Genomic DNA, 144,179 nt, shown 5'->3' with positions numbered 1-144,179 from the left:
GTTGTAAATGGCTATTGTAGCTGGAAACGGCTGATTGTTAATGGAATACAGTGGGGAAAAAAGGTATTTAGTCAGCCACCAATTGTTCTCCCACTTAAAAAGATGAGAGAGGCCTGTAATTTTCATCATAGGTACACATCAACTATGACAGACAAAATGAGGAAAAAAAATCCAGAAAATCACATTGTAGCATTTTTTATGAATTTATTTGCAAATTATGGTGGAAAATAAGTATTTGGTCAATAACAAAAGTTTCTCAATACTTTGTTATATACCCTTTGTTGGCAATGACACAGGTCAAACGTTTTCTGTAAGTCTTCACAAGGTTTTCACGCACTGTTGCTGGTATTTTGGCCCATTCCTCCATGCAGATCTCCTCTAGAGCAGTGATGTTTTGGGGCTGTCGCTGGGCAACACGGACTTTCAACTCCCTCCAAAGATTTTCTATGGGGTTGAGATCTGGAGACTGGCTAGGCCACTCCAGGACCTTGAAATGCTTCTTACGAAGCCACTCCTTCGTTGCCCGGGCGGTGTGTTTGGGATCATTGTCATGCTGAAAGACCCAGCCACGTTTCATCTTCAATGCCCTTGCTGATGGAAGGAGGTTTTCACTCAAAATCTCACGATACATGGCCCCATTCATTCTTTCCTTTACACGGATCAGTCGTCCTGGTCCCTTTGCAGAAAAACAGCCCCAAAGCATGATGTTTCCACCCCCATGCTTCACAGTAGGTATGGTGTTCTTTGGATGCAACTCAGCATTCTTTGTCCTCCAAACACGACGAGTTGAGTTTTTACCAAAAAGTTATATTTTGTTTTCTTCTGACCATATGACATTCTCCCAATCCTCTTCTGGATCATCCAAATGCACTCTAGCAAACTTCAGACGGGCCTGGACATGTACTGGCTTAAGCAGGGGGACACGTCTGGCTTTGGATTTGAGTCCCTGGCGGCGTAGTGTGTTACTGATGGTAGGCTTTGTTAGTTTGGTCCCAGCTCTCTGCAGGTCATTCACTAGGTCCCCCCGTGTGGTTCTGGGATTTTTGCTCACCGTTCTTGTGATCATTTTGACCCCACGGGGTGAGATCTTGCGTGGAGCCCCAGATCGAGGGAGATTATCAGTGGTCTTGTATGTCTTCCATTTCCTAATAATTGCTCCCACAGTTGATTTCTTCAAACCAAGCTGCTTACCTATTGCAGATTCAGTCTTCCCAGCCTGGTGCAGGTCTACAATTTTGTTTCTGGTGTCCTTTGACAGCTCTTTGGTCTTGGCCATAGTGGAGTTTGGAGTGTGACTGTTTGAGGTTGTGGACAGGTGTCTTTTATACTGACAACAAGTTCAAACAGGTGCCATTAATACAGGTAACGAGTGGAGGACAGAGGAGCCTCTTAAAGAAGAAGTTACAGGTCTGTGAGAGCCAGAAATCTTGCTTGTTTGTAGGTGACCAAATACTTATTTTCCACCATAATTTGCAAATAAATTCATTAAAAATCCTACAATGTGATTTTCTGGAAAGATTTTTCTCAATTTGTCTGTCATAGTTGACGTGTACCTATGATGAAAATTACAGGCCTCTCTCATCTTTTTAAGTGGGAGAACTTGCACAATTGGTGGCTGACTAAATACTTTCCCCCCCCACTGTATCTACATAGGCATACAGAGGCCCATTATCAGCAACCATCAGTCCTGTGTTCCAATGGCACGTTGTGTTTGCTAATCCAAGTTTATCATTTTAAAAGGCTAATTGATCATTAGAAAACCCTTTTGCAATTATGTTAGCACAGCTGAAAACTGTTGTGCTGATTAAAGAAGCAATAAAACTGGCCTTCTTGAGACTAGTTGAGTATTTGGAGCATCAGCAATTGTGGATTCAATTACAGGCTCAAAATGGCCAGAAACAAATAACTTTCTTCTGAAACTCGTCAGTCTATTCTTGTTCTGAGAAATGATGGCTATTCCATGTGAGAAATCGCCAAGAAACTGAAGATCTCGTGCAACGCTGTGTACTACTCCCTTCACAGAACAGCGCAAACTGGCTCTAACCAGAATAGAAAGAGGAGTGGGAGGCCCAGGTGCACAACTAAGCAAGAGGACAAATACATTAGGGTGTCTAGTTTGAGAAACAGGCGCCTCACAGGTCATCAACTGGTAGCTTCATTAAATAGTACCCGCAAAACACCAGTGTCAACGTCAACAGTGAAGAGGCGACTCCGGGATGCTGACCTTCTAGGCAGAGTTACAAAGAAAAAGCCAAATCTCAGACTGGCCAATAAAAAGAAAAGATTAAATGGGCAGTCTGAGATGTAGCTTTTTCTTTGCAACTCAAGTCATTGTATTTAAGTTGAAGTTTTACCCTAATTTCAATGTTTGCAACGCTGGTTGAAATCAAATGAAAACAGTACTGGTTGATGACTTTTTGCAAATCCAAATGTGTTTCAAACGTAGATTCAACGTCACAATACGTTGACAAATTACATTGAAACAACGTTGTTCCAACCAGTTTGTGCCCAGTGGGAAGGGTGTATACTATAATTATAAGGGTGGCAGGTAGCCTAGCGGTTAAAGGAAAATTCCACCCCCAAATTTTTGTTTTATATTTGTTTCATTAGTCCATTGTTGGCATAGTCCCAAAATGATTTGCTTATCATCAATCAAATCTTCAAGATATTTCACTTCCAAAATACAGAAATCATCCCTGTATGATGCAATTAGAATCATATGATGCTAAACTCTGCATCATATGATTAAAAACAACATCTAGCTCCAGTCCAGGGCCTGGTTTCCTGATAGCGATGGAACTTAGGCTTACGAGTGTTTTAACGATGCATCTTTCCTACAACGGCCGAAGGTGTAACATAAGTTTCCCAAAACACCACGCAGAGAAAATTAACAGTGCGTTGTTGGAGCATGTGTCGATACTGATAGGATTGAGAGAAAAAAAAGGGATCACTGCTCTCAGATCAGCTTTCTCCATTCAAATCTTTCCTTAACATTAGATGTATTTCACAATCCTGACGACGGATCTGCTCCTAAAGAGATATTGCCACCTACGGCTGAAAATACTGAGGTGGCTTATTCTAAAGCTTACCCAATAAAAATGCACTAAATCACCGATTTATTGTGCACATGTTTGGCTAGACATCATTCAATATATTGAGACAAATTAGACAGTAGCCTACAAGTAGCAAAACAGAACTCAATTGATTGAAGATTAATGTATTTCAATATGATTGAAATAGGCCTATAGCCTACTGTTGTCAAGGGGTGCTGAAGGTGGGTGTGGTGCATGAATCAAGCGCAGGACGCAGAAGCTCAGTCCAAAATACTTTAGTGCAATATTCACGTAGAAAATAAGCCCGAAGGCGAAATAACGGCGCACACAGGCGTCAAACAAACGGCGCACTAACATGTGCGAAAAACCTCTCCAAAACACTGGAGGGAAGTACATAGCTCCAACACAAAACAGAAGAGCAATCACACACAAAGACAAACACACACAACGAGAACTAAATAGGACACTAACGAGGACTAACAAGACACAGGTGTACAACATCAAGACAAAACCAAACGAACATGAAACATAGATCGGTGGCAGCTAGTACTCCGGGGACGACGACCGCCGAAGCCTGCCCGAACCAGGAGGAGGAGCAGCCTCGGCCGAAACCGTGACAACCTCGGGGACGACCAGGAGGACGCGGAGCAGGGCGCGCGGGATGGTCCCGGTGGAACTCCGACAGGAGAGATGGGTCTAGGATGTCCCTCCGCGGCACCCAGCACCGCTCCTCCGGGCCGTACCCCTCCCACTCCACGAGATACGGGGGCCCCCCATCCGGCGTCTTGAGTCCAAGATGGACCGAACGGTGTACGCCGGAGCCCCCTCGATGTCCAGTGGGGGCGGAGGAGTCTCCCTATCTCATTGTCCTGGAGTGGACCAGCTACCACCGGCCTGAGAAGAGACACATGGAACGAGGGGTTAATATTCTTATACTCAACAGGTAGATGTAACCTATAACACACCTCGTTCAATCTTCTCAGGACTTTAAAGGGCCCCACAAACCGCCGACCCAGCTTCTGGCAGGGCAGGCGGAGGGGTAGGTTTCTGGTAGAGAGCCAGACTCGATCTCCGGGTGCGTACACCGGCCCCTCATTGCGGTGGAGATCGGCGCTCGCCTTGTGACGAAGGACGGCCCGCTGCAGGTGGACGTGGACAGCGTTCCACGTCTCTTCCGAGCGCCTCATCCAATCATCCACCGCAGGGGCCTCGATCTGGCTCTGCTGCCAAGGTGCCAGAACCGGCTGGTAACCTAACACACATTGGAAGGGGGTTAGGTTGGTAGAGGAGTGGCGGAGAGAGTTCTGGGCCATCTCGGCCCAGGGAATGTACCGTGCTCACTCCTCCGGCCGGCCCTGGCAATACGACCTCAGAAACCTACCCACATCCTGGTTGACACGTTCTACCTGCCCGTTACTCTCCGGGTGGTACCCTGAGGTAAGGCTAACCGAGACCCCCAAACGCTCCATGAACGCTCTCCAAACACGGGAGGTAAACTGGGGGCCTCGATCAGACACTATATCCTCGGGTACCCCGTAATGACGGAAGACGTGGGTAAATAGGGCCTCAGCGGTCTGTAGGGCAGTAGGAAGACCCGACATAGGGAGAAGACGACAGGCCTTAGAGAACCGGTCCACAACGACCAGGATGGTGGTATTCCCCTGAGAGAGGGGAAGGTCTGTCACAAAATCCACCGAGAGGTGGGACCATGGTCGTTGTGGAACGGGCAGGGGTTGTAACTTACCCCTGGGCAGATGTCGGGGCGCCTTACACTGGGCGCACACCGAGCAGGAGGAGACATAAACCCTCACATCCCTAGCCAAAGTGGGCCACCAGTATTTAGTGCTAAGGCAATGCACTGTCCGGCCAATACCCGGATGTCCAGAGGAGGGTGACGTGTGAGCCCAGTAAATGAGTCGATCCCGAATCTCGAGCGGAACGTACCTCCGACCCTCAGGACACTGTGGAGGGCTGGGGTCGACGCACCGCTCGCTCGATTTCGGCATCGACCTCCCACACCACCGGTGCCACAAGGCAAGACTCCGGTAGTATGGGAGTAGGCTCAACGGACCTCTCCTCCGTGTCATACCGCCGGGACAGCGCATCTGCCTTACCATTCTGGGACCCAGGGATGTACGTGATTTTAAATACGAACCTGGTGAGAAACATACTCCATCGAGCCTGGCGAGGGTTCAGTCTCCTCGCTGCCCGGATGTACTCCAGGTTCCGATGGTCAGTCAAAATGAGGAAAGGGTATTGAGCCCCCTCAAGCCAATGCCTCCACACCTTAAGGGCTTGAACTACAGCTAACAGTTCCCTGTCCCCAACGTAATAGTTACGCTCCGCCGGGCTGAGCTTTTTTGAGTAAAAAGCACAGGGGCGGAGTTTAGGTGGCGTGCCGGACCGTTGAGAGAGAACGGCCCCTATACCAGCCTCAGACACGTCTACCTCAACCTGAAAGGGTAATGCGGGATCCGGATGCGCCAGCACCGGAGCCAACGTAAACAGGTCCTTCAGTCTCCTAAAGGCCCTGTCCGCATCAGCTGAATGGACGTGATGGGAGCTGCCACCTGTCCAAAACCCCGGATAAACCTCCGGTAGTAATTCGCAAAGCCCAAGAACTGCTGCACCTCTTTTACAGTGGTTGGAGTTTGCCAATTACGCACAGCGGACACACGATCCACCTCCATTGTCACCCCTGACGCGGACCACCGATAACCCAAAAAGGAGACCGACTCCTGGAAAAACAGACATTTCTCTGCCTTGACATATAGGTCGTGCTCCAACAGCCTCCTCAATACACGACGCACCAGGGTTATATGCTCGGCTCGGGTAGACGAGTAGACCATAATGTCATCAATGTACACGACCACCCCTTGTCCCTGCATATCCCGGAAAATGTCATCTACGAAGGATTGGAAGACTGATGGAGCATTCATCAACCCATATGGCATGACGAGATATTCGAAATGACCTGACGTGGTACTAAACGCTGTCTTCCATTCGTCGCCCTCCCTAATGCGCACCAAGTTATACGCGCTCCTGAGATCCAATTTTGTGAAAAACCGCGCTCCATGCAATGACTCTGTCATGGTCGCAATCAGAGGGGAGTGGATAACTGTATTTCACAGTAATCTGATTGAGACCACGGTAATCAATGCACGGGCGCAACCCTCCATCTTTCTTCTTCACAAAAAAGAAACTCGAGGAGGCGGGAGAAGTGGAGGGCCGAATGTATCCCTGTCTCAAAGATTTGGCTATGTAAGTCTCCATAGCTTTTCTCTCCTCTTGAGACAAAGGATACACGTGGCTCCGTGGGAGCGCTGCTCCTGCCTGGAGATCAATCGCACAATCCCCCTGTCTATGAGGAGGCAACTGCGTCGCCCTAGTTTTACTAAACACGAGAGCTAAATCCCCATATTCAGGCGGAATGTGCAGTGCGGGCACTTGGTTTGGACTTTCCACTGAAGTCGCCCCCACGGAAACACCCAGACATCGCCCCTCGCACTGAGCAGACCACCCATCGAGAGCCCTCTGTTGCCACAAAATAGCAGGGTTATGGGTGCTTAACCAGGGAATTCCCAGCACCACTGGGTACGCAGGAGAGTCGATCAGATACAGCTGTATAGTCTCTTCATGACCCCCCTGCGCACACATCCTAAGTGGTGCTGTGATCTCCCTAATCAACCCGACCCCAACGGGCGGCTATCCAAGGCATGAACGGGAAAAGGTTTGTCAACAGGTAGGAGAGGGATCCCTAAATCTAAACAAAACTTCCGATCAACAAAATTCCCAGCTGCGCCTGAATCTACTAGCGCCTTATGCTGGGAATGAGGTGCAACCTGTGGAAAACACACAGGTATACAAAAGTGCGCAACAGAAAGCTCTGGGTAAGTGGGACGTCTACTCACCTGGGAGGCCCCCCCAGTGCGTGGCCTGTTGTCTTCTCCCCCGGAGAACCCTCCCCAGCACCTGGCCGCAGTGTGCCCTCCACGACCGCACTTGGTGCAGGAGACAGGCCCCCTCGGGCTCCTCCTCCTCCTTTCTCTAGCGCCGGCACCCCCGAGCTCCATAGGGCTCGGCTCGGAGGTGCCGGAGGGCGGAATGGACGGACCCCCCTCGGGACGTCCACGGGTGGCCAGCAGGGTGTCCAGACGGATGGACATATCGACCAACTGGTCGAAGGTGAGATGGGTATCCCTGCAGGCCAACTCACGTTGAACGTCCTCCCGTAGGCTACATCGAAAATGGTCGATGAGGGCCCGTTCATTCCACCCTGCGTCCGCCGCTAGAGTCCGGAACTCTAGAGCAAACGCCTGTGCGCTCCTCCTCCCCTGTCTCAGGTGGACTAGACGCTCCCCCGCTCGGCGTAGGCGTAGGAGATGGTGTTGGCGTCCATCTTCCTCCACTCGGCGTTAGCCCACTCCAACGCCTTGCCCGTGAGACAGGAGATGAGGGCGGAAACGCTCTCGTGTCCCGAGGGCACCGGGTGTACAGTGGCCAGGTAGAGCTCCACCTGCAGGAGGAACCCCTGACACCCGGCAGCTGTTCCGTCATACGCCCTCGGGAGCGAGAGCCGAATCCCTCTGGGTTCCGGACCTGGGACTGGTGGACCGGCCGATGGGGTTGGCAGGGTAGGTGGAGGTGTGGGTACCCCGCTGGCCTCCCATTGGTGCAGGGTGTTGATGACGTCCTGTAGAACGGTCCCCAGTTGTCGTATCTGGTCATCTTGGCCGCGAACATGCTCCTCGAGCGACTCAGGCGTAACTGCAGATCCTGCTGATTCCATTTTGGTGTGTGATTCTGTCAAGGGGTGCTGAAGGTGGGTGTGGTGCATGAATCAAGCGCAGGACGCAGAAGCTCAGTCCAAAAGACTTTAGTGCAATATTCACGTGAAAATAAGCACAATAAGCCCGAAGGCAAAATAACGGCGCACACAGGCGTCAAACAAACGGGCGCACTAACATGTGCGAAAAACCTCTCCAAAACACTGGAGGGAAGTACGTAGCTCCAACACAAAACAGAAGAGCAATCACACACAAAGACAAACACACACAACGAGAACTAAATAGGACACTAACGAGGACTAACAAGACACAGGTGTACAACATCAAGACAAAACCAAACGAACATGAAACATAGATCGGTGGCAGCTAGTACTCCGGGGACGACGACCGCCGAAGCCTGCCCGAACCAGGAGGAGGAGCAGCCTCGGCCGAAACCGTGACAACTGTTTATGTTTTAACACAGTCATCTCGGTTTTCATTTAAAGCATATTTTTATATGTCACTTGTTTGTATCATTTGTAGTCAACTTTATTCTGAAGTTATCGGTGGTCACATAGAATCACATGATTTATCCATCTCTATGTTTAGCGGAGATCTTCTGTGTATAAAGTGACGCAGGAGGTTAAAAAGCATCCAACGATGCACTTAGCTGTTCTACGAGTGGTCTGAGGCAGCGTTAGACTACGAGCGTTTTCAAGTGCAACGAAAATAACGCTGGTTTTGGGAAACAGCTCGGAGATTTAACGATGCTCCTACGAAGGTTCTAACGATTAACTTAGCCTTAAGATGCTTTTGCGAAACCGGGACCAGGTTTCCATGTGAGGTACAGATGTAGGATCTTCATTTGAGCCAGTTTGCAACAGCGGGAAAATAATCCTGCAGCAACAGGAAAGTGAATTATTATGTGGATTATAATTTATGGAAATGTTTGAAGGGTATGATAGATTTGTCTGAAATTTCAAAGTGGAAATTACAAACTTCAGAAGCCTTTTTAAACCTCAAATACACTACATTTTAAATTCCCTGCAAAGTTATCTTGCAACAGGGTGATCAAATTAAGATCCTACATCTTTACTGCTGTAACACACAGTTCATAATAAGATTTTCAATGCTTCTCCACTGCTACCTATCCAGTCAGCCATGGCCTTGGGGACATGCAATTAAAAGGAGATCATCACATATATGAGAATGTAAATGATCTTGTCTACAAGGCATTTAAACTGTGTGCTCTATTGAAAATATTATTGATTGGTGAATTATTTAAATGCAGTCCTGATGGGGACTCTTTTTTACCACAGTAACACACAGACCCAATGAATTCATTAAAAACACTGGCAGACCGGGCTGGCTGGAGCATAGCATAGCGTATATCAATGTGAATGCTTTATTAGCCCCTGTCTGCATGTCAACTGAAGTGCCCGACCACCTTGTTCACAGAGAAAACTGAGCAATTCAACAAATCAAAGAGCAGCGAACAGAATAACCCATGTGGTCCAACTCACTCCGCAGGTCTGGAAATCAATATTCATCCACACACAGACCTGCTGCAAAGAGTCCTTAACTAATCAGGGAGTACAATTCACTGAGAAGAAACATGTTGGAGGCTAATTTACATGAAATAAGCGGCAGTGATTTCTATTTCACTAGTGGTATGTAGTCTTAACACTGCTCGAGATGAACGAGGAATGGAGGGATGGAGGGATGGAGTTCTAGTTTGCTCTTCTTTATCCACATTTTGTTAGGTTACAGCGTTATTCTAAAATGGATTCACTTGTTTTTCCTACACACAATACCCCATAATGACAAAGCAAAAACAGGTTTTTATAAATGTTTGCTAATTTATAAAAATTAAATATCATATTTACATAAGTATTCAGACCCTTTACTCAGTACTTTGTTGAAGCACTGTTTTGCAGCGATTACAGCCTTGAGTCTTCTTGGATATGACGCTACAAGCTTGGCACCTGTATTTCTCCCATTCTTCTCTGCAGATCCTCTCAAGCTCTGTCAGGTTGGATGGGGAGCATTGCTGCACAGCTATTTTCAGGTCTCTCTAGAGACGTTTGATCGGGTTCAAGTCCGGGCTCTGGCTGGGCCACTCAAGGACATTCAGAGACTTGTCCCGAAGCCACTCCTGTGTTGTCTTGGCTGTGTGCTTAGGTTCATTGTCCAGTTGGAAGGTGAACCTTCGCCCAGTCTGAGGTCCTGAGCGCTCTGGAGCAGGTTTTCATCAAGGATCTCTCTGTACTTTGCTCCGTTCATCTTTCCCTCGATCCTGACTAGTCTCCCAGTCCTTGCTGCTGAAAAACATCCCCACAGCATGATGCTGCCACCACCATGCTTCACCATAGGGATGGTGACAGGTTTCCTCCAGACGTGACGCTTGGCATTCAGGCCAAAGAGTTCAAACTTGGTTTCATCAGACCAGAGAATCTTGTTTCTCATGGTCTGAGAGTCTTTAGGTGCCTTTTGGAAAACTCTAAGCGGGCTGTCATGTGCCTTTTACTGAGGAGTGGCCTCCGTCTGGTCACTCTACCATAAAGGCCTGATTGGTGGAGTGCTGCAGAGATGGTTGTCCTTCTGGAAGGTTCTCCCATCTCCACAGAGGAACTCTAGAGCTCTGTCAGAGTGACCATCGGGTTCTTGGTCACCTCCCTGACCAAGACCCTTCTCCCCCGATTGCTCAATTTAGCTGGTTGGCCAGCTCTAGGAAGAGTCTTGGTGGTTCCAAACTTCTTCCATTTAAGGATGATGGAGGCCACTGTGTTCTTGGGGACCTTCAATGCTGCTGAAATGTTTTGGTACCCTTCCCCAGATCTGTGCCTCGACACAATCCTGTCTCGGAGCTCTACGGACAATTCCTTCGACCTCATGGCTTGGTTTTTGCTCTGACATGCACTGTCAACTGTGGGACCTTATATAGACAGGTTTGTGCCTTTCCAAATCATGTCCAATCAATTGAATTTACCACAGGTGGACTCCAATGAAGTTGTAGAAACATCTCAAGGATGATCAATGGAAACAGGATGCACCTGACCTCAATTTCGAGTCTCATAGCAAAGGGTATAAATACTTATGTAAATAAAGTATTACTGTTTTTTTTTTTTTTTTTATACATTTGGCAAAAAAATCTAAAAACCTGTTTTCGCATTGCCATTATGGGGTATTGTGTGTAGATTGATGAGGATTTTTTTTGTTGTTGTCCATTTTAGAATAAGGCTGTAACGTAACAAATTGTGGAAAAGGTCAAGGGGTCTGAATACTTTCCGAAGGCACTGTATGTGATGAGTCAAAAAAGTTAGTGCAAAAAGGGTCAATGCAGACCGGGTAGCTGTTTGGGTAACTATTTAGCAGTCTTATGGCTTGGGGGTAGAAGCTGTTCAGGTTCCTGTTGGTTCCAGACTTGGTTCTTCAGTACCGCAAGAAGGCTTCAGCCTCACATAATGTCCTGGATTAGAGCTATGATTGGGTTAGCTAGTCAGGCAAGCTAAGTCAACTTGGAAGAGGTAAATAGACAGTGCCAAGTACTTATGTCAAATAAAAGCTTCACTTTCATTGAACTACAGGTAGCCTAGTTTAACAACTGACTTTGGTCAGTTTGTAGCCACTAGAGATTCACCCTTTTATTTCATATTGTATATATGTATGTGCAGTAGTAGGCTAGGACACAGGAGGAGAAAACCATGCCTTGAAAGAGCCCGCCTCTGTTGTTAAATCTCAAATGTCAGCCTGGCTCGTTTTTCAGACTATCAGGGTCACAGAGGCTATTCAGGTGGAGGGGGGAAATCTTTAAGTTTGTCATGTCTTTTCAGTTTTCATCATCCTATTATCTCCCAGGGTCAAAGGTGAGCTCCTCCTGATAGGTGCAGGAAGATTCCGTATGACAGGGGCAGTAATGACACGCGGGCTAAAGGCAACCCTGCACGCAGCAGGGAAGATGAAATTGCCAGAACAATTAACTTTTAATATCAACAATATGCCAAAAGCAAAACTAGTGGCACGGCTAGGCTATATCCTCTCTCCCTCTCTCTCTCTGTCTCGCACACAAGCACGCATGCACACACGGGCACGCACACACACACACGCTTATAATGTTTACATAGTGTTTAATGTTTGCATACTGTTTTACCCACTTCATCTGTACAGTGAGGGAAAAAAGTATTTGATCCCCTGCTGATTTTGTACGTTTGCCCACTGATAAAGATATGATCAGTCTATCATTTTAATGGTAGGTTTATTTGAACAGTGAGAGACAGAATAACAACAAAAAAATCCAGAAAAACGCATGTCAAAAATGTTATAAATTGATTTGCATTTTAATGAGGGAAATAAGTATTTGACCCCTCTGCAAAACATGACTTAATACTTGGTGGCAAAACACTTGTTGGCATTCACAGACGTCAGACGTTTCTTGTAGTTGGCCACCAGGTTTGCACACATCTCAGGAGGCACTTTGTCCCACTCCTCTTTGCAGATCTTCTCCAAGTCATTAAGGTTTCGAGGCTAACGTTTGGCAACTCGAACCTTCAGCTCCCTCCACAGATTTTCTATGGGATTAAGGTCTGGAGACTGGCTAGGCCACTCCAGGACCTTAATGTTCTTCTTCTTGAGCCACTCCTTTGTTGCCTTGGCTGTGTGTTTTGGGTCATTGTCATGCTGGAATACCTACCCACGACCCATTTTCAATGCCCTGGATGAGGGAAGGAGGTTCTCACCCAAGATTTGACGGTACATGGCCCCGTCCATCCTCCCTTTGATGCGGTGAAGTTGTCCTGTCCCCTTAGCAGAAAAACACCCCCAAAGCATAATGTTTCCATCTCCATGTTTGACGGTGGGGATGGTGTTCTTGGGGCCTCCTCCTCCAAACACGGCGAGTTGAGTTGATGCCAAAGAGCTCGATTTTGGTCTCATCTGACCACAACACTTTCACCCAGTTCTCCTCTGAATCATTCAGATGTTCATTGGCAAACTTCAGACGGGCCTGTATATGTGCTTTCTTGAGCAGGGGGACCTTGCGGGCACTGCAGGATTTCAGTCCTTCACGGCGTAGTGTGTTACCAATTGTTTTCTTGGTGACTATGGTCCCAGCTGCCTTGAGATCATTGACAAGATCCTCCCATGTAGTTCTGGGCTGATTCTTCACCGTTCTCATGATCATTGCAACTCCACGAGGTGAGTACTTGCATGGAGCCCCAGGCCAAGGGAGATTGACAGTTCTTTTGTGTTTCTTCCATTTGCGAATAATCGCACCAACTGTTGTCACCTCACCAAGCTGCTTGGCGATGGTCTTGTAGCCCATTCCAGCCTTGTGTAGGTCTACAATTGTCACGCCCTGGCTCTGGGGACTTTTATATGTTGAGCCAGGGTGTTAGTTTCTATGTGTTAGTTTCTGGGTGTTAGGTTCTATGTTTCGTTTTCTATGTTCTTGTTCTAGTTTATGTGTTTCTATGTTGGCCGGGGTGGTTCCCAATTAGAGACAGCTGTGGCTCGTTATCTCTGATTGGGAACCATACTTAGGCAGCCTGTTGTGCACTTGTCTTTTGTGGGATCTTGTTCCGGAGAGGTTTGTGTTTGTTAACCTTAGGACTTCACGTATCGTTTTGTTGTTTTGTTATGGTTATGAAAAGTACTCATTAAAAGATGTACGCATATCACGCTGCGCCTTGGTCCGTTGCTTACGACGATCGTGACAGAAGATCCCACCAAAACAGGACCAAGCAGCGTTTCCAGGAGCAAACGCCGGAGGTAACATTGGTAGATGTCCTCCTCGGTTGGGGAGGATAACGGAGGAGGAGGCCGTCCGTTACCGGAGGGCGATGAAGGGGGAGACCCAGGCAGGAGAGGAGAAGCGGCGCCAACCGGGCCGTCGTCGGACAGGCGAGAGGCAACCCCAATACATTTTTTTGGGGGGGCACACGGCATGGACGACGGGGCTGCTGGAGGCAGCTACAGGGCGAGATTGTGGACTAGGAGAGAAGGCCACCAGGTTATGGGGGCCATTGGTCATTAGAGGGAAGGAGAGTGTAGAGGCACGGCGAGAGGTACTGGGGTGTGTTACCAGTCCGGTCCGGCCCGTTCCTGATCCCCGCACAAGGCCAGTGGTGTGTGTTCCCAGTACGGTCCGGCCTGTTCCTGCTCCCCGCACCAAGCCAGTGGTGCGCGTCGCCAGCCCGGTCCGGCCTGTTCCTGCTCCCCGCACCAAGCCAGAGGTGCGCGTCGCCAGCCCGGTCCGGCCTCTTCCTGCTCCCCGCACCAAGCCAGTGGTGCGCGTCGCCAGCCCGGTCCGGCCTGTTCCTGCTCCCCGCACCAAACCAGTGGTGCGCGTCATCAGCCCGGTCCGGCCCGTTCCTGCTCCCAGCACCAAGCCAGTGGTGCGCGTCGCCAGCCCGGTCTGGCCCGTTCCTGCTCCCCGCACCAAGCCAGTGGTGCGCGTCGTCAGCCCGGTCCGGCCCGTTCCTGCTCCCCGCACCAAGCCTGTGGTGCGCGTCGTCAGTCTGGCACAGCCCGTGCCTGTTTCACCGGTGCCTGGTCAGCTGCTCCACACCGGAGCCTAAGCAATCCGCTCCACTGATGTCCAGTCCAGCTCCAGCCAGCGGGACCAGACCAGACCAGGGGCGCTACGGGGGGTTAGTTAGAGGGTGGTGGTCACGCCCAGAGCCGGATCCGCCTCCGAGGCGGAATGCCCACCCGGCCCCTCCCCTGTTGGGTTTAGTTGGCGCGGTCGCAGTCCGCGCCTTTGGGGGGGGGTACTGTCACGCCCTGGCTCTGGGGACTTTTATATGTTGAGCCAGGGTGTTAGTTTCTATGTGTTAGTTTCTGGGTGTTAGGTTCTATGTTTCGTTTTCTATGTTCTTGTTCTAGTTTATGTGTTTCTATGTTGGCCGGGGTGGTTCCCAATTAGAGACAGCTGTGGCTCGTTGTCTCTGATTGGGAACCATACTTAGGCAGCCTGTTGTGCACTTGTCTTTTGTGGGATCTTGTTCCGGAGAGGTTTGTGTTTGTTAACCTTAGGACTTCACGTATCGTTTTGTTGTTTTGTTATGGTTATGAAAAGTACTCATTAAAAGATGTACGCATATCACGCTGCGCATTGGTCCGTTGCTTACGACGATCGTGACAACAATCTTGTCCCTGACATCCTTGGAGAGCTCTTTGGTCTTGGCCATGGTGGAGAGTTTGGAATCTGATTGATTGCTTCTGTGGACAGGTGTCTTTTATACAGGTAACAAGCTGAGATTAGGAGCACTCCCTTTAAGAATGTGCTCCTAATCTCAGCTCGTTACCTGTATAAAATACACCTGGGAGCCAGAAATCTTTCTGATTAAGAGGGGGTCAAATACTTATTTCCCTCATTAAAATGCAAATCAATTTATAAGATTTTTGACATGTGTTTTCTGGATTATTTTGTTGTTATTCTGTCTCTCACTGTTCAAATAAACCTACCATTAAAATTATAGACTGATCATTTCTTTGTCAGTGGGCAAACGTACAAAATCAGCAGGGGATCAAATACTTTTTTCCCTTACTGTATATACTGTATTTTAGTCAAGGCTCATCCTATATAACTACTGTTGTACACACCTTTTCTATTCATACTGTATAATGTCCATACTGTCTATACACACCATCATATATTCTGGACTCTGACATTGCTCGTTCTGATATTTCTTAATTCCTTTATTTTATTTTTTGGGATTTGTGTGTATTGTTAGGTATTACTGCACTGTTGGAGCTAGAAACATGAGCATTTCGCTGCACCTGCGATAACATCTGAAAAAATTTGTATACGACCAATAAAATTTGATTTTATTTAGTTTGTTTTACTATCCTTGTGGGGACCAAATAATTGATTCCCATTCAGAATCCTATTTTCCCTAAACCCTAATCTAACCCTGAACCTAACGCTTACCTTAACCCTAAAACTAAATTTAACCCTAACCCTAATTGTAACCCTAACCCTAATTTGAACCCTAACCCGTAAAAAAGCCTTTTTCCTTGTGGGCACTGGCAAAATGTCCCCACTTCCGAATGTTCCTTGTTTTACTATCCTTGTGAGAACTTCTGGTCTACACAAGGATAGTAAACCAAACCACACACATCTCTCTTGAAGGAGTCAAGCCAGTTCCATATAATAGTATTTTATGGCACTCACATCCTTGGTGCACAGTGTCATTGTATAGCCGAGCCATCTGTTCATCACAACCCAATCCATTCTGTATGGAAGAGACTCAATTGAGATGGAGCACAAGGCCAGTCAGGCCATTAAAAGCCATTATGTTCACTCTTGTGAACTGTTGTGTTGACTGCCACACAAACAGGAGGGATGTAGCCTTTGAGAGAAGTCATGTTGTGGCCGCGGCAAAATAAAGTTGCAGTACTCAGGTCTGTCCAGTTTGCAGGACACTGTCATAATGCTTTGCAATGATGAGCAGATTCTCCTTCATACATTTATTCAGTATCTCCCAAGTGTGTGTGTGTGTGGGGGGGGTAGTGTTTATGCAACTTTCCACTGCTTCAGAATGATTTGAGCGCCTACCACAATCCTGGGACACAAGATCCCGGATGAGCCCCCATTTTGTTACGTTCCCCAATAAGAAACCAAAAATCATAGCTCAAAAGAAAACAGGAACAAATGAGCCACGGACAACTTAAAGGAAACAGGTGGGGTTTTAAAATGGGTTCTGAAAGGCATCCGTGGGGGGTGTCTACTGACTGGGTGCTGGGGTCTTAACACCCACCATGGACGCCCACTAGAGTTGCCTGTTATCAGACAAATTAAAAGAAAATAAAACCCCACCAACTTAGGTTAGGGAGTAAAAACAAACGTGGAGCAAACTAAACAGGGGAGACCCAAGAGAAAAGGCTTTGTATTCACCAACTTAAAGCGGGAGAGCTAAACAGTGGTCTAGCTCTTCCAACATCTCTCATTCCAACAGGATTGTGTCGAGGCACAGATCTGGGGAAGGGTACCAAAAAATGTCTGCAGCATTGAAGGTCCACAAGAACGCAGTGGCCTCCATCATTCTTAAATGGAATAAGTTTGGAACCACCAAGACTCTTCCTAAAGCTGGCCGCCCAGCCAAACTGAGCAATCGGGGGAGAAGAGCCTTGGTCAGGGAGGTGGGAATGGGAGAAACTTCCAGAAGGACAACCATCTCTGCAGCACTCCACCAATCAGGCCTTTATGGTAGCCAGACAGAAGCCACTCTTCAGTAAAAGGCTGAGAGAAATTGATGATAAAAATATTTTGGGGGCTGTTTTGTTAGACTTCAGTGCAGCTTTTGACATTATCGATCATAGTCTGTTGCTGGCTAAAATTATGTGTTATGGCTTTATACCCCCTGCTATATTGTGGATAAAGAGTTACCTGTCTAACAGAACACAGATGGTGTTCTTTAATGGAAGCCTCTCCAACAAAATCCAGGTTGAATCAGGAATTCTCCAGGGCAGCTGTCTAGGCCCCTTTACTGTTTTCAATCTTTACTAACGACATGCCACTGGCTTTGAGTAAAGCCAGTGTGTCTATGTATGCGGATTACTTAACACTATACACGTCAGCTACCATAGCAACTGAAATGACAGCAACACTTAACAAAGAGCTGCAGTTAGTTTCAGAATGGGTGGGAAGGAATAAGTTAGTCCTAAATATTTCGAAAACTAAAAGCATTGTATTTGGGACAAATAATTTACTAAACCCTAAACATCAACTAAATCTTGTAATGAATAATGTGGAAATTGAGCAAGTAGAGGAGACTAAATTGCTTGGAGTAACCCTGGATTGTAAACTGTCATGGTCAAAACATATTGATACAACAGTAGCTAGGATGGGGTGAAGTCTGTCCATAATAAAGCACTGCTCTGCATTCTTAACAGCACTATCAACAAGGCAGGTCCTACAGGCCCTAGTTTTGTCGTACCTGGACGTGTGGTCAGGTGCCACAAAGAGGGACTTAGGAAAATTGCAATTGGCTCAGAACAGGGCAGCACGGCTGGCCCTTGGATGTACACAGAGAGCTAACATTAATAATGTGCATGTCAATCTCTCCTGGCTCAAAGTGGAGGAGAGATTTACTTTATCTGTGAGAGGTATTGACATGTTGAATGAACCAAGGTGTCTGTTTGAACTACTGGCACACATGCAAACCCCTAAAGAAATGCCACCAGAGGTCTCTTCACAGTCCCCAAGTCAAGAACAGACTATGGGAGGCGCACAGTACTACATAGAGCCATGACTACATGGAACTCTATTCCACATCAAGTAACCCATGCCAGCAGTAAAATTAGATTTAAAAAACTGATAAAAATACACCTAATCGAACAGCGGGGACTGTGAAGCAACACAAACATAGACACATGCATACAAACACACGATAACATACATACTATACACACATGTACACATGGATTTTGTGTTATAGATACAGTGGCATGCGAAAGTATTCACCCGCCTTGGCATTTTTCCTATTTTGTTTCCTTACAACCTGGAATTTAAATTGATTTTTTTTAGGTTTGTATCATTTGATTTACACAACATGCCTACCACTTTGAAGATGCTAAATATTTTTTTTTGTGAAACAAACAAGAAATAAGACAAAAAAACTGAGAACTTGAGCGTGCATAACTATTCACCCCCCTCCCCCCCCCAAAGTCAATACTTTGTAGAGCCACCTTTTGCAGCAATTACAGCTGCAAGTCACTTGGGGTATGTCTCTATAAGCTTGGCACATCTAGCCACTGGGATTTTTGCCCATTCTTCAAGGCAAAACTGCTCCAGCTCCTTCAAGTTGGATGGGTTCCGCTGGGGTACAGCAATCTTTAAGTCATACCCCAGATTCTCAATTGGATTGAGGTCTGGGCTTTGAATAGGCCATTCCAAGATATTTAAATGTTTCCCCTTAAACCACTCAAGTGTTGCTTTAGCAGTATGCTTAGGGTCATTGTCTTGCTGGAAGGTGAACCTCCGTCCCAGTCTCAAATCTCTGGAAGACTGAAACAGGTTTCCCTCAAGAATTTCCCTGTATTTAGCACCATCCATCATTCCTTGAATTCCAGTCCCTGCCGATGAAAAACATCCCCACAGCATGATGCTGCCACCACCATGCTTCACTGTGGGGATGGTGATCTCAGGGTTATGAGAGGTGTTGGGTTTGTGCCAGACATAGCGTTTTCCTTGATGGCCAAAAAGCTCAATTTTAGTCTCATCTGACCAGAGTACCTTCTTCCATATGTTTGGCGAGTCTCCCACATGGCTTTTGGCGAACACCAAACATGTTTAATTATTTATTTCTTTAAGCATTGGATTTTTTCTGGCAGCTCTGTGGAGTGTACGGCTTAAAGTGGTCCTATGGACAGATACTCCAATCTCCGCTGTGGAGCTTTGCAGCTCCTTCAGGGTTATCTTTAGTCTCTTTGTTGCCTCTCTGAATAATGCCCTCCTTGCCTGGTCCGTGAGTTTTGGTGGGCGGCCCTCTCTTGGCAGGTTTGTTGTGGTGCCATATTCTTTCCATTTTTCAATAATGGATTAAATGGAGCTCCGTGGGATGTTCAAAGTTTCTGATATTTTTTTATAACCCAACCCTTATCTGTACTTCTCCACAACTTTGTCCCTGACCTGTTTGGAGAGCTCTTTGGTCTTCATGGTGCCGCTTGATTGGTGCTGCCCCTTGCTTAGTGGTGTTGCAGACTCTGGGGCCTTTCAGAACAGGTGTATATATACTGAGGTCATGTAACAGATCATGTGACACTTAGATTGCACACAGGTGGACTTTATTTAACTAATTATGTGACTTCTGAAGGTAATTGGTTGCACCATATCTTATTTAGGGGCTTTAAAGCAAATGGGGTGAATACATATGCATGCACCACTTTTACGTTATTTATTTTTCATTTTACTTCACTAATTTGGACTATTTTGTGTATGTCCATTACATGAAATCCAAATAAAAATCCATTTAAATTACAGGATGTAATGCAACAAAATAGGAAAAACGCCAAGGGGATGAATACTTTTGCAAGGCACTGTATGTAGTAGTAGAGTAGAGGCCTGAGGGCACACACTTAATATAGTTCTGAAATCTGTTATGAAGGTATTGTAATGTTTTTAAAATGTATAACTGCCTTAATTTTGCTGGACCCCAGGAAGAGTTGCTGCTGCCTTGGCAGGGGGATCCATAATAAATACAAATACAAATACATGACCGCCCGCTTGGAATTTGCCAAAAGGCACCTAAAGGACTCTCTGTCACGACTTCCGCCGAGGCTGCCTCCCCTCCTTGTTCGGGCAGGTTTCGGCGTTCGGCGTCACCGGCTTACTAGCTACTGCCGATCCATTTATCATCACTCCATTTATCTTGTCTTCAATCACACACACCTGGTCCTTATTCCCTGATTAGTCATGGTATAAGTGTTCCCTCTGCTTCCTTGTCTGTGTGGGTGATTGTTTGTTTGTGGAGGTTAGTGAAGCTCGGTGGAGCTCGTGTATTTTGTATCGACGGGAGTATTTTTCCCGTGTGACTTGTATTTTCCAGTGCACCTGTTTTGTGCCCTGGAGTGTGTTTGACGCATTTCTGCGTAAACCTGTATTTTGCGGATTAAAGCCTGTATTCTGTGATTTACCCTCCTGCGCCTGACTCCTTCATCACCACCTCATCACAGATTCACCCACCCGCTATGGAGTCAGCGGGAGAGACGCACATGCCTGGAGTCGTGAAACGGGTCCAGGAGCATTCAACTATGCTAGACAGCTTGGGTGAAGCGATGGGTCGGGTTCTTCAGGTCGTACAACGCCTGGAGAGGAGAGAGCCCGATCCGTCAAGACCAGCTGGTCAACCGGATTCCGCCACCTACACCCCAGCACCCGGAGGAATCCAGATATCCCGACCAGGGGAGTTCGACGGGACAGCGGCGCTGTGCCAAGGATTCCTTCTCCAACTGGAGCTCTACTTCTCCAGCATCTGACCGGTTCCATCGGAGCGGGAGAAGGTGTCCGCCCTTGTCTCCTGCCTCTCGGGGAAAGCCCTGGAGTGGGCCAACGCGGTGTGGAACGAAGGAGGAGCCACGTTGGAGAACTACGGGGAGTTCGCACGCCTTTTCCGGGCGGTCTTCGATCACCCGCCCGAGGGTCGAGAGGCGGGTGAGCGGCTGGTCCACCTGAGGCAGGGGACGAGGACTGCGCAGGACTTCGCATTGGAGTTTCGGACGCTGGCAGCGGGGTCCGGGTGGAACGAGCGGGCCCTGATCGACCATTTCCGGTGCCATCTGCGGGAGGACGTCCGACTGGAGCTAGCCTGCCGAGACTCCATGTTGTCCTTCAACAAACTGGTGGACATGGCCATTCGTTTGGACAACCTGCTGGCAGCCAGAGGACGTCCTGGTAGGGGTCTGTCCGTTTCCAGCCCGGACGACTCGGATCCCGAGCCAATGGAGCTGGGGTGGAGCCGCCGGCCGAGAGAGCGGAGGAGGACAGCAACAGTGCCACTCTGGTGGCATGAAGGGACAATACACCACACGTCGTAGTCAACGTTATTTTGGGCTGGGAGGCGGCAGGCAGGGCACTCTCGCATCACCCCAGGTATCGAACACCCACACTCGTTCAGAGCCCTCTGCTGTGCACTGTAAAATACACATCTCCTTTCCTGAGCACATGGTAGTTCCCCAGTGTAAGGCGCTAGTCGATTCTGGCGCAGCTGGGAACTTTATGGACAGGGCATTTGAACACCGTATAGGCATTCCATTGATTCCCCTATCCATTCCACGCCCCATCAGAGCACTTGATAGTCGACCATTAGGGTCCGGGTTGGTTAAAGAAGTTACTGCACCAGTCACCATGATTACCCAGGAGACTCATTGTGAGCAGGTTTCTTTTTCCATTATTGAGTCTCCTGCTTTCCCTGTGGTATTAGGTATCCCTTGGCTAGCACTCCACAACCCCACCTTCTCATGGCCGCAGAGGGTTCTCACGGGGTGGTCACAAGAGTGTCAGGGTAGGTGTCTAGGTGTTTCCGTTGGTGCAACCACGGTGGAAAGTCCAGACAGTACCTCCACCGTGCGCATTCCCCCTGAATACCTTGATCTTGCGCAAGCATTCTCTAAAACGCAGGCGACTAAATTACCACCTCATCGGGTCGGGGATTGCGCGATAAACCTCCGGGTAGACGCTGTACCTCCCAGGAGTCATATATACCCCCTGTCATAGGCTGAAATGGTGGCTATGGAAACATATGTCACTGAGTCCCTGCGCCAGGGGTATATACGTCCCTCCACTTCACCCGACTCCTCGAGTTTCTTCTTTGTGAAGAAGGACGGAGGTCTGCGCCCGTGCATTGATTATCGACCACTGAACAGGGAGATTTAGTTATCCTCTCCCCCTCATTCCTTCAGTGATTGAATTAATGCATGGTGCACGCTTCTTCACCAAATTAGATCTCAGGAGTGCGTACAACCTGGTGCGTATCCGAGAGGGAGATGAGTGGAAGACAGCATTCAGCTCAACCACGGGGCATTATGAATACCTGGTGATGCCCTATGGTTTGATGAATGCTCCCTCAGTTTTCCAGTCCTTTGTGAACGAGGTGTTTCGGGACATGCTTGGTCATGGTGTAGTGGTCTACATCGATGACATCCTGGTGTATTCCGCTACGCGCGCCGAGCATGTGTCCCTGGTTCGCAAGGTGCTGGCCCGACTGTTGGAAATTACCTTTATGCTAAGGCAGAGAAGTGTATGTTTTTCCAGCAGTCCGTCTCCTTCCTTAGATACCGCATTTCCACCTCAGGTGTGTAGATGGAGGGAGATCGCATTTCAGCAGTGTGCGTAATTGGCCGACTCCAACCACGGTAAAGGAGGTGCAGCGCTTCCTTGGCTTTGCCAACTGCTATCGGAGGTTTATCCGGGGCTTTGGCAAGGTTGCAGCTCCCATTACCTCCCTGTTGAAGGGTGGGCCGTCCCGGCTCCGCTGGTCTGCTGAGGCTAACCTGGCCTTCAGCAAACTGCGGGGTCTGTTCACCTTAGCCCCCGTACTGGCCCACTCCGATTCATCACTACCGTTCGTAGTTGAGGTGGATGCGTCCGAGGTTGGGATAGGAGATGTCCTGTCTCAACGCTTGGGTACGCCACCCAAGCTCTGCCCCTGTGCGTTCTTCTCGAAGAAGCTCAGCCCGGCGGAGCAGAACTACGGCGTTGGTGATCGGGAGCTGTTGGCTGTTGTCTGAGCCTTGATAGTGTGGAGGCATTGGCTCGAGGGGGCAAAACACCCTTTCCTCGTCTGGACGGACCACCGTAACCTGGAGTACCTCCGGGCAGCGAGGAGGCTGAATCCTCGCCAGGCCAGGTGGGCCCTATTCTTCACCTGGTTTGATTTCACTCTATCATACATCCCGGGTATGAAGAACGTGAAGGCAGATGCGCTGTCCCGGCTGTATGACACAGAGGAGACAACACTCCCATTCTGCCGGCCTCCTGCATTGTGGCGCCGGTAGTATGGGCGATGGACGCGGATATAGAGCAGGCATTATGCACGGATCCCTCTCCACCTCAGTGTCCAGATGGGCTACAGTACGTGCCTGCTCTTATCCGTGATTGTCTGATCTACTGGGCACACACGTCACCCTCCTCTGGTCACCCAGGTATCGGCCGTACAGTGCGCTGCCTGACCGGAAAATACTGGTGGCCTACCATGGCTAAGGACGTGAGGGTGTATGTCTCCTGCTCAGTGTGCGCCCAGAATAAGGCACCTAGGCACCTCCCAGCTGGTAAGTTACAACCTTTACCCGTTCCACAACGACCATGGTCTCACCTAAGTGTTGATTTTCTAACCGATCTTCCCCTCTCCCAAGGTAACACCACCATCCTGGTCGTTGTGGACTGCTTTTCTAAAGCCTGCCGCCTCCTTCCTCTGCCCGGTCTCCCCATGGCTCTGCAAACTGCGGAGGCCCTGTTTACACACGTCTTCCGGCACTACGGGGTACCCGAGGATATAGTGTCTGACCAAGGTCCCCAGTTCACATCCAAGGTCTGGAAGGCGTTCATGGAACGTCTGGGGGTCTCGGTCAGCCTGGCAGGTGGAACGGGTAAATCAGGACGTGGGTAGGTTCCTGGGGGGGGAGTGGTCGGTGTTCTTGCCATGGGCAGAATATGCCCAGAACTCTCTCCGCCACTCCTCCACTAACCTAATGCCTTTCCAGTGTATTCTAGGTTACCAACCGGTTCTGGCACCGTGGCACCAGAGCCAGACCGAGGCTCCTGTGGTGGATGACTGGTTTCGGCGCGCAGCGGAGACGTGGGATGCTGCCCACGTTCACCTCCAACGCGCCGTGTTGTGTCAGAAGGCCAACGCTGACCGCCACCGAAATGAGGCCCCCGTCTTTGTACCGGGGGATCGGGTCTGGCTCTCGACCCGGAATCTGCCCCTCCGCCTGCCCTGCCGGAAGCTGAGCCCGCGGTTTGTGGGGCCGTTCAAAGTCCAGAGGAGAGTCAACGAGGTCACTTATAGGTTATTACTCCCCCCGATTACCGTATTAACCCCTTGTTTCATGTGTCTCTCCTCAGGCCGGTGGTAGCTGGTCCACTCCAGGAGGCTAAGGTGCAGGAAGTCCCTCCACCTCCTCTGGACATCGAGGGGGCCCCGGTGTACTCTGTCCGTTCCATCCTGGATTCGAGGCGTCGGGTGGGGGGCCTTCAGTACCTCGTGGAGTGGGAGGGGTACGGTCCGGAGGAACGGTGCTGGGTCCCGGTGAGGGATATCCTCGATCCCTCCATCCGGCTCGCCCTGCTCCGCGTCCTCCTGGCTGTCCGTGAGGCCAGGGTCGGCGCGCAGCTGGAGCCGCGCGTCAAGGGGGGGGGTACTGTCACGACTTCCGCCGAGGCTGCCTCCCCTCCTTGTTCGGGCAGGTTTCGGCGTTCGGCGTCACCAGCTTACTAGATACTGCCGATCCATTTATCATCACTCCATTTATCTTGTCTTCAATCACACACACCTGGTCCTTATTCCCTCATTAGTCATGGTATAAGTGTTCCCTCTGCTTCCTTGTCTGTGTGGGTGATTGTTTGTTTGTGAAGCTTAGTTAGTGGAGGTTAGTGAAGCTCGGTGGAGCTCGTGTATTGTGTATCGACGGGAGTATTTTTCCCGTGTGACTTGTATTTTCCAGTGCGCCTGTTTTGTGCCCTGGAGTGTGTTTGACGCATTTCTGCGTAAACCTGTATTTTGCGGATTAAAGCCTGTTATTCTGTGATTTACCCTCCTGCGCCTGACTCCTTCATCACCCCCTCATCACACTCTCAGACCATGAAAAACAAGATTCTCTGGTCTGATGAAACCAAGATTGAACTCTTTGGCCTGAATGCCATGCGTCACGTCTGGAAGAAACCTTGCACCAACCCTACGGTTGTCACGCCCTGACTCAGGGGACTCTTATATGTTGAGTCATGGTGTGTATATTCCTTGTTGTGCTTTTTCTATGTGTGGGATCTAGTATGTATAGTTCTATGTTGGCCGGTGTGGTTCCCAATCAGAGGCAGCTGTCGCTCGTTGTCTCTGATTGGGGACTATACTTAGGCAGCCTATTGGCACTGTCTAGTTGTGGGATCTTGTTCCGGTTAAGGTTTGTTGTATCTACCTTGGACTTGAAACCTTGCACGTTTCGTTTGTTGTTTTGTCGTTGTGTTGATAAGTTAATAAACATGTACGCATATCACGCTGCGCCTTGGTCTGACCCGTCCTTCAACGAACGTGACTGAAGATCCCACCAAACAAGGACCAAGCAGCGTGCCGAGAAGGAGCAAACGCCTGGGACTCAACAGGAGGTAACATTAGTAGATGTCCTCCTCGGTTGGGGGAGAATTACAGAGGAGGAGGCTGTCCTTTATCGGAAGGCGATGAAGGAGGAAGCCCGGGTAGGAGAGGAGAAACGGCACCAACAGTGCCGACAACGGAGACCCGAGAGGCAACCCCAAGAAAATTTAGGGGGGGGGGGGAGGGGGCACACGGTGTGGACGACGAGGCAGCAGGAGGCCGTGAAAAGGCGGATCTGCAGGTTAGGAGGCCACCATGTTACGGGGGCTGTTGGCTCAGAGGGAGCAGGAGTTATTCGGAGGGAGGCGCTACAGGAGGCTAAAAGGGAGAAGGAAAAAGTAGAGGCACGACGAGAGGAGCTGGTTAGGCAGCAGAAGGAGCGGGGGTTAATAAAGGAACCCAGTCCTGCTCCTCGCACCAAGCAAGTGGTGCGTGTCGCCAGTCCGGTCCGGCCCATTCCTGCTCCCCGCACCAAGCCAGTGGTGTGCGTCGCCAGTCCGGCCCGGCCTGTTCCTGCTCCTCGCTCCAAGCCAGTGGTGCGCGTCGCCAGTCCGGCCCGGCCTGTTCCTGCTCCTCGCACCAAGCCAGTGGTGCGCGTCGCCAGTCCGGCACGGCCTGTTCCTGCTCCTCGCACCAAGCCAGTGGTGCGCGTCGCCAGCCCGGCCCGGCCTGTTCCTGCTCCTCGCACCAAGCCTGTGGTGCGCGTCGCCAGTCCGGCCCGGCCTGTTCCTGCTCCTCGCACCAAGCCTGTGGTGCGCGTCGCCAGTCCGCCCCGGCCTGCTCCTGTTCCTCGCACCAAGCCTGTGGTGCGCGTCGCCAGTCCGGCCTGTTCCTGCTCCTCGCACCAAGCCAGTGGTGCGCGTCGCCAGTCCGGCCCGGCCTGTTCCTGCTCCTCGCACCAAGCCAGTGGTGCGCGTCGCCAGTCTGGCCTGGCCTGTTCCTGCTCCTCGCACCAAGCTAGTGATGCGCGTCGCCAGTCCGGCCCGGCCTGTTCCTGCTCCTCGCACCAAGCTAGTGGTGCGTATGTCCAGTCCGGCACGGCCCGTGCCCGTTCCACCGGTGCCTGGTCCGGTACCGGTCAGCGGCTCCACTCCGGAGCCAGAGTAGTCCGCTCCACCGGGGTCCAGTCCAGCTCCGGCCAGTGGTTCCACTCCGGAGCCAGAGCAGTCCGCTCCACCGGTGCCTGATCCAGCTCCGGTCAACTGCTCCACTCCGGAGCCAGAGCAGTCCGCTCCACCGGTGCCTGATCCAGCTCCGGTCAGCTGCGCCACTTCGGAGCCAGAGCAGTCCGCTCCACCGGAGTCAAGTCCAGCCCCGGTCAGCGGCTCCAGTCCAGACCATGACGTCAGCCCCTCTCCAGGTTCGGGGTCTCCCACACCAGGGTCCAGACAGGGCCTGGCATATCGTGGGAGGAAGGAGAGGGGAAGCAGCGCGCCGAGGTCCAGACCAGACCAGGGGCGCAACAGGGAGGCGGAGAGTGAGATGTCGTCACGCCCCGAGCCGGATCCGCCTCCGAGGCGGAATGCCCACCCGGCCCCTACCCTGTTATGTTTATGTTGTGCGGTCGGAGTCCGCACCTCTGGGGGGTACTGTCACGTCCTGACTCAGGGGACTCTTAAATGTTGAGTCAGGGTGTGTATATTCCTTGTTGTGCTTTTTCTATGTGTGGGATCTAGTATGTATAGTTCTATGTTGGCCGGTGTGGTTCCCAATCAGAGGCAGCTGTCGCTCGTTGTCTCTGATTGGGGACTATACTTAGGCAGCCTATTGGCACTGTCTAGTTGTGGGATCTTGTTCCGGTTAAGGTTTGTTGTATCTACCTTGGACTTCACGTTTCATTTGTTGTTTTGTCGTTGTGTTGATAAGTTAATAAACATGTACACATATCACGCTGCGCCTTGGTCTGACCCGTCCTTCAACGAACGTGACAACGGTGAAGCATGGTGGTGGCAGCATCATGCTGGGACTGGGAAACTACTCGGGATCGAGGGAAAGATGAACGGAGCAAAGTACAGATGAAAACCTGCTCCAGAGCGCTCAGGACCTCAGACTGGGGCGAAGGTTCACCTTCCAACAGGACAACGACCCTAACCACACAGCCAAGACAACGCAGGAGTGGCTTCGGGACAAGTCTCTGAGTGGCCCAGCCAGAGCCCGGACTTGAACCTGATCGAACATCTCTGGAGAGACCTGAAAATAGCTGTGCAGTGACGCTCCCCATACAAGCTGACAGAGCTTGAGAGGATATGCAGAGAAGAATGTGAGAAACTCCCCAAATACAGGTGTGCCAAGCTTGTAGCGTCATACCTAAGAAGACTCTAGGCTGTAATCGCTGCCAAAGGTGCTTCAACAAAGTACTGAGTAAAGGGTCTGAATACTTATGTAAATGTGATATTTCAGTTTTTTATTTGTAATACATTTGCAAACATTTCTAAAAACCAGTTTTTGCTTTGTCATTATGGTGTATTGTGTGTAGATTGATGAGGGGGAAAAAACGATATAATCGATTTTAGAATAAGGCTGTAACGTAACAAAATGTGGAAAAAGTCAAGGGGTCCGAATACTTTCGAATGCACTGTAAATAGAACCGAAACTGAAAACCAAAACCTTTTAACAGTGTGTCAGTGTTCATATGTGTGTGGGTTCATATGTAGCTCAGCTGGTAGAGCACGGCGCTTGGAACGCCAAGGTAGTGGGTTCGATCCCCGGGACCACCCATACACAAAAATAAAATGTATGCACGCATGACTGTAAGTCGCTTTGGATAAAAGCGTCTGCTAAATGGCATATTATATTATATTATATTATATATATGTATGTGCACTCGTGTGATAATAGTCAGGCCATGAAATAGAAGGATGTATTGTAAAAGGAAATAGTAAAATGGTAGTGGGAAAGATGGGTTAGTCTGTGGACATCTGAGGGTTTGAATTAAGATTGGAGTGATTGGCCGATACAGTCCAGTGCGATTAGAAAATAAACGTTATATATATATGAACAGCACTGTGTATGGCGCCTTCTCCTACCACTGAGGAGGCAGTGGGCTCCTTAGAAGTCTAAATGCCCAGGCTAGACACTGGAGCCAGGTGCTAGGGCACTAGAGACAGGAGCTAGAGCACTGGATCTAGGGCACTAGAGACTGGAGCTAGGGCACTAGAGACAGGAGTTAGGGCACTGGAGCTAGGGCACTAGAGGCTGGAGCTAGGGCACTAGAGACAGGAGTTAGGGCACTGGAGCTAGGGCACTAGAGGCTGGAGCTAGAGACAGGAGCTAGGGCACTAGAGAATGGAGCTAGAGACAGGAGCTAGAGCACGAGCTAGGGCACTAGAGACTGGAGCTATGGCACTAGAGACTGGAGCTAGGGCACTAGAGACTGGAGTTAGGGCACTGGAGCTAGGGCACTAGAGGCTGGAGCTAGGGCACTAGAGACTGGATCTAGGGCACTAGAGATTGGAGCTAGAGACAGGAGCTAGAGCACGAGCTAGGGCACTAGAGACTGGAGCTATGGCACTAGAGACTGGAGCTAGGGCACTAGAGACTGGAGTTAGGGCACTGGAGCTAGGGCACTAGAGGCTGGAGCTAGGGCACTAGAGACTGGATCTAGGGCACTAGAGACTGGAGCTAGGGCACTAGAGACTGGAGCTAGGGCACTAGAGACAGGAGCTGTCTCCCAAATAGCACCCTATGTAGTACACTACTTTTGACGAGGGCCCATAGGGAATAAGGTGCCATTTGGGACACATTTAGGAGGCAAGGAGCAGCAGCCAGCAGGCAGGTGGGGGCCACAGGCTGAGTGCTATTCAGCCTGGCAAAAACCTGGCTCCCCAAAGCCTGCTTTCACAAACGGCCTATGTGTGCTTTCAGAAATAGCTTATAATACTTTGCGTCGGAAATTGAAAAAGTGCTGTAATCCCCTACTACACCCCTTTCTGGCACTGTGTTGGGCACACACACACACACACACGCACACACACGCACAGAGAAGAAAAGGGAAAGGACTATGCTATGGAGTAATCCACATCCCCCAAATACACACATGCTATACACTGTACACACATCTGAAAATGGAAGTGTGTAAACGGTCAGGAGATCCTTGTGCGAGATGACCTGCTAGTTAGGAGCAGGGAGATGGAAATCATCCCCCATCCCCTGATCAGTCTGTTTGGCAGGCTTATAATAAGAGGAGTGAATTCCAAACCATCCCTGGTTCCTTGTTCATCTGATTCTCTCCCGGCCCTGAGCCAGCGCCAGCCCCAATTTCAGCCTCAGACTCCCTGTCTGTCCCAAATGGCACACTATTCCCTCTATAGTGCACTATGAGCCCTGGTCATAAGTAGTGCACTATATAGGGAATAGGGAGCCATTTGAGACGCATCCCCAGACTGCACAGTGCATGGAACACTAATCTGTGTGGAAGGAGGTGTTTAGTCCAGTCACCCTCAGAGACCACAGAGTCCATCGGCACAGGACGGACCAGATATCACTTAGCCCCACCTGTCATATCAAACACTGACTAATGGCGTTGGTTAGGGATTCAAACAGCACAACTCAGTCTCCAGACAGACCACTACACTGAATGGAACTAGAGAGCATTTTATTCACTCTAATGGTGGAAAGCTGTGTTGTTGTGCACTCTAAAAAAAAATCCTGTTATTTTTACAGTAACTTACTGGCAGCCAGTTACCTGTAATTACAAAAAAAACTAAAAAGACAATAGAGTATGGTACTGTAAATTTTGTCCTTTTTTTTTTACAGTAACTTACAGGTAACTGGCTGCAAGTAAGTTACCATAAAAACAACAGGATTTTTTTTTTTTTACAATGTGGCCAATTTCCCTGGTCAGGTTGGGGTTGTTCTAATGGTATGATGGTAGGATGTTTGTAGGATTCGCTAAGTCTGGGGTGATTCAAGTTTAGCCAGAGACTGCATGGTCCACACACAGGTGTTACAATATGGTATATTCAAGGAGTGCTTCAAGGTATGGAAAAATTATATTCTACTAAAGATATGACACATTTCTCTAAAGTGATTTACCGTACAAATGTTATAAAATGCATGAATTGATTCCAGCTGTGCTGACAACATATTCATTTTCTCCCCCACCTCAGTTTCAAAATGTATGCAAATAGCTGCATTGCATAGGAAATGTATATGGTAAATGATATTCACATGAATATTCAGATACATCCCATGTTTTCTATTGTCTGTTTGCATTATACAGTATCTAGAGAGATCCCCAGTTTCTCACACACACACACACACACACACACACACACACGTCACACTGCAGTATGTCAGAGTGAGACTTGCAATTTAGGCTTGCAATTTCAACTCAAGGGTTTTCCTGTAATTTGGGGTCAGAATGGATTCAATCCTATTCCCCATTGACAAAAAAATAAGAATAGGAGAGTGCCTTTTCGCCATGCACAGTATATGTTGTGAAATTGGTTGTTTTACTGAGCTGGGATAGTAGTGGTTTTATTTACATGTAAATGTTTCGTTGCATCGTTGGTGGTATCACTGTTTGCTTTTCTGTACGACATGATTTGCTGTGGTAGAGTACTGCCTATTGTGTTGTGACAATCATTCCATGTCATGTTCAGCTACGTGCGTCATGCTGTGGAACATTGCTCTGAAGAATTTTGTTATGATCAGGCACTTGTTGTGTGTGGTTGTAAAGGGAAGCGGTGGGAAGTGGGAAAGGAAGTGGTGTTGTGTTGTGGGTTTGTCCTCTCCATGGCCCCAGTACCTCTGCCTCCCCTCCCATCTATGATTGAGCTAGCGTAGTGCCCCCAGCACCACCTCCAGCCTTTCCCTGGTCAGGCCCACTGCGTGGGGGGCTAGGCTGTATAATCACCAGGCTCTGGTGGGTGGAGAGGAGAGCGGTACGTAGAGCTCTTTGTGTGAGCAGAGCGACCTCTCAGAGTTACAGCCCAGCCGGGCCCAGTCTCTGATTACTGCCTAAGGAGAGGGGGGAGCGGTCGGGCACACACACTGACACACACATGCACGCATACAGAGAAACGAACGCACCTACACACACACACTGACACACACACAGTTACACACTCAGAGAAATATACACTCACAGGCGAACACACACACCAAACACACACACACACACACAGCCCATAGGGGAACATATTGCTCTGCCCACTCTCTGTTTCTCTGTGTTTTATCTGTGCATCAGAAGTGGTCAGCTTGAGGGAAACTGTAAAACATTTAGGCTAGGTCTACAGACGTAGAGATAGTGTGTATTGCATGTAAGGAATCTGTTTGCTTATCTCTACAAAATGGTAATGCAGCCACAACATACAGCAATGTTCCATTCATCCAGTATATGAGTGGTATGGTTGCAAAATGTCTGTAACTTTCCCAAAATGCCCAGGTTTTCTAGAAATCCTGGTTGGAATATTCCCGGTATTTCGGTAATCTGGAATCATCCAACCAGGATTTCTAGAAAACTTGGGCATTTTGGGAAAGTTACCAGATTTTTGCAACCCTATAAGAGTGTAAAGAATTACTCTGTTTTTTTTAACATCCCATCCTCAAGGTCTACATGTAGTGAAGTTGAGCCGTGGGAGAAGAGAAAGGTTTCAGTTTGATGGTGTATGTGCCAGGGCAGGGTCAGAATGCAAACCCTGGGAAAGATATACCTTGTTTTAATTTTAGGTTTTGACCTAGAGCTCAACAAAAGCATTGCAGGACAAGAATCAAAATGTCAACAGGCTAGGGTAGCCTCCAGATATTCACCTCTTATGCTGCATATCAACAACTTTCAACCATACTTCCAAGAAAAATCTAAACTAGACTTTTCATCTCCACATTTAAATGAGACCTCTGTAACAAGAGAGACAAACAGAGAAGGGAACTGTAGATAGAGACAGAGAAGTGAACTGTAGACAGAGAGACAGAGAAGTGAACTGTAGACGGAGAGACAGACAGAGAACTGAACTGTAGACATAGAGACAGAGAAGTGAACTGTAGACGGAGAGACAGACAGAGAACTGAACTTTAGACAGAGAGACAGAGAAGTGAGGTGCACGGGTGTGACTGCTGCAAACAGAAGCCTGTGGGGTGGAGGGGGGAGGCAAAGTTGCTGATGAGGAGATGTGTTGTTCGTTCTGGAATTAAAGATGTGCTATTCAGAATAAGCTTGTAAGCTCGATAATGTAAGGGCCAGGAAATAAAATAGTTATCCTAGTCGCTGGTGGTAATAGGAGCTATAGGACCAGCTCACAACCTGCTGGCTGATTTAATCAGACTGTGTAGTGTTATTCCTGAGACACTACCGTCTCTCTCTCTCTCTTTAGCTCTCTCTCTCCAGCTCTCTCTCACTTTCTTCAGCTCTCTCTCTCTCTTTCTCTCCCTCTGTCTCTCTCTCTCTTCAGTTGTCTCTCTTTCTCTCTTCAGCTCTCTCTCTCTACCTCACTTTTTTCATCTCTCTCTCTATCTCTCCCTCTGTCTCTCACTCTCCCTCACTTTCTTCAGCTCTCTCTCTATCTCTCCCTGTCTCTCTATCTCTCCCTGTCTCTCTATCTCTCCCTGTCTCTCTCTCTCTCTCTTCAGCTCTCTCTCTCTCCCTCACTTTCTTCAGCTGTCTCTCTATCTCTTTCTCTCCCTCTGTCTCTCTTTCTCTATCTCTTTCTCTCCCTCTGTCTCTCTCTCTCTTCAGCTCTCTCTCTCGCTCTTTCTTTCTCTTCCTCTCTTTCCTTAAATCTCACTCTCTGGTGCTTTGTTCTGCAAGCTGCAGGCACGATCGACAATAAACCACACCACTCAGTGTGGGGGAAGGTGGAAAGGAGCGTGCACTTTTTTGGGGAGGAGGGTGGATATTGGAGAAAGAGGGTGGATTTATTAAGCTTAGACTGCAATTCAAAGTATGCCAGAAACAAGTAATGAATCTCAAACAAGAAATAAATAACTTGTGTATTTGAGGGCGAAGGACGAAATAAGATGGGTGGGAAGTGGGAAGTGAGAGAGCAGGGTGGGGTGAAGGCAAGCTTTTTACCCGACGTTGTAATAATTCTTCAGAGTGTTTGTTTATTTTGAAGGAATTTTATTTTGATCTCTATTGTGATGTAAATTCACACATGACGGCCCCTGCTGGGGACTTACAGGGCCAGGGCGAGTTATAGAAATGTGTAGATGTGTGTGTGTGTGTGTGTGTGTGTGAGTGTGTGGTTGGGCTTTTACAACAGAATACAGCAGCCATATTATGTGAAAGCTAAAAGGCTACAGTCTGGCAGTAAGGGAGAAGGGAGATAGTCAAATGAAGCTGGGCTTAATTGGATAGTCATTGATTGTTTCAAGAGCCGCTGTCCGGTTGCTGATGCATGATGGGTAAGGGCGCTGACCCCCCAGACACAGGCCATCTATCAGAGGTAATGAACGCAGGGTGTGTGTGTGTGTCCGTCAGAGGTAATGAACGCAGGTTGCTGGGGCCACATCACAGAATCCCTGTCTGTGTGAAAGCAGCTCTATTGAGTGACCAGACCAGACCAAACTAGACCATGCACGTGGCACCATTATGCCTTTTTGATGGCCATTACCACATCTGTTTGGTATTCAAAGCACATGCATGCAGGCAGCAGATTGTTCATGCCTTAAGGTGCTAGCTATGTATGCTGCCATTTTTTTTTTTACTTCTCAAAGAGATTCTAGAAGAAGAAGAAGTGGAAGAAAACCAGTGACAATCCCCCCCCCGCAAGTTTAAAACAGCATCAGAGCAGACCTAGTATTCGTGCCTTGGCTCGTGTGGTGGAAACAGTTGGAGACATCCGAGGGAGTCTTGTGTATTCTAATGAATAGGAAACAGAATGGCCTGTATTTATTCACCTCTCACTATCCCTTCACTAGATTCCAATGCCTTGCACATCTCTCTGTGTGTGCATCTATGCAGCAGACCCCTGCAGCAAACTGCTGAGATGAATAAACAGCCTTCCAAATGGTGCCGTCTAGAAAGACAAACAGAACAGACAGACAGAGATATAGACAGGGGTACTAAGGGCTTCCCTATGCCCAGTCCTAGTGCATGCTACCTGGGTAAAACTTTCCAGGAGGAGGGGATGGTCCCCTGGGAGTCAGTCGGTGGGGTTAGCTGGAGGCTGTTGGTTTATGAACGCAGATCTCTGCCCCCAGGGCAGCTGAGTTGGTGTGGGCAGAGCTGGGCATTCAGCGCAGCGCATCATGCATGGCACAGAGCCAGAGAAGTGGAGAACCAGGGGGCATTAGCCAAGCGAGCCAGCAAGGGGTGGAATGAAAAAGGAGATAAAGGTAGAAATGAGATCGACAAACCGAGAGAGAGGGGAAGGGAGAGCGAGAGGGGAAAGGAAGAGAGAGAGAGAGAGAGAGAGAGAGAGAGAGAGAGAGAGAGAGAGAGAGAGAGAGAGAGAGAGAGAGGAAGGGAGAGAGAGAGAGAGGGAGGGAGAGAGAGAGGGGGAAGGGAGAGAGAGAGAGGGGGAAGGGAGAGAGAGAGTGGAGAAGGGAGAGAGAGAGGAGAGGGGAGAGAGAGAGAGAGAGGGGGGAGAGAAAGAGAGAGGGAGAGAGAGAAAGAGAGAGAGAGAGAGAGAGAGAGAGAGAGAGAGAGAGAGAGGGGGAGATTGTGGAAGAGAGAGAGAGAGGAAGGGAGAGCGAGAGAGGTAAAGGGAGAGAGAGAGAGAGAGGGAGAGAGAGAGAGAGGAAGGGAGAGCGAGAGAGATTAATGCTAAGATCGTCAATGTCTGGATGTGAAAGCAATTAGACAGCAGGCTTTTGTTCATTTAGAGGAGAGAGAATTGATCTGATCCTCTATCTAAAACCACAAGAACTTACAACATGCCACAACACACACAAATGATTAACTGTAAGGCAATACTGCTTCAATCACTTGTGTTGCATTGTGTTTGAAATGTGCTATACAAATAAAATGCATGATTATACTATTAATGCTTCTCTTATATACCTGTATATGACCGAATTGAGTTGTGGTCTGCCACATGTGCTCAATGAATACAGTTTATTCATATATTATATTATTAAACATAAAGAAACCATGTTCACATTTCACAAAATAGCCCTGTTTCCATTATGTATGATATTTGAAGAGCATAAACTGTAATGATAGACAGCCAACTAATACTATGAAAGTATTTTTCTGAGTCGCACAGCAAGCACTTTGCATTGATGCTGGAATAGAATGCACTGGTGGCTCTGCCTCTTTCTCTCGCACGTGCGCGCACGCACGCACACACACACACACACATACGCAGACACACACACCGTAAAATATGTAAACACGTGTGCAGGCGCATGCACACACGCACACACACACCCCCCCTACTCACTTGTGTTATTTAAAGAAGTCCAATTAAGCGTAATTCTGAACATAATCAGTCTTTCATTAACTTGCATTTATATCTAAAATAAGTGTAGATCAGTTATGATGAGGCCCTCCCACGTGTTGCACCAACCGTGTTGCACCAACCGTGTTGCACCAACCGTGAAGGAAGGGCTATTTTCTTCTTCTCTCACAGTGCAACACCACCATCTGCTGTACTCACATGTCATCATGTAACACAGACGTCTATTGCCTGTCTCTAATTGGGGCTCTCAAAGCTGTATAGAAGCTTATCATATAGGTGTAATATACTGGTATATCATAACGTATCCAGAAAGCCATTCCATTGCTAAGATAAATATACATATTGTAGTGAGCATAGTCTACAGATTTCTGCATTCTCTAACATGCTCGTGCATGGTAAAAATGAGGTGTGTCAATACCATGAATATCTCTACTGTCTCTGTTTTTCAACTAATATTTTATGTGAATATAAAAGCGATTAATCAAAAATGAATTACAGAAAAAACTTGCTGATGGCTTCATTGAAATGAGGATTGCATATTTATAGATGGACAACAATAGGAGGGAAGCGGTCGCCTGGCAGAGCTCAGAAGAAGAACAGAAACATCAGAGGACTCTCTCTGAGCTTCCTGTTGACCTCATATGCGTCCCAAATGGCTCCCGATTTCCTTTATAGTGCACTACTTTTGACCAGAGCCCTTAAAGGCAGTGCACTATAAAGGGGAATAGGGTGCCATTTGGGATGTAACCCTCGTGTCCACTGACTTTGACTGACCTTGGATGCATTTTAAAATGCTGATGTATTCTGAAGCATCACTCACATCACAAAGACATCAGTCATGTATAGGAAGTTATGTTGTTTTAAAATTCCATTTGACTCATAATACTAGCTATCCTCCATTCAACTTAATGCGTTGGAGTTTCATGACAAAGTGGTCAGGTCTCATTGACCCAACCTCCGAATACAAAATGAACTATCATGTATACCGTAATTTACATAGACTGTCATACTGGTCGCCCCTATTCTGATTGGCTTCAATTTGGCTACATGGCTTTTCCTTAATGACCAACACATTCCCAACATCAGAGTGTCTTAGCGAAAGCTTTCAGCCCACCCTGTGTTAATTGCGATGCCATACTTATTTGTCACGTAGAAAGCAGCTAGTGTAGTGTAATTACGGGAGGCCTGTGTACCTCTGATACATTATTCCTGAGTGCGTGTCACAGCATGCTAATGAGCTAATGTATTCTTGCTGTTATTGCAATTAGGAGCCCATGCTCAGTAATGGAGGATGGAGGGCTAGTATCAGGGCTAGGGCTGCATCCCAAATGGCACCCCATTCCCTATATAGTGCACTACTTTTGACTGGAGCCCTCTGGTTAGTAGTAGTGCACTATAAAGGGAATAGGGTGCCATGTTGGACGCAGCCAAAGACAAGCAGGTGCCTCTGATTCTGTGGGTCACAGTAAAGAGAGGCTCGTTACAGACATAAAGGGATTATGAGATCTGCAGGGTTAAGTGTTACATTTTCTAAGGGAAGACTGTAGTGACTTCATCTTGTAAATCAAACAATAATTTAAACACTTAGGCCTTTACAACTTAACGCCTTACAATACGGCATACAATAATATTAATATGACAAAATATTAACGTTTTGCTCAGAAATGAAAAATAATAATACAATATCCAGATGTGCATAGCTTTGTGCTCTACATGCAGTGGTGTTGCATGTGGCCTATCATAGTAATGCCCTGTTTTTATCCCAATTCCCCCAAAATTACATTTTAATGAATTCTACAATGAATAACCAACCAAGAAATTATTTTTCAATATCCTCTAATCATATTCAGCCATCCCACTATATTAGAAGATGTAATAGGAGAACGTGCAAAGAACGAAGCATAAATTGATGCTGGATTTCATTAACAGTTAATATTTTCAACAAAAAGGTGTAGGATGCGTTTTTCAATCTAGAATAGTCCCTCAAGTATCCGTCTCATTTATTAACATATTTCGCAAAAAAACGTTCCATTTTCCTCAGATATAAAAACAATTAGAAGGCCACATATCTTGTCTTTCTCTGATTCTTATGGTTGTTTTTAATGTATAACAGATCAACTGTTTCTATAGCGGTTCTGATATGGCTCTAAAGGGGCATTACACCTACACAGTTAGAGGAACAGAACAAATGTAATGTCATCCCTGATGACGTGTTAGTACAAATGACAACAACAATGTTCACTCACTTCTATAGCTGGGGCACCTCCTAACCATGGGTTGTGTCCCAAATAGCACCCTATTCCCTATATAGTGCTCTACTTTTGACCAGAGCCCTATGGGTCCTGGTCAAAATTAGTGCACTAAATAGGAAATAGGGTGCCATTTGGGATGCATGCATGATGTCCTTCACATCACCCTTACAGGTCAAGCCCCCAGCCATGCAGGCTCTGAGTCTGGCTGATTGGCTGATCTGATGACTTCAGGCTTTCTGTTCTCTTTATGTCCATATTCATACGTAATGATGCTCCCCTAAAACTATAATCAATCCCTAAGTCATAGACCCACGTTCCATAGGACGATGTTCAAGATGTTCTCTTGTTAGAGAATTTCTTATGCAATGGAAAAGGAATTAGTGGCAGTGTTTTGATTTGATATCTAGATGTGCCACAGTGTAGTTTACACCCTACTGTTACACAGAATCTCCCCGTGTTGCCATACCGCAGGGTGTCCATTTATCTACCTCATAATTGCCATCATTTAAACAACACACACAGAACCTGTGAGAATCATGCAGAGAGCTGGTTATGTGCTTTGATCCTCCTGTGATTCTATGTTAAACTTGGTACCAACTTTCTCACAGCAGGGGCCACAGTGAGAGAAAAGCAACACAGAGAGACAGAGAGAGACACAGCGAGAGATAGAGGAAGAGACAAGGAGACACAAATACAGATCAGATATAAAGGAGACGAGGGAGTGAGAGGTTTATACAGAGGCTACGAGAAAGAGAATGTACAAAACACCTATCTGGCTCGAAGGACCGTAAATAGAAGAGCACCACCTAGTGGGTGGAATCTTCTTTATGGTCTTTCCAGACGGATAAGGTTTTTGTACAAAGACAAGGGACAGACAGATAGATAGAGAGCCAGAGACACAGGAAGACAGACAAGGAGACAACCAGTAGTGAGTGTCCTTATATCATCCAGAGACAGAGTCAGTCTGTTAGTCTTCCTTTTTCCTTCTCCTCTCTGAGGGTGATATATTCAAAAGGGAGTCAGGTCAGATTAAGTATAGATTTTGTAAGTCGTAAGGGGCTGGACTGTGCTATTGATCCAATTTAGGGGCAGAGAAATGGGGTGATCATTGTACAAGTAATTATTTGCACAAACTTCTATCCCCCCTTTGCCCATCTGTCTCCTGTTTCCATCAGATCTCATTAAAAAACAATGGTTGAGCCCAGCCCATCTCTGTGTTTGCCAGTTGACTACACCATAAAAGTCAGTCTCATTGCTCCCTGTTGTGCGATAAGCTGAGTGCACAAATTGGAAACCGGACTGATTACGTCTCAATAGAGGCATGAAACCCTGACACTCATTTCACATTCACTCTCCCAATCTCCCTCTCAACCTAAAAACAACTTGTCTCTCTTCACACACAAAATGTCTGTCTTCAGTGTCTCCTTTCCTCCATCTCAGTTGTATTCCCTGTCTTTATGTCCCTCATGTGAAGTAAAAAAACATGACAGAATGAGTAGCGAGAGAGGTAGAGAAAGAAAGAAAGAGTGTGTGAAAGAGGAGATGGACAGAGACAGAGCGAAAGTAAGAGAGAGAGTTAGTGTCACAATAAGGACTAATTGAACTGGACAATGCCAGAGGTTGAAAGCTCACAGACTTCCCCTCTAAACACAGCCTTTGAAACTGAGTATTAGGTCAAAGCAAAAATGCTTAAGTATTTAAATGCCTTCAGGCGGTTTTAGAGAATGCATAAATTAAACAAGGTAGGGGAATTCAGGGTCTTTGTAGCTGGGTGTTAACATATTGCAGATCACCTTTATGAAAAACTAGAGATATGACTACCAATATCGCAACTGGGACAGACACTAGTGAACATGTTACTGACCCTGTCTACATCACAGAACATCAGGCCTCCTACAGAGTGGACAACAGAGGGAGTTACCCAAACGGCACCCTATTCCCTGTGTAGTGCACTGCTTTTGACAAGGGCCCATGGGGAATAGGGTGCCATTTAGGACGAAGCAGGATACATTTTAGAAATTTAGCAGACGCTCTTATCCAGAGCGACTTACAGTTAGTGAGTGTATACATCTTTTTTTTTCTTCCGATTATTATTATTTCTTTTTTCATACTGGCCCCCGTGGGAATCGAACCCACAACCCTGGCATTGCACGCGCCATGCTCTACCAACTGAGCTACACAGGATAACCACTACTATGCTGTTTCACAGCACCTTTGCGCTACACAGATTGGATGGGGTCCTAAGCATTGAACTCCATGACAGCTATATGCTCCTCAATCAATTCATTTGGCATTCTTAACATGTAAGTATACATTCACAATTCTGGAAAGAGTACTACGTTTTGCTGCCTCAGTAAAGGCATGAATTCTAGCCTACAACACCAACTATTTTTCACCGGCAAAAGTTGTTTTATTTTGTTAGTTAACAGGAGGGGAAATAGCTGACCAAATTTCACTGTAATTTGCAGTGAGTTCCATGCAGAGAATTCCTTGGAGATTAGGCCTCCCACTGTGCATAGCTTTATCCTCATAAGTGCTTTGTTGAAGCTAATGTACGCAGTGTGCTACGATTATCAGCCAACATCATGTTCCTCATTTAGCATTCATGGTGCTTTTGGACAAGGTATGATCGCAATCCATTCTTTGGTTTTATTTCCCTGGTACCGTTTCCAAATGCTAACATTTTAGCATTTGTGCCACAAATCCCATTCAAGTTATGGTACCAATAGTAGCATTTTTTCACGCATCATATCCAAATCATCCGGAAGTATCTACAATTGATTGTGAAGCTCAACAAAGTCACTTATAACTGATTTGAACATGATAAAAAATGCTAATATCTGTACCATGACATTAATGGGATTTGTGCCACAAATGCAAAAACGCATGGATTGCTGTCATACCTTGTCCATAGACTGCTTTCAGGGTAAGGAAACCAATTTGTCATTTTGTCATTTGGTTGAACTAGTTATGAAACACAATGTACATACATTTCCATCAATGTTACAGGATGGGATCAATACCACTGTAAGACATTAGTAAGCAGTTCAAAACTGTTTTTAACATGGACCCCTTTATATTTCTCCTCTACCTATTGCCCACTCGCTATCATGCTCATACATAGACCCACACCAGAACAACATGATCAGCAGACACAAATAATGATATAGTAGCAACATGTGGACAAAGATGCATTATCATGTAGCGCACGCACACAAACCCACCAGAACAAGCATTCTTTGCTATGTAAATACAGACTGGAGGGACCAGATAGGATGAAAAAAAGTCCTCCGTTTACTAAAATGCCACGGGCTGTTTGTACGTCTGTCTGCTACATACAGCAGGAATTATCTGGTGCCCTGCCAAGCAGCAGCCCTGGTGGAAATGTTAGGAAATCATGCACATTCCATTTTGCAGATGCACTCGTGGTGGAGCATTTAGGGTCCACATGCTGTGGTGGGATTCTGGTGTGTGTGATGGGTGGAGGGAGGGAAAGGGCAGGTCATTCCAGAGCATTGGGATTCAAGCAGTAGAACATCCCTGACAATTGTTAAGGCCAGGTCCCAGTAGGTAACACACACAGTGAAATGTTCTCTCTCTCTTTCTCTCTGGCTGACATGTGAAACACAGCAAACAGACAATAAACAAAAACACACCCCGTCTTTATCAGGTAGAGTAGTTGAAAACAAAGCAGAAAGCTCAGGAGTATAGAGCTAACCAGGGTGTGATCTTAGATCCCTTTCCCACACCCACTCAGCACCAGCACTGTTACTCCTTCTCTTTATCCATCTCGCCTTCTCTTCATCTGTCCATCTCTATTCACCCCTCTTCAAAGGCAAGGGAAAAATTCTCTGCTGAACAGACACAATACTGTATCAGGATATGAATCTATCTTCAGACTGTGGAGTGGTTGGTTCTCTTTACAGGTTCCCATTTACTCTCCTTTCCATAAGGTTTAGGCCTACAAGTTTTGAATGTGAAGAAAAAGGTTTCAGGTGAGATTACTGAATTAATGTAGCTTTCCTTTTTAAAAACATGTGCCTTTCTTTCATGTTCATCACACTGTGACCCGCACTTAAATTCACCGACCTATGGGCTGGCTCGCAATGAGCCCTGGCATGCAATGTGAGTACTCGAGCAACAGGGGTGATATGGAAGGATAAATATCCTGGAGATATTGCGCCATCTGCTGTTCATTTAGCCCAACTACACTTTTATCCCTAAACCAGAAGATGGTGCTGAAAATCCAATGCATCTGACACAAGATAAAGAGACCAAATGATTTCAGAGCCAACAGTACCACGTTTAATGGTAGTTTGGATAATCAGGAATAAAATCGTTTTAGAAAACAAGCAGCAATACACACAGAAATTAACCTCACAGACAATAAATAAAATCAATCAGCATAGCTTCCCACAGTAGCTGACTGGGAAATACGACATGGCTCTCTAACTAGTCAGAACAGAAAGAAAACTAGCTACAATTCTGAATAGAACTATGTGTAACTGTGCAATGCAAAACCAGGAAGGGTAGTTTAAGACAAAAGCTAAATGAGTACATTCAAAGGTTTGACAACAGAATAGAGTCTAAAAGCATATTTTAAAAAGACTTGGCTGACTACGGTTTTACTTTCACTATAATAGACAGCAAGAGACAAACGCAACTGAATAGTATGAGTTTTGACAGCATGATCCAAATAAAACAGGCCACTATGTAGCAAAGCTCGACAGTATATTAAGTCCAGACAGATGCACTGAGTGGTCTTGTCATCTTGTTTTTTTTATAAATACTCAACGGAAGTGTTACGATCTTTACCACCAAAACGAACAGGGCATATTGTCTAAAATAAAAAGGCTGTAAGAAGGGGGGGGGGGAAATCCCACAGTTAGCACCTCAAACACATCAAACAGTGAAATCAAATGTGAAATCAATATGATTATGATGATGGAAAATCTGGTATATTACAGTCATGTGTTGACGCATTTACTGCAGACAGTTTTGAATGGGTCTTCTTGGTTGATGTCGTTTTTATAACATCTCAGTATCGAAATGAAGAATGGAAAACCTTGTTTTACAATGTTTTGCTTGTTTGCTGCTTACGAGGTCCAGCGCCACCAAGCCACCTTCATCCTGTCCCAGACTGCATCTATAGAGTCAAAAGCTGGGCGGACATCCAGGATGGAGAATTCATAGGTGTCCTTGTTGATCTCTCCGTCGTAGTAGTCGATCACGTAGCGGACTTCCTTCCCACAGCGGTCCACGATCCAGTCATGACGGTCAAATGGCAATTCATATCTGTAGACAGATTGGAAAAAATTTACTTCATACATTATACTGTGAAATGAACTGTGTAAGCATATCAAGGCACCTCCACCTTCAAAGCACACAAACATTTTAAAGTAGAAAACTCTCACCCCATCCAGTGACGCATTCGAGCCCTTGGGGAGAACTCCTTAGCTTTGCCACCAAACCGTTTCAGGGACGGACCGCATGGACATTCCCTAACAAGTAACATGTCAGTGGGGAACAAGTGGATTTTTTTACAACAAAGTAAAAGAGGTGCTAGATCTGGGGGTCAGGTGGGTTATTGATATGTCAGTCTGGAAGTCTTCTAAAAGGATGTAATACATGATTAGCTTAAGTATTATTAACTATGACTAACTATGAATAACTAAATCCATGATTAACTAAACTACTTGATATACTGGCTCTGAAACCATTTTGTCTCTTTTTCTACTCACCCGGCATGGAGGGCCTCCCACTTAAGAATCTCCTGCCATGCTTGCTCGTTGTTGGTGTTGTGGATCTTGATGATGTTGGACATGTCCTGCTGACCCAGTTCATCTTCCTTCCAGCGCCACCTGGTGGTGAAGAGGTAAACATGGCTGGTGAGAAATATAACCTTTCTGCTGTTTTAATGCTGCAATATGTAATGTTTTGGGTGACCAACCAAATTCACATAGAAATGTGAGTTATAGATCTGTCATTCTCATTGAAAGCAAGTCTAAGAAGCGGTATATCTGTTCGATGTGCGCTATTTCTATGTTTCCCGTACTCAGGTTTAGTTTTTGTGTCTTTTACTTTCTGTTTTGTACACCAGCTTCAAAAAGCCAAAAATACAATAATTTTGGTTATGGAAAATATATTTCACAGCAGTTTAGATGGTACAATGATTCTCTACACCATACTTGCTTGTTTTGTCACAAACTGAAATGATGCGAACTATTAGAATTTTAGCAACCAGGAAATGAAATGGTGCGATTTCTGCATAGTGCATCTTTTAGGACAGTAGTGATTAACCAAAATGTCGGTTATTTTTCGGTTTTTAAACTCATTCGTTTTTTTCCCTGTGAGCTCAATGCGCACATCACAGTTTCTCTAGAGATAAATCAGATCCAGCCTGAACTGTGCGGTGTAGTAGGGAGTTGTAGTTTCCAACAGGCCAATATTCTACATAGTTTAGTGAATAAAACGTGGCAATTAACTACAATGACCATAATCCATTGCGCATCTACTTGTCTGGTCTGTGTTTCTTTTACACCTGCTATGGAAGAGAGAAGAATGCGCAATCGTGAGGTGATATAGAGAGCAGCTGTTGCTTCGCAAGGTATCTCTACCTGAAAATACATAATCTAAGTGATTGATAGTTGGTATTCAGCAGTCATAAAAGTATGCCTTATTTACTTTGAAGAACTACAAACGTGTTTTTGTCACAGCATAGGCAGCAGCTCTATAGAGATATGATGAGTTGGATTAAATGACAGACATCAAATGGAATATACACAACAACTGAAATATTTATTAAAGTAAAGTAATATGAATAAATGATGGTTAATAAGTTATAAATAATAATGGGCTACCATCATGGGTCTTTTATTATTTGTTTTATTCTGTGTTGTTACAGCATTCAACCCACATAATGCATAGTGCATTTAATATTACAAAATAATAATCGAAACCGAAATCTGTGATGATATTTTTTTATAATGGAACCGAAACAACTTTAAAAAGCACTAACCGCTCAGCACTAAAGGACAGTGCTGTACAGCGTCGCCTCCTGCTTCTGGAAAGCAGTGTTTTGTATAACAAGTATTTGCATGTCTACTAAATAAAACTAAATAAAAAGTCTGACACCAAAACACTTCACAATTACAATTTGTGTTCGCAGATAGTCAAGACACAGCACTTCGATAGCCAAGGGTATATTTTACAGCTTACTATTCCACCATTTTCAGGAAACAAGATCTGTTCAATTGTATCCTTTGTAAAACTACATTATTGTAGCAAAAGTTAGGGTATCCTTACCCCTTCCTGAGCATGGCGTTCCAGAACATCTGCTCCGAGGGATAGACCCAGTTCTTGCCTGTTCCGGCCCGGGGGATCTTAGACTCCTCTCTGTTCACTGGCAGAGGGAAGGGCTGGTCTGGGGCAGGGAGCTGGTTGGGTGGAGGCATCTGGACAGAACAGGATGACAATAACGTTAGCCAACATGTTTAACCTTTGTCTCTTTATCAACTTAGTGACTTTCCCCACATCAAGCCTTTCCCTTCAATACTCTTGTTGATCACCTACCAACCAAGCAAATCAGCTGAAATCATGGTGAGGGAAAACCATAATCATATGATCTACAGCAGCCATACTCAACAGGAATACTGCCCCAGAACGGGGTGACCGTGGGTCCAGACCAAAAAATGTAATTCAACTCAGTTGAGCTTTCAACTTAGTGCTGTTGAGAGTTGTAATAGTAGCATGCATAAGGTGCAATTTCTAAATTTGGTAGTGAATGGCAGTTTTCCTCTTAGAGAGCTACACTTCAAAAGTATGTGGACACCCCTTCAAATTAGTGGATTCGGCTATTTCAGCCACATCCGTTGCTGACAGGTGTACAAAATCGCACACACAGTCATGCAATCTCTATAGACAAACATTGGCAGTAGAATGGCCCATACTGAAGAGCTCAGAGATTTCAACGTGGCACAATCATAGGATGGCACCTTTCCAACAAGTCAGTTCGTCAAATTTCTGCCCTGATAGAGCTGCCCCGGTCAACTGTAAGTGATGTTATTGTGAAGTGGAAATGTCTAGGAACAACAACAGCTCAGCAGCGAAGTGGTAGGCCACACAAGCTCACAGAACGGGACCGCCAAGTGCTGAAGCACGTAGCGCCAACAAGAGGGGTGTAGCATTTTGAACCATTTGGGGTTATGAGGTGGGGGTTTGTTACTACTCCGATAAATGACTATATCCATCCGGACCTTTGCCACCTTGGAAATTTGCCTGACCGTACATTCTGAAATAGAAGTTGAGTACCCCTGCTCTACAGTTCCACAGGTAGCAGCAGTGAACAGTTAACAGGGATTTGCATGCTAAATCATCATACTGACCATGTTAGCGGGGTCAATGTCAGTCTGGCCCTGTCCAGCTGCTGCTGCCTTCATAGGACACTCCACAAACTCATATGCCCGGTCCTGGTGCACTGGCCCTGCTGCAGCAGCAAGCTTCTCTTCTGTAGGGGCAGCAGCAGTGGCCTGGTGCATGGGGCACTCTGATGGAGGGGCAACTGCTGAGGGCATTGATGGCAAAACCAAAGTTAGAACACAGATCCAGGGAATAGGGACAGGAGTTTTTCCTAGTCAAGTAGGTCACAAGGTCGGGAATAACGCCTTCCCCAAAGAGAAAAGCTCCACACGATAGATAGAGGATGTATCGTCCTCAGAGAGGGAAATTGTTAGCACAACCTGTCAGACACAAGAAAGATTTACATTTATATTTACATCATTTAGCAGACTCTCTTATCCAGAGCGACTTACACATCTATGACATAAGAATAGACTAAATGGCATAACCAAGCCACTGACAGAGAGAACAAAGGATGAAGCTACGATGGACTGAAGATGTTAGCGATCATTATTAGTCTGTGATTGTACAATAATCATCACGATCAACCACTACATTATTTCCAACATGGTTTTCTTTCATCCGGTAGATCTCTTGGAAATGCATCGATCTCTCTCTCCCAATCTCTAAGGCAAATGCTGTTGGATGTTACAGATAAAGGCCTGTAGAACAAAGTCTCTTAAATCAGTTCTGAGAAGGTGTTTAGAATAGAACTCTGATCAACCACCACATCAATCACTACACAGAATACAAATTGTACACTATATACTTTGAGCACCTTTATCTCTTGAAGGTTTTGGCATTCAGGTCCAAAAAGTAACCTCTGGGCACTTCTACAATGGACAAATATATATGGAAGTTTTCGTTCAAATCAAGAGGTGCTGTCAAAATGTGTTTGAATTCAAATTGATTAACCTTACTAACAATAGTACAAATAGTAAGCAAAGTTCATGAAAAACTCAATAAAAAACTATATAGACCGGCGAGCTATTGGTCCTGGTGATGAAGCAGAGATGGAGCCTACCTTTGACTGGTTCCTGTGCCTGGTGCATAGGACAGCCCTGTGGTGGGGCCACGCCAACACCAAACGCAGGAGGGGGTGAGGCCATCATAGCTTCGGCCTTCACTGTGGGTGGAGCAGGACTGGACATAGTGGCACCCATCCTGACTGACCTGTCCTTCTCCAGAAAGATTGGCTAGTCTAGAGCTAGAGGACAGAAGTGGTCAGATGTTAGCTAGCTGAATCAGTCTAGTCAGCCAAAATACAGCTTAACTTCTTGATAGTACAGTAACGTTAGTTTACTAGCAGCTCTTGTTATGTCTCATAAATGCCAGCTAGTCTGGACAAAGGCTCTAACTACGCCAGAAAAGGCAGTTATGTCGCTAAATAGAAAAAACAGAACTTGTTACAAAATAAATTGTGTAACTCAGCCACATAACAAGCTAGCATTAGCTGCTATCTAGCAATATTTCAATGATGTGTTTAGAAACAGAGATGTACTGAAAACAAAGCGTATCACACCATCGGATGTTTCCTCACTGTATATTTTTACCAATCTGATCAACATAAAGCATCATAAGAACAATTTTCAACATCAAATCACCTACCTTGGTCCTTGAAATCGCTGGCGCTGTATCCCCAATGTCAACGTGCGGACACGTTTCCCACAATGCAATGCGTTTGGCACGTTGGTTGTTCAAGAGGTTGCTGTGCAGTTGCAAAACAGTAGTCCTACCAAAGATGGTATAGTATGTGGTCCCGTCCTACTGTAAATTATAATTAAAGACTAAGGAGGTGTGGTATATGGCCAATATACCACGGCTAAGGGCTATTCTTATGCACAATGCAACGCGGAATGCCTGGATACAGCCCTTAGCAGTGGTATATTGGCCATATAGCATACACCGCCAAGGTGCCTTATTGTTATTATAAACTGGTTACCAACATAATAAGAACAGTAAACATGTAATTTTGCTCATACCCTGTGGTATTGACTGATATACCACTAATTTCAGCCAATCAGCATCCGGTACCCAAACTACCTGGTTTGTAATAAAATCAATAATTCTCTTTCGTGTTTGTAACGGGTAGCCAAATGACCTATGGGAACTCCTTTCCCCTTCACATTATGTGATTGAGTTGCTTAATATCCAAGATGTTTACAGTCACGGCACACCCTTACTGTACCCACGTGACCTGTCACTATAAAAGGTGTGTGGCGTGACATACTGTTTTTTCTTCACTCTCATATTTATGTGTTTTACATTACGAGATTGCTATTAATCCCCTTCGGATTGCTTTCTTACGGAATTGCGCTTCTTCAACGACACGAGGAGGTGCCGTGAGTAGTTGGTTTTTATCGAATCTACTCCCCCTCTCTGTCGTTATTGTGCCGGCCCATACTAGCTAACTTTTATTGCTTTTTGTCAGGCATTTAGACTGCTTCCGAGTGGCGCAGCGGTCTAAGGCACTGCATCTCAGTGCTTGAGGCGTCACTACAGACCCCATGGTTCGATTCCAAGCTGTCTCACAACCGGACATGATTGGGAGTCCCATAGGGCAGTGCACAATTGGCCCAGCGTCGTCTGGGTTTGGCCGGTGTAGGCCGTCATTGTAAATAAGAATTTGTTCTTAACTGACTTGCCTAGTTAAATAAAGGTAAAAATAAAAATGTCCATCCTTGTGCGTTAGCTAGCTAGTTAGCTTCGGGTCTATCCCGTTTCCACAGAAGTTAGCTACTAGCTAGCTAAGTTCGCTAGCCTAGCTAGTTAGCTTGTTGGCGCATGTTGACCTGTGGTGTCATGCCAGTCTCCGCTTGACTGCCACACCAGCCTGTTGATCCAGCATTATCGCTCCCTCGCTTGGAGTTTTGCTGTGATCACAGAGCTCAGGGGTGCTGTAGGCTACCGGCAGTGGAGGCTGCTGAGGGGAGGATGGCTCATAATAATGGCTGGAACGGAGCACATGGAATGGGATCAAACACGTAGAAACCATGTGTTTGATGTATTTGATACCATTCCACAGATTCCGCTCCAGCCATTACCACGAGCCCATTATCCCCCAATGAAGGTACCACCAACCTCCTGTGGCTACTGGTCCTCACTTGACCGAGTCCACCAAAACTGAGACTGACAGTCCACGCTTGACTGTGCCAGTCAGATAGCTTCATTTAGGTGGGAGTTTCGAGCCCGGACCTTGATACATATTTAGGAGGGAGTCTCAACCTCAAAGCACGACGGGTCGGAGCCAACGGTAAGTATAACTTTCTCTTGAAGCATCTGAAACCTTTACCGAGGCAATCAAAGCATACACGAGACACACCGAAACAAACAAGCTATTTTTTGTTACCTTTTTCTTGGAGCACACTTCTCATATGTGAAAATCCGTTCTTCGCACACTGATTCAGTGCTGTACACAGGATGACGTTCCACCCATGTCAACAGTGTGAAAAACAACTCCCTGCCTTAGATGAGCACACACGTTGCATTCTTTGCTTGGGTGCTGAACATGCTCAAGCGGCTGCACAGGGTAGCATCGTTTGCACTCACTGTCAGAAATTCTAACCAAGAGCACTGAAATCTCGACTTGCGCGCTTTGTGGGCGAAGTCTCCAGATTCTCATCAGATGAGTCTCCTACACAGATCAATGATTATTCGAAAACGTTCCAGGTCTAATGACAGGTCTCACTCCCCTTGTGATCCACTGCTCAATAAACGCCATCGCTCATCCTCGCCTGGGCACAAATCTCAACGCACTGAGATTAAGTCACTGGACAGTCATATGGCAACCATTGAGTCTGCCCTCGAGCACATCCTGGCCAGGCTTCCCCCGCCGGTACTAAACCCAACCCTACCTCTGAACGGAGTGTGGTTGTTGAATCTTATGACACAGACTATGAGCACTCTGATGATGATGCTATGTACCACAGCTCTAGCATCATCCAGTCTCAGCCTACCGGCCTGGCAGTGATGGTCAACCAGAAAATATCCTTGTCTGAGATCTTTGAGAGGGCAAGCACGAACCTCATTGTGGGACATGCACCTACTGCCATGGTGTCCACATCCTCTTTGATTAATTAAGTTCTTCAAAGACTAACATCCATCCTGTTGTTCAAAGACTTTGTGCGTGAGCTCCAACGCACTTGCCAAATGACAGAACCCCTGCCATGCCAAGCATATGCACTCGCTTCAGTTCATGGTGCAGATGAGAATGGTTTTGGCCATTTCCCCTGGAATGGACAAATCATTTGCTTCGCTTGTTCTGAACACTTCTCTCTGTCACAGTTCAGATCAAGAGCTGCCTAACAAACGATGCAGGGCATCTGATCGCTTCCTACGCATGACACATGACAGCACTGCTTCAGCTGCTAGGCTTAGCAATTCAGCAACGATACTGGCCTTCCATCAGAAGGAGCTTCAGGAACGCCTCTCCGCAAACTATGATGCTGAGACCTGAAAGAACTGTCTACAGTTACAGACCTGCTCATCCAGTGCCTTCAGGGCAATGCTCAGATGATTGGGAAATATTTGGCAACACTGTGTGGTGCACGGCACCACCTATGGTTAGAGCAGTCCAAGCTCCCTGACAAAGAGAAGTTTCCAGTCCTAGGTGTACTCATATCATCTGGCCAGACATTTGGCCCAGCAGCAGCCCACCTCCTCCAAGTGTCTAAGGAGGACAGATGGAGATTCAGTGCCTCATTCCAAAGCCTAGAATGCATCAGCCAGCAAACCATTACTCCCATCCCAGTGCCCCAACTGGGATACCAAGAAACCAGGCTGAGAATCACACTGCACCTGCTCAGGAGTGGAGGAACAGACACTCTCAGCCCTACCGAAGAGGTGGAGCGCAGCATCGCATAAGAGGCAGAGATGCATCATATGCAGACCGCATCCCCTCTGCACCACAGCACACAGAGCCTTGGTTCTGATGGGACCGACTCTCTAGCGCAACACAGTTTCCTCGAGCACCACCTTTCCAGCTGGAAAAGGTCAATGGCCAACAAATGGGTGTTACGCACTCTAACACTACTTACTTCAATTTTATCAGCGACCCCCATGCTTCAGGGGTGTCTTGAAAACAACAGCTCGCAACCCTGCTCAAAGCAAACACTCTGCTCAGAAATATCCTTGCTCCTGGAAAAGCATGCAATCGATGAGGTAGAACCAGCACAACAAAACTGCGGGTTCTACTCAATCTATTTTCTGGTGCCAAAAAAGGGCGGAGGCCTCCGCCTGATCCTGGACCTAAGGTGTCTGAATCGTCATCTTTCAGCACTTCCCTTTAAAATGCTGACAATCAAAACCATCCTTCAGTCAGTACAACCAGGTGATTGGCCTTCGAAAAATGTGTTTTTCAGTTTCGTTTTCTACCCTTCGGCCTTTCGCTCGCCCCTCGCACTTTCACAAAATGCATAAGCACAGTGCCAGCCCCCCTTCTCCAAGCAGGAGTCAGGCTCCTGAACTACTTAGAAGATTGGCTAATATGTGCAGGGTCACAAAGCAAAGCTTTGGCACACACATCCATGGTCTCACATCACCTCTACGAGTTGGGACTAACAATGAATTTGGAAAAGAGTTCTAAGCCAACCCTGTCTGTTTTGCCCCATAGTTGCGCACGTCGGTTTTGTTGCTAAACAACCAACCCGTCTTAATGTAATCTGGATAGGATTCCAATGTTTATTATGGAAACAGTACCATAGCAGACATGTAGGTGTCAGTATAACCCTATAGTTTTCCACAGAGCAATAGCAAAAATGGTTTAGGATGAAGATAATCCCCAATCACGCTTGTATGCGATGTCATGGCGACATTGGCTAGCTAAACTCATGCACAGAAACACGTAATCGGGTCTAAAGGTCTCGCGCTGAACTGCGCATGTGCATGCAGTCAAATCAAAGGCACATATAAAGTTGTTTTTGACTAAAATGAAAATGTGTAAGTGTCACTTTCACAAAGTTAGAGTAATAACATGTTCAGCTACTTAAGACATTGGCTCGAATCTAGGTTGTGCCTTTAGACTTAGAGAAAATTAACAACTAAGGATGAATTTTACACTTCTCTCATCGACTTCTAACCCCAAACCTGGTCTGGTCTGCCGAGTCTGCTTTGCAAGCATTCCTGGAAATCATGGGATGTTGGGCCTCTGGGTTTAGAAACGCTTTGGCAATAGCCTTGTATGTTCATTTGTAATATTTGATGTCCCAAATCCCCTTCATAAAGTAGAACACACAAACAGACAGTAAGCAAACGATTTAATTCTGAATATTTATTGACAATTAAAATGCTGCATATTGCTTTACTCAGGCAAATGGCATCAGGTGTGTAAAATTAAGACCAACAAGTGTGAATTCAATTTAAAAACTGCTCATGTTCTGGCCAATGTGTAAACTTTCCCTTTCCACAAACAGGTCAGGGGTGCTGCTGAATGTTTTTTAGTATATCTTTCTCTTTGGGTGAACATTGGACCCTATATATCCTCATTACATTTGGACATTTTTAATAAAAACCTAAAAATCATGAAAAGGAACACATATCGTCACAGAAGTACTGTAAAAGATCAACAACAAAAGTAAACAATGGCCATCACCCAAACATTTATAGGATTCAGCGCTCAGTTCACTGTATCATCTCTGTAGGCTGTATATCCCCCCTCTTTCATTCACTAAACACTTGCAGAATGAGAGAACTAGTATTTTGAAAGCCGGACTAATATTTTGAAAGCCTATCTTGTACAATCACCAGTGGTGTGTACTTTCTATTGGTTAAAATGAAATGCAAGACGTAAGGTATTCATGTTTATTTGCACTGCCCATATTGCAACTGTGCTGATTATTATCAAGTATAATTTTCCTAATTGGATATTTCTGTGCTGGGTGTTAGCCACAGTTTTTTCACATGTTCACAATCATCATCGCTGGATAAAATAATGAACAACAAGTACAGAAGAATACTAATGAGGTTAGACATCATGTACATATCAAGGATAAAAAAGAAACAAAATACAGCTTGCAATAAAATTGCTATTTGTTTACAGTGATCTCCATGCAATATCACATGCAGTTATACAGGGTGTGTGAAGAGACCATACTGCCACAACCATAGACTGACTGTATGGCCACAACACACACAGTACTGAGGGCTGATGTTGTCATTATGACTATGTACCACAAATCTACCATAGCTTCATTTCCATAATCCTTCCCTTCGTAACCATATTTCCACCCATCCTTTCAGATCAGTGAACATCGAGGAGAGTTGATAAGGAGAGGAGAGTATAATAGAACACTGTCAGGGTTTGTACAGTTTAGTTCAACGGAAATGTATAGAGCTTCAATTAATACTGCTCTATACTGGCACACGTTTCACGGAGAAATGTGAAATAGTTTATTACTCTACATTCATTGCCATAATCCACTCCACACACACTTGTATAGAATTGTGCTATCCTTTTCAGAATGAACATGACATGTTAAAATTATATTGAGGCGGGCTTATAGTCCCCTGTAGCTCAGTTGGTAGAGCATGGCGCTTGCAACGCCAGGGTTGTGGGTTCGTTTCCCACGGGGTTGCCAGTATGAAAATGTATGCACTCACTAACTGTAAGTCGCTCTGGATAAGAGCGTCTGCTAAATGACTAAAATGTAAAAATGTAAACGCTTATGAAAACAAACAAAGTACTGTAGAAAGAACACATTTTGAACATTCCATGGGAAACGCCGTAACAAACAATCACTGTGCAATTAAAATCTGATTTTTAAAAGGCAACCATCACAAAAGAAGACTGGAGAACATGACAATGCCAAATATGATGACTTGAGTTCCCTATTTTGTTTCACAGACCATTAAAAAAATGCTTTTTTGTGTCCACCATCAAAATTCAAAGTACACATTTTATTCCAACGTTTTTGAAAAGTTAGCTTTTCATTTGGGATGAGGACAATGCTAGTAGTTCCTTATCCTCACAAACATTTGTCATATCTACTTTGTGTTAAATTGTCATTCAGTCAGTAAAATACTAATGTAGTATGACACACCCTCTTTTCCAAAGACTGGACACGTAAATCGTGTGTGTGTGTGTGTGTGTGTGTGTGTGTGTGCGTGTGCACTCTAGACTTAACCGCTCAGTGAGAAAGCCGGCATATATAACATTCATTATAAATGCATGTCACTGTATTGTGAAAGCTTTTCCTCATACATTTGCATAATGAATACCTCTAATATGCCATAAAACTCATTAAATAATATATGTAGGTACAAACATTGACGTGCTGCTTCAGTACATAACTGGTAGAAAATAAATTACATTTGATACAGTTCAGAAGAAGTTCCTTACCCCAAGATCCTAGAACAAGGTGGGTGTTAATAGCCATTGATCTAGCTCAGAAGGGACATACTCATCCAATAACATTGTCTCAATGCCCCCTCATCCAAACATGGAGGAAACTCTAGTTTCATATTGATCTGATTCCCAGTACTTAAAGTTAATTGCAGCATGCCCCAGTTGACTGTACATGTATGTTGATAGACAGTATGTGTGTAAAGTAGAAAGAGAAAAACAACTTGTAACCATACATGTTCTGAGATTATGGCATTTAAACTCTCAAATTATTGAAATGTTGGAGGACAAAAAGCTCACATTTATTATATCTGAGCAAATAAAATCTGAGAAGAATGTCATAATCCAGCTAATACCTCTCACGATGCATTTCCCTATCGCTTCAACTAACACATTCTCAAAGTTCTCTTTCAACATCCTCTTTCACAGGCAAGCAGCGCGACATCTCATATGGCAATACCAGCAAAGTGCACCGACCACCGTCCCGTTTTTGATTAAAACAAATTATCAACATAAATATTTAAACTCAAAATCCACCAAAATCTGTAACCCGGCTGGGCAAATGAAATGCATGAATCGATTCCTTACCTCTTTAACTTTCCCTTTTTCACATGGCGTGAGAGGCCTTACTCCATTTGAACCAGGGTTGTATCTGTCTTCTTCAGCATTGGCTCAGTTTCAGAGTGACTCCTTGAAAGTCAATGAGATTGATTCCTTTCAGCTCAGCTCTTGGCTCTAGGTTTAATTGCACTAGATGTCCATCCAGTTTTCTGACAGACACTCTGTTTGGGTTTAAAGGGGAAGATGCTACACCCTGCCCTCCCTCAGCAGACAGACAGCAGCATGGGCTTTTTAATGACACAGACCATTACTGAAATATTTCCTGCATTGGTTCCTCTGTGTTCAAAATGTAAATATTCAACATCTGTGATTCAGGCAACCAGAATATACAGTACCAGTCACAAGTTTGGACACACATACTCATTCAAGGGTTTTTCTTTATTTTTACTATTTTCTACATTGTAGAATATTAGTGAAGACATCAAAACTATTCAATAACACATATGGAATCATGTAGTAACCAAAACCGTGTTAAACAAATCAAAATATACCTCTGTAGCTCAGCTGGTAGAGCATGGTGCTTGTAACGCCAAGGTAGTGGGTTCGATCCCCGGGACCACCCGTATACAAAAACATTTTTATACACGCATGACTGTAAGTCGCTTTGGATAAAAGCGTCTGCTAAATGGCATATTATTGAAATATATTTTATATTTGAGATTATTCAAAGTAGCCACCCTTTGCCTTGATGACAGCTTTGCACACTCTTGGCATTCTCTCAACCAGCTTCACCAGGAATGCTTTTCCAACAGTCTTGAAGGAGTTCCCACATATGCTGAGCACTTGTTGGCTGCTTTTCCTTCACTCTGCGGTCCAACTCATCCCAAACCATCTCAATTGGGTTGATGTCAGGTGATTGTGGAGGCCAGGTCATCTGATGCAGCACTCCATCACTCTCCTTCTTGGTCAAATAGCCCTTACACAGCCTGGAGGTGTGTTGGGTCATTGCCCTGTTGAAAAACAAATGAAAGTCCCACTAAGCGCAAACCAGATGGGATGACGTAGCACTGCAGAATGCTGTGGTAGCCATGCTGGTTAAGTGTGCCTTGAATTCTAAATAAATCACTGACAGTGTCACCAGCAAAGCACCCCCACAACTCCTCCTCCATGCTTCATGGTGGGAACCACACATGCGGAGATCATCCGTTCACCTACTCTGCGTCTCACAAAGACATGGCGGTTGGAATAAAAAATCTCATATTTGGACTCATCAGACCAAAGGACAAATTTCCACTGGTCTAATGTCCATTGCTCGTGTTTCTTGGCCCAAGCAAGTCTCTTCTTTTTATTGGTGTACTTTAGTAGTGGTTTCTTTGCAGCAATTCGACCATGAAGGCCTGATTCACGCAGTCTCCTCTGAAGAGTTGATGTTGAGATGTGTCTGTTACTTGAACTCTGTGAAGCATTTATTTGGGCTGTAATCTGAGGTGCAGTTAACTCTAATGAACTTATCCTCTGCAGCAGAGGTAACTCTGGGTCTTCCTTTCCTGTGGTGGTCCTCATGAGAGCCAGTTTCATCATAGTGCTTGATGGTTTTTGCAACTGCACTTGAAGAAACTTTCAAAGTTCTTGACATTTTCCAGATTGACTGACCTTCATGTCTTAAAGTAATGATGGACTGTCATTTCTCTTTGCTTATTTGAGCTGTTCTTGCCCTAATATGGACTTGGTCTTTTACCAAATAGGGCTATCTTCTGTATAACTTTTAACAAGGCACACCTGTTAATTGAAATGCATTCCAGGTGACTACCTCATGAAGCTGGTTGAGAGAATGCCAAGAGTGTGCAAAGCTGTCATAAAGGCAAAGGGTGGCTACTTTGAAGAATCTCAAATATAAAATATATTTTGATTTAATTGTTAACACTTTTTTGGTTACTACATGATTCCATATGTGTTATTTCATAGTTTTGATGTCTTCACTATTATTCTACAATGTAGAAAATAGTAAAAATAAAGAAAAACCCTGGAATGAGTAGGTGTGTCCAAACTTTTGACTGGTACTGTATATATATAAAAAAGCTAAATGAAAGGGAGGTGCTTCAAGTTGTTTTGGGGAGCACATAAGCATTCACACATTGAGTCTATGGTCTGGAACAAGCAGTAAACGTTTGACTTGGTGAAGCGTTTGGGAAAGACGGACGTCATCCCAGACATGCTATTTTGTGATAAAATGCAACAGAAAAATTATTTGCCATGCACAGAAAGTATTGCTAAGAGGCAGTTATACCCATCAATGCCCAAGTTATTGTCCCTTTGGCCACATCAATGTCCTGCGTCCACTACCATAAAGTTCAGTCAGTGCAAGACTTGGCTTTTTGTGTGAGTTAGTTTACACTGAAACAGTAGTCCCAGTCAGGTAACGTTACTAATCCAAATTGTGCACTAACAGGGACAGTGGTTCAATGGGCTCCCCCTACCCATAACATCAACCATCCTCTTGTTTTTTAGTCAGTCTTTCCATTCTCCTGTGTCCCCACTTTGTGTCGTCGGGCAGAGCGCATGACCTTGTAGCAGCCGCGGGCGATCTTGTGCATCCACATGACGTTCATGACATCCAGACAGATGCTGGAGATGATCCAGGCAGCGCGGCCTCCCGGTGGGACGCGGTAGAAGGCGTCGGTGTCATACACGGACCACATGCGGCTGTAGTAGAGGGGCATGACGGCAATGCGAACCAGGAAGAAGACCACAGCCATGGCCATCCCGTTAGCAATGTTGGGCCTGGAGGACTTGGGGTAACCTAACACTTCAAAGAACCAGCTGGAAGAAAGACAGTCAGTGATGTAAAGGAGGAGAAAAACTGAAGTTAACACAACTCTGGGCCTAACGGGATTCAAACAAGATAAAAGGGTAATCTCTCACACGTGGACATAAAAAAAAAAACATCCAGTAAAATCAATATATGAAAGAACTGTCCAGTGTTTCCAGATTTGTATGAAATATAACCTATAATGAATTACAATATGAGTGAAATAGTTTTACTTCCAAAAATGTTTAAGTATGTTAAAAAGCAGCTTTTCTGTGTTGGAATGGTGTGGGCGTACACCAACAACAGAATGTTGTGGGCGTATACCGGTCATTAAAAATATTAACGTGAGACGACCGCTGATTGGCCAGCTCATCCTAATCAGGAGGATGACATCATCCTCTATGAGGAAAAAGCAAGCATTTTTAAACAGTCTGTTTGAGATACAAGTTAGAGGTGGGGTTTTTGAAGGTTTTTTTTCTCCATTTTATGCTTTGGTCACATACGAGTATAGGATGAGTCAACAACATTATTTGGTTATGAGTTAACAGAATATTAACTTTTAAAAGTTTAACTGGACAGTTACTTTAAACAAATTAATAGGGTTTATTTTTTCAGCAGCTGCTTTGCAGGGCTTCTGAGCTAATTGGTTATGAGTGTCACTGTCCTGTCTAAGCTCAGGCCTTAGTGTGGGTGGTACCTACCACAGACATATTCAATGGGTTTATATACATCTTCTACCTACCGCTGGTTCACACACGGCGTGGAGAACTCTGCAAGCAGACGGAAGTTAGCAAAATAAGGCAACATTCCTTGTCCCTGGAAGAACATGGTAAAAAGAAGAGAATGGAGAGAAACAATGAAACAGGAAAGAAAGGGACTCAAAATGCTTTCATTTGAGCAAACATCACATCAGTATAGTCAAAGTGAGGCCTTCACACCGTTTGTGTACAGAAAGATATGAATCAATCATCATTAACAAAAGAACACAAGTGGTGTGGGGGGGGGACAAGTTAAGATCTCACTTTTACCATACTGAACTTTTCAGTGCATAAATGTCAATTTCATCACTCGATATTAAGATACAAGACAAATGGTTTTTCCAACACCAATAACGGCAGGAAAAAGTACTCTCAGACTATATATTATATACTGCATGTAAGGGTTATAATTCCGCTACTGATCTCTTGGTGAAGAGACTTTTTGATATATCACACGTCATCGTGCTGAACCAAAGCTGAGATTAAGGAGACATTTTGAAAGGGTTCGGATCTAAAATTAAATCATTTAAATCACTTTCTGATTATAGGTCTGCTCTGTGGCTATTTTTCAGATCAAACAGTAAAGTCTCATCCCTCAGGAGACTCAGCTAACGTCTTAAGGCTTTTTAAGGGTCCACATTTAGTCTGTGTTCTTATTTCATCTTCAGTAGACCCCTATATACTGAGTGCTCATTCATATCATTGAGGGTATATTTACGATGACAGCAATGAGGCTCCAGGACTAAAAGAACACATGAAGTTAGTGACTCAGTAAAAAAGGGTGTTAGTGAAACAGCTAAATTACAATCCCTTCACACACACACAACATGAATAGGTTAACAGCATTTCTAACAGCATTGTGTTAAGTAAAGCTCAACATAGTGTGCACATACAGCCAGGGTTTGACATGTAGACATTCAGCTACTAGCCAAATGAGCAATGATTAGCCATGCATATAAGAGCGATGCTTATAATCACAAGCTGTTATAGGAAGGTATCGACCCTATATTGTCACCCTCGGACATGAGGGCTGGTATCATCTCGCTCTCTGCCGGGTGGTATACAAATCAGCTCATAAAACAAGTCTAATTTCCATATCCTATTTGTACTTCAGGCTTAACACAGGGCAAGATTATCCAAATAGCACACACCAAAAAGGGGAAACTTACCTTGTAAGACTGAAACAAAAGTTCATACGTGGCATATACTTACTCTCAAGATATGGTCATACAGGACAAAAGGTATCCGGTTCACGTTATACCAGAGAGGATATGAACTTTCCCAGCATCTCCATGCTAGTACCTCTAGGTACTGGTAAATCTATACTGATACTGGACAGATGGGTCATATCTGCTCAGTGTAGCGCAATAGCAATAACAGCAGACAAGACAGGAAGGATTCAGTCTAGAGGAGTCAGGCCTGGTCTTAAGCTTTTACATTTTACACAACCTAATTTGAATTGGGTAGTTTCTGCATTAATGTTTTGCTGGTAATTGTGGGACTATATTATTTTAAGAAACCGTATTAGCAAAGGATAGAGACAGACAATAGAGAAAGTTAGAGGTTGCAAAATTGTAGCTGTCCCATTATGGCGTATGTGAGAGAATATGGGCAGCGACATTGAGGCCATCTCCATTTTGAAGTAGTCCATTTTCCTCTTCAACTATGTCTATGAGTTGGTAAATAAATGGAAAGGGTGCATACTGCCACCTGGAGTGTGTTGTTTGAACAGGTATAAAGCCCAGGTTGGCGATTTACTGCCACCTGCAGTTACAGAATGTTTGCTCATGAGTATAATTCATTGGCTGATCCCCTAACCCATAGGAAGTCCCACCCAGTTGACTACTTAAAAATGTTGAAAGTCCTCAATGGCGCTGCCCATGCTTAAACAGGCTTTTGGGCACTAGAGTCCTCTTATCTATCTCTATGAGACAGACAAATTAGAGAAAAAGGTGCAACTATAGTTAGAAGCAAAAAATGAAGCAACAGCATTGATAGTTTAACATGCATTTTAGAAATCAAACAGTAATAAAACATTAGCCTATTAATTAGTTTGCTTGTTCTGGGTATAGCCTTATTGTTTTTACAATGATCTAATATGCCATAATAACAACATAACAACAAAATCTACATAAAACAGCTGGTTCAATTAATAATAGTCACTGAATTAACAACATACTGACATAACAGCTTTGATACAAAGCCACACAAAAAAAGTAAGTAAATCAATTAGTAAGTTATAAAGGGCTTTTTTGTTGAACAGATTGTAGCAAATGCGTACAATATGTCCCGAAGTTAGTTGGTTTATGTATTTTGCTAAGTAATATCAAGCATGACTGTACTAAGCAGTCATGAGTGTCCAGTGACAGTATGGCTTACACCCGTATTGCCTTTCACATTTTCTCTTAAATGTACACAGAAATGCATTGTACCACAGAGTAGTTTTGCAAGGCATACACTGTACATTATTGTCCTTCAAGTTGGATATGAATACAATTAGCATACAATGCTAAGGGATAAACTCAGCTAAGCTTATTGTAGAAAGATTTAAGGTTATGGATTGGTTTGAACCAAGGACTTATCTTTGTCACTCTTAAAAACAGAGACTCTTGAGGCTTGAAGTTAAGTAGGCAAGTCCTCACAGAGCTAAAGCATTAAAGTGAGGACACATTCATAGACCAGACACATTTAAGCATCATTCATCATTCAGTGTTATTATTATCATCAACATTTCAGTTACTCTCAAGGGCCCTCTGCCATGACAGTCTAGGGAGACGCAGCTTTGGAAATAGTGGGGCAGAGGAGGAGAGTTTGAGAGAAAGGAGGCAGAACTCAGCTCTGGCACAAAACAGTAAGAGGCAGTAAGTAATACGTTGTTTTGGCATGCACATACAGTACTGTTGGAGACCCCTCCACCAACACTGAGAAAGACCGGACGAATGGAGGCATGCACAGCTTAGCTCAGTACAGCTCAGTCCAGCTCCATACAAGACTGAGGGGTCAGTGAAATAAAAGCAGGACTTAAGGGCAAGGTGAGGAGGGAGGGAGGGGAAGGGAAGGAGGGCGTCGGCCATTACCACCATTAAGCATTCCATGCAAAAAATACCAACATTGTTATGAGCTACAGAACCTGGTGATCTGGATGGCTACAGACCAAGGGTGAACAGCAGTGTCCTGGATGACTGGGCTTACAACCTGTTTCACCATTATAACCAATTTGTCAGTCGCTCTGGCTAAGAGCGTCTGCTAAATGACGTTAATGTGCCCTTGAGCAAGGCACTTAACCCTAATTGCTCCTGTAAGTCGCTCTGGATAAGAGCGTCTGCTAAATGACTAAAATGTAAATGTAAATGTAACCAGGTCCATTGTCACTGTCCAGACAAACAAGCATGTTCCTTGACTAGACAGTGCCGATTAAGCATGGTAATACCCGAAAATCAACAAACCTATCAGTCATTCTTTCAATCCAAACTATCCCTAATGATCATCCTAACCAAAAAGTATGCATACTTCTTGTATCATAACCGCAACCCTTTTCACACAGTCAATCACAATCCCTAACATGAGACAAAACGTTACCAATGAAAGCAATTCCCAATAACTTCCAGAACATAGGCTATCTAATTTCACGAGAACATAAGAGTCCTGCTCCTGGGTGAATGATACAAAATCATACTATCAAGCCAACAGTATGGCCCTATACTATTCTAATGATTCCCAGACACATATTTTCAACTGCTGAGGATTAGCTAATGAGATGCATTAGAAGAACGTGAAAATGGTGCCAGCAGGCTAGCGTTCTCACTAGCAGAGTCCTAGCAGAGCTAATAGGAACAGAACTGTTAACATGTTAGCACTCTCCTCACACCCAATCTCCCAGCCCTGTCATCACCATCACCCAGCATGACATGGCACAGCTGTTCACCTTTAGTTGTCTCTTTCCCATCTTGCCTGCATGTTCTGCTATTGGACAATAAGGAACTCACCAGTACATAGTAGTAAGCATACAGCGCTGCTAGGTGGTGCACTACAAAAAACTTGTCGCCTATCGCCTTCCAATAGTAAAATATTAGCAGCAGATCTGGCAAACAGACGAAAAGAACAACACAGGAGTAAACAGAACATATTACAGCAGCTGAACAAAAGTGGTTATAAATGCAACGCAACAACAACAAAATACATTGTCTGGTAATGTCCAATGTTGCCGAAGTGTGGCTAGGGATGGCCAAGATGTCCGGTAGGGAACGAGGACCTTTACAAGTGTGTATGCGACTAAAGTGTCTGTTCTCACCAGATATGAGGTAGCCTGTTGTCACGCCAACATTTATCTTCACAAGTGTGGGATCTCCCCTGTTGGCAGGAAAAGACAGGAAAATACACAGATGAGTAACTTTCAACACATTACAACATACAGTAATAGTTTGTACACAACACAGTGGTCCCATCATGCCCTACAACAAAGCGACAGAGTCCTCACCAGACGGGGTCTTCATTGATGGCGTCATCAAAGAGCAGGATGTAGAGGCAGAAGAGTCCCACCACCAGGGCATGAAGCGTGGACACCGTCCTAAAAAACAACACACACATATACACACACCCCTTGTCAAATCTGTGATAAAACACTTTAATAACTGATGCAGATTAAGCGTTCCTGTGCACAGCGCAGGGTGAATTAATTGATTGGTTGCACGGCCACCGGCAGACAGATTCAGCCCAATTAGAACAGGAGATTAAACACTGTTCAGGGGTCACTCAGACAGGCAGGCCATCAGGCAGTCAGACAGGCAAGCGGGCAGTCAGACAGGCAGAAAGCCAGTCACTCAGACAAGCAGGTAGACAGGTTGTCAAGTAAATCAGGCGCTCAGGCAGATATTCAGTCAGGCTGTATCTACTGGAAGCCATCTCTGCGCTCCTCCTGTAACTACCCACGTCAACATCTCCCTGCCAGTCTGCCAGAGCAAGACCAGACCACTACAGAACCTTCCCAGACAGGGTCATCTGAGGGTAATCTGTAATCTTCAAGACAGCTGTGGCTTTGCAGTATACAGTACACTCTGCTATGGACAGACAAGTCAATAGTCTATAGATAATAAATGGGCGGTTGTAATAACTGAGAATGTGTGGGGTGATCATGACACCAAAAGGATTTTATATCATAATTGTACATGGTACACAGTGTACCATATGGTGTGATAAGAGTGTATTTAAGTCAGATATTTTGATTAGTGCATCTGGTGAGATAAGGAGCCACATTAAGTCATGAACTGTGTAAAACAACTGGATGACTTGAGGAGTTGACAAATTAACAACTTTATTTTATTATTTAACCTTTATTTAACTAGGCAAGTCAGTTAAGAACAAATTCTTATTTACAATGATGGCCTACCCCGGCCAAACCCGGACCATGCTGGGCCAATTGTCCGCCACCCTTCGGGACTCCCAATCACGGCCGGATTGTGATACAGCCTGGAATCGAACCAGGGTCTGTAGTGACGCCTCTAGCGCGGAGATGGAGTGTCTTAGACCGCTCGCTGCGCCACTCGGGAGCCCCTTAGCAGACATTTACGGTAAATATTCTGACCCACAATTTCGTGGATACGTTTGAAAACATTAACCAAGTGTGAACCTGCCCATTATGGAAATATGGAAGATGCCTCTATTCTACATCCACTAAAATGTAACTACTAATGTACTGAAACATGAAGCATATTATCAGTGTGTGTTGCAGCCAGTAGCCAGTGTTCTATACCTTGAGTTCCACTCCACCTTCTGCTTGTCTGCGAGGCGTAGGAAGCCAGGGCTGACGCGGGTGGAGACCCAGGGACTGACCCGGTGGAAGAGCCACTGGAAGGAGAGGAAACTGGTGACTGAGATGACCAGGATCAGCTGGTTGAACAGGTCCATGGCCGCCTAAGCCCACTGGAGAGAGGGAGGGAGTGGGAGGAGAGAGAGAGAGAGTGAGAGGTGAACCGTCAGTTGGATAGATTCAACAAAACACATTTAGGTTGCATTGAGACAACATATAGGCAAAAAAAGAACTACTGTGGATACAACTAGGTAGACAGGCAGTATACTAGGTTTGAGGTTACAGGCAGTAAGGAACACAAACATTTTTGGGCCAACCTCAAGCTTATCACTTATATACCCAAATCAACCCTGATCTTCACTCACCTACTATTTATCCTAGAATAGTTATTTTCTACAGCCTGTGTTTATCCATTTGAATTGCACCAGACATTTCCCTTCTTGCAAATCCATGGCATGACTGTGGTATGACTGTCTCAGTGTGATGGGGGTGAATGTGTGTTAGTCAGTGAAAACTCAAGCAAGTCAGTCAATGTTTAACAGAACCCAACTTTGGCTTGGCTGAACTAAGGGACTGGAGAAGCTGGGTGCTTTAGGCTAATGAACCAACTTACTGGTCCAAAGAGACATATTGACACCAACAGAGGAAGTGCTGTGGAGAATATACGGTTTGTGGCTATCCTGACATACTTTATGGCCAGGGACAGGGTACAGGCAAAGCATAAACTAAATACTTCACCTAGAATGTCACCCAGGCATTGCGCCAGAGTCACTGTAGTAGATCAATATGGGTAGTAAATATGGACTGACAGTAGGGTATAGCACAGAGTAGGTTAAATATTAAAAGTGAAGGCATGTATACACTGAGTATACCAAACATTTACATTTTAGTCATTTAGCAGACGCTCTTATCCAGAGCGACTTACAGTTAGTGAATACATATTTTTTTATACTGGCCCCCCGTGGGAATCAAACCCACAACCCTGGTGTTGCAAACGCCATGCTCTATCAACTGAGCTACATTCCCTCCCCTACCCTGCCGGCCATTCCCTCCCCTACCCTGGACGACGCTGGGCCAATTGTGCGCCGCCCATGAGTCTCCCGGTCGCGGCCGGCTGCGACAGAGCCTGGATTCGAACCAGGATCTCTAGTGGCACAGTTAGCACTGCGATGCAGTGCCTTAGACCACTGCGCCACTCAGGAGTCAATATTAGGAACACCTTCCTAATATTGAGTTGCACCCCCTTTGCCCTCAGAACAGCCTACATTTGTCTGGGCATGGACTCTAAAAGGTGTTGTAAGCGTTCTACAGGGATGCTGGCCCATGTTGACTCAAATGCTTCCCACAGTTGTGTCAAGTTGGCTGGATGGTCTTTTGGTGGTGGTCAACTCTTGATACAAACGGGAAAAAGTTGAGTGTGAAAAACCCAGCAGCGTTGCAGTTCTTGACACACTCAAACCAGTGCGCCTGGCACCTACTACCATACCCCGTTCAAAGGAACTTTTATCTTGCCCATTCACCCTCTAAAATGGCACACACATGCAATCCATGTCTCAATTGTCTTAAGGCTTAAAATTCTCTCTTTAATCTGTCTCCTTCCCTTCATCTACACTGATTGTAGTGGATATAACAAGTGACATCAATAAGGGATCATAGCTTTCACCTGGATTCACCTGGTCAGTCTCATGGAAAGAGCAGGTGTTCTTAATGTTTTGTATACTCAGTGTAGATATGGTTTGTGTAAATGGGGCAAAATGTTAATACATCTCACCATATAGGCCTATGCATCAAACAAACAAAAATCGTGCATGTTTCTATTGACCTTGAGACAAAATGTCAGGATTCTAGAAGGCAAACCTTAGCACACAACAGTGATGTCTGGAGTTCTACAGTAAGTCACCATCCAGTAGAGACATGGACTCATTCTGCTGTAGAATCTTCCTTTCTGACCCATGCAGAGTAGAGAAAGCACTGATCCATACAGATAAGCCTTTGGCTCAAACATCACCAGCCAACCAAGCACCAGCTCAGACCAGCAGAAGCCATTACACACACAGTGCACTGTGGAGATTGTCATGCTGCCCTGGGTGCTGCTGCTGATGCGATTGGACACCCTTGAATGTCAAGTCCTGATGTTCTGGCTCTTATTTCCTACTGTACCATGTTGCCACATTATGAATGCCAATGCATGCAGCCAGTAACCTTTCATGCAGTAAAATGCAGCTACTAAAATTAGGCCTACATTTTCTACTCAGCAACACAGCATGTTAGCTCTGATCTCCAAAGACGATTCTACTGTGTCACTTCAGGTAATAACACTTATGTACTGTATTATTATTGCCTATACCAGTCGATAGGCTAATGGGCTAGTACACTGTGAATCCATGACCGTAAGGGGCTTTTATTGTGTACAACAGGCTCAGATCCCAGCCCCAGCTGTAAGCCTTCATCCAGCAGCAGCAGCAGTAGAGCAGAGCGTCGGTTGGGGCTATGACCCAGGAGACAGCCTGTCTCTGCCTCAGCAGTGGTGTGTGGCAGTAAACCAGCCCGATCCTGCCAGGCCTGCCACTCAGAAATACACTGATCAGCACTGCAGAAAGCAAAGCAAACACACGCGCACATACACACACACAGGACATCTCCTGTTAGCTTCTTTATACTCTCCCAGTGAGCCAGTTCAATCACTGTAGTTTACAATCAAACGGGAACAGGAAGGCATCTGCAGCAGCACTCGGCTCTGTGCATCTGGGAGTAGTAGTGGTGTGTGTGTGTGTGTGTATGCATATTCATATCATATAGGCTATGAACACTTGGACACTTCTTGGAATGGAATGGAAAGGGTTCTATGTGGGCCTAGTACCAAGAAAACGTCAACAACAGCAGAGGCTCCACTTTTGAATCTGTAAACATGACTATGCTATTGCTACACTTAGGCCTACTTGTATAACCTATGCATAAATGCACCACTGGGGGTCTACTCACTATACAAAACAAGGATGACGGAATATGTTAAATGTGATACTTTGGGATGGGCCTACACAAAGTTTCACAAATATACCTAGTCAGTCAGTGCACCTAGATTTGGTCTAATTCCAGCTTCCTCAACCACAACAAAGGTCCCAGCCAACAAAGCAGTGTCATGGCTGATGTTCACAAGTGCATGTCAGCTACAGCAAGCTACTGCAATTGGTGTGGGAGTCATGGATCCCACTGCACTCTGTGCCTGTTTGTCGCACCAGAGTCATTTGCATAAAGGGCTGATTTGACTGGCTTTTGGATAAGTCGACCACCCTCCATGTCCATGTACATCTTTGAAACAGTTAGGCTAGCCTATGCCTCATCTTCCTGAACAAAGCACTCCATCTGTAGTTATCTCTCTGGCCTAGGTTCCATTTTAGAGCACTCCAGTGTTTTATTATCCGCTATTACCATAGTGAGGGAGGTCAAACCACTCGACCTAAAGAAAAGTACAAATAAAATAATTCATCCACCTGACATGTGTGGCATACCAAGAAGCTCATTAAAAGCATGATCATTACACAGGTGCACCTTGTGCTGGGGACAAAAAGCAACTAAAAATGTGCAGTTTTGACACACAACACAATGCTACAGACGTCTCAAGTGTTGAGGGAGCGCGCAATTGGCATGCTGAGTGCAGGAATGTTCACCAGAGCTGTTGCTAGAGAATCGAATGTTCATTTCTCTACCATAAGCAGTCTCTAAAATTGTTTTAGAGAATTTGGCGGTACGTCTAAACGGCCTCACAACCGCAGACCATGTGTAACCACGCCAGCCTAGGACCTCCACATCCGGCTTCTTCTCCTGTGGGATCGTCTGAGACCAGCCACCCGGACAGCTGATGAAACTGTTGGTTTGCACAACCAAAGAATTACTGCACAAATTGTCAGAAACCGTCTCAGGGAAGCTCATCTGCGTTCTCATCGTCCTCACCAGGCTCTTGACCTGACTGTAGTTCGGCTTCATAATCGACTTCAGAGGGCAAATGCTCACCTTTGTTGGCCACTGGCACGCTAGAGAAGTGTGCTCTTCATGGATGAATCCCGGTTTCAACTGTACCGGGCAGATGGAAGACTGTGTGTGTATGGTGTCGTGTAGGCGAGTGGTTTGCTGATGTCAACGTTGTGAACAGAGTGCCCCATGGTGGCGGTGGGGTTATGGCATGGGCAGGCATAAGCTACGGACAACGAACAGAATTGCATTTTATCGATGGCAATTTGAATGCACAGAGATAGCGTGACGAGATCCTAAGGCCCATTGCTGTGCCATTCATCTGGCACCATCACATGTTTAACCATGATAAATGCAGAAGCTGAAAATGTCCCAGTTCTTCCATGGCCTGCATACTCACCAGACATGTCACCCATTGAGCATGTTTGGGACAATATTCCACAGGCCACAATCAACAGCCTGATCAACTCTATGCGAAGGAGATGTGTCGCGCTGCATGAGGCAAATGGTGGTCACACCAGATACTGACTGGTTGTCTGATACAAAAAAGATAGGGGAGTGTAAGGTGTCTGTGACCAACAGATGCACATCTGTATTCCCAGTCATGTGAAATCCATAGATAAGGACCTAATGAATTTATTTCAATTGACTGATTTCCTTATATGAACTGTAAAATCAGGAAAATCGTTGAAATTGTTGCATGTTGCGTTTACATTTTTGTTCAGTATATCGTACCAGTCAAAAGTTTGGACACACCTACTCATTCCAGGGTTTTTCTTTATTTTTGATATTTTCTACATTGTAGAATAATAGTGAAGACATCAAAACTATGAAATAACACATACGGAATCATGTTGTAACCAGAAGAAAAGTGTTAAACAAATCAAAATATATGTTATATTTCAGATTCTTCAAAGTAGCCACCCTTTGCCTTGACAGCTTTGCACACTTGGCATTCTCTCAACCAGCTTCATGAGGTAGTCACCTGGAATGCATTTCAATTAACAGGTGTGCCTTCTTAAAAATTAATTTGTGGAATTTCTTTCCTTCTTAATGCGTTTGAGCCCATCAGTTGTGTTGTGACAAGGTAGGGTGGGTATACAGAAGATAGCCCTATTTGGTAAAAGACCAAGTCATATTATGGCAAGAACAGCTCAAATAAGCAAAGAGAAATGACAGTCAATCATTACTTTAAGACATGAAGGTCAGTCAATCCGGAAAAAGAAGAAGAGACTTGCTTGGGCCAAGAAACACGAGCAATGGACATTAGACCGGTGGAAATCTGTCCTTTGGTCTGATGAGTCCAAATTTGAGAGTTTTGGTTCCAACCGCCGTGTCTTTGTGAGACGCAGAGTAGGTGAACGGATGATCTCTGCATGTGTGGTTCCCTCCGTGAAGCATGGAGGTTTGATGGTGTGGGGGTGCTTTGCTGGTGACACTGTCTGTGATTTATTTAGAATTCAAGGCACACTTACCCAGCATGGCTACCACAGCATTCTGCAGCGATATGCCATCCCATCTGGATTCCGCTTACTGGGACTATCATTTGTTTTTCAACAGGACAATGACCCATACCTTGTCACAACACAACTGATTGGCTGAAACGCATTAAAGAAGGAAAGAAATTCCACAAATTAACTTTTAACAAGGCACACCTGTTAATTGAAATGCATTCCAGGTGACTACCTCATGAAGTTGGTTGAGTGAATGCCAAGAGTGTGCAAAGCTGTCATCAAGGCAAAGGGTGGCAACTTTGAAGAATCTCAAATATAAAAATATGTTGATTTGTTTAACACTTTTTTGGTTACTACATGATTCCATATGTGTTATTTCATAGTTTTGATGTCTTCACTATTATTCTACAATGTTGAAAATAGTAAAAATAAAGAAAAACCCTGGAATGAGTAGGTGTGTCCAAACTTTTGACTGGCAGTGTGTGTGTGTGTATATATATATATATATATATATATATATATATATATACATACAGTGGGGAAAAAAAGTATTTAGTCAGCCACCAATTGTGCAAGTTCTCCCACTTAAAAAGATGAGAGAGGCCTGTAATTTTCATCATAGGTACACGTCAACTATGACAGACAAAATGAGAAAAAAAAATCCCGAAAATCACATTGTAGGATTTTTAATGAATTTATTTGCAAATGATGGTGGAAAATAAGTATTTGGTCAATAACAAAAGTTTCTCAATACTTTGTTATATACCCTTTGTTGGCAATGACACAGGTCAAAAGTTTTCTGTAAGTCTTCACAAGGTTTTCACACACTGTTGCTGGTATTTTGGCCCATTCCTCCATGCAGATCTCCTCTAGAGCAGTGATGTTTTGGGGCTGTCGCTGGGCAACTCGCTGGGCAACTCCCTCCAAAGATTTTCTATGGGGTTGAGATCTGGAGACTGGCTAGGCCACTCCAGGACCTTGAAATGCTTCTTACGAAGCCACTCCTTCGTTGCCCGGGCGGTGTGTTTGGGATCATTGTCATGCTGAAAGACCCAGCCACGTTTCATCTTCAATGCCCTTGCTGATGGAAGAAGGTTTTCACTCAAAATCTCACGATACATGGCCCCATTCATTCTTTCCTTTACACGGATCAGTCGTCCTGGTCCCTTTGCAGAAAAACAGCCCCAAAGCATGATGTTTCCACCCCCATGCTTCACAGTAGGTATGGTGTTCTTTGGATGCAACTCAGCATTCTTTGTCCTCCAAACACGACGAGTTGAGTTTTTACCAAAAAGTTCTATTTTGGTTTCATCTGACCATATGACATTCTTCCAATCCTCTTCTGGATCATCCAAATGCAAACTTCAGACGGGCCTGGACATGTACTGGCTTAAGCAGGGGGACACGTCTCGCACTGCAGGATTTGAGTCCCTGGCGGCGTAGTGTGTTACTGATGGTAGGCTTTGTTACTTTGGTCCCAGCTCTCTGCAGGTCATTCACTAGGTCCCACCGTGTGGTTCTGGGATTTTTGCTCACCATTCTTGTGATCATTTTGACCCCACGGGGTGAGATCTTGCGTGGAGCCCCAGATCGAGGGAGATTATCAGTGGTCTTGTATGTCTTCCATTTCCTAATAATTGCTCCCACAGTTGATTTCTTCAAACCAAGCTGCTTACCTATTGCAGATTCAGTCTTCCCAGCCTGGTGCAGGTCTACAATTTTGTTTCTGGTGTCCTTTGACAGCTCTTTGGTCTTGGCCATAGTGGAGTTTGGAGTGTGACTGTTTGAGGTTGTGGACAGGTGTCTTTTATACTGATAACAAGTTCAAACAGGTGCCATTAATACAGGTAACGAGTGGAGGACAGAGGAGCCTCTTAAAGAAGTTGTTACAGGTCTGTGAGAGCCAGAAATCTTGCTTGTTTGTAGGTGACCAAATACTTATTTTCCACCATAATTTGCAAATAAATTCATTAAAAATCCTACAATGTGATTTCCTGGATTTTTTTTTTCTCAATTTGTCTGTCATAGTTGACGTGTACCTATGATTAAAATTACAGGCCTCTCTCATCTTTTTAAGTGGGAGAACTTGCACAATTGGTGGCTGACTAAATACTTTTTTTCCCCACTGTATATTATATATATATATATAATTAGCATTTATTTATTATTATTAAGACTTAAGCGCCTTTCAAATTTCAGGTCTGCTCAGCTCAAACTTGAATGTTGTGAAAATTCTGTGCAACTTCCAGCGCACATTTACTGTGAACAGTGAGGCTGTACCCGCTTTAAGTTACAGTTTTAACAGTGGTCAAGTAGGCTACTGTGGCTATTTGATCATAATGTAGGCCTACCAGAGTGGCCTACCATCAAAAACAATGGAGAAAAACACATCCCGTAACATTTTAACATGGAAATAGCTGTTCTATCATTCAGCCTACAGTAGCAGCCAATGTGGTGTTCAATGCCTACATTCCATGAGACTTTTGAACAAAACAAAAACATGCAGGGCTTGACATTAACCTGTTTATCCATTTGTCCTTCAGACAAGGAGGTGACTGAAAATGTTATGTTTGATGCAAGAAACCACTTTACAAAATAAAATGCATTATTATTCCCATACCATTATTATAGAGAATCAGACAAATTATGATACACTCTGCCTATTGGCTACTTAGCATACTCAAGACCGTCTCAAAATACAACACTTCCCCTTTAAGACATAAAAAAGCTCTGTACCTGACTGGCTTTTCAAAGATAGCTGGAAACGCTCACATTTTGTGGTCTTTTTGGAAGCAACCACTACCCCATTGTTGACCAGAAATGAGCTATAATTGGGCTGTTTAACGTTTTACATTTACATTTTAGTCATTTAGCAGACGCTCTTATCCAGAGCGACTTACAGTTAGTGAATGCCTATGTTATAAAAAATAAAAAACAAAAAATAATCATACTGGGAAACGAACCCACATCCCTGCCGGCCAAACCCTCCCCTACCTTGGACGACGCTGGACCAATTGTGCGCCGCCCATGGGTCTCCCGGTTGCGGCCGGCTGCGACAGAGCCTGGACGCGAACCAGGATCTCTAGTGGCAGAGCTAGCACTGCGATGCAGTGCCTTAGACCACTGCGCCACTCGGGAGAATTTACGCAGCAGGTTACGAGACTGACCTTAAAGTTAGTAAAGGAGTTAGGGAAAATGCACTCCTAATTTGCTACGAAAATCACTTTGTATCGACGTGCCATGAAAAGAGTGTCTGTCCGTTCAGCCACCAATTAATGCCGAGTTCAAAAGAACTAGGAACTCTGGAATCTCCGACCTACGAGCGCTCAAGACAACTGGGAACTCGGGAATAAAACGAGTTCCGACTACTAAAAATCGTTTTTAACCGTCATCCAACTCTGGCCTCCCTCCAGAGCTCCGACCCGAAGACCACCCACACCATGACCTGACCCCGCATCCCTCAGAGCTCCCAATTGTCTTGAAAGCACCATTATTGGTCCTGTCCACCATTTGTCAATTGTGTCAGCTGAGGGTATATGGGCTACTTATGCCGCGTTCAAAACAACTGGGAACTCGGAAAAATACAAGGTGAAACCATGACGCCAGTGATATCCAGCTCGGAATGTCGGAGCTCCAGAAAGAGGCCAGAGTTCCGAGTTGGATAACCGTTCAAATCAAGTTTCTTTCCGAGTTCCCAGTTGTTTTGAATGCGGCATAGGCATAGTTTAACTTACTAACTAGCAAAGAATATGAACAAATGTGCACACGTGGCTACATGCAGCTCAAACTTTGATCTCAAAACAAGCGCATCTACTCGCGACTGCTCATACTGTAGCTTAAACACAGTCCAGTTCAAAGTGAATGGTACAGATACAGTGGGGGAAAAAAGTTTTTAGTCAGCCACCAATTGTGCATGTTCTCCCACTTAAAAAGATGAGAGGCCTGTAATTTTCATCATAGGTACACGTCAACTATGACAGACAAAATGAGAATTTTTTTCTCCAGAAAATCACATTGTAGGATTTTTTATGAATTTAGTTGCAAATTATGGTGGAAAATAGGTATTTGGTCAATAACAAAAGTTACTCAATACTTAGTTATATACCCTTTGTTGGTAATGACACAGGTCAAACTTTTTCTGTAAGTCTTCACAAGGTTTTCACACACTGTTGCTGGTATTTTGGCCCATTCCTCCATGCAGATCTCCTCTAGAGCAGTGATGTTTTGGGGCTGTCGCTGGGCAACACGGACTTTCAACTCCCTCCAAAGATTTTCTATGGGGTTGAGATCTGGAGACGGGCTAGGCCACTCCAGGACCTTGAAATGCTTCTTACGAAGCCACTCCTTCGTTGCCCGGGCGGTGTGTTTGGGATCATTGTCATGCTGAAAGACCCAGCCACGTTTCATCTTCAATGTCCTTGCTGATGGAAGGAGGTTTTCACTCAAAATCTCACAATTACATGGCCCCATTCATTCTTTCCTTTACACGGATCAGTCGTCCTGGTCCCTTTGCAGAAAAACAGCCCCAAAACATGATGTTTCCAACCCCATGCTTCACAGTAGGTATGGTGTTCTTTGGATGCAACTCAGCATTCTTTGTCCTCCAAACACGACGAGTTGAGTTTTTACCAAAATGTTCTATTTTGGTTTCATCTGACCATATGACATTCTCCCAATCCTCTTCTGGATCATCCAAATGCACTCTAGCAAACTTCAGACGGGCCTGGACATGTACTGGCTTAAGCAGGGGGACACGTCTTGCACTGCAGGATTTGAGTCCCTGGCGGCGTAGTGTGTTACTGATGGTAGGCTTTGTTACTTTGGTCCCAGCTCTCTGCAGGTCATTCACTAGGTCCCCCCGTGTGGTTCTGGGATTTTTGCTCACCGTTCTTGTGATCATTTTGACCCCACGGGGTGAGATCTTGCGTGGAAGCCCCAGATCGAGGGAGATTATCAGTGGTCTTGTATGTCTTCCATTTCCTAATAATTGCTCCCACAGTTGATTTCTTCAAACCAAGCTGCTTACCTATTGCAGATTCAGTCTTCCCAGCCTGGTGCAGGTCTACAATTTTGTTTCTGGTGTCCTTTGACAGCTCTTTGGCCATAGTGGAGTTTGGAGTGTGACTGTTTGAGGTTGTGGACAGGTGTCTTTTATACTGATAAGTTCAAACAGGTGCCATTAATACAGGTAATGAGTGGAGGACAAAGGAGCCTCTTAAAGAAGAAGTTACAGGTCTGTGAGAGCCAGAAATCTTGCTTGTTTGTAGGTGACCAAATACTTATTTTCCACCATAATTTGCAAATAAAAAACAATGCGATTTTCTGGAAAAAATGTTCTCAATTTTTTCTGTCATAGTTGACGTGTACCTATGATGAAAATTACAGGCCACTCTCATCTTTTTAAGTGGGAGAACTTGCACAATTGGTGGCTGACTAAATACTTTTTTCCCCCACTGTACATACAGTTGAAGTCGGAAGTTTACATACACCTTAGCCAAATACATTTAAACTCAGTTTTTCACCATTCCTGACATTTAATCCTAGTAAATATTCCCTGTCTTATGTCAGTTAGGATCACCACTTTATTTTAAGAATGTGAAATGTCAGAATAATAGTAGAGAAAATTATTTATTACAGCTTTTATTTCTTTCATCACATTCCCAGTGGGTCAGAAGTTTACATACACTCAATTAGTATTTGGTAACGTTGCCTTTAAATTTTTTAACTTGGGTCAAACATTTCGGGTAGCCTTCCACAAGCTTCCCACAATAAGTTGGGTGAATTTTGGCCCATTCCTCCTGACAGAGCTGGTGTAACTGAGTCAGGTTTGTAGGCCTCCTTGCTCGCACACACTTTTTCAGTTCTGCCCACACATTTTCTATAGGATTGAGGTCAGGGCTTTGTGATGGCCACTCCAATACCTTGACTTTGTTGTCCTTAAGCCATTTTGCCACAACTTTGGAAGTATGCTTGGGGTCATTGTCCATTTGGAAGACCCATTTGCGACCAAGCTTTTAACTTCCTGACTGATGTCTTGAGATGTTGCTTCAATATATCCACATCATTTTCATTCCTCATGATGCCATCTATTTCGTGAAGTGCACCAGTCCCTCCTGCAGCAAAGCACCCTCACAGCATGATGCTGTCACCCCTGTTCTTCACGGTTGGGATGGTGTTCTTCGGCTTGCAAGTCTCCCCCTTTTTTCCTCCAAACATAACGATGGTCATTATGGCCAAACAGTTCTATTTTTGTTTCATCAGACCAGAGGACATTTCTCCAAAAAGTACGATCTTTGTCCCCATGTGCAGTTGCAAACCATAGTCTGGCTTTTTTATGGAGGTTTTGGAGCAGTGGTTTCTTCCTTGCTGAACGGCCTTTCAGGTTACGTCAATATAGGACTCGTTTTTACTGTGGATATAGATACTTTTGTACCCGTTTCCTCCAGCATCTTCACAAGGTCCATTGCTGTTGTTCTGGGATTGATTTGCACTTTTCGCACCAAAGTACGTTAATCTCTAGGAGACAGAATGCGTCTTCTTCCTGAGCGGTATGACGGCTACGTGGTCCCATGGTGTTTATACTTGTGTACTATTGTTTGTACAGATGAACGTGGCACCTTCAGGCGTTTGGAAATTGCTCCCAAGGATGAACCAGACTTGTGAAGGTCTACAATATTTTTTCTGAGGTCTATGATGCCAAGCAAAGAGGCACTGAGTTTGAAGGTAGGCCTTGAAATACATCCACAGTTACACCTCCAATTGACTCAAATGATGTCAATTAGCCTATCAGAAGCTTCTAAAGCCATGGAATTTTCCAAGCTGTTTAAAAGCACAGTCAACTTAGTGTATGTAAACTTCTGACCCATTGGAATTGTGATACCGTGAATTATAAGTGAAATAATCTGTCTGTAAACAATTGTTGGAAAAATTACTTGTGTCATGCACAAAGTAGCTGTCCTAACCAACTTGCCAAAACTATAGTTTAACAAGAAAATTGTGGAGTGGTTGAAAAACGAGTTTTAATGACTCCAACCTAAGTGTATGTAAACTTCTGACATCAACTGTATATAGTATATTACATTGAATGTGGCTAATATTGCGTTGATTCGATCACAATTCCCACAGTAGAGTGAAACGTTGATAGTGTTAACTAAAGGGGAAAACTGTAGAAGGTTGAGTGAAGTTCAATCTTTTGCTTCTCTGTACAGGCTCATATTTCTTCTGTGCGGCAGTCCGAGGCGCGCAGCTTAGAGGGAACATTGCTTGTAGGTGATGTCCGTTACACCATCTGATGAATCCTTCAATCTCTGCCCTGTAGCTGTTGATGTCAGAGCCTTTGTTTAAGAGCCAGAGGACAGAGGTGTCTTCTGAGAACTTAACCACGGAGTTGTTGGGGTGCCTGCAGGCACAGTCGTTTCTATACAGTGTGAAGAGGATAGGGGAACTTAGTGGAAGCACCACTGGCAGTCATTACAGGTTTGAATCATTTTGAATAAGATTAGTGTTGTGGTGGCAGCATCATATTATGGGTATGCTTGTTACCGGCAGGGGCTGGGGAGTATGTTCGGATCAAAATAAATATGAAAGGAGCAAAGGACAGATAAAAAGTTAGAGGAAAACCCACCATAGTCTTCTGAAAACCTAACCCAGCGATAGTTTCATTTTTCAGCGGAACAATTAGACAAATTCTAATGCCAAAGACACACCAGAATGGCTTTCCAACAGTGTGGAGTGTACCTGAATGGTGTAGTAGTCCCAGTCCTGAACTAAATCTGCTTGGAAAAACAATGACAAGCATTGAATATTGTTGTCCTTAAAATGATTCCCGACCAAATTTACTGAGCTTGAGCAATTTTGACAGAAACAATGGATAGCTGTAATGGCTGTGAAAAGGTGCTTCCACCAAGTATTAACTCTGGGGTGTGAAGACATACACATTCAATACATTTTCATTTCTTTTTTTTATTATTAATTTGGAAAATGTTCTATAATTTTTCTTTCACTTTGAAAAAGAGGATTAAGTTGTGTAGATCTATAGGAAAATAATTAAATGTAATCCCTTTTTAGAATACATTTTAAGGCTGCAAAATGTGAAGACTGTGCAAGGGGTGTGTAGACTTTTACTAGCAACTGTATGTAGAAGCATGCAAATGCAATCCTGCCCTCATTAAGGTCATTATCATAAATCTTCATATCAAAAAAGATTTCTCGATATCAAAAATTACAATAATTGATGTCGATAATATATTTTTTTATATTGATAGGTAATGTTTTTATATCAAGTGTGAATTATTGATTTAAAAAATATTATTGATATAAAATAAAATAAATTATTGATATACAAAATTATATGAATAAATGTTAAAACTTCTTTCCATAGGGTATAACGATATCTCCTCTGAAGAGGAAAAAATTATCATGATAGCCTGAATACCGAGTGCTGGAGGCTAAAAAGTCACCATAGTGGCTGTCCATCAGATATCTATGGTAATGAAAGAAGGGGGGCTGTGTTGAAACCAGTGGTGGAAAAAGTAATCAATTGTCATACTAAAAGTCAGATACTTTAAAAACGACCCCTCCCAGAGGAAGCAGCCGTCGCCATTTCCTGTCCTAGAGAGGATATGCAAGTTTAGGGTCCACCTCTGAAGAATGACGAAGGCTATTCATGAATTGGGTGTGGGAATTTCCACGTGGAGTTGATAAACATCAACAAATAGGGCCCTGACAGTTGTCAGTGTCGCTAGTTAGCATGCGAACCTCATCTAGCTAATGTTATTTTTCATTCAAAAGATAAACCAGCTGGCTCTATGGCTGGTTCTGGAGCTGGATTTGTCATAAGCATTTATTTATGCAAAACTTCACCACAAATGGAAACCACTGGCCTATCTTTGACTTCGCCATCTATATTACCTCCGAAGTTTTGGCATCTTCCATCAATTGTTGCCGCGAATCCACCATAGAAATAGTTAAAATAATAAAATGAAGCTCCGGTAATATGGATAACTATTGAAAGATAGCTGATATCCGTTTTTCTCAATGATTTATATATACACTAGATGACTGACAGAGGGTAGTGTTTTGAGGTCACCGCGCCTCCATCATGGCAAACCCCCACCATTGTAAAAATATTTTGGAAGTTATAGAAATGCATTTATTAACGTCTACATTTGTTTTTGACACGTTTATTCTATTACAAACACCTTAATGCATACTTTTACATTATATTATGTGAGCTAAACATAAAAATATATATATTTAAAAATCATTAAAAGTGTAATTTTCTGACAGTTCTAGTGTTACTGTCCCCACTACAACAACAACAAAAATAAATACATATAATTTTGTCCTTTAAACATTTAATTGAAATACTGTAGAATTACATTTATTCGCCGTGGAGGACTGCTCCTTCTGGGGAGTGCCAATATGGCCGACCGGTTGCTTCAAAGCCTCTCACTGGCCAATACATAACATCAGCAATCCAGGGTTTATTTACATCACTGTTTTTTTCTACATGTATGGACACGGTGCAGCCTTTAGTAGGTAGGCTGCTAGCAGGCTTCGGCTGTGGTATAGCAAATCCAAGTTAGCCCGTGCTCATTGTTCTCACAGGGGAAGTGAAATCATAGGCTACAATGACTTTGCTCATGATCATGCATGTCACAAATGTAAGATCCTTGAACTTTCTTTCATGGGTGCCTTTTCATTATCTGGATAGACACTTGTGGTTTCTAACTAACGTTACACCAATGGGGGGAGCGGGTTTGCAAAATGCTATCATTTCATGCAATTATAACATTATTTATATAAATGATTATCCTTAAATACATTATTATAGAAATTATTTAACTTGTATACAGTCGATTACTTTTGGGTGTCAGGGAAAATGTATGGGATTAAAAAGTACATATTTTCTTTAGGAATGTTGTGGAGTAAAAGTTGTCAAAAATATAAAGATACCCAGGAAAACTACTTAAGTTGTAGTCTACTTCAAAGTATTTTTACTTATTTACAGCACATGAAACACATGCAGGGGCAGTTATATGATTTGGTTTGACACAGAGACACACACAGTGCTTCCGAGGGCAGATACATGTCAATGCCATGCAGGAGCTAGGCAAGGACACTGAGGTCAAATGTAAACATATAGAGACAGCTGAAGCATAATGGTGTCCATAGTGCAGTTCAGCAACAGTTTTTGGCTCACTATGAAATCTATATAACTACCACGCAGTTATTCAACTCACCTTCTACAGTAGGCCTATGCATTAATATTATTTGAATGTGAGAATCACAAGAGGGATTGAATAAGGGGGCAGTTAGTAGCCTATGTGATTGTAATACAAGCAGCCTTATAAATCTACAAGTTGCCTAATAAACAACAAAAGTTGGAATAGGCCTAGGTCAAGATACAGCCAGGGTCATGCTGTTGCCTAAACAAGGTCGGGGAAACTGAAAAAAACTGCCTTAAGCACTTGTAATTTACATTTACATTTTAGTCATTTAGCAGACGCTCTTATCCAGAGCGACTTACAGTTAGTGAGTGCATACAATGTTTAATATTTTTTTATTTTAACCTTTTTTTTTTATACTGGCCCCCCTGTGGGAAACGAACCCACAACCCTGGCGTTGCAAACGCCATGCTCTACCAACTGAGCTACATCCCTGACTTTTACATGCATTTTCAAGTGGCCACACGAAGAAGAAGTAATGGGGGTTTGAGGGTGCATGACAGTCATGAGGGAAACGTGTTAACATTTTCAGCAATGAGACAACACATGGTAGCAGTAAAAAAATAAAAAATAATCACCAAACATAAAAACACATCCAACTCAAGATTTAGGCTAATTGGTGCAAAGGTTGTATTAAACTACTACTTATTTTGCAATATTTTCTAGATAAGACCAAATCGCCTATGGTAACAACTGCACTAAAAGCCTATTTTGCGTCGGTCAACTCAAGTCAGATTTTTCAACAGTGTCGCTAAATGTGGCGATATGTTGGATTTTATGGGATTTGCTTGCAAACCATCACCCAACAAAATGTAGCATATTAATCACAGCATCTGCTGTGATGTAACGTGTAACATTGCAATGATACAGTTACACGGCAGATGCATTACAATCAAAGATCATGCAGTCAATTGATGCAGCATCATTTTTAATTCGGAAATGTCAAACAATGTAACCAACAACATGCATGGGCCAGTTCACGCCGCATTGGCCGAACCGCAGCATTTCCTTTAAATGTAAAATAATAAAAAATATATTTAAAAAAAGTATATGCTTAAAATTATAAAAGCAGATAGCCTAAATAGACACAAATCCAACAGCCTTACCTCTTATTCAGTCTTTCATTCAGATATATGTTCCGCACTCAACTGGTTTGTGATGGTGCTAAGGCATAGCAAATTCTGTCGAATGCCATGTTTAACCATTTTGTTCAAACGGATAGCTCTCTGACTCATACCCTACTAGCCTAATTCTACCGTGCAAAGGGATGCGGGACCGTAGTTCTAAACTGCGATGCAATGAATGATAAATCCACCCCACAAAACACGCATATTGACAGCGGTGTGGGATGCAGCAGAGTAGCCTAAATGCATAACTGATGGTCGTTTATGGAAGTGATGTGCAGTTCGCGAATGATTCATTCTTTTTAAACGACTCTTTTACCTGACTCGAGAGTCATGATTCATTTTTCTAAGTGACTGGTTCATTTTAGTCGTTCGTTTGCAGAGACGTACTACGACCACCACTTGTCTGTCATATGCGCGCAAGAAAATAGATCATGAGCATAGAGAAGAAAAATACATGTTTAGAATTGACAATTGCTCGCATGGTGCAAGAATGACTGCAATTCATGTATTATTGAATATTGTGATGGACAAAGCTTTGTAAAACCAAAACATACACAGCCTCTTCTCAACAAACTCGAACTCTAGAACGAATCGTTTGGGGAGCTGCAGTTCGCGAACGACTGTGCTTATCACCAGAGAGGAAGAGAGAGGGCCAACTCGGCTAAAAATATGTCTCCCTCCAGCAGGTGGCGATTTTCCGTGGTTTCGCCCACTAAGCAAGGAGTTTTTGTATGGAGATCCAATGAGTGTCGAATTTGGTCAACAAAATTGAATGGCTTATTTGCTACGTGAGGTTTAATTGAGCGAATATAAGTTTCGTAATACTTAAATTGTTACAAGTGTACTGATATAAGTAGGACACGTGACATCCAGCTTAGTGGGTAAGAGCGTTGTGCCAGTAACCGAAAGGTCGCTGGTTCTAATCCCCGAGCCGACTATGTGAAAAATATGTCGATGTGCCCTTGAGCAAGGCACTTAACCCTAATTGCTCCTGTAAGTCGCTCTGGATAAGAGCGTCTGCTAAATGACTAAAAAATAAAAATAAAAAAATATATAAAAAAAACACTTTATATCGGCGTTGTCTCGAGATGGCTATGCATTTTCATGATACGAGGCTAGTAGCAAAGCATCTCTCTCCATTGAATACAGGTGGTTAACGTCAGCAACCATTATCAAATATTTTAAAAAGGGTTACAATAATGAGATGTTTCCACCAATTCAAAGAAAGTATAGGCGGGAGCTAGACAGCCCGTCGTACCATTTTGTGGACAACGACTCCAATTGTTAGGGCGGAGAGACAGGTATCTTGTCAGTTTATCCATAATCTTTGTTATCACCTTGCCTGGCTACCCAGACTCCTTGTTCCGATCAAACACTATGCCACGCCCACGGACGTTTCTTGTCCGCAATGAGAAGTAATACATTTACATTTTCGAAGTATGTGGCGAAGGAGAGAGCAGCGGAATAATTGAGTCTACTAATTTATCACCCTCACGGCAGTCAAGCAATGCATTCCGCCATGAGTCGTTAACAATCAAGTCCTGTTCCGGCCACAATTAGACCTAGTTTCAAATGTATCAATAAATTATCTTATTTGTATGCCTGAAACATTAACATTGCTTAAAGCAGACGTTTACAAGTCTCCGTCACAAATGGCAACTCCATTAAGCCCTCTATGCTGAACGAGAGGCTCGTAGAATCGTGACTTTCGAGTTTTTATTTAATCGTTCGCCGGTAGGGGGTCCTGCATGCTCTGGGCATTATTGACTCAAATGCACGAAATTAGTCGAAAGATTCTTTCTTTTGACTGAACGAGTCGAAAAGATCCGAATCAGTAAAAAGATCCGAACTTCCCAAGGCGCTTAATCCTATGGGGATCGAATTACATCAAAATTCTTAAAGAGATATTCACACACAATCACACGACAGGTCCCCCACAAGTTATTCATTTTTTGTCCACATATGGCGCATGTGCAGAACTTTTATTTTCACATGAGGTTAAAGCAGAGAGAAAGTGGGTCTACAAAAGACCCACGTTTGGAAAGTCTGTTGAATAATGCGATCCTTTAGATGTGTTTTCTCAAATCTTTGATTTAAGTATGAAGCCTTTATTGTTACAATAGCTTACCTAACAAAGTTGTTCATTGCTGTGATCTTTGTAAATCCAGTTCTATTCACTCATCTATGTCGTTAGATCTCAGTGACATGAGATGAGCTATAGACCCAAGTTATCAGTGCAATTCCCATTCTCACCACCAGATGGCAACAACCCCTTCTTTATTTGGTGTACACATTTCCCAGTACTACTTACCATAGAGAGAATGTATATGTATCTCTGTGTATTCAGCATTGCTTGTGGTACCTGTCCCTGCTGTAACTTTGATCATTTTAGCCTACTTTGTCCTATCAATTGTGCTGTGAGATTGAGCCTACTCATTTCATCACTTCCCTCCCCCGTCAGTTTACCATCCAGAGGATCCCTCGTAGCAGTGAGGTGTGTCAGTCCTGGAGTTCCTCTGTGGTCAACACCCTGCTGTACTCCATCCCTCTGGTGTTCAGGCCAGACATGGTATGTTGAATCATAATATAATATGTCATATAGCGTAATCAGGTCTGACATAGTACTTTAGGTTTTCACTCTCAGATCAGACATGCAAAGTTTATTCATAATAGAATATAATCCGGCCAGATCTGGGACCAGGTTGTGGTACCATTTTCCCAACTTGTCATTTTCAGATACCTTTGCTACCACATCACTATCAACATTTGTCTGCCAGCAATAATCTACAATGTTAAACATTTCATGGCCTTCAGTCCTCTCACTAGTCAAAAGTCCCGCCAAGTCAGTGTGTACAATCTCTTCCTGTATTGTAATATTAATGACATATTCATGATTCATGGGCCTTTCAGTGGTCTAAGTCTATTTTTTGGAGTAAACCAGTTCACTCAACTCAGACTCATTCCCATCTCATTTTCTCAGCAAAGACTTTGTTCTTTATAGCTTTGTCTTATTGTAGGCCTACTTGTAGATAGGCCTAGATATCAACTCATGAGTTCAGTTCTTTGATATTTCTTGTCATTTTGCTATTGTGAATTAGAAATAATGAAGCACAATTATTTTCAAAGAATTGATAGTCTGCTTACTTCTTCAGTTTGATGTTTAACCTGGCACGGGACAGCTTATGAGATGTATCAAGTGTCTAGTACGATAAAAGCGGCTGCATAGCTTATTATTTCTACCTCTTGAGAGGGAGAGAGAGAGACTGAGGGAGGGAGAGAGAGACAGAAAGGGGAAGAGGAAGAGGGAGAGAGACAGAGAGGGGAAGAGGGAGAGACAGAGAGACAGAGAGGGGAAGAGGGAGAGACAGAGAGACAGAGAGACAGAGAGGGGAAGAGGGAGAGACAGAGAGGGGAAGAGGGAGAGACAGAGAGACAGAGAGACAGAGAGGGGAAGAGGGAGAGACAGAGAGGGGAAGAGGGAGAGACAGAGAGACAGAGAGAGGAAGAGGGAGAGACGGAGAGACAGAAAGGGGAAGAGGGAGAGACAGAGAGACAGAGAGGGGAAGAGGGAGAGACAGAGAGACAGAAAGGGGAAGAGGGAGAGACAGAGAGACAGAGAGGGGAAGAGATAGGGACAGAGATGCAGAGAGGGGAAGGGGAAGAGATAGAGAGACAGAGAGACAGAGAGGGGAAGAGGGAGAGACAGAGAGACAGAGAGGGGAAGAGGGAGAGACAGAGAGACAGACAGGGGAAGAGGGAGAGACAGAGAGGGGAAGAGGGAGAGACAGAGAGGGGAAGAGGGAGAGACAGAAATGGGAAGAGGGAGAGACAGAGAGACAGAGAGAGGGGAAGAGGAAGAGACAGAGAGGGGAAGAGGGAGGGACAGAGAGACAGAGAGGGGAAGAGGGAGAGACAGAGAGACAGAGAGGGGAAGAGGGAGAGACAGAGAGACAGAGAGGGGAAGAGGGAGAGACAGAGAGATAGAGAGGGGAAGAGGGAGAGACAGAGAGACAGAAAGGGGAAGAGGGAGAGACAGAGAGATAGAGAGGGGAAGAGGGAGAGACAGAGAGACAGAGAGGGGAAGAGGGAGAGACAGAGAGACAGAGAGGGGAAGAGGGAGAGACAGAGAGACAGAGAGATAGAGAGGGGAAGAGGGAGAGACAGCGATACAGACAGGGGAAGAGGGAGAGACAGAATTGGGAAGAGGGAGAGACAGAGACAGAGAGGGGAAGAGGGAGAGACAGCGAGACAGAGAGGGGAAGGGGGAGAGGGAGAGACAGAGAGATAGAGAGGGGGAGAGGGAGAGACAGCGATACAGACAGGGGAAGAGGGAGAGACAGAATTGGGAAGAGGGAGAGACAGAGACAGAGAGGGGAAGAGGGAGAGACAGAGAGACAGAGAGGGGAAGAGGGAGAGACAGAGAGACAGAGAGGGGAAGAGGGAGAGGGAGAGACAGAGAGGGGAAGAGGGAGAGACAGAGAGACAGAGAGGGGAAGAGGGAGAAACAGAGAGACAGAGAGGGGAAGAGGGAGAGACAGAGATACAGAGAGGGGAAGAGGGAGAGACAGAATTGGGAAGAGCGAGAGACAGAGAGGGGAAGAGGGAGAGACAGAGAGACAGAGAGGGGAAGAGGGAGAGACAGAGAGGGGAAGAGGGAGAGACAGAGAGACAGAGAGGGGAAGAGGGAGGGGAGAGACAGAGAGGGGAAGAGGGTGAGACAGAGAGGGGAAGAGGTTGAGACAGAGAGGGGAAGAGGGAGATACAGAGAGACAGAGAGGGGAAGAGGGAGAGACAGAGATACAGAGAGGGGAAGAGGGAGAGACAGAAATGGGAAGAGGGAGAGACAGAGAGACAGAGAGAGGGGAAGAGGAAGAGACAGAGAGGGGAAGAGGGAGGGACAGAGAGACAGAGAGAGGAAGAGGAAGAGACAGAGAGGGGAAGAGGGAGAGACAGAGAGACAGAGAGAGGAACAGGGAGAGACAGAGAGACAGAAAGGGGAAGAGGGAGAGACAGAGAGACAGAGAGGGGAAGAGGGAGAGACAGAGAGACAGAGAGACAGAGAGGGGAAGAGGGAGAGACAGAGAGACAGAGAGGGGAAGAGGGAGAGGGAGAGACAGAGAGGGGAAGAGGGAGGGAGAGACAGAGAGGGGAAGAGGGAGAGACAGAGAGGGGAAGAGGGAGAGACAGAGAGACAGAAAGGGGAAGAGGGAGAGACAGCGAGACAGAGAGGGGAAGAGGGAGAGGGAGAGACAGAGAGGGGAAGAGGGAGTGGGAGAGACAGAGAGGGGAAGAGGAAGAGACAGAGAGGGGAAGAGGGAGAGACAGAGAGACAGAGAGAGGAAGAGGGAGAGACAGAGAGACAGAAAGGGGAAGAGGGAGAGACAGAGAGACAGAGAGGGGAAGAGGGAGAGACAGAGAGACAGAGAGGGGAAGAGGGAGAGACAGAGAGGGGAAGAGGGAGAGACAGAGAGACAGAGAGGGGAAGAGGGAGAGACAGAGAGACAGAGAGGGGAAGAGGGAGAGACAGAGAGACAGAGAGGGGAAGAGGGAGAGGGAGAGACAGAGAGGGGAAGAGGGAGGGGAGAGACAGAGAGGGGAAGAGGGAGAGACAGAGAGACAGAGAGGGGAAGAGGGAGAGACAAATAGATAGAGTTGGGTGGGAGGTTTCTACAGGACTGAACAGAAAAACCTGGGCCTCCCACTTTCTTTCTCCCTCGCTCTCTACCCCTCCTCCCTTCCTCTCTTCTACCGTCTCCTCTCCCCCTCTGTGTGTTGTGTAATGGCGGGGGCTGGGGGCCGGACTGAGGGAGAAGGGCCTTGTTCACAGGATGTGGCAGGACCTGACTGGTTCCTCACAGCCAGCTGACTGTAGCCTAACAGGGATGAATGGAGGGAGAGAGGGAGGAAGGGAAAAGAGGGGTGTAGCGCAGAGCGTGAGTTTATTACCCTTATACTGTAGAGATGTACATACAAAGTTTTACGAATCTGTTCAACACTCTCCCTCTCTCCTTCTAACATATAGTGTTTGTGTCAGCACTAACAGCATGCATTCTTGAGGATAACTAAAAAGCTGACGTTTATTTGTTTTGACCAAACATGAGCATGTCTGTGTGGGAGCGGTGGCAGGAAGCAGGGGGGTTTCACAGTGGAGGCAGGATACATTCTGGGGAGTAATCACAGTGAAGTGTGGGGTCAGGCCGGGGGGCTGGGCAGATGGGAAGAGAGGGGGAGTGGGGGTCTCTGTAAGGAGAGGAGGAGTGGGGGTCTCTGTAAGGAGACGGGGAGTGGGGGTCTCTGTAAGGAGAGGGGGAGTGGGGGTCTCTGTAAGGAGAGGGGAGAGGGGGTCTCTGTAAGGAGAGGGGGAGTGGGGGGTCTCTGTAAGGAGAGAGGAGTGGGGGTCTCTGTAAGGAGACGGGGAGTGGGGGTCTCTGTAAGGAGAGGGGGAGTGGGGGTCTCTGTAAGGAGACGGGGAGAGGGGGTCTCTGTAAGGAGAGGGGGAGTGGGGGTCTCTGTAAGGAGAGGGGGAGTGGGGGTCTCTGTAAGGAGACGGGGAGTGGGGGTCTCTGTAAGGAGAGGGGGAGAGGGGGTCTCTGTAAGGAGAGGGGGAGTGGGGGTCTCTGTAAGGAGAGGGGGGAGTGGGAGTCTCTGTAAGGAGAGGGGGAGTGGGGGGTCTCTGTAAGGAGAGGGGGGGAGAGGGTCTCTGTAAGGAGAGGGGAGTGGGGGTTTCTGTAAGGAGAGGGGGAGTGGGGGTCTCTGTAGGAGAGGGGGAGAGGGGGTCTCTGTAAGGAGAGGGGGAGCGGTGGTCTCTGTAAGGAGAGGGGGAGCGGGGGTCTTTGTAAGGAGAGGGGGAGCGGGGGTCTCTGTAAGGAGAGGGGGAGCGGGGGTCTCTGTAAGGAAAGGGGGAGCGGTGGTCTCTGTAAGGAGAGGGGGAGTGGGGGTCTCTGTAAAGAGAGGGGGAGTGGGGGTCTCTGTAAGGAGAGGGGGAGCGGTGGTCTCTGTAAGGAGAGGGGGAGAGGGGGTCTCTGTAAGGAGAGGGGGAGTGGGGGTCTCTGTAAGGAGAGGGGGAGCGGGGGTCTCTGTAAGGAGAGGGGGAGAGGGGGTCTCTGTAAGGAGAGGGGGAGCGGGGGTCTCTTGAGGTTGTTAAGCGTGTGTTAGCCATAAAAGGACATTTGTGAGATCACACACACACACCCCATCACCCCCACTGTTTCCTTCCCCAGATGTGTCAGCACAATCCAATAAGATGACAGCTTCTTCACAGTGAGAGGTTTGAAGTGTTACTACTTTTGTTTTGCTAGAATAAAACGTAGTTACATAATGCATTCCAGAATACATTTGGGCTGTATATTGATGTAAGTATTGTTTTCCCAAGGTTGGTTTCAGACAAGGACATTTATTCTTATTTGGAAGCACTTCTTATTGAGGCCAGGGTTACACCTTTCCTACAATCAGGTGTCTTATTGAGTTCCCCATATGACAATGCCCTCATCTGGTCTAAAGGTGAAATTACATATAGACAATCCATGGCTCAGTCTATAGTAACACTTGGTTATGTGGCTAATGTTAACCCTAATCATGTATAGCAGTGACAGATAGCCTAGGTCCTACCTCTCAACAGACTAGGTCCTATGTCAATTGGATCCTCTAGACACACTCAACTTTTCCATGACTGGAAAACAATTGGGAGAACCGAGAATAGTGATGGAAGAATATATATTTTATATAGTGCAATGGCTATGATTGAAGGTCAAACATTGAACCAAACCAAATGACCGTGGCCAAGGATCCCCACGGTGGCCTTCCCAGTACTCGGCATTCCTGTGTGAGCTGTTAGGTACAGTAGCTTCTGCTAGGGCTAAGCAAAAGCCAGGCTTAGCTTTTCCACGTTTTTTTTCCCCCTGAATGTTCACTCCACTCCGCTCCACTCCGCTCCGCTCCGGTGGTGAAACACCATATGGTTCATCTTAACCTTATTAGGAAATAAGGTTAGAGAATGGAATGGAAAGGAATGGATTGTTTGGTTGTTTCTAGAAAGATTCCGACCAGGAATACGATACTACCGTCCCTCTCTTTTCCTCTGCTTTCATGTTATATTTAAAGGTACTGACATGGACTCTAATCAGGCTTTTGGATTGATTGTTAACCAAACATGTCAGGGCCGGCATGTAGGAATATAGAACGAACTGGACCTCAGACATTCCATGCGTGTATATTAGCTCATGTATGTATATGAGACACTGCACAACACATTTATGAGCCACTGTCTGTGTTGAATGTATCCATATAAATTGGTTTCAGATGGTTACTGTTGAAACTTTGCTGGTAGCCCCGAATAAGCTATTTCTTTCGGGGACTATGTGCTCTGCCTAAAATAAAAGGTAACCCTTTACATTAGGTTGCTTTTATACCTGTATAGTAACACTGTAATTACTAGTAACAACATTTATTTTAATTTGTGTGTGTCACTCATTCTTATATCTCTGCTGTTTATCCCCTTATATAAAACATTCAGGCATCTATAGGTTGAATGTGGGCCCTATTCACTGTTGGTCGGTATTTCACTGGAACCACCAGTTCCATCTGTTTAAACAGAGCCTCTGTGACATCTCCCCATCTCCACGGTAACCCAACACCCATCCCCACTCCAGCTGTCAAAAATAATAATAATAAAAAAGTAACATTCACAGACGTTTACGTCAAGCAGCTGTGTAAACCGCCGATCTATCAGAGAGGCAGTCTGCAAGTCAGCACCTAATACATAGAGTCTGTCTGTGGGAGGAAGAGAGGAGAAGGCATGTGGCGGGCCAACTCATAAACCCACTGACTCAGCCCAACTCTTTTGATGAATCGATATTTCTCTGGCGCTTGATGAGGTTCAGGTCATATATCCACAGATCTATCGCTCTCTACACTCAATAATGAACCATATTGTATTCGTAGAGGCTGACAGTATTGAAAGGAGGAGGTACGGTTATCTAGAACTTTCTACGCCCAAACTGGCCAAAGATATACAGGTAACTGCCAAAATGAAGGAAACACCAACATCAAGTGTCTTAATAGAGTGTTGGGCCACCACGAGCCACCAGAACCACCAGAACAGCTTCAATGCGCCTTGGCATAGATTCTACAAGTGTCTGGAAATCTATTGAAGTGATGCAACACCATTCTTCCACAAAAAATGTCATCATTTGGTGTTGATGGTGGTGGAAAACGCTGTCTCAGGCGCCGTTCCAGAATCTCCCACACACACTTTAAATCCACTATGCTCCTTTGAACTCCTTCTTTCAAAGTCATTGAGATCTCTTCTTCTATCCATGATAACCAAAGTAATGGGCAACTGGGCATTTTTATACATGACCCTAAGCACGATGGAACGTTTTGATTACTTAATTAACTCAGGAACCACATCTGTTTGGAAGCAGCTGCTTTCAATATACTTTGTATCCCTCATTTACTCATGTGTTTCCTTTATTTTGGCAGTTACTTGTATGTTCACTCTGGTTTGAATTGTCACCAGCTAGGCTCGGCTACTGCTCCTTGGGCAGAAGTTTAGGCTTACAGGGAGCTTAGTACAGCCAGTATAGCGGGCGTACAGACCTGGTCTAGTTTCTTATTTCAGACATGAATTACATGCTATGTCATCGTCTCAGGCTCACTCAGGTACAACGTGGTTGTGATCTGCGGAAGTTTTTATAACACTTTTGAACACCTGTAGACAGTCTAGTCTGCTGTCTGGTGACTCACCCCATCTACCCCAGACAGTGAATCAGGAAGTGACTACAATTTACGATAGACAGACAGACAAACGCCTCACCTGCTGTTGCTCAATGTGTTGTTGACTATAGACATATGCCTGGTGCACTGTTTGTTGTGATGATGTTATCAGGTATGTGACTTCTCTCCGGTTTTAGCACACTCCTCCTCAACCTGTGATGCATCATCAACACCTCACTCAGATGTGACGTGCAATTAGTATCTCTCTGTCTGTCGGTCAACTGAACAAATTATGGGCCTTGAACAAATGGACAGGTGTCCCTAGCATGCCTGTGGTCTGATGTCGTACAGCTGATCGTCATGGAAATCATGTGCGGGTTCTGCTCATTCTAGGCCTCAGCAAGGTTGTGTAGCAGGGCTGAATCATGCCTGTTCCCAGAACACAGCACAACAGAAGAAGGGTTAGTCAGTAGGCCTATGGTATAAACCCCACGGTGCCAACACACACACCATGCCAGGGAAAGCATGCTAGGAATGTTCCAGTCAGGTTTATGAATGCAGCGCTACAAAAGAAAGGCTTTAGAGAGCCAACACTCTTCTTACGTGAGGTGTACTGTGATTCCAATGCTAGAAATGCCCAAACTAAGCCCAATCTAAGAAGCTTTCCCAGCAAAGGCCACTGCTTTTTTCCTGGAATACATAATGTATGAATAGAGCAGTATAGTGGACAGGGGTGGAAGTTTAGCATTTTACTGAATATTTCACTCAATACGTTTCTTCCAAATGGAACGCAGACCTATGTTGAGGGTTTCCCTTACAAAGCAGCCATAAACCAAGTGTACAGGAGTTGTAGACACAGTCCATCCGTATGTACTGTAGGGTAGTTAAACATAGAATTTCATTGCAACCACCAGCAAATATGGGTCCATTTCTCAGTCAATTCACCACCAGTGAATCCAGTATCTTAGGTACAGTGCGGAAGGGCGAAGGGAGGGGGCACAGAGAGTCCTCCAGCCTTTGATTTATTTTGTGTTGAAGCCTCACTCTGCTTCCACTCAAATTTGCACCTGTGTGATGACAGATGGAGACAGTGTTTTTCCCAATTAGGACCTAGCTGAGAGCAAACACTCATGGCTCAACGCTATATAACCTTTTGAGCTAGAGTGTAGAGTCAGCTATTCAGCTCTTCAATGCTGGCTGACACTGACCTCACTGCTAGGAACTGGAGCTGTGAGGACGTGAAATATGCTGATGTCAGGCATGGTTATCAATCACACCTGTTTTAATGAGATATTGTACTTCTAGTACTGTTACTGTGTGAATTATGGCATTTTTAGTAAATAACAGTAGTTATCTGATTGTTTCAGTAGTAATAATTCAAGTATAATCAGCCCCTCCCCCCAACCCTGTTAATGACAGTATGATTGTAGTGCCAGTATGGCTTGATTTCCATGACGGTGTGGAGAGGATATTACAGTGTTTGTTGGTGTGTGTGTGCCCAGACTATGTCTGTGCTGAGAGAGCCAACGTTATGAGAGAGCTAGCTGTATGATGTATATTCCAGACCCTACGGCCCTGTGTCTCCACAGCCGTCTGTCTGTCTGCTTTCCTGTAATTCCCCTACTCCCCAAACCCTACTCCCTCACTCTCTTCTAGCCCTACACCCTCTTTCACTCTCTCCTGCTCCTCCTTCCCCTACTCCCCAGACCATACTCCTTCACTCTCCTCTAGCCCACAAGGTATGGAGTCTCCATAGTTCTATATCCTCTCTGTCTCTCTGTCTCTCTCTGTCTCGGTCTCTCTGTCTCTCTTTCTCTACTTCTTTTTCTTCTTCTTCTTCTTCTTCTTGGACTCCTCTAGGCATGAAGTTGCTCTCTATTGGCCCGGATCTATGTCCCCTCTTTCTTGCTCTTCTCAGTTTCCTATTACTCCATCTCCTTGCTCTTTCTCAAAATATCCATCTCCCTCCATCCCTCCCTCCTGACTGTATATCCAGAGCCAGCAGAGTACAGCACATTCTGTTTCTCAAGAGTGAGTTGAGAAGGAGTGGAGGCGCAACTTGGTGATTTTGAGGGCTTGTGAGTGGCTTGGAGTGTCACGGTGTTTGAACATGTGCTCATCCCTCTCTTTAACTCACTCACTCTCACCTTGATAACCTAACCTACTGGAACCAGCCTGATCGCTACATTGACCATTCTATTTCACCTCTCTCTCTCTCTCTGTTGTTTCAGGTGCTGCGTAACGGCCCAGGGACCTGCACCCCCTGTGCGCTGCAGGAGTTCTCCTGGGATTGAAGAAGGTCCTGATAGTCTACGTCGAAAGCATCTGCAGAGTTGACAGCTTGTTCCTCTCTGGGAAGGTCCTCTACCCTCTCAGACTTCTTCTTCATACAGTGGTCGACCCTGAAAGACAAATACCCCAAATCCATCTACCTAGGAAGGATAGTCTGACACTAATCAGACTATGATGGAACAAAGACTGCCTTCGTTGTTCCTGATACAACTTTTTCATTATGTTACAAATGGGAACACTTTGCCCTGAAAAAAAAAAACATGCTTAATAGTTTGCTTGATTGATATACTGTGATCAAAATGTTTCTACAACTCCAATGAAAAGACTTTGGAACATAGAGCTCTATACATAGTTACTATGTAAAGATGCTTTGGATCAGTGGAATGTGTTATGTAATGTTACTTTAATATATGGTACAGAGTACAGTGTAAGAAATAGAAAATATATGTAGCTATACCTGATTTGAGTGAGGTGTTGGTGTAGGCTAACTACCATTGAATAAATCAAGCTATTACATTACCTCAGCTTTCTGGTTTTTAATTAAAACCGATAAAGAGGAACAGAGAGAACACCCAAAAACATTATGTCAAAGACAGAACGGTGAAACCAGCTGTTTGTATTGCTGTGTAGTGATATAGCAGCCGTCATTGTGAGAGAGGAACCCAGTATAATAATGACAGAGGCAGGAGAGCACATTAGTATTTCTGAACAGAGGTGCTATATCCATGCCACTTAGTACTTTCAATCAACAACATCAGGTATTATGAGGGAAATTTTAGAAAAGTTTTATGCACATTTAATTAATACCCTTACCGGAATGAAAAGGAGAAGCTCTGTCTTCAGAGTCGTGGAAGGATAGGTTTTATTTCAGCCGTACTCTTTGACATTATGTTTTACTTGTACATCTCTCTCTGTAATAACACCTTTCCATCCTGCACGGCAGGAAGCGCAAATTAAAAGCATATTTGTGTGCTTGCATCAAGTGTGACTTAAACAGACAACCAAACACTTCCCTGAATGTACGTCATTGATATTTAATTATAGGGAACGTTTTTCAAGACAACAAACGCTTCAAAGCGAAGAATGCTGTTGTCTTTGGAGCATTTGAATTATACTGAACAAAAATATAAACGCAACATGCAACAATTTTACAGAGTTACATTAATATAAGGAAATCAGTCAATTGAAATACATTTATTTGGCCCTAATCTATGGATTTCACATGACTGGGCAGGGGCACAGCCATGGGTGGGCCTGGGAGGGCATAGGCCACTGGGGAGCCAGGCCCAGCCAATTAAAAGGGCTTTATTACAGACAGAAATACTCCTCAGTTTCATCAGCTGTCCGGGTGGCTGGTCTCAGATGATCCCGCAGGTGAAGAAGCCGGATGTGGAGGTCCTGGGCTGGCGTGGTTACACATGGTCTGCAGTAGTGAGGCCAGTTGGACGTACTGCCAAATTCTCTAAAACGACGTTAGAGACGGCTTATGGTAGAGAAATTAACATTAAATTCTCTGGCAACAGCTCTGGTGGACATTCCTGCAGTCAGCATGCCAATTGCACGCTCCCTCAAAACTTGAGACATCTGTGGAATTGTGTCATGTGACAAAACTGCACATTTTAGAGTGGCCTTTTATTGTCCCCAGCACAAGGTGCACCTGTGTAATGATCATGCTGTTTAATCAGTTTCTTGATATGCCACACCTGTCAGGTGGATAGATTATCTTGGCAAAGGAGAAATGCTCACTAACAGGGATGTAAAAAAAATTGGCACAAAATCTGAGAGAAATAAGCTTTATGTGTGTATGGAACATTTCTGGGATCTTTTATTTCAGCTCAAGTTTCACTTTACATGTTGCGTTTATATTTTTATTCAGTATATAATGTAATTGGGGTCTGAGATAAATAGTTGTGCAGTTCCATTGTGATGTGTTTCCTGTTCCTGGTTGCTGTGGTTCAACTAGAATGGGCATAGACTATAATGGAGACGTTCAGTTTTACTGGCCCATTAAGAGAAAGGGAAAAGTATATTCTGTTGCTGACGTTTCCGCTATTTATAGGTCTTATCTGAGAATGTCAGTGTGTAAAATACACACATTTCTAAATCTGTCTCGTTGATAACAGTAGAGACTTGGCACAGGGCTTTGCTATACTTTTTTCATGGTTGAATAAAATACAATTTGTAGGGTTTCAAACCTCAAATTGTACTTATTTATGTCCTGACAACACATGGTCTTTCAAGTTGGATAATGTACATCGAAACTAAGCAAGTTGACACATTTTCAGAACTCTGTATGTTTAGTCCATCCTTATGTTCAGATACGAGCACAAACTCATTCAACCTAACATGGTTATGGATGTGTGACATCTCGTTCCTGCTGAGAACGCGCTGGGCACAACCCCCATCATGGCCCGAGTCCATACATCTCAAACCATAAATTATACCCGAACCTAAAGGCCTGCAGCATCTGCCATTTAATTAACTCATAGACCACATCATAACCCGCATCAAGAAACCAATGGGAATAGGAGCCCCTACACACACACTCAGGCTAAGAACCAGATGCAGACACAGGAGACGGATAGTATGAGTCTCAGAGTTTATTACTGAACAAGGGGCAGGCAAAAGGTAAGTCAAGGCAGGCAAAGAGTCGTAATCCAAATCAGAGTCAGGCAGGTACAGGACGGCAGGCAGGATCAGGACAAACAGGTCAGAACCGGGATGACTAGGGAAAAACAAAAACTAGCGCACTGGGAACACGCTGGTAGGACTTGATGAGACAAGACGAACTGGCAACAGACAAACAGAAAACGCAGGTATAAATACACAGGAGATAATGGGGGGAAATGGGAAACACCTGGTGGGGGGTGAAGACAAGCAAAAAGACAGATGAAACAGATCAGGGTGTGACACAAGGTGAAGTGATCGAACTTAGAGAGCTTTTTAAGATGTTTGCAGCATGTATTTATTTTATTTTACCAGGTTAGGCTCATTTAGACTTTTAAAAATGTGTATTTGAAAGCTGAGCTTTCATGTCTGTATTTGCACTCAGTCATTTGCTCATCGACGTTATCAAGGTTATCATCAGGTTATACCAGACATTAGACAAGGTAGGGCTGGGCGTACCTTGAAGAGTCATAAATCTCACTTTAGGCTGAGTTAGAGATTCCTTAGGAATCATTCTAGGCTAGTAAAATACATGTAGGCCTTACGTTATGATAAGATGAGTGGATCTCGACAACATAGAAAATATGTCTTGGAACATGCCTGTGCTACACGGACTGCTAACCTCAGACTCAGCAGAAGAGAGGCATTGTCTGAGGTATGTCACTGACTCAGCACACACACAGACCATATCTTTTGAAATCAGAGCCCTTTTGAAGTTGACTACTATGAGGATGACACAAGTGGGTCAGTAACAAATGCCCCTCTGGCCTCTTACAATGTGGAGAGGTACTGTATAACTGACCATTTTAGAATCTTGACAATGACATGCTAAAGGACTTGAGAATAGATATTCAAAATATATCAAAAGGTCCAATGCAGCTGTCTCTATCTCAATATAAAATCATTTCTGGGTAACAATTAAGTACCTTACTGTGATTGTTTTCAGTTAAAATGGGCAAAAAGAAACAAAAATAGCTTCTTAGCAAAGAGCATTATTTTCAAGCAAGAATTTTGCTAGGACTGTCTGGGAGTGGTCTGAGTGGGGAGGGGTCAGGAATTCTGAATTTGCTCAAGGTGTGGAAAATGCTGAATCCAAAGATAAGGCGAACAACATCTATATTTCAATGTTTAATAGAGAAACAATAGACAGACATATTCATATGGGGAGACAGACACGTTCCTCTGAGAGGTTCGTAGCAATCTGCCCCATTCCAAAGACAAGACACTCATTATACACTGAGTGTACAAAACATTAAGAACACCTGCTCTAGACTGACCAGGAGAATCCGGGTGAAAGCTATGATCCCTTATTGATGTCACTTGTTAAATCCACTTCAATCGGTGTAGATGAAGGGGAAGAGACAGGTTAAAGAAAGATATTTAAACCATGATACAATTGAGACATGGATTATGTATGTGTGATATTCAGCGGGTGAATGGGTAAGACAAAATATTTAAGTGCCATTGAATGGGGTATGGTGGTAGGTGCCAGGCGCACCGGTTTGTGTCAAGAACTGCAACGCAGATGGGTTTTTCACACTCAACAGTTTCCTGTGTGTGTGGTCCACCACCCAAATGACATGCAACTCAATATTAGGAAGGTGTTCTTAATGTTTTGTACACTCAGCGTACGCTCATCCTTATCTCTGTTCTCTCTCCATCTGCCTCAGAGTACCTGGGCCCTGGTCAAAACATAAGCCAACTTGCAAGGCCAGAGTGAACCATGGATTAGACGTCTCTATCACTTTAAAAGCGCCTATAGCTGAATTACAGCCATCGGCCTTAGCCTGATGAATGTCACTTAGGGTATTAAATGCTGTCTAAATTCTGTTTTATGGTGACCCCTATCCTCAGAGAGGTCAACCTCTGGTTTCATAGGCAGCTAGAACTTAGAACCTATCAGAGGGTGAATATGTGCTGTTATTGGCAGAGAGGTTTGGAACTCTCTTTGTTATTGGTCTATTAACTAATTTACCGCATGGTGATGTCACCATGGAAGGACAAATCTCCATCCCACCAAAACAGGTAGAAATTTCAGGTGGTCTTTTCAAATAGCTCTTACACTAAAAGGGCATTATCATTTTCACAATTTCATAGTGTGGAAATATATCAAACACAGGAAAATCATGTTTTTGACTGCACTCTGCCTTTAAAAGTGACTATACCAGGATGGAAGCAGAACGATGACTCTGCCCAGCTACTTTAATAGTTGAACAGGTCGAATGTTGAAGCTTGTGAAACCACTGTACTTCTGTTCTAGAGGATTACCAGAGAACCTGACACTGACAAACAGCATACTTTCACTCAGGGTCCCTTTACACACACCACAAAGGTTGAGTGACATAGGAAGATAGATATCTGTGTGTGTGTGTGTGTGTTGCTTGGATGGAGGAAAATTTGCAGACTCAACACTTTCAGTGTGTAGCAGCTTGGCTATTATTCATGGGATAACTTATTGCACCAATAAAATATGCGGCAGCCAGCCAAGATTTAATTCATTTGATTAAATCTTGGCTGGCAACCATGTAGCTCAGTTGGTAGAGCATGCCGTTTGCAACGCCAGCGTTGTGGGTTCGATTCCCACGGGGGGCCAGTATGAAAATGTATGCACTCACTAACTGTATGTCACTAGAGCGTCTGCTAAATGACTAAACTGTAAATATCTTACAAGCATGTAAGGCTGCAGTGATCCAATCAATAAGAGGCGCCATGATCAAGCTTATTATAGGGAATGTAAGTAAATAAGTCAGTGTTTTGGTTTCTTTTAGTAGCCTACAAATCATCAAACAATGAAATGAAACCCATTACTTACATAAAGATGTATTATAGGCTATGCTGTGCTTGATTGCTGTCCTGTTTGTCTAAATCTGTGAAATTTGTAGCCACAACATCATTAGACATCAAATGCCCAGTAAAAACAGATAACATAGGATAGCTTGTTCCTGGTAAAATCATTAACATCATTCTCTTCCATAGAAATGCGCTACAGTAGCAGCCTCCAACAATGAGGAGAGCGGTATGTAGAATCCGCTCCTCTGATTGGCTCGGAAGGCTCCGTCAATGGTCTTGCGACATTTTTTCCAAACAAAAATGAGGTATTGAAACGAGAAGTTTCAGTCCGACCAGCCTCTGCGATACTCACACTCCACACATTTACACGGATTTAAACTCCTCTGGACTGACTGAACGGGATACCGAACTACGCGGTTCATTGTGTGATACAAAGTAACCGAAAGGAATCGTTTTTGCTACTTTGTAGCAGTGGATATTGACTTTGGTTTTAAATCTAAAACAAAGATGACTTCATTCAATAAGGGACCAGCCTACGGGTTATCAGCAGAAGTGAAAAGCAAAGTAAGTAAACTAAAAAGTAAATCATTTTTTATATAACCACATTTTGGTTTGTAAATTATTGCCGTTTTGGATAAACCAACTGAACCAACCAACTAGGGCTAGGCAATTGCTGATGCGTGCTGCAACTAAAATGGGCTACAGAGTTGAACATGTGAGGCGTCCTTGGTTTAATAGTCTGATGCACTGTTACGGCAGAAAAGCTTTGGTTATGGTTAATAGGCTACAGGGGCCATTTTCATATGGGACTGTCCCCTATAGAAACTTCGACGAAAAAAAGATAGTAGGTTGCATTGAGTTTCACACATGAATTAAAAGTTTACCAACTATTTTTGGAAACAAAACTTAAGTAAAAACAATCACTGGAAGTGTCATGAATGCAAGCCAACTAAGCCCAATTTATTGTTTGTAGCAGTGGGACAGGGAGGAGTTCACTAGTGATGGTTTGCTCGCACGTTTTTCTTTTTTTTAACGGTGAACGTCAGGAACCAACTCGCATCTGTGAAAGAGCCATATATTTGGCTCCCTTATTTGCCTATGGTTACTACTGCTTTTTATCTCCAGACAACGATTAACTGCAGAAAGTTATAAAAACATTCTCTGAATATTGTAATTCCTCACTGCAGGAACAATAGATAGTGAGGAGAGACCTTTTTCAGTGCGTTCATTTTTTTATATATATTTTTTATTCAGGCCACCTAATAATTTGGTCAAGTAAAACTGTAGTCTATTTGAACTCACATGTCATGATCTGACCTAATGCCAGGCAACTTTGTAGGCTTTACATTAGAGATTGGTTATTTGTTTAAGGTACGTCTTTAAACGCTACTTGACCAGAGCCAAATGAGCCGGCTGATAATACTTGGAATGCACATCACTAGAGTCTGCAGCATAGGGTTGATGGGTAGGCTATTCCCCCACATTTTAATTTGGCAATGGGAGCTACACTGTAACTGTACAGCTGTCACTGTCAGTCAGAGATGTTAGAACAGGTTAATTAATGTAAATTGAACAACAAATCCAATGAGAAGTGAATTACCGGGGGCGGCCCCTGGTTTAAAGCCACAATCCTGAAATGATGGTTCAGCCAAATGGCAGCCCATATAAATGAGAGAAATGTAACCACTTTCTAATTGTTAAGATGGAGGTCTGGATACAAGTGTAAAGGATTTCACGCTGCTTGCTTAGAGTACCACTTCCTCCTGATTCGGCTCACATTAGGCTCAAACCCAGGACCTCCGCCTTGCTAGCACATGTGACCGCTGTCCCGAAACGTCTTACCAGTCGGCGCCACTGAAAAGTTAGCAATTCCGCAGCGCAAGTGGCAACACTTCGGGTTTAGGAGGAAGTTTCACACATCCCTATGTGCTGCATTCACCATTGAACAGCAGTAAATAGTGCAGATTGTATATTTAAGGAGAAAAGTTGGCTGTCTGTTAGGGTTAATACAGTTCCTGTACCATACCAGGGTATATGGTATTATCGACAGTGCATACAAGTGGCGCTATTTCTTTCCAAATGTAAGAAGTTAACAAATACATCTTTATCCAGGAGGGGATCGATTTTATTTGCTGTCGCTAAGAAGCTTGATCTTGCAAACTGGCCACTTAGCTAGCAAGTTAGTATGGTATCTGATCATATACTACATTAGCAAACCGAATGCATAGCTGTAGCCCTGAGCTGGAGATAATTGATTTGGTACATCTAAGATAGTTAAAGGAGAAGTTCTCTTTTTATAACCAAATCTCTATTTTTGATGTAAAATACACATTTTGTGTGATTTCACGTTGAGAAACTTACCCCAAACAGCAAGTCACTTCCTCAAATCACTTAGACATGAACTCACTCATAAAAACAGCATCTCTTTGCTGTATTCTTTGACTGTTAAAAGTTATGACTCTCACGTAGGCTAGTATCAAATGTTGGTTTGGCCGGGGTTGTGGAAACTATAGGCATACTCGAGCTATCCCATTGGCCAGCGCAGTAGGCACACTCGATTTAGCCACAGATCTTTTGAGACAAATTAAATGGTTCGTAATGGGAACACTGATTACCCGTTGCGCAGGGCTTCTGAATCAAGTGCACCTATCAACAACAGCGCAACACGAAAACAAAAAGGAGCGCAAGCCTTTATCGTTGGCTTTTCTACAGACATGTTTGGTGATAGACTTGGAATGCCTTGAAGATCGACCGGTTGGTGACCACTGCATTAGAGCAATATCCCACTGGTTCATAGCACATTGGCCTAGGCTACCAAAGTTGGCCCTCTGTAGGAAATGACTGAATCATGACATCATCGATCAGCCTACCCATCGGAAACAGGACAGTCAAGCCCGAAGGAGCATAGCTTACTCAGGCCCATGTATAATGTTTGTGAAACTATGTCTCGTGTACAGTTTTTATCTGCCCAGTCTCGGTTTACATTGATAACAGTGGTGCCAGAAGCCAACCGAGGTTTCTCTCTCTCCTGATAAAAGATAAGTAGGCTGTCATAGCGTACTTTTGGCCAATGATGCGAAAATCCAGTTAGAGAGGGATGATGATGGTTATTTTTCAACAACACTTAAGGAGAAATTGACCAGGAGCACAAAAACTTGTGAACACAACAGTGGAATCTAGGCTACTGTATGGAAGTGTGTTGCAAGTTAGCAGAACGATGAGGTTATCAACAGAAACATGTCCGGTGTTGTTAGAGTAGCCAACACAGTCCATTCATAGCCTTGCACTGGCTGGGTTTCAAGTGACCGATTTCTATGTCAACTTATGACACACTAAGTCAGTAATTTGTCAAATACTTCAGCAGATTGTGAATTTATCAAGCTCTGATTAAATACACACAGCAGAAACTGGAGGAACCTTTACATGCAATCACCTGTACTGTACGTGCTTCTTTGGAAGTCGCATGTCAGAGATGCTTATAATTCCTCAATGATCCCTCTCGATTACCAACATCCCCTAGTCTCACATTGTCTCACTTCTTGACCGTGAGAAACTGGAACCTGGAAATCAGCAACAAACAACCCAATCTGAAAGATCTCTAATTCACTGAGCTACAGTCTCGCTCTCTGTCTCATTGGACTATGATTTTTGTCCTTTTGAGAGGGTTCTCTCTGCCTGAAGATGGGAAATTATGAGTATAAGTTCATTAAGCTGTGCTTCCAAGCAGGGTTAAAATCCTGTGGCTCAAACCATCTGTTTCTCATGCCTTAATGAGACCAGACCACCTCATTCCTTAATTAGCACAGTTTCTGTTGTCTCTTGTGTTGTGGTCCATCTGATCCATTAAGTGGTTCAGAACAGGCTACAGGTTTAGGCTACTGCGTCATGTCTCCTAGCTGGACCTACTGCTTAAGTTTTTACTTTCATTCACATTGTGGCTGTATGAAAAGCTTTTAGGTGAGGTAATCTCCTGAACCTCGACAGGATCAGATGAGTGATACTTGTACAGCCAAACGCTGGCTCAGCCGGGAAAATATTAAAATGAAAATGTTAGCTCTCGTTCTTCTAATGCTTGTGTGCTTTCTGATATTTTCCAGGGTGGCTGCCAACACACATGCTTTATTTGAGGGCTAATTGTGATAAATAACCAGTGGATTCTGAAAGGGGGAAATGGAAAGCAGCTTAGTTTCCAATGTGTATGCTAATCTCAAAAGATCTTTGACCAGCAACTGTCAATCAACTACACACACATGCACGCACACACACATACATTTTAAATGAAGGTTGTCCTTTCCTGCATGAATTATGTTACAGACAAAAAGCTAAAGCTGAATGTTTGGAACAGATTTTTTATAATGTTGTTCAAATCATCATGTCAGTCATTTGTAATCAAACAAGCCAGCAGTGCTTCCCAAGGGGTCACCGCCACTCAGGTTGAAGTTTTGACCAAATGTTTGACTGACTAACTGGTGTTTTTTTGGCCGGAACTTCTCAAGTGTTTGTAAAATACAGTGGGAATTCCCTCTGGTGCCTGGGAGCACATGAACTCACATCTGTTATATATTTTCTACAGCAGTTGGAGGGTCGTGAACTTAAAGATGACTTGTTCATCTAGATCTTCAAGTTTGACTGCTCTTATTAAGGGTAGAGCTTTAGCTGAATCCGGTGCTGTGTGAAAGAGGGAGTCCTTTTAATGAGGTCAGAAGACGTTGGGTTACCACCAAGTAGCCTCTAGCCCTCCTGAGAATTTCATGTTCAGTTTGTTTTCATTTCAGCCCAAAGGTTTCAGAAGTAAAGGTTTCCGAACAGAAGAAATTAACTTAATGTTCAGTTGTATTTCTCACCCTAAAGGGTTTCAGTAGTAAATACTATATTTTCTCCAGCACGGTCTGATAGGAGATCCCATCACATGTATCTGATTACTCACTAATAATAATAATACATGCTTGCTGAAATAGTTTATCCTAGATAGTGGGGCTGCAGGGCCTCACCATTAATGTAGGTCTGAGTCTGCCTTGTTTGTTTTTCCCCCTACGTTGGAGTCAGAGTTTGCCTTTGGGTGGGCGAGTTGTTGGCTCATCAAGCAAACAGAGAATTTGGTTGTATATCTCTGCTGATTCTTTGGCAGGAAAGAGATTGCAGTCTTGGAACCACAAGACACACAACAATGCAATATCTATCGATCTCCTCTGCTCTCCTCTACCTCGGTGTGTGTGTTTTCTCTAGTGGCCCTGGACCAGGCAGGGAGTCCTGGATAGGGTGAGGAATGAGGAGAGCAAGGCAGTCGGGCTGGTGGTGGTCTTACCGCACCATAATCATGTTCTGTAGGGCAAAATGTTTTAAAACACTGAAACAGAACACGAAAATGAGTCCATGTAGTCCCTCCCATAAGTCCAGGTAGTCCCTCCCTGTTTTAGTCTGTTTTCTATGCTTTGGTGCCTAATGAACATGACCCAGGTATGTGGTGGAGGACTGGTTATTGTGGGGTTGTCTTACCTTCCCCCTCTGTTTTTTGTAGTAAACCACAGTACCATTACTACAGATGGGAGGGGAGGAGGAAGGGGGGGAGAAAGAGCGCTGCAGGGAGAAGTGTTGGGGGATGGAGTGTTCCCCTGCTATTTGCTGACAGGAGACATTTCCCTCCCTGTAATGGTTCAGGCTGGATTTTCTTTTCACAGTGAGACTCTGATTTCTGAATTCCTTGTGTTGTCGCATTAGCCCCTGTGATGCTTTTTTGGGGTGAACAGGAACTGAGCCCTTTTGCTGAAACCATTGTTCAGCTTTTTTTAGTTTCAGACCCCCAAGATCGATACTGTGGGTTTCACCAACCTTGACATGTTCAACTTTGATGAAGGCTAATGTTATCGAGTGCACGTATTTGTTTGTGATAACACTATTGTCTGTAACAACATGTTAAAGACTTGATGGACGATTGTTGACTCGGTTGGACTTTTTGTTATTGTTAGTTGGTTTCGTTCTTAAGGTCAGAGGCTCTAACCGCATGTCTCAAGTTAGGATTTGGCCTTGTGCAGTGATTGGTTTTTATTAAGGCTCCAAGCTATATGTAAATATTTCTAGTTCACTGCACATTTATAGTACGGCCAATCTCTTCACATTGTGAGGTCTGCTGAGCGTTTTCAGAGCTAACGGATAGTGGTTAAATATTAATGAATACCAGCTGGGCAGTGTGTTCAATACTTGGTCGTGTGTGTGATTGAACAAATAATTAATCAAGTGGGGGTCATTCTGGTCAAAGAATATTCTGGTTTCATTCTATCTGTCAAGCTCCCCGTTAGAGATGCCCTCGATTTATATAAGATATTGTATAAATGGGAACGGTAACTTGATTGTAAGGAACTTTATGACTATAGAATTCCTTCTGACTAGAAATTGTTATTTCAAAGAGACGCTGGATGATACACATGTTATTGATTTAAACAACAATTGCCTCGAAACAGTGGTGTATCTAGCCTACATTGAATTGATCGTGTTGCACTTCTGGGGCCTTTTCTCCCTCTAAACCTTCTTCTCCGTCCAGATGTTTGCTAGGTTCTGCAACGTCATCAGGAAATGCTTTGGGGTACAGGGTTGGGGTGCGGAGGACGGGCTTGTCTGGGGTTCAATTCCAGTGGGGTTAGCCGATGTAGCTTTCCAGATTTCTTCTCAGAAGCTTTCCTTTTAACGACTCCATCTAGACATAAGATAACTGGGGGGAGTTGGCAGTGTTCCTAGAGAAGTACTGCTGTGCTGGGAGAGAGAAGTGAAGAAAGAGAAATCTCTCCTCTCTCTAATCTTCCCTGATTTCTCTCTGAGGAGGGCTCTGTGTATTCTCGGGTGATGGTTTGGTTTCCAGCTGCTGTCAGTCAGTGGCACCAAAAGCCTCAGATGAATTCCTGTAAATGACAGTGTGCTGTCAAGCTGTTCAGAAGGGATGGACAAGTTCCTCTATAACCCTTCCACTCCATCCCAGTCCTCTCATTGAGTCATATTTGGCAACTAGAACACCACTTTGCCCTTTTACAAGATGGAGGGACGTTTGAAGATTTTCCTTTTTGCCTGTTATTATGTGTGAACAGGGCCTTGTTTTCTCTCTCACGCGCACACAGACACACTGCTTCATAGAGGGCATGTCTTTCTGGTGACGGCCTTCACATTCCAGCTGACAGGCTTTAGTGGGGGGGGGGGGTGATAAACTGCAGTTAAACGAAAACAAGCCTTTCTCTGCCCGAATAGGGGGGAAGAAGTTTGCTACATGTTTATGGGCTTCAACCTTTCAGTCTCACATAGTAGTGCTATAAGGCTGTCATTACCCCAATGTTTTTATTAGCTTTCAATACGCCTGGTTTATAATGCTACATAGCCTACAATAAGCATCCCTCTTGAAGCCCAGCATTAACGTGTGGTGCTAATGAGCTAATATCTGCACACTGGGAATAAGCTACAGTTGTAGAGTAAAGGCTAAACAAAGAATGGACTATAATGAAAGGAGAGGAGTGGAATGGAGGCCAGATGCTGTGTCTCCTGTGGTCTTTTCCCTCTTGACTAGATCATAGAGATGAGTTTGTCTAACTGACTCTGGTGAATGACTAGTGTCTGTGAGATGCTCTTGTTAAAAGCCCATGTTTATAGGACATAGGCCAATGTTGAAGTGCTGTTTACAATGGAAATGAACTAATGGGTGACTGCAGCTGCAAAGCACAGTTAAATATACTCTGTTTGACATTGTAGAAAGGACCTGGAAATGTTCCATGGCATTGTGCAATCCAATTGTGGGTAATTGACAGTACAGTACTTAGTCATTTACAGTAGATTACAACACAGAACAGATCATTATTTTTCAATGTAGGCCTACCGTTTTTAGCAGATCCTGTGCATCTGTTTACATTAATGAGTTTTGGCATCCGAATGTGTTCTGAAGGGTGCGTTTGGCAATTGAAGCCTTGAGCATGGTAAATGCTCCAGAGAGCCAGCGGGGGAGGTTTCCAAGCCCTTGACTTCTCATGTTCAGAGTATGTGTGTGTGTGATAGAGAGGAAGCAGTGGGAGAAGAAGAGGAGCATGCAGTTGTAATTGGCTTCACATTCACATTCACACACGCTCCCGTTTCCTCTTCCTCCAATGGCTACTGTCCATGCCATGATGCCAGTAGCATCACTTCCTCTCTGAGCTGTGTCCTGGTGCACATTAGCTACGCAGCATGTTAAAGTGAGCTGACCCTAGGAGAACGGACTGTCCCTAAAACACCAGACCACAATACATAGATCAGTGTCATTTCCTTTCCTGGCAATAGACCAGGATTAATGTGCTCTAGAAATATCTACATCAGACCACACTAATGCCTTAAGTGCCTTCATTTGGGCTAGTGTCTGTCAGTCTAGCAAATAGCTTCTCTTTAGTTCTCAGGAAACTGTGGTTGCATCATGGGCTCCCTTATGGATTACATGTGAATTTGTGTATATCTTTTTCTCACTGGCTTTGAAGCCAACGTGTGAATCTGAAAGTATTTCTGACGTAACGTTGTGACTCACTAGAAGGGTTGACGTCTTTACTGTTTGTTGTTAGAACCTTATTGTGGCCAATCTACATTACATTAATCTCTTAGCTAAACGTCTGGTTGGCACAACAACATTTAAAGCCAAACGTCTGGGCTTTTATGCTGTTCCAGACAGATGGTCAACGTTTGCGCTTTAACCCCCCCAGTCCCAGCCTGTTGATTTACCCCACAGCTCAGTACTTACTCTGCTGAAATGACACCCTATTTATTTTATAGTGCACTACTTTTGAACAGGGCTCTAGTCAAAAGTAGTGCACTAAATAGGGAATAGGTTGCCATTTGGGGCACATCTGTAATCTCTGCCCCTGACACCACTGTAAAAGCCTGGCTTGCTGACATCTGACGTCTACATTTCTGATAACTTTTTACAATCTTGATGGGGAAAACGGTTTTCTATTACAATGTCAAAGTACATTATGAAAAACGCCATGCAAGCCTGTAGCTTGATCAGTGATACTTTGTCCAAAAGCTGATTCAGTGAGTGGTTTGCCCATCCGGAGTGAATTCGTTGATGTGGTCTAAAACCTGTCTAAATGGAGAGAAACTCATGATGTTGAGGGGTGATTATGTAACACATGGACATACCTCTCTTGCTGGGTTTATTGGCGTGAGACATGATTTTGGCTCATAGTTCCTTATTTCAAAGCAGCTTGAGACAATTTCGCATCTCGTAACACTGTCAAATGATGAGATACAACGATCAGGAAGATATTTAATTAGACATGACAGTTTTAAAGGGCAAGGTGTTGTTACAAAGACACTAGTCTCATGTGACAGACTTGAACATAGTAGCTGGCCAGGACATGCGAGATATTGCTCTAGGTTCCGAGATAATAACTTTTGCTTTCACCTCAGATCGCAGGCAAATATGACATGCAAAAAGAGGAGGAGCTTCGGTTCTGGATCGAGGAGGTGACGGGGATGGCCATTGGAGATAACTTCCAGAAGGGCCTAAAGGATGGAGTCATCCTGGGAGAGTAAGTGTTTGCGTGTGTTTACTGCAGAGCTGACAGTGACAGAGGTTTGACATTGCAGTGTGTGTGTGTGCGCCCTCCACACTGCTGTGATCTGCAGCTAATGTTTGCCGGGTGGAGACGCTGACTAGGATTTTACACATGAGTAATCAGTCACACTCCAGTCACTATCCACAGATTGATGTGGTGATTTGCATATTGTCTATTTTATATTCCAGTTGAATACACATTTGATACACAAGCCCATACTGCAGATATTGTCCTCAGTGTATTTCCTCCCCAAGATTCACTTAAGATTATATATTTTTTACATTGAACATGAACACTTTAAACTGAATGTGTGTGTAAGATGCATAAGCATTTCGCTACTAATCTGCAAATTATGTGTACGTGACAAATCAGATTTGATTTGATAGACTGACCTTCTCTCTTTCTTAGATTGATAAACAAACTGCAACCTGGCTCGATAAAGAAAATTAACCACTCACAACTGAACTGGCACAAGGTAGGCTTTCCCCAAACCTAAACCTCAAGCACAAAGACCATAGAGAGCTGTTCAACTCATTAATACCATTTACGATCTGTAAGCCATATGTTGTGCATGGAGAATAAGTGGACTCATTCATTAAGCCTTCAGCTCTCGCTCTCTCCTCACTCTCGCTCTCACTCACTCACACAACACCTTCTTTATGGAGTTATTACTTCCTGATGTTCTTACTATAGCCCCTCCCCCATCTCTGCTATGCCCATCCCTGCTGTGTTCTGGGGCCTGTTCAGGAGGATGTAACGTCACAGAACATTCTGATAGAAATGTACCGTGTAGAAAATATGATTGTCTTGTCAGATAGAATACGGAATCGTGCCAGCTCTATTCAACCTATTCCTATCTGTAACCTGTGTTGTGTTCCCCCAGCTGGAGAACCTTGGCAACTTTATCAAAGCCATCCTGGCCTACGGCATGAAGCCCAATGACATCTTCGAGGCCAATGACCTGTTTGAGAACGGCAACATGACCCAAGTCCAGAGCACATTGCTCTCCCTGGCTAGCATCGTGAGTGGGATACCCAGGGGGGTAGAAAGACTTCCTTAATTATGATTATTATTTTAAAACATTTAAACATACAAGAACACATGTTACAATTAGTGTCTACTGGGAGAAAGACTGACACCTACAGTAAAGTGTTACAAATACTTTCTCATAGGGTTCCTTCTCTGGTGACACCTACAGTAGCGCATTACCAAGACATTCTGATAGGGTTCCTTTTCTCCAAGGGACTTGTAGCATCAAATATTTCCACATTCTTATCTTATTCCATAGGCAAAGACCAAAGGCATGCACACATCGTGTGACATTGGTGTGAAATACGCAGACAAACAGACACGCCATTTTGATGACGATAAGATCAAGGCTGGACAATGTGTCATCGGACTGCAGGTAAGATATGATAATGATGCTTAAACAGCCACAGGTTGTTGGGCTCTGTTACTGGATGTGACTATACAATATATTTTTTCATTTTTTTCATCCTGATAATTGAATGTTTATATGTAGCTTATTTAACTGATTCTTCAATCGCTTGTAATAGATGTGGGCGGCAGGTAGCCTAGCGGTTAAGAGCGTTGGGCCAGTAAGTGAAAGGTTGTTGGTTTGAAACCCCAAGCCGACTAGGTGAAGTCGCTCTGGATAAGAGCGTCTGCTCAATGACTAAAATGTGATGTGTAATAGAAGTGTAATACATCTATTCAGCTATTTTTCTGTGTGTTTAGATGGGGACCAACAAGTGTGCGAGCCAGGCTGGTATGACAGCATACGGGACCAGGAGACATCTTTACGACCCAAGGTCCCAGACAGACAAGCCTTATGACCAGACCACCATCAGTCTGCAGATGGGCACCAACAAAGGAGCCAGCCAGGTAGAACCAATTATGTATACCAACACTGTGAATGTCTATGGGTAGAACAAACACTGATGCATTTACAGGGGTCTACTTCCCCTGTTGAAACCCTGATGGAACTTATAGTACCAGTCAAAAGTTTGGACACACTCTCATTCAAGGGGTTTTCTTAATTTTTACTATTTTCTACCTTGTAGAATAATAGTAAAGACATCAAAACTATGAAATAACACATATGGAATCATGTAGTAACCAAAAAAGTGTTAAAAAATATATATATATATTTGAGATTCTTCAAAGTAGCCACCCTTTGCCTTGATGACAGCTTTGCACACTCTTGGCATTCTCTCAACCAGCTTTTCCAACTCTTGAAGGAGTTCCCGCATATGTTGAGCACTTGTTGGCTCCTTTTCCTTCACTCTGCCGTCCGACTCATCCCAGGCCAGGTCATCTGATGCAGCACTCTCCTTCTTGGTAAAATAGCCCTTACACAGCTTGGAGGTGTGTTGGGTCATTGTCCTGTTGAAAAACAAATGATAGTCCCACTAAGCCCAAACCAGATGGGATGCTGCAGAATGCTGTGGTAGTCATGCTGGTTAAGTGTGCCTTGAATTCTAAATAAATCACAGATAGTGTCACCAGCAAAGCACCCCCACACCATAACACCACCTCCTCCATGCTTTACGGTGAGAACTACACATGCGGAGATCATCCGTTCACCCATATCGCGTCTCACAAAGACACAGCGGTTGGAACCAAAAATCTCCAAATTGGACTCCAGACCAAAGGACAGATTTCCACCGGTCTAATGTCCATTGCTCGTGTTTCTTGGCACAAGCAGGTCTCTTCTTCTTATTGGTGTCCTTTTAGTAGTGGTTTCTTTGCAGCAATTCGACTATGATGGCCTGATTCACACAGTCCCCTCTGAACAGTTGATGTTGATGTGTCTGTGATTTGAACTTATTTGGGCTGCAATTTCTGAGGCTGGTAACTCGAATGAACGTATCCTCTGCAGCAGAGGTAACTCTGGGTCTTCCATTCCTGTGGCGGTCCTCATGAGAGCCAGTTTCATCATAGCGCTTGATGGTTTTTGCGACTGCACTTGAAGAAACTTTCAGAGTTCTTGGAATTTTCCGTATTAACTGACCTTCATGTCTTAAAGTAATGATGGCCTGTTGTTTCTCTTTGCTTAATTGAGCTGTTCTTGCCATAATATGGACACGGTCTTTTACCAAATAGGGCTGTCTTCTGTATACCCCCTACCTTGTCACAACACAACTGATTGGCTCAAACGCATTAAGAAGGAAAGAAATTCTACAAATTAACTTTTAACAAGGCACACCTGTCAATTGAAATGCATTCCAGGTGACTACCTCATGAAGCTGGTTGAGATAATGCCAAGAGTGTGCAAAGCTGTCAAAGGCAAAGGGTGGCTACTTTGACGGATATAAAATATATTTTGATTTGTTTAACACTTTTTTGATGTCTTCACTAACTACTCTATAATGTAGAAAATTGTAAAAATTAAGAAAAACCCTTGAATGAGTAGATGTGTCCACAATATATGATGGAGACTTCACATGGCTTTTCATTGCACATCACTATAATCACTTTGTTGATGATACGTATATTTGTCTTGAAGACAATCCGTCAATAACTGTTTTCATGGAAATCTCCTAAAGTGTGTACCCCGGCCCTCTCTGTCTCCTCTCCCCCAGGCCGGTATGTCCTGCCCGGGAACGCGTCGTGACATCTTCGACAATAAGCAGGTGCATCCAGTGGACAACTCTACTATCTCCCTGCAGATGGGCACCAACAAGGTGGCGTCCCAGAAGGGCATGAGCGCGTACGGCCTGGGACGCCAGGTGTACGACCCCAAGTACTGCGGCTCGCCCACCGAGCCCGTCATACATACCAACGGGAGCCAAGGCACGGGCACCAACTGCTCTGAGATCAGCGACAGTGACTATCAGGCCGAGGAATTCCTCCAGGAGGGAGAGGGGGAGGAGTACCCAGTGGCTTATCAGGAAGAGGACAACTACAGCGACGTGGCCCACTACAACAACGTTGACCAGGGCATTGACTATTAGGGCTGTCCGGGGCCATCCGGCACTAGCCTGGTCCCAGATTAGTTTGTGCTGTCTTGCCAATGACCATAGGAGTTGGCAAGACCGCATAAACAGATCTGCGACCAGGTTAATCCGGCGCCACCTTAACACAACAACGACCGCTAGAGAGGGCAGTATTAAAAAAGTGTATTTTATCGATGACAAACAGAGCAAGTCTTCTGCTATCCTCGCTAATCTTTTACATTTTTTTTATTGAAGCATAAGAGATAAATATTGTCTTGAGTGCATTCCTTCTCCACCTCCTCCCCAACTCTCCTTCCATTTGAGCAATAGTGTTCATGCAGTTGTAGTTAAAGCATAGAAAGTGCTGAGATACAGTGTTGGAGATAATAATATTATACTATTACATTATGAAGTATGGGACACTGAAGTAAAGAAATTTTGCGAACTTTGTAGCATCTGCAACCATTTTTTTACTGATCGAGTCATCCCTTTTAAAGGAATTCATTCACCAACTGCTTTGCTTTTCTGCCAACCTAAAAGGACCAATATTACCTTTTTATATCAATACAATTGAGTGAACCTCGGAGTAACCAGTGGCCATCTCATCTGTTTAATATTAGTAGGTTTCAATCTAAATCACTGGACCATTTATTTTCCTAAAATCGTGAAGTGAGTAATTTCTAATGGATATTCCATTAGACCAGACGACCAAACCAGAATGTCCTGCTTTTTTTGCATACAGTAAGGCTAGTCTTATTGTGCCATGACGTCTCATGTCCTTATATCCACCCTCCATTCCCACTGTATTTATTGTCATGTCTCTCATTATAAACCAGTGTGGTGTCTGAAAAGGCACCCTATTCCCTATATAGTGCACTACTTTTGGCCAGGGCTCTGGTCTAAAGTAGTGCACTATATAGGGAATAGGGTTCTATTTCAGATGCAGCCTCTCCTGTTATGTCATTTTTTTAAAGCAAAAATGTATGTTCGAAAATAAAGCCTATTCCTTGGTTCTCCAAGCATTCCTATTCATAGTCCATTGTCAACTTTATTTGCATAATTCTTTATGATTGTTTTGAAGACTGTCTTCCAATCTTTTATCAAATGTCCTCTATATAAATTGGTAATGTAATTGAACCAGAATTAAATGACATGCCTGAAGCAGGAAGTATTTTTCCACGTTGTGATTCTGATTGGCAGTTGCCCTTTAATACTAACTGGTTTGCAGGACTTCTGATTTCATTAGGAGGGCACGCTAGTCTTGTACATTTTATGACGACGAATTGGAACGTCACTGAGCCTTGGTTGTATATTAAATCTATTCATATAGACCTAAAATTACTATACATATTCTGTTATGAGGCTTTAGCCACAGTGGATGTCTCTGAGATGGCTTTTGGAAAGCAGCCCTCCGCCTGATTTGATGTCCCACCGTTTTCTAGAGACTGTTGTAACTGCTCTGAGTGGAAAAGCAGTCGGTCTCAAAAGTGGAACAAGAAGAAGTCCGCAAAATAAAGTCACAGGGTTTGTCTGAGATGGAACCATATTCACTACATAGTGCACTACTTTTGACCAGGGCCCATAGTGCTATGTAGGGAATAGGATGCCATTACTGACACACCCACTGGCTGAAGAGAAAATTGCCTGATGTGCCCCTTCATACATCAATTACCGACCATTTAGTCATTTACTGTTTAAAATGAATCATTGAAATGTTAACTGCAGTCTCTGTTTGCTTGTATATGTTTGTGTGGCCAAAAGAAAGAAACCCCTGCATTTATGCTGCTTCTCAGGAATTGTTTTTCAATTGTGACAGTAAAGTAGAGCTTGATTAACTGTTCCAATGGCTTGGCCGGCGATCCAACCCGATTAACAACCATGACAGAGGACTAGCAGCTCAGCCAGCATCCACAGACACATTTGGAAACATCAGACATCAAACAGAGCAGAATTTAATTAAGCTAAGCTTTGCAGTGCTCTCTTTTTGTCCCACTTCTGAATGCAATAAGCGGAAGAAAGGCTGAACTGAAAGCAATGTGATGAGTGTGTTTTGAGAACTAGCATTCCTGTGTTCTGGGAAAGGGATGGTTGAGTGAGTCAGTTCTGAGGGTGGCTGTCTGTGTGTGTTGGACATGGTGTGTGAGTGTGTGTGTGTGGAGCGTTAGTGTTGGACATGGTCTGCAAAAAGGCGATGGATGGTAATTCACTCAAGGTCTCAATCTGGAAGGAATGTTAAGAGCTGCAGCATATGGTTTACTGGCTTTGTAAAGACAGGCCTAACATATTTTGTTACACGCCACACCATTAACTTACAAGGTTTTAGGGGGAATGCATGTACAAAGTGTTTGTCCTTTGGTGAGTCCACAATTATATATTAAGTACATCGCTCAAGATCTTATTATAATTCTTGAAATCCAGTTGTCCGCTTTCCTCTCATAGTCAAATTCACACTATCACAGTTTATGAATCATGCCTACTCATACAGTAAACAGGTGACACTGCGTCAACAGCGCCATAGTTATTGGTAGTTGACCTCTCCTGTGTCCAGCCATGTGATGAGCTAATCAAACAGACTGTGTGTCCATACTGAGTTTCGTAATGCCAAGGACAGTGAACAAGTCAACTCAACCAATGGGCTTCATGGGAAAATTATGGCATTCATTCAAGAGCGGTCTCCTTTTTTTAGCCCCAGTCAGTTTGCTGCTTGGGAATAATCAGTGCTTTGTGTGTGAGCTGTGGAATCCAGGACAAAAACGCAAGATTCAATTTTAGAGAAGGCAGTCCAAATAAGGTGGTTACCGCAGCAACCGCAGTAGGAAGGCCTTTAAAGGCAAGGCAGAACTCCAAACGGCCAGTCCTGCAGCATGGCGAGAGGCAAACACAAACCCCCCTCACTCACTCACACACACACACAAATAATAAACACATGTGCACCCATGCACGTATGCGCACACACACACACACACACACACTCACACACACACACCCCTCAACAGATCCTGCTCAGGGCCAAAAACATGTCAGGAAGCCTGTGCACTGAAGGTCTTTGATAAACGATTTAAGAGACTAACATTCGGTCTTGGTTAATTTCATTATTTGTGGTGTCTTTTGGTTAGTTACAGTAACTTGAGAAAATGTACCAATGAGTTTAAAAGGTAACAGAGAAGGTACAGTGGTGTGTATTCACATTGCAGCTGAGGGAATCTAGCATTGCGGCTGAAGCCTCATCGTTTCTCAATGCCCAGAGATCTTCCATCTAGTCAACACATCTATGAGAGGACCAGGCTTCAGACGGAGGGTCTGTGGTTTGAAACTTAATCTCACATTATCAACCATGCATATTTAAAAAAAGATTTACCATAACATACAAAGGTAATAATACCCCCATGCATATTTATATTGATTTCATATTACTTGAGTGACCTGGTTTTGCAGTGTAACTGGATACGGCCGCACAGTGATTTAATGACATGATGGATGGTTGGTTGCCTCCAAAGACAATAGAAAAGAAGGAGACTGTGGGCTGTATCTGTGAAAACATTCTCAGCTAGCCTCTCTCCGAAGTCTGGACTTTATTAGCTGAGAGCTCCAGCTAGCTGCTCCTCGGGCCGTAACTCAACGAATCTCGCCTGGGATGGGGTAACAGGGTATGGGGGGGAGGTATGGGGGATACATCAGGCTCCTGGCAGATGTGTGTGCGTGCGCGTGTGTGTAGGACCATTTCCTGCAGCTGACAGGCTGGTGATCATCATGAGATATTTTGTTGCATTACAACCTGTAATTTAAATAGATTTTTATTTGGATTTCATGTAATGGACATACACAAAATAGTCAAAATTGGTGAAGTGAAGTAAAAAAAATTACTTGTTTAAAAAAAGGCCCCAGAGTCTGCAACACCACTAAGCAAGGGGCACCACCAAGCAAGCGGCACCATGAAGACCAAGGAGCTCTCCAAACAGGTCAGGGACAAAGTTGTGGAGAAGTACAGATCAGGGTTGGGTTATAAAAAAATATCAGAAACTTTGAACATCCCACAGAGCACCATTAAATCCATTATAAATGTTTTTAAAGAATATGGCACCACAACAAACCTGCCAAAACTCACTGACCAGGCAAGGAGGGCATTAATCAGAGAGGCAACAAAGAGACCAAAGATAACCCTGAAGGAGCTGCAAAGCTCCACAGCGGAGATTGGAGTATCTGTCCATAGGACCACTTTAAGCCGTACACTCCACAGAGCTGGGCTATACGGAAGAGTGGTCAGAAAAAAGCAATTGCTTAAAGAAAAAAATAATCAAACACATTTGGTGTTCGCCAAAAGGCATGTGGGAGACTCCCCAAACATATGGAAGAAGGTACTCTGGTCAGATGACTGTAAGTCGCTTTGGATAAAAGTGTCTGCTAAATGGCATATTATTATTATTATTAGATGACACTAAAATTGAGCTTTTTGGCCATCAAGGAAAACGCTATGTCTGGCACAAACCCAACACCTCTCATCACCCCGAGAACACCATCCCCACAGTGAAGTATGGTGGTGGCAGCATCATGCTGTGGGGATGTTTTTCATTGGCAGGGACTGGGAAACTGGTCAGAATTGAAGGAATGATGGATGGCGCTAAATACAGGGAAATTCTTGAGGGAAACCTGTTTCAGTCTTCCAGAGATTTGAGACTGGGATGGAGGTTCACATTCCAGCAGGACAATGACCCTAAGCATACTGCTAAAGCAACACTTGAGTGGTTTAAGGGGAAACATTTAAATGTCTTGGAATGGTCTAGTCAAAGCCCAGACCTCAATCCAATTGAGAATCTGTGGTATGACTTAAAGATTGCTGTACACCAGCGGAACCCATCCAACTTGAAGGAGCTGGAGCAGTTTTGCCTTGAAGAATGGGCAAAAATCCCAGTGGCTAGATGTGCCAAGCTTATAGAGACATACCCCAACAGACTTGCAGCTGTAATTGCTGCAAAAGGTGGCTCTACAAAGTATTGACTTGGGGGGGGTGAATAGTTATGCACGCTCAAGTTTTCTGTTTTTTTGGTCATATTTCTTGTTTGTTTCACAATAAAATATATTTAGCATCTTCAAAGTGGTAGGCATGTTGTGTAAATGAAATGATACAAACCCCAAAAAAATCCATTTTAATTCCAGGTTGCAAGGCAACAAAATAGGAAAAATGCGAAGGGGGGTGAATACCTTCGCAAGCCACTGTACATAGGTTGAGTTGTGTCTGGGAGGGAGTATGATGAGGCCCTATCCTCCCTCACATGCCAGTGGATGGCTGTTAGCAAAACGTTTGCATTGCTCAGCCTCAGAGAATGTGCACAAGTACAAAGTGATTATTCAACCGCCATTGCACCCTAACCTGTACTAAAAGGCCTCAGGATCTTTTTCTCATGGTCACATCCAAGACACAGTACATTCTGCTGCAATGTTAGCATCTGGTTTGAAAGACCAACGCTTTGCATTGCCATCAACACAGGAATGTTGTACTAAATTCTTCCACAGCTTTCCTTACAATCTCTGATAAAGGTGTATAGCTTCTATAATGCTTCTCAGTAGCCTAGCGTGCTAAGAATTAGCCGTGTGTGTGAAGCCCAAGTTGTGTCTTCATTTGGGAAGAGAGGTTCACTTACTTAGCCCTCTGCAGCTGGTGCTAATCTAAACCAGCTGGGTGCTGGATGAGAGTCATACGCCATTATCTGTAAATTACTTGTTTCTCAGTCCAGCAATTAGACCTAATTTCCTTGCATGTTGACATTGGGTGAGACAATACAACATTCACCACGGGGGAACAGAGGGAATTTGGTTTCTGTATAGTCCAAACACCACGCTATGAGTTAGTGACAGCAACATGGGCGAACAATGGAGTCAGTATTTCTCCCAGTGAGATGTTGAATACCTCAGATTAAATTAGGGGTAATAAAATGAGAAGACTTCCTCTGTTTTACTGCCAATTAGTGAGAGGCTCAGAAGCAACTCCTACTTCTGACATATTAAACTCAACAGTAGGTCTAGCATGTAAAGAGTGCCAGGCAGAGACTCTTTCAGTCTCAATCCTATCTCACCACACAAACATGACTAACGTTTCGTCTGCTTCAGTACTATAACCTTTGTTTGAAAAAGTCCAATGTACTTTGGTAGAATTCCTTTGGTTGGTTGAAAGCTGATAACTACACAACCATATGAGCAAACTGAAACAAGCGTTCCAGACCCCAGAGACTATTATGTACTCAGTATTCCTGTCTAATTGTTAGGAATCACTAACCTGTAAGGAATTTGAGAGGGTTTCATGAGAGCGCACACTGAAAGAGCCAGTAAGAGTGGCTTCTCTCCAGTGCTAGAACCATCCATTTGGACATTTGGACATTTGGACGAGGCCACCACAGGGCTGATTGAGTCTGGGCCAGGTAAAAAGACATTTATATCCAATCCATTTCTAAAATACTGCACCAGGAAGCCTATGCAGTATGCAGTCCCCACTCCCTCCCTGAAGTCCCTTGCCTGTGTTTTCCTTCAACACCTTTCCACAGACTGCGCTCTATTCTGTTCCCTGCATAACAGCTCCTTTCAATGTCTTTTGTTGGGCATGAATTTGGCCACAGCGCCCCAGCAACCCCAACCCCACCAGCCGATGAGTCTGAGGAAGGTTCTGGTAGGTTAGGTTGCGTAATCCTGAGCTCTCTCTCTCTCTCACACACACACACACACACACACACACGCACGCATACACTCGCTCGCTCACGCACACACAGACACACACATTTATGCAGGCATGCACACACACATGCACACACACACACACACACACACCAACATTCTGTCTCCCAACATTCTGTCTCCCAACCTCCAGCTTACCAAATGCCAGAGCTGAAATTAATTGAAAACCTTTCTGTTGTCTGTCTATGAACCAGATGCCAACCAAAACTTTGCAGAGCTGGGAATTATTCAAATGATTGGTTATTATACGTTCCCTACTGCACTTAGTCTCGAAAACCCGACCCTAGGCAACAGTGATTATAAGGTCTCTTTTGGCAACTTTGATATGGGGGAAACATGGTTCTGGGGTGGACCCTCTTGAGACAGACAACTCTCCCAAAGAATCACGAGGCACTGGGGCAGACATGCCAGAACGTCACGATTCAAAACCAAAGTTTACAGGCAAAACCTTTACAGTGGTTTTAGTGAAGGTAGGATGCAAACTAGCCACTTGTGAAATGCACTCATTAAAAATAACCTCTGTGATCTCCATCTTGTTAGCTACTATTTTGTATTTTGTTCAAGGGGATAAAGTAGTGACGGAGGCAGTGACGTAGCTCCTCTATGCCAAAAGGGGCAGCAGGTAGCTTAGTGGTTAAGAGCGTTGTGCCAGTAACCGAAAGGTTGCTGGTTCTAATCCCCGAGCCGACTAGGTGAAAAATCTGTCGATGTGCCCTTGAGCAAGGCACTTAACCCTAATTGCTCATGTAAGTCGCTCTGGATAAGAGTGTCTGCTAAATGAAAAAAAAAAAAAAAAAAGAGTCTATAATTGAAACCAGACCCTATAGTGACTGTGGCCTAGTGTCAGGTTTTCGAGACTATAATGCACCTGGTCTTAATGAACGATACATTTTTCTAACCGCAGAGGTTACCAGGTTACGAGGTAGCCTGGTAACCTTGACCTCAGAGGTGTCGCATGATGGAGCATTACACCGTAGTGTGGGGCAAAGAAAACAAACACAGTGGTTAAAGAGCAGGCTGTGTTTTGAAATTGATCTGGAGACAGCATTCCTGGCTCTAATCTAATAGAGAAACACAGCAAACAACAGCTCTGTAGCCTGCAGAGGTTACTATCACCAAGGAGAGGGCACCAAGGCAAGGACAATCACTCAGTCACCCAGTCAGAGATCAGGACTACTCGGGTGGGAAGGGCTTGGTTGGATGATGACTAGACAATGGAAAACTTGTGAGGCCCTTCTGACTAGGACCTAAGGAGTCAGAGTCACTACTGTGGAGCAGCCTAACAGATGAGCTAGAGAATGAGTTAGTCACTTTATTGGTATTCTGAAGACTAACATCTCATCTCTTTCACTAATGTTATTAGCGTTAGCCATCGTATGCTAGCACATCATGTCATGTGTCTCTGGCTAGTAGTTGGGTTAAAAATAGATATCAATTGGAAAATGGTACTCTCTCTCTCTCTTTCTCTTGCAACCATACAATCAGTTTTCTTAGGAAAAACGCCTGCCTAAAAGACTGACAGGACAGTGTCTGTGTATCCTGTAGTAGTGGGACCATCTGGTGGAGAAGAAATTGAAGTGCAAGTAATTGGAGAGTCTAGAATCAGATGGTACAAAGTTTAGTTTTCGCAAGCGTTCAGAACTCCACTATAACTGTGTGATATACGGACCATTCCATTCTTATTTAATAACCTCTATTCCATGTTCTCTGTGCACAGTATTAGATTCCACATCAACTGTAAACATAATCAGGTTGACACTTTGTGTGATGTTAGTGACCTTAGGGTATGTGGGAAATGATACATAGATACATTATTATTATTATTATTAGATGTGCTTATTTAAGATACTCCTTGAAGAGGTAGGGCTTCAGATATTTTCGGAAGACGGGCAGAGACTCCGCTGCCCTGACGTTAGGGCAAAGCTTGTTCTACCATCGGGGTGCCAGGACAGAAAAGAGCTTTGACTGGGTTGAACAGGAGCTAACCCCAATACAGGTGGGAGGGCCAAGAGACCAGAGGTGGCCAAATGTAGTGCTCGGGTTGGGGTGTAGGGTTTGAGAATAGCCTGAAGGTAGGGAGGGGCATTTTCACTTGCTGTGGTGGAAGTGGGCAGCGCTAAAGTTGTTTCTCCAAGACGAGGCATGATCTTCAGAGCGCTTGTTCTTATGAATGCAACATATTAATTATTCATTTGTAGACAAACTGGATATTGAATTGTGCTTGGTTGTCAATGCAGCCAAATATCAACATTTGTAGGAGATGTATCTTCGCTTGGATAGTTCCATCTCTGCCACTGATTTAGTCTAGCGTTAATGACAATTTATCTACAAATTAATCATTGATATGTTGGATTCACATCTCCATCTCAACCAAATATCTAGTTAAAGAATAAGACTAAATTAAATCAAATCAAACTTTAAATGCGCTTTAAATGAAGTTTGATTTGATTTAGTCCTATTCTTTGACAACCAAACACAATTCAACATCACTTTTGCAATACAGTAAATAGCCAAGTTAACAAATTATATGTTGGATTCAGGTCTAAACTAAACCAAAAATAAAAGTTAAAGAATATGATTAAGCCAGTGGCTCAGATGAAACTATCCAAGCATTAGATATCCTTTAAATGTTGATATTTGGTTACATTGTCAACCAAACACTATTCAATAATATTTTTGTAATACAAAATGTGTTGCTCATTTTCAACCTTAAAATGAGCAACACATCCATGGCCACATTTTGAGGTTAGCCTAATGTAATTATAATGTCTTCTTATATAATCATAAAAAGCGTGCATGTTCAAGATAGCATGCAGAGGTCACAGCTCTGTGGAGATCTTCACAATTGCTGTAATAATCTGCATTGATGACTTGCACTATGTACTTTTAATATAAACTCAACTGCAATCCAGGTCATGCTATTAGATGAAGCACAGTGATAAAATGTTAGTCATTTAGCAGATTTACAGGAGCAGATGTAGGGTTAAGTGCCTTGCTCAAGAACACATTGACAGATTTTTCACCTAGTCGGCTCAGGGATTTGAACTAGCAACCTTTCGGTTACTGCCCCAACGCTCTTAACCACTAGGCTACCTGCAACACATTAAGTTGTTGTATAAATACAAAATATCTGACATTGTATTCCCATTTGAACTTTGTTGTGCTTTTAAATGGTTGAAAGCGCAGTGCTAATACATTTAGATGACAACTAAAGCAAAAATCCGACATTGTTTTTCCACTGGAATTTGATTGTGCTTTTAGATGGTTGAAAGCATAGTGATAACACATTGGGAATTCAACAAACTTCTGTCTTTTTGAGTGGGTTAATAAAGGTTGAAATCTCATTGATCAACATTTCATCCAAATATCACCCAAGTTTCCAAGTTGAAATGACGTGGTGTGCCCAGCGGGTTGATAAGAGCATTGGAGATTAATAACAATCAGTAAAATAAATAGAGCTAGCTAACTATCAGATTTACATCAATCATCAAACCAATGATCAGCTGATAGCCCACCCTCTTTTCCCGATGTCAATCATGTGTTTAGGAGGCACTGTAACTAGCTTGCTTACAATTTGTGATGAGGAGTGAGTGTGTTGTTACAGAAATAAATAGGGCTATGCTCGAAAATGAAAGGTCTGTGTACGGCCCTAACAAGGCTTAAAGGGATACTTTGAGGCCCTTTGTCTACTTCCCCAGAGTCAGATGAACTCATGGATATCATTTTTATGTAGCATGCTAGCAGATACCCATAGACTTCCAGTCATTGCGCAAACGCTAGTTAGCATTGGCTACCTCTAACTTCCTTCATACTGGTCACAGAGACATGAAAATGGTATCCACAAATTCATATGACTCTGGGTAAGTAGATAAGGGGCCTCAGGGGGCATCTTTCGAATTTCGGAAAGGGAGGGGATATTTGGCCCATGCTTTGGCTGAGAGTTTCCATTTAGGGAGGTGGAGACTTCACTAGTCTCATTAGTAGGCCTATTTTTTCTCATACATCTCTCCCACATAACACTAATCGAGCATCTGACGCAATTACGCAAGATTTTAGTTCTGGGTTTTCCAAGATTACGGTCGAAGATATGGAAGGCATAATCATTGAGGGTTGTGCATTCTCTGGAAAATAATGCATGACTCGGAACGCATGTGACACGACGTGCAGCGTGTAGCTCAACTCCCTATGTTGAGTGTAGCTCAACTCGATATTACAAGAGTAGTTTCTAGTCCTACTGCTAGGTGACACTATTGTTATACCATAAGCAATGATGTACTGTATATAAACCCTGGATTGCTGTTGCTATTTATTGGCCATTGAGCGGCTTTGAAGCCACCTATCGGCCATATTGGCACTCCCCAGTAGGAGCAGTCCTTCATAGGAATGAATGGTATTTCAGTTCAAAATGTTAAGGACAAAATTACATGTATTTAAGTACTTTTTTGTTGTAGTGGGGACAGTAACATTAGTCATCTCTAAAAAGTATACTTTAAGGAAAATCTTTTCATAGATAGTTTTTTATTTTAATGTTTAGCTCACACAATATAATTTAAAAGTATCAATTAAGGTGTCTAAACTCTGTTACCCAAAAGTAAAATTCTCGCAAAGTTCACGTTTAACTTCTGGGGGGAATGTGTTGTGAAATTGTGATTTCCGTTGTGTGAAGGAAGGAAGCGAAGTCTCCTCCCTCGCAAACGGAAACCCGTAGACCAAACCACTCCCATCCGCTAATTTCACCAGTGTTTATGATCCGCATTGACAAGCGCTAAACAGTAAACATGGAAGATGTTTTGAATCTTAGCAGTGTCCATTCCATCCTGTCATTTAAGCCACTGCAACAGTTGTGGTTAAAATAACCTTACTGGTTTCGTAGTAAATATATAATGTTATAGCTTGGTCTGACTAAAATCTTGTGCATGACCCATCTTGTGTTGGGCCTTTGTATTTAATACAATGCACAAAGACTTCTATCTTGTCGGCCTTATCAGCAGGTGGCTATGGACAACACCCACGCCATAGGTCTCTCAGTTCTCCCAACTCACGACTTCTTGCTCTGAGGACATACACACACACACACACACACACACACACATCATCATTGTTAAACATACACACACATACACACACACACACACACACACACATACACACACGCACACACACACACACATCATCATTGTTAAACATACACACACATACACACACACACACACACACATACACACACGCACACACACACACACACACATCATCATTGTTAAGCACACACACACACAAAAACCCCCTTCTCTTAGGCTGAACATCTGAAGACAGAGAACCCGACTCAGAGCCAATGCAATGGAGGTGACCTCGACCAACTCATCAGGACCAATCAGAAGATCAGAACTACTAGAATCAACCTACTTTATTTTATTGTATAAAATGTCAGCACACAATGTTTAGGGGCTCGCTCTCAGATATCTCCCTACGAGGTTGACGAACGGGTCCGTGCACGCGATTTACAGATATCTTTACCTCTGAATAAACTGCCTTATATTATACAATTATCCACCTTGTCCGAAAGTCTCTACTTGGTCTCCGTTCTCCAGTAAACTTGTGATCATCAACACTGGCAAAGGGGACGTTTTAGCATGCTTGCCAACTGGCAACATACAACAAGCGATGTATGGAGAACAATTCTTCAAACAACCCTGTTCAGCAAGCAGTTGATACTGTAAGACTGACAGTGGACGAAGTGCACACTGTTGTTCACCGGTAAGTATACATTTCAGACGAACTCCAGGCCAGCTATTGGCATTGCCATTGCAGCTAGCTAGCTGTATAATTAATCTTACTTTACTATCAACTGGCCAGCTGTATCAGGCAGCTTTAGATGCAAGGGAAAACAAATACATTTGCTAGCTATCCATCTGATTGAGGAAGTTGAGAAAATGCCATTAACTAGTTCGCTGGATTGAAACTGCTGGGGGAAAGCTAGCTAACGTTAATATCCACTTCCGAAGGTGGACTGTAGCTAGCGTCCTAGAAAATAACTAGCTATATAATAGCTAGCTAAATTTAGACTAGTTACAAACTACTTTGTTCCCCTGCCTGTTTATTGATGCATTGGAGACTGACATTGACAATATCACTATTCCTACTCTGAAGACGCTTTGTGTATATGGGCTCAGGAATGAAGCTGTTGCTCAATACCTTGCACAGCAGTCGTTTCACGACAAGACCCTATAGGTATTACCGTCAATGCTTATGAACTGAATATAAGTGGATTTCCATATATCAATGCCACTAACAAATGGGTTGAATTGTTCAGCAACGTGTGCAGTAAATGCTAACATTGCTTTGGTGATGAAAGATACACAATGCATTGGATGGTGACACACATCTTCAAGCTGCCTGACTGAATATTGGGGCCTTCAGTGCTACCAGAAGCAAGGGCCTTACCTGGGAGCACAGCACAGTCTCTCTCTCACAGCCATTCTGTCAACATGTATTGTATATGAGCACAAAAATTCATACAAAGTACTACGGGCAAAAGCACTGACTTATATTCACTTTGTCCATTTGACCTATTTTTCAATCTTGACTGGGATATACAGTATATTTTTGTTGACACCTGTGTGATGTCTGATATACATGAATAAAAAGGTATTCACCCTGGACATGAGACTTGCACTGCTTTTAGACCTTTTCAATCAGTCTTGATGTTTAAATTACCACAGAAGTAAAAAAAACTAACAACTAAAGACCAACATGCCAAACATGTTATATAAAAGCTATTGTTTGTAATCTAACAATTGAAAAATGAAATGAGTTAGTTGTATTTGTATTTATTAGGGATCCCCATTAGCTGCTGCTACTCTTCCTGGGGTCCAAACAAATTAAAGCACTTACGTATATAACAAAATATAAAACAGTACATCATTACACCACTACCTATCTACAATACAAAATGTTTAATACCACCATACAACAATATCACAATGTGTGCGTATGCATGTGTCTATACCCTTGTGTGTGTCCTTCCTCAGGGTGGCAGGTTTTTTGATGTACTGCTGTAGAGTTCCATAGCCCAGAAGACTCACCTGGGGTTAGGGGGATCGTTAGTTTTTATAAAAGTCTGGGAGACTTTTACAGGGAGAATTGAGAATGCGTTTGAGTGAGGACATTCAATCCAATCCAACCAGTGGCCCTGGATAATATATGCTATGCGATCACACAGGAAGACTGCCATAGTAAAGGAGATTTACAGAGTGCATCAAGTATACTATTATGAGTGGAGCTTACTTCTCTGTACTCTGGAGAGATCGCAGGTAGTTGGTCAGAAGGCTCTAGAGGTCCTTGGACCATTATGTCTCTATAGCACCTGGAGAGAAACGGATAGAGGTAGTGAGTGTGGCTAGAGGTAGTGAGTGTGGCTAGAGGTAGTGAGTGTGGCTAGAGGTAGTGAGTGTGGCTAGAGGTAGTGAGTGTGGCTAGAGGTAGTGAGTGTGGCTAGAGGTAGTGAGTGTGGCTAGAGGTAGTGAGTGTGCTTGAAATACAGTCCTCACCCCTGACCTCCCACTGGCCCAGGGCCTCCTGCCTAACCCTTTAATCTCTCTGACAGGGAGTTACTTCAGGATTATACAGGTGTATGGTGAATAGGGCTTCTCCATTCATATGAGTGGAGTATTAGCACTCTCGATACTATTACAAGAGTATCATACAATGTAAAGGAAAACAATAATAGTATGACTTACTGACACAGAGTGCTCCATGTTCCTGCTGGTAGCAAGCCTCAACCTACAGTAAATGCAGATAAATATCCTGCCTTGTAGAATGGTGGCATGTATCTCCACCAGTCTCCAAGAAATCGGATGACAAACCTGCAGAGATTAACAAAATAAAATGGTACTTGCATTTAGGATTCATGTATCAGTTGCCTATTTCATGATTCATGTCTGCAAATGACAACAAGAGCTGATTAAAAGAAATATGACATGCCATCCAAGTGAATTATATTATGCCACCACGTCTCATCTCACTAACAATTGCTACCTCAACTTATTCAATCATAACATCATGCTCCTCCATATTTTACTGTAGTTAGCTAGCTGTTAACTTAGATGCCTGTGATTGTTGAGACCCAATTTTGCAGCCAAACTGTTTCAAAGATGGTGATTTCAGAAAGATGCGCCTATGTATCTAACTAGCTAGCTAAGTGACAACACTATTAATTATATAAGTATTGACTCTATTGCTTAAGTAGGCGACACCGAGTTCTATCTGTAGGCTATAGCTAGCTAGCTAATGGGATTTGGCTAACGTGAGGAAGCTAGTAAACATGCATTGCTTCTGACACGTGACACAATCCTTGCTTTATATCCGACAGATATAGCTACCATAGGTAGCTAGATAATAATGGTTTATGATAATTGCAGTTTAGTTCATTATCTAGCAGCTATGTGTTAAACTGACACTATCCTCCTTAGTTTTCTTCTTGCAATGCCATACGATACAATATCATATCAAAACTCACTGTTCTGCAATGAAGCAAATGTGTCTCATTAATGCTATATGTCTCACAAGGGACAGAGTTAATCAGTTGTGTATGTTTTCAAAGAGTGGATAGAGTCTCACTGTAAAATGCTGGCTGTAAAATGCTACTGTAGCTAGCTTGACACTCCTTAACCTTAGCTTACCATGCTTTTCAGGACAACTCGACAGGGATGTTTTTCAGCGGCAGGGACTGTTAGATTAGTCAGGATCGAGGGAAAGATGAACGTAGCAAAGTACAGAGAGATCCTTGATGAAAACCTTCCAACCGGACAATGAACGTAAGCACACAGCCAAGACAATGCAGGAGTGGCTTCGGGACAGGTCTCTGAATGTCCTTGAGTGGCCCAGCCAGAGCCCGGACTTGAACCCAATTTAACATCTCTGGAGAAACCTGAAAATAGCTGTGCAGCAACGCTCCCCATCCAAACTGACAGAGCTTGAGAGGATCTGCAGAGAAGAATGGGAGAAACTCCACAAATACAGGTGTGCCAAGCTTGTAGCGTCATACCCAAGAAGACTTGAGGCTGTAATCGCTGCCAAAGGTGCTTCAACAAAGTACTGAGTAAAGGGTCTGAATACTTATGTAATGCAATATTTCATTTGAGTGTTTATGTATTTGTATTTTTTTACTTTTACCTGGGAGCAATTGGTAGTTCCAGTCTTGTCCCATTGGTGCAACTCCCGTACGGACTCAGGAGAGGCGAAGGTCGAGAGCCATGCGTCCTCCGAAACACGACACTGCCAAGCTGCACTGCTTCTTGACACACTGCTCGCTTAACACTGATCGAACCCGGGTCTGTAGTGATGCCTCAAGCACTGCAATGCAGTGTCTTAGACCGCTGCGCCACTCGGGAGGCCCAGTTTTTGTTTTTTGTTTTTCTCATAAATTTGCAAAAAATTCTACAAACCTGTTTTTGCTTTGTCATTATGGGATATTGTGTGTAGATTGGTGACGGGAAAAAACAATTGAATCAATTTTAGAATAAGTATGTAACATAACAAAGAGGAAAAATTCAAGGGTTCTGAATACTTTACGAATGCACTGTATGTTCCTTTTTAGAGGACAACAACTGAGTGAAGAAAAACCGTAGAGGACCACTCCGCGCACTCTTAGGAGAATCCCTCGGGACACCTCCCGACCAAAATTCTGTATAAAATACATTAGTCTGGGACATGAAAACGCCCCTCTCCCCTCCCTTCCCCTCTACAATATAAATCTAAAGTATAAAATGTTTCCATCTGTCATGTAGTTACCTTGATCGGCTCATGCTCTTATCGCCGTAACCCAAACCCTTGCGACACCATCAAAGTTGGCATGGTGTTGGTCCAATTTACAACACATGACACTGGCTCTCAGCCAATCATGCTTTCACTCAACCGAGTCCTGGTGCTAGCCGGGTTGTCACCAATCAACTCCATTACACTCAAAATAATTCAAATTCAGATGCTAATCTGGTTGATGACACTAGCTAGCTAATTTAGTTAGCCAGCCAAACCCATAATGATGGTTAGCTAGCAAGCTAGCTAGCCCGGCTGCTACATCCAAAATTGTGTTTGCAACAATAACAGCCGAGTTTGATCTTAATCTTAATTCACACCCCTAGACTTTTTGCACATTTTGTTGAATTACATCTTGAATTTAAAATTGATACGATTTTGATTTTGTGTCACTGGCGTACACACAATTCCTCCTAAATTTCAAATTGGAATTATGTTTTTAGAAATATATTATACAAATGTATTAAAAATGAAAAGCTTAAATATGTTGAGTCAATAGCTATTCAATCCCTTATTTATGGCAAGCATAAATACATTCAGGATTAAAATTGTGCTTAACAAGTCACATAAATTGCATGGACTAACTCTGTGTGCAATAATAGTGTTTAACATGATTTTTGAATGACTACCTCATCTCTGTACACCACACATACAATTACAGTGGCTTGCGAAAGTATTCAGCCCCCTTGGCATTTTTCCTATTTTGTTGCCTTACAACGTGGAATTAAAATTGATTTTTTGGGGGTTTGTATCATTTGATTTACACAACATGCCTACCCCTTTGAAGATGCAAAATATTTTTTATTGTGAAGTAAGACAGAAAAAACTGAAACCTTGAGCGTGCATAACTATTCACCCCCCCAAAGTCAATACTTTGTAGAGCCACCTTTTGCAGCAATTACAGCTGCAAGTCTCTTGGGGTATGTCTCTATAAGCTTGGCACATCTAGCCACTGAGATTTTTGCCCATTCTTCAAGGCAAATCTGCTCCAGCTCCTTCAAGTTGGATGGGTTCCGCTGGTGTACAGCAATCTTTAAGTCATACTACAGATTCTCAATTGGATTGAGGTCTGGGCTTTGACTAGGCCATTCCAAGACATATCAATTATCCCCCTTAAACCACTTGAGTGTTGCTTTAGCAGTATGCTTAGGGTCATTGTCCTGCTGGAAGGTGAACCTTTGTCCCGGTCTCAAATCTCTGGAAGACTGAAACAGGTTTCCCTCAAGAATTTCCATGTATTTAGCGCCATCCATCATTCCTTCAATTCTGACCAGTTTCCCAGTCCCTGCCAATGAAAAACATCCCCACAGCATGATGCTGCCACCACTATACTTCACTGTGGACTGTGGGGATGGTGTTCTCGGGGTGATGAGAGGTGTTGGGTTTGTGCCAGACATAGCGTTTTCCTTGATGGCCAAAAAGCTCAATTTTAGTCTCATCTGACCAGAGTACCTTCTTCCATATGTTTGGGGAGTCTCCCACATGGCTTTTGGCGAACACCAAACGTGTTTGCTTATTTTATTCTTTAAGCAATGGCTTTTTTTCTGGCCACTCTTCCGTAAAGCCCAGCTCTGTGGAGTGTACGGCTTAAAGTGGTCCTATGGACAGATACTCCAATCTCCGCTGTGGAGCTTTGCAGCTCCTTCAGGGTTATCTTTGGTCTCTTTGTTGCCTCTCTGATTAATGCCCTCCTTGCCTGGTCCGTGAGTTTTGGTGGGTGGCCCTCTCTTGGCAGGTTTGCTGTGGTGCAATATTTTTTAATAATGGATTTAATGGTGCTCCGTGGGATGTTCAAAGTTTCTGATATTTTTTTATAACCCAACCCTGATCTTTACTTCTCCACAACTTTGTCCCTGACCTGTTTGGAGAGCTCCTTGGTCTTCATGGTGCCGCTTGCTTGGTGGTGCCCTTTGCTTATTGGTGTTGCCGACTCTGGGGCCTTTCAGAACAGGTGTATATATACTGAGATCATGTGACAGATCATGTGACACTTAGATTGCACACAGGTGGACTTTATTTAACTAATTATGTGACTTCTGAAGGTAATTGGTTGCACCAGATCTTATTTAGGGGCTTCATAGCAAAGGGGGTGAATACATATGCACGCACCACTTTTACGTTATTTCTTTTTTTGAATTTTTTGAAACAAGTAATTTTTTTCATTTCACTTCACCAATTTTGACTATTTTGTGTATGTCCATTACATTTGTTCTAAAAATGTATAAATATAACAAACTATTGAAAACCATTTGCTCTTGAATTTCATTTTAAAGACAGCTGGGATTTAAAATATTGTCTTATTCAAATGACAATGACTTTAGTTTAACTGTACTTAATGGAGTGTAAGGAAAATGTAAAAGAAGAAAGAGAATTTACAGTGGGGAAAAAAAGTATTTAGTCAGCCACCAATTGTGCAAGTTCTCCCACTTAAAAAGATGAGAGTCCTGTAATTTTCATCATAGGTACACGTCAACTATGACAGACAAAATGAGAAGAAAAAAAATCCTGAAAATCACATTGTTGGATTTATAATGAATTTATTTGCAAATTATGGTGGAAAATAAGTATTTGGTCAATAACAAAAGTTTCTCAATACTTTTATATACCCTTTGTTGGCAATGACACAGGTCAAACGTTTTCTGTAAGTCTTCACAAGGTTTTCACACACTGTTGCTGGTATTTTGGCCCATTCCTCCATGCAGATCTCCTCTAGAGCAGTGATGTTTTGGGGCTGTCGCTGGGCAACACAGACTTTCAACTCCCTCCAAAGATTTTCTATGGGGTTGAGATCTGGAGACTGGCTAGGCCACTCCAGGACCTTGAAATGCTTCTTACGAAGCCACTCCTTCGTTGCCCGGGCAGTGTTTGGGATCATTGTCATGCTGAAAGACCCAGCCACGTTTCATCTTCAATGCCCTTGCTGATGGAAGGAGGTTTTCACTCAAAATATCAAGCAACCAAGCTGCTTACCTATTGCATATTCAGTCTTCCCAGCCTGGTGCAGGTCTACAATTTTGTTTCTGGTGTCCTTTGACAGCTCTTTGGTCTTGGCCATAGTGGAGTTTGGAGTGTGACTGTTTGAGGTTGTGGACAGGTGTCTTTTATACTGATAACAAGTTCAAACAGGTGCCATTAATACAGGTAACGAGTGGAGGACAGAGGAGCCTCTTAAAGAAGAAGTTACAGGTCTGTGAGAGCCAGAAATCTTGCTTGTTTGTAGGTGACCAAATACTTATTTTCCACCATAATTTGCAAATAAATTCATTAAAAATCCTACAATGTGATTTTCTGGAGAAAAAAATGCTCAATTTGTCTGTCATAGTTGATGTGTACCTATGATAAATGACAGGCCTCTCATCTTTTTAAGTGGGAGAACATGCACAATTGGTGGCTGACTAAATACATTTTTTCCCCACTGTATGTGCAGTTTATGTAAAAAATAGGAACACTTCTGTGAATTCCTATGGCACAATGTTTTATTGGGATAAGTTGCCCTAAACATGGCCATCATCCACCTACAATCTTTTTATCCAAACTTTGCTTTTTTGTGTCAGCAATTAGACATTGATGTTAGGGGGGAGTCTTACCGAATGTTACACTAATCAAGATATTTTAGTGTTTTATTTTTCATATATTTTGAACAAAATGTTTGAATTTTCTACCACGTTGACATGACAGAATACTTTGTGTAGATCATTGGGAACAAATACAATTAAATCCATTTTAATCCCACCTTGAAACACAACAGAGATGTGGAAAACGTCAAGGGGTGTGAGTCCTTTCTGAAGGCACTGTAAGCCTGTTAGAAAAAATCATTTATCAAATGTACAGGCAAAATGCAAATCACTATGGAATCCAGGTCATGTTAACTGACTGATATTATCTCATAGAACAAAACGGATCTCTTAAGATCTCCTAAGCCTGTGTTAACCTCAGACCTTATTTTCTGTGTTTATCCCAAAACACTGTTTGTTTCCTATTCATTTCCCCCATAGGAATGGCCAAACTAACCAGAGGTAACTCATTTCCAGGTTTTAGGTCTACAAGCTAGCGAGCTCTATACAGTGCTCTGACATTACAATGGAGTGCAATGGAGCAGATATGTTCTGTTTTCTCTTTTAAAATTACGCAAAACCCTCAGATTGCTGACCCACTCCTGACTAGATTTTTTCATCAGACATGGGATTTGAACCAGCTAGCCCGCTTCTCTAACCTCTAAGATACCTTCCGCCTGTTTGTTGCAGTTGTTGTCAATCAGCCTCAGTTTGCTCCTCAAAGTGGAATTTGTTGTCAAAGAAAGTGCTCAGACACATAACTTGCACTGTTGTACTGTGTGAGTGATAGTTGTGTTAACAGGCTTTTACTCCTGAGAGTACTAGAGCCTCTTACATCAGACTGTATGGAGCCTGAGGGAGACCCTGGAGTCATGAGCAGGAGGTGAGTTAGAGAGGCCCTGTCTAAGGGATCAATCCTGACCAAGGTTCACTTTCACTCCAATACATATTCTACAACAATTTATCTGTCATACAGTGATGCAGCACTGTCATGATACCCCATGGTATCCAAAATTATAGGATACCTTTTTGCCACTGCTTTAAACATGAAGGACCTTGTCATGTGATCTAATGTATTTTTTATATAGTGTCAAGCAGGATGGAGCAGGGTCTCCTACTCACAGCTATGTGTCTATGAAGAGTAACAAGTCAATAGAGCAACCAGGAAACTTCCAAGGAGGAGTCTGTCCCTCTGATCTAAGGTTAATTATAGATTTGTCTTAACCCATTGCATACCGGTTTGTAGTTTTCAGTGGTAGGAATAACGAGGTAGTCATTTACATGTATGTAGACTTTACTGTCTTGCTTCTGCACAAACAATCAGTTACATTCCTTTATTTAGCAACAGGTGTAGGGGAACTTCTACTGGTACAAAATTATATTGCAGTTGGGTAACAGTGATTGTACAGTAAACAATATCAGTAAACATTCTAAAGCTATGATATTGGCCAAATCAGCTATTTTGACTACTTTCCTAATAAGTTAGACAAAAACTTAGTGTATACACTATCTTAGTCTACTTCTATACAATCTTAGTCTACTTTTTTGCTATTCAAATCTTAAAATCGGAACAGAAATAACTTGTACCAAGCAAACGATAAAGCTGAATCATTATGATGTTGTCAAACTTACTTTAGACAGATGGCAATGTTGCCATTAGCTAGCAAAGTTAAAATCTGGTGCTCTCCCCTCAATCTTAGCTAGTAAGCTAATGTTATACTACATCTAAAGTCAATCCGATGACATCACAATAGTGACAAAAAGTTTTCCTAATTATTTGCCTCCTTTAGAAATGTAATCGTACTTCCAAGCCACTATAATGCACTTTTGACTAAATCTTAATCATCACCAATTGAGAATGCATTGAGTAGAACGTTCGGTGAGTATTCAAAAGAACGCTCAAATCAATATTGACAAAACGTGAAACCCATGAATACTAACCCACTAGAGTAATTCCACACCTACAATCCACCCCCAAATATTGTTGCTCACTATAACTAAGACATAGGCCTATGACAACTCTATTACTACCACTACCATTACTACTGCAGTCACTACCACTACTACTACTATTTCACAACCAAAGCATATACTTAAACACGAGCAATGCGTTCAAATGTGCAGATAGGCCGTCTTCAGGTTGCTTGAGAACATATTTTTGATACTATTTATACTTTTTGAAATACAACAATATTTTAAATAAACTCCAATGCATTTCAATGGCCATAGACTTGAGTGGTAAAAATTCTAGACGCAACTCCTCTTGAACCGTTTTAGCTATACACACCAAACCAGCTTGAAAGTGTTCAGACTGTTCTGTCCCTATGTTGCTTGTAAAAAGCTTTTTGAGACTATTAATACTTTTAAAAACTATAACCTTTTGAATTAACAAACTCTCCATAGGCTATAATTGGTAAATGTTGCATTCACCACTGCTCTTGAACTGTTTAAGCTACAAAGACAAACTATTTACATTTGAATAAATGCTCTACAGGCTAGAATAATACATGTTATATTCACCACAGCTCTTCAACCATTTAAGCTATAAAACACCAAACCAACAATAAAGTGTCACCACTACTACCACTACCATTACTACTGCAACCAATACCACTACTACAACATCTTATTTCACAACCATAAATTAAAGACAAGCTAGCAAGCACACACATCATCTTTAGGAAATATACTTTTCTGGTTGTTTTTATATTTAAAAATGGTGTGTGTGTGGGAGCGGTGGGGGTAGCCTATTTCCTGTTTATAGATTACGCTAAATTACCAGAGTGTATGAGTTGACTGAACAGTTTATTTACCCACAAAGCCTCTCCATGGGAAGAGAGTTCTAATCAACATGCCGGCCTGTCTGTTCCACTTCCACTTCCACCCTCTTGAAAATAGCAGACATGCAGTAGGCTTCACTTAGGATGCTGCCTTCTTCCCATATCCCCCTACATGGGACCTGTCTGTCTGTCTGTCTCTGTTTTCCCTTGAACCCACCAGAGGAAATCCCAGAATGTCCCTGATCTCTGTGAACATCAGTACAAACACAGACATCACATCCGTACATAGCACATAAACATATAAAAATAGAACAAACATTTAAAGAAAACGCTGTGCTTCTGGTATGGAGGGGACATTATAAGACACGTTCATTAGATTAACATTGTGGGAAACCATTGCATATGTCAGACACCAGCTCTACTTGTGTTGTTGCAGTTTCACCCTGTCAAATACCTGACTGCCAGCAGATGGTGTACTGTACCCACATCCACATCCAATTAGCACACACAAGGTTCCATGCACTTTAGGGACCACAATGGAAATAAGTCACAGACTTTATTGTGCTATTCCTGTCACTTTTCTAAACTGTATGTACTGTGTGTATATGTATTTTTTTATATACAGTACCAGTCAAAAGTTTGGACACACCTACTCATTCAAGGGTTTTTCTTTATTTTTTACTATTTTCTACATTGTAGAATAATAATGAAGACATCAAAACTATGAAATAACACTTATGGAATCATGTAGTAACCAAAAAAGTGTTAAACAATTCCAAATATATTTTATATTTGAGATTCTTCAAATAGTCACCCTTTGCCTTGATGACAGCTTTGCACACTCGTGGCATTCTCTCAACCAGCTTCACCTGGAATGCTTTTCCAACACTCTTGAAGGAGTTCCCACATATGCTGAGCACTTGTTGGCTGCTTTTCATTCCCTCTGCCGTCCGACTCATCCCAGACCATCTCAATTGGGTTGAGGTCGGGGGATTGTGGAGGTCAGGTCATCTGATGCAGCACTCCTTCTCTCTCCTTCTTGGTAAAATAGCCCTTACACAGCCTGTATTTGTGTTGGGTCATTGTCCTGTTGAAAAACAAATGATAGTCCCACTAAGCCCAAACCAGATGGGATGGCGTATCACTGCAGAATGCTGTGGTAGCCATGCTGGTTAAGTGTGCCTTTTAATTCTAAATAAATCACAGACAGTGTCACCAGCAAAGCACCCCCACACCATAACACCTCTTCCTCCATGCTTTACGGTGGGAACTACACATGCAGAGATCATCCGTTCACCCACACCGCGTCTCACAAAGACACGGCAGATGGAACCAAAAATCTCAAATCTGGACTCCAGACTAAAGGACACATTTCCACCGGTCTAATGTCCATTGATCATGTTTCTTGGCCCAAGCAGGTCTCTTCTTATTGGTGTCCTTTAGTAGTGGTTTCTTTGCAGCAATTAGACCATGAAGGCCTGATTCACACAGTCCCCTCTGAACAGTTGATGTTGAGATGTGTCTGTGACTTGAACTCTGTGAAGCACTTATTTGGGCTGCAATTTCTGAGGCTGGTAATTCTAATGAACTTGTCCTCTGCAGCAGAGGTACCTCTGGGTCTTCCATTCCTGTGGTGGTCCTCATGAGAGCCAGTTTCATCATAGCGCTTGATGGTTTTTGCGACTGCACTTGAAGAAACTTTAAAGGTTCTTAATGTTCCGTATTGACTGACCTTCATGTCTGAAAGTAATGATGGACTGTCATTTCGCTTTGCTTATTTGAGCTGTTCTTGCCATAATATGGACTTGGTCTTTTACCAAATAGGGCTATCTTCTGTATACACCCCACCTTGTCACAACACAACTGATTGGCTCAAATGCATTAAGAAGGAAATCAATTCCACAAATTAACTTTTAAGAAGGCACACCTGTTAATTGAAATGCATTCCAGGTGACTACCTCATGAAGCTGGTTGAGAGAATGCCAAGAGTGTGCAAAGCTGTCATCAAGGCAAAGGGTTGCTATTTGAAGAATCTCAAATATAAAACATATTTAGATTTGTTTAACACTTTTTTGGTTACTACATGATTCCATATGTGTTATTTCATAGTTTTGATGTCTTCACTATTATTCTACAATGTAAAAAAAAAAAAGGTAAAATAAAGAAAAACCCTTGAATGAGTAGGTGTGTCCAAACTTTTGACTGGTACTATATTATATATATATATATATATATATATATATATATATATATATATATATATATATATATATATATATATATATATTTATTTATTTATTTATTTCTGGCTAATAAAATCAATCAATTGATTTCCTTGTGTCTGATCTCTGATACATGCATTGACTCTGAGTATATGTCCAACAGCTCCGGTGTCAAAAATACGTGGTGTCATAGGTAAATGTTCTAGTTCACTGGGTCCATATCTGTGGACGTGTAGTTCTTGGCCTGAAAGTCCAGCAGTGCTGAAAGCCACAAAAGGTCCAGGCTGTTTCCAAGTCAGCCACAAGGAGGCAGAATATTCATTACATAATGGGAATGCAACGAGGGAGACAGGTGGAAATTCCGAAAGAACAAAAATAGTATGTCCTTGGTTGACTCCGATTTGTTTTATCCTCTGATCTTGGCATTGAGTTATAAGCTTTGGGTGTGTCTTACACTTGTTGTCACTCCTGTCAATAGAGCTGCACACTGAAGGCTTTGTGTCTTCATGTGTATGAATCCCCTGGTGCATTAAATTACATTTTGAAATGTCTGTTTGGTAACACTTCATAGGCTGTGCTTAGACAGGCAACCCAATTCTGACCTGTTTTCACTAATTGCTCTTTTGACCAATCAGATCTGAAAAATATCTGATATGAATGGTCAAAAGACCAATTAGTAGAAAAAATAACAGAATTGGGCTGCTTCTGTAAACGCAGCCATATTAAGGTCCCTTAAAGCGACAATCATCAGTAGAAACAATAACAAAGTGGACTCCTCGTCCCTGTTTCGGTAAAAAGCTGAGGAGAAATGTAACCACTCTCAAATTCATAGACAGAGCTGTGGATACAAGGACTAACCATCCATGATACAGTATCAAAATTATTGTTTTAACCATGTTTTGAGGCTATAGAGTGCTTGTTTACATTTACTTTGTTTACAAACATCGGAGTAAAACAATCTTATATGTTGTGTTCTAATGGGGTATGACAGTTGAACTAAGGTCATTAGGCATTTATAAATTATAATCTTCAAGAATCATTGGGTACATATCATTAATTAATTTATAAGTCCAAAAATGGATGTAACAACTGCTGATTGCCCCTTTAATAAACCAGTTTACTTACCATTTATTAATCATTATTCCTACATTTGTAAATGTCAATAATCACTCTAAATAGTAATTTATGCATTTAAACACTATTTTAAATGATTTATTAATGATTTATAAGAACATTCATAAGGTGTTTGATCATAGTATGTTCACAATTTGTAAATTATTAATAATGTAGTACTAATGTATTTATAAACCAGTTATAAATTAATTGTCAACTCATAAGATTATGTATAAGGCATTGTTTAATGGTAAGACGCACCGTTAATATACATATCCTTATAAACCATTTACTAATTATTAATAAAGTATTTTGCAGCCCCTAATCTTAAGTGTGCACTATATATACACTTTATAAACATGTATAAATGACTTGTTAATCCCCAAAGCTGGCCACATTAGTAGACAGTACCTGATGCCCCACCAATGGCTTAAAATAAGGGGGGTGAATTCTTATGATAGGCATGGTATATGTATATGATATACAATTCTGACATGACATCAGACAAATGTCCCGTCAGAATCCTTAGTTGCTGTCGAAGCTAGCTAGCTACTGTAACATGTGGTGGCTAGCCATGTTACAGGGTTAGCTACCCTCATCTATGTAACTAAACATTACACGTCTAAACTTGCCAGGACACGATAGGCTAGCTGATGCTATAGCAGTCTATTGGATTCCATGAAAATGTGATGCCTAGTATTGGGGTGAGTTGCTGCCGGAAGTGTTGTGAAATCAAATGAGCTGCTTTAGCATTAGCTAGTCTAGCATAGGCATTTTAATAAAAAACTAGCAGTATTTCAACACCTTCCATCCCTGGATTGTGGTACATTTTAAAGCCATATCCCTCGTCCGTGACCGCGATTAAAACATATTGGCATAGGACCTGCCTTAACGAAAAAAAGTATTTCTTCGTGATAATTGATTTATTTGACTGTTAAAAGGACGCGGTATTGGTCGAAGCCGGCTATATGCTTTTGGTTTAAGTGCAAGTTGCCGAAGTTGAGGATCACTTGTGATTTATCAGGCCTTTGTTAATGGCTGCAGTTATGAAGTTTATGAAATATGTAACTGAAATTGTTCAAGCAAGAAGCTCATGCAATACAATTGATACATTTTTGCCATTGGTGGAGTGTCAGGTACTGTCTACTAATGTTGCCAGCTTTTGAGGAGTAATACGTAATTTATAAACATTTATAAAGTATATATACTCCACACTATAGATTAGGGGCTGCAAAATAGTTGATAAATAATGAGTAAATGGTCAATAAGGATCTACATTATTCATAATCTGAGGTATTAGTAAGGGCATGTACTCACATTTACAAATGCACTCATTAACAATGATACATATGTAAATAAATGGTGAGTCAAACCATTTATTAACCATTAAATGCATTATAAATAATCTAAAGAGTTGACAATAACTCATTTATAACTGGTTAATAACTACATTACTATTAGCCTACATTATTAACAATTGTTAACATACTATGATCAAACACCTTATTAATTATATTATAAATCATTAATAAATTAAATAATGAATGCATAAATGATTATTAAGAGATTGCTTATTGACATTACAAACGTAGGAACAATGATTAATAATGGTAAGTAAATGTTAAGACCAATGCAGCAGTTTTTATATCAATATCAAATCATTTCTGGGTAACAATTAAGTACTTTATTGTAATAGTTTTCCATTAAAATGGACAGATAGCTTTTTAGCAAATCATTTTGCTAGTACTTTCTGGGAGTGGTCAGTCAAAAGTTTGGACACACCTACTCATTCAAGGGTTTTCCTTTATTTTTTAAACTATTTTCTACATTGTAGAATAATAAAGACATCAAAACTATGAAATAACACTTATGGAATCATGTAGTAACCAAAGAGTGTTAAACAAATCAAAATATATTTTATATTTGAGATTCTTCAAATAGCCACCCTGTGCCTTGATGACAGCTTTGCACACTCTTGGCATTCTCTCAACCAGCTTCACCTGGAATGCTTTTCCAACACTCTTGAAGGAGTTCCCACATATGCTTAGCACTTGTTGGCTGCTTTTCGTTCACTCTGCCGTCCGACTCATCCCAAACCATCTCAATTGAGTTGAGGTCGGGGGATTGTGGAGGCCAGGTCATCTGATTCAGCACTCTGTCACTCTCCTTCTTGGTAAAATAGCCCTTACACAGCCTGGAGGTGTGTTGAGTCATTGTCCTGTTGAAAAACAAATGATAAGCCCAAACCAGATGGAATGGCTTATCGCTGCAGAATGCTGTGGTAGCCATGCTGGTTAAGTGTGCCTTGAATTCTAAATAAATCACAGACAGTGTCACCAGCAAAGCACCCCCACACCATAACACCTCCTCCTCCATGCTTTACAGTGGGAACTACACATGCGGAGATCATCCGTTCACCCACACCGCGTTTCACAAAGCCACGGCAGTTTGAACCAAAATTCTCCAATTTGGACTCCTGACCAAAGGCCAAACAGTTCTTCAAATGTTCCGTATTGAGTGATTTTCATGTCTTAAAGTAATGACGGACTGTCGTTTCTCTTTGCTTATTTGAGCTGTTCTTGCCATAATATGGACTTTTACCAAATAGGTCTATCTTCTGTATACCTCCCCTACCTTGTCACAACACAACTGATTGGCTCAAATGCATTAAGAAGGAAATCAATTCCACAATTTAACTTTTAAGAAGGCACACCTGTTAATTGAAATGCATTCCAGGTGACTACCTCATGAAGCTGGTTGAGAGAATGCCAAGAGTGTGCAAAGCTGTCATCAAGGCAAAGGGTGGCTATTTGAAGAATCACAAATATAAAACATATTTCGATTTGTTGAACACTTCTTTGGTTACTACATGACTCTGTGTTATTTCATAGTTATGATGTCTTCAGTATTATTAAACAATGTAAAAAATTGTAAAAATAAACTAACACTTTTGACTGGTAGTGTAAACAAAAGCATGTGGACACCCCTTCAAATGAGTGGAATCGGCTCTTTCAGGCACACCCATTGCTGACAGGTGTATAAAATCGAGCACACCGCCATGCAATCTCCATAGACAAACATTGGCAGTAGCATGGCCTTACTAATGAGCTCAGTGACTTTCAACGTGGCACCGTCATAGGATGCCACCTTTCCAACAAGTCAGTTCGTCAAATTTCTGCCCTGCTAGAGCTGCCCCGGTCAACTGTATGTGCTGTTATTGTGAAGTGGAAAAGTCTAGAAGCAACAACGGCTCAGCCGGAAAGCAGTAGGCCACACAAGCTCACAGAATTGGACCGCCGAGTGCTAAAGCGCATAGAGCGTAAAAATCATCTGTCCTCGGTTGAAACACTCAATACCGATGTTCCAAACTGCCACTGGAAGCAACGTCAGCACAAAAACTGTTTGTTGGGAGCTTTATTAAATTAGTTTCCATGGCTGAGCAGCCGTACACAAGCTTAAGATCACCATGCGCAATGCCAAGCATCGGCTGGAGTCATTGGACTCTGGAGCAGTGGAAACGCGTTCTCTGGAGTGATAAAATCACGCTTCACCATCTGGCACTCCGACGGAAGAATCTGGGTTTGGTGGATGCCAAGAGAACTCCACCTGCCCAAATGCATAGTGCCAACTGTAAACTTTGGTGGAGGAGGAATAATGGTCTGGGGCTGTTTCATGGTTCAGGCTAGGCCCCTTAGTTCCAGTGAAGGGAAATCTTAACGCTACAGCATACAATGACATTCTAGACGATTCTGTGCTTCCAAATTTGTGGCAACATTTTGGGGAAGGCCCTTTCCTGTTTCAGCATGACAATGCCCCTGTGCACAAAGCGAGGTCCATACAGAAATGGTTTGTCGAGATCTGTGTGGAAGAACATGACTGGCATGCACAGAGCGTGTTCCAACACTTGCTCATGCAAGCGTACTTAACATACCTCAGTCCAACAGTATGTTCTGATCATCAAATCAACTATTGTATTTGACTGACTGGTCAAATTGCTCTTTGTTTAAAGTGCCTAGGGGACGTAATTGTCACAGATTGTGGCAAGGGTTTGAATCTCACATGAGCCCCCCCCCCCTTCAAATTTAGATTTAGATTTAGTATTTAATTAATGTGTTGAAAAGGGATGCCTACAGCCAACGGCTTAAAAATGAAGATTCTGAATGAATTTAATAAGGAGCTACCTCTTTCTTCAGCCTTGCACACAACACACTGCTGTTACCTAATAATCATATTGCATAGGCTATAGTACATGTACACCTAAATGTAGCCCTACAATGTTTTATATGCATTTCTATAACATCTGCTTTGTCACGTGTTATTTCACTCAAGGAGGATGACCCAAAGTGTACAGTAGAAATACTTTGCGCTCTTGTTATCATCCTACAGATAGCAGTTTGTTTAAATAAGTTTACAGATGTGCCGGAGAACCTGTTCAAATTTAAATGGATGCTTATGTTTGCAAGTGTGGATCCTATGTGTTTGTTCTATTTGATTGATGCCAACACCAACATTGAACTTAAAACAATAACTCTATGTCTCTGGAGCAGTCATCATATCAAGTGGCTTAACTGTCTAATCAACTGCATGACAGCATCTGACATCCCAGCCATGGAGTTGAACCTGTTCCTGAGTGGAGGTACCATAGTCTCGTCCCAGATCTGTTTGGGTTGTTTTGCCAACTTCTATGGTCGTTGTCATAGGAATTGGCAAGACAGCACAAACAGATCTGGGACCAGGCTAGATTCGCCAGATACCTGCCAGTGGCCTTGGGAGTTGGAATAGTCTCACTCACTACAGTGACAAAGACCTCATTGTTCTAAAGACCTGGCAGAGCTTGCACAACCCTGTGGCGTGCCATGTACTCAACTTCATGGGAATGACTGCCTAACTAACTGTAATATGACTAACTAACTGTAATATGAGACATGCATGGCTCGATAACATGATTAGGTAATTAGAATAGTTAAATCATTAAATCATATCATCATAAAAACAATTAGTCATAAATGTGTGGTTGTGATTTATATACTGGGAGGTTTATAATCTGATTGATTATTAATCTGTCACTGATTGAGCACAGTATAATCTTATAGAATAGGCCTATACTTGGATAATGCCATTCCCATGACAGTATGAGTGATCGTATGCAATGGTAAGTATCTGTCATGATGTTACCTCACATTTTTTTGTCCATGTTACAATACAGAAAAAAATACATACAAAAATTATTTGATGAAACATTGAATTTGGCCTTACTGCTATTAGTCCATAGAAACACATTGAATAACAGATTCATACATGAAAAAACAGATAATAAAAAACTGAATCAAAAGGAAGTTTGTTTTAA

The 144,179-nt window shown here is 43.7% G+C and overlaps 3 protein-coding genes and 1 pseudogene across 7 annotated transcripts; 2 read left to right on the top strand and 2 right to left on the bottom strand.

Annotated features, from left to right (window-relative positions):
* Positions 1-42,503: 42,503 nt before the first annotated feature.
* On the bottom strand, positions 42,504-48,329 carry LOC121550108 (holocytochrome c-type synthase). 2 transcript variants are annotated; one of them, XM_041862264.2, is made up of 7 exons: positions 48,227-48,329; positions 47,643-47,825; positions 46,606-46,784; positions 45,527-45,675; positions 43,963-44,082; positions 43,636-43,722; positions 42,504-43,516 (listed from the first exon to the last, which is right to left on the bottom strand). In XM_041862264.2, the coding sequence occupies exons 2-7, from the start codon at positions 47,779-47,781 to the stop codon at positions 43,318-43,320; spliced, it is 873 nt and encodes a 290-aa protein (XP_041718198.1). In that variant the 5' UTR covers positions 47,782-47,825; positions 48,227-48,329; the 3' UTR covers positions 42,504-43,317. The 2 variants fall into 2 exon arrangements, with proteins under 2 accessions (XP_041718198.1, XP_041718199.1); XM_041862265.2 differs by having other exon boundaries at positions 46,606-46,781.
* A 9,206-nt stretch (positions 48,330-57,535) lies between these two features.
* Positions 57,536-81,933, bottom strand: tlcd4a (TLC domain containing 4a). 4 transcript variants are annotated; one of them, XM_041862262.1, is made up of 7 exons: positions 81,649-81,933; positions 64,834-65,003; positions 63,562-63,651; positions 63,376-63,434; positions 63,071-63,165; positions 59,069-59,142; positions 57,536-58,337 (listed from the first exon to the last, which is right to left on the bottom strand). In XM_041862262.1, the coding sequence occupies exons 2-7, from the start codon at positions 64,986-64,988 to the stop codon at positions 58,022-58,024; spliced, it is 789 nt and encodes a 262-aa protein (XP_041718196.1). In that variant the 5' UTR covers positions 64,989-65,003; positions 81,649-81,933; the 3' UTR covers positions 57,536-58,021. The 4 variants fall into 4 exon arrangements, with proteins under 4 accessions (XP_041718196.1, XP_041718194.1, XP_041718195.1 ...); XM_041862260.1 differs by having other exon boundaries at positions 63,071-63,434; XM_041862261.2 differs by lacking the exon at positions 81,649-81,933 and adding an exon at positions 65,256-65,373 and having other exon boundaries at positions 63,071-63,434.
* On the top strand, positions 67,155-94,152 carry LOC121549571 (annotated as a pseudogene).
* A 5,285-nt stretch (positions 94,153-99,437) lies between these two features.
* Positions 99,438-113,655, top strand: cnn3a (calponin 3, acidic a). Its single transcript, XM_041862258.2, has 7 exons — positions 99,438-99,696; positions 108,541-108,662; positions 109,098-109,164; positions 109,573-109,710; positions 109,978-110,094; positions 110,427-110,573; positions 112,274-113,655. The coding sequence occupies exons 1-7, from the start codon at positions 99,640-99,642 to the stop codon at positions 112,643-112,645; spliced, it is 1,020 nt and encodes a 339-aa protein (XP_041718192.1). The 5' UTR covers positions 99,438-99,639; the 3' UTR covers positions 112,646-113,655.
* Positions 113,656-144,179: the final 30,524 nt, after the last annotated feature.

This window comes from Coregonus clupeaformis, chromosome 34 (genome assembly GCF_020615455.1).
Source record: "Coregonus clupeaformis isolate EN_2021a chromosome 34, ASM2061545v1, whole genome shotgun sequence".
NCBI classification, from domain to species: domain Eukaryota; kingdom Metazoa; phylum Chordata; class Actinopteri; order Salmoniformes; family Salmonidae; genus Coregonus; species Coregonus clupeaformis.
This window is presented reverse-complemented; position numbering and strand designations above follow the sequence as displayed.

Bases quoted from the DNA above. Each gene is read 5' to 3' on its own strand.
- cnn3a (XM_041862258.2), top strand. From the start codon at position 99,640: ATGACTTCATTCAATAAGGGACCAGCCTACGGGTTATCAGCAGAAGTG. The intron at 109,711-109,977 runs GTGAGTGGGATA...CTTATTCCATAG, and splicing joins TGCTCTCCCTGGCTAGCATC to GCAAAGACCAAAGGCATGCA. The intron at 110,095-110,426 runs GTAAGATATGAT...CTGTGTGTTTAG, and splicing joins AATGTGTCATCGGACTGCAG to ATGGGGACCAACAAGTGTGC.
- LOC121550108 (XM_041862264.2), bottom strand. From the start codon at position 47,781: ATGGGTGCCACTATGTCCAGTCCTGCTCCACCCACAGTGAAGGCCGAA. The intron at 45,676-46,605 runs GTCAGTATGATG...TGTTCTGTCCAG, and splicing joins ACATTGACCCCGCTAACATG to ATGCCTCCACCCAACCAGCT. The intron at 44,083-45,526 runs GTAAGGATACCC...CTTCACCACCAG, and splicing joins AACGCCATGCTCAGGAAGGG to GTGGCGCTGGAAGGAAGATG.
- tlcd4a (XM_041862260.1), bottom strand. From the start codon at position 64,988: ATGGACCTGTTCAACCAGCTGATCCTGGTCATCTCAGTCACCAGTTTC. The intron at 63,652-64,833 runs GTATAGAACACT...GTTGTTTTTTAG, and splicing joins AAGGTGGAGTGGAACTCAAG to GACGGTGTCCACGCTTCATG. The intron at 59,143-63,070 runs GTGAGTTCCTTA...ATGTTCTTCCAG, and splicing joins ATGCTTACTACTATGTACTG to GGACAAGGAATGTTGCCTTA.